General features: G+C 47.9%; 2 protein-coding genes across 9 annotated transcripts; both read right to left on the bottom strand.

Moving 5' to 3' along the window:
* Positions 1 to 3,425: 3,425 nt before the first annotated feature.
* MMP17 (matrix metallopeptidase 17) lies at positions 3,426 to 27,869 on the bottom strand. Of its 2 annotated transcripts, XM_027567078.1 has the most exons (10): positions 27,711 to 27,869; positions 15,707 to 15,839; positions 14,767 to 14,896; positions 13,793 to 14,076; positions 12,845 to 13,021; positions 11,225 to 11,324; positions 8,891 to 8,973; positions 8,641 to 8,793; positions 5,397 to 5,654; positions 3,426 to 4,390 (listed from the first exon to the last, which is right to left on the bottom strand). In XM_027567078.1, exons 1-10 carry the CDS (start codon positions 27,852 to 27,854, stop codon positions 4,077 to 4,079), a joined length of 1,776 nt encoding a protein of 591 aa, XP_027422879.1. In that variant the 5' UTR covers positions 27,855 to 27,869; the 3' UTR covers positions 3,426 to 4,076. The 2 variants fall into 2 exon arrangements, with proteins under 2 accessions (XP_027422879.1, XP_027422880.1); XM_027567079.1 differs by lacking the exon at positions 12,845 to 13,021.
* A 13,593-nt stretch (positions 27,870 to 41,462) lies between these two features.
* SFSWAP (splicing factor SWAP) lies at positions 41,463 to 122,481 on the bottom strand. 7 transcript variants are annotated; one of them, XR_003515249.1, is made up of 19 exons: positions 122,115 to 122,481; positions 119,412 to 119,581; positions 118,697 to 118,828; positions 114,432 to 114,517; positions 106,139 to 106,364; positions 105,122 to 105,234; positions 104,100 to 104,235; positions 84,340 to 84,580; positions 83,260 to 83,391; positions 82,596 to 82,689; positions 81,668 to 81,839; positions 74,635 to 74,865; positions 73,394 to 73,584; positions 61,531 to 61,796; positions 56,755 to 56,897; positions 55,375 to 55,500; positions 43,459 to 43,614; positions 42,112 to 42,184; positions 41,463 to 41,779 (listed from the first exon to the last, which is right to left on the bottom strand). XR_003515249.1 is itself a non-coding variant. In XM_027567070.1 (19 exons), exons 1-19 carry the CDS (start codon positions 122,330 to 122,332, stop codon positions 41,714 to 41,716), a joined length of 2,985 nt encoding a protein of 994 aa, XP_027422871.1. In that variant the 5' UTR covers positions 122,333 to 122,480; the 3' UTR covers positions 41,463 to 41,713. The 7 variants fall into 7 exon arrangements, 6 of the variants coding, with proteins under 6 accessions (XP_027422871.1, XP_027422875.1, XP_027422873.1 ...); XM_027567070.1 differs by having other exon boundaries at positions 56,742 to 56,897; positions 122,115 to 122,480; XM_027567074.1 differs by lacking the exon at positions 122,115 to 122,481 and adding an exon at positions 119,989 to 121,663 and having other exon boundaries at positions 56,742 to 56,897; positions 119,459 to 119,581.
* Between the last annotated feature and the right edge of the window lie 20,879 nt (positions 122,482 to 143,360).

Genomic DNA, 143,360 nt, shown 5'->3' with positions numbered 1-143,360 from the left:
ATTTTAAAAGAAGAAGAGACCACTTGCTCTGTGCCGTGTGAACACACAGTCAGAAGGCGCCGCCTGCAAGCCGGGAAGCAGGCTCTGACCGGGAACCAAGTCGGCCATCACCTTGGACCTCCATTCTCCAGGACTGTGAGAAATCAGTAGCTGCTGTTTGAGCCCACACTGTGGCTTTTGTTATGACAGCCCGAGCCGAGACCAGAGCTCAGTTTCCCCACTTGTGAAGTGGGAGCTAGAGTATAGATGTTCTGGCCCCCAGGGTGACCTGTGTAGATGTGTTTTGTAAACTTGACACTCACGCACACGGGGATATGAGTGTTTGCTCGCAAGACCCAGTCATGCTGAGGTCAGCCAGCACCTGGGACTCCACGGCTGAGCTCTCCTAAGGTCAATGCCCTCATTGACTTCCTTCTGAGGGATTTCTTTGGGTCTGTCACCATGGCAGCAGACCCCCCCAGGGGGGTCCACAGCTCCTTCAAGTAAAGCCAGCACAACGTGGGGTCAAAATCAAGACTTTGACTGAAAACTCATAATTTTACATGAAAGCCCCAGGTGTTTAAATAGGGACTCACCTAAAACTGAAAATTTTTTGTGAGCATAATATCATTCGGGGCTTCTCAGGTGGCACTGGTGGTAAAAGAACTGACCTGCCAATGCAGGAGACGTAAGAAACATGGGTTCGATCCCTGGGTTGGGAAGATCCCCTGGAGAAGGAAATGGCAGCTCACTCCAGTATTCTTGCCTGGAGAAGCCCATGGACAGAGGAGCCTGGCGGGCTACAGTCCATGGGGTCACCAAGAGTTGGACACGACTGAAGCAACTCAGCACGTATAATAGCATTCTGTGACATTCCCACCAGAGATGCAGAGTTGGGATTGAACCGTGGGGACACTTGAGGCTGCTGGCACCGGCGGCAGTCTACAGGACAGCCAACCTGTGACCTTCACAGGGGCCAAGGTCGTGGAGTTCAAAGGAAAACCAAGGCTCAGAGAGAATAAAACCTCAGGACAGCTGAGTGTGATGCTGGGTTGTGTCCTGCTAGTAAAAGATGTTGTGGAAACCAATGCAGAGACCGAGCGGGGTCAGATGTGTCCTGTTATTTCCTGATTTTACAGAGACTTGAAAGTCCTGGTTGGCAGGAAATACACAGAAAAGTGTCCGAGGTTGTTGGTCTGCTCCCAAATAATTTAAGTAAAAAAAAAAAAGTCTGGTTACTCTACCTGCATCTTCTTTGTAAACATAAGACAATTTCAAAAATTTAAAAATATGGATGTTTATAAAAAGATAGGATCAAGCCAAGTATTTCCGTGGGTTTGTTTGATGCCCAGGCTCCTGGTTTTTAGCTCCTGGTGGAAGCAGCTGCTGCTGCTACTACTTCTCCTATGAATTTGTCCCTTAGGACTGAACACAGAGATGTACCACTTATGTGTCTGCTATATACTTCATGTGAGACAGAGTTACAGGGAAAGTTTTATAAAATGATCTTTGGCTTTAACACAAGAGTAAAACCATCACCCACCAAGAGAGAATCTGGCTTCTTGCAGACCTGGTCCACGGCTGGCTCTGGCCCATAGGCTGTGTGCCCAGGGGACCCTATCTGGGCCGTTTCCCCAACTGCGCAAGGGCCTGGGACTGGCTCCCCTTACAGGCTGCTGGAGAATGCAAAGGAGTGGGACCATGTCGGGAGAGGTGCCCTTGCTGAGCAAAGGCAGCCTGTTCCACCCACGAGGGATCTTTAGTCCATCTGGTCTGGTCTGATGGGCAAAGAGCCCTTCCGGGTCCAGAGACCAGGTGGCGGACAGATGGATGTGGGATGTGGCCTGGCTTGGCTCAGCCAACACAGGGCCAGGCCTGGAGACTGCCTGCCTGCCTGTGGCATCATGCCTACCCATGTGTCCTGGGATGGCCCTGAGCTGACCTCTGCTACCTGGGCGCAGGTAGGGGAGGAGCCGGGTAGCTGCAGGAGCCTGCACTGTTTTCTGAAAATGGGAACATTTCTGCCTCTCCCTAGAGCTGGGGCTGGCAACTTCCCATGACATTGGGAGTGGATCCCAACGCCTTACAGCAGCCTGCAAGCCCCGGACAAAGACTGCCCCTGCCCTCCTGAGCTCCCACTCTCCTCTGGAAAATCTCTGGCCAAAGGATGGAGTGTCTTCTGTTGGAGCATGCCCATCTCACCCCCTAGATGTGTGCACCTACCCTTCCCCCACACCCCAGCCGGACTCTGGACTCTTCTCTCTCATCTCAGCACAACCAACTCCTCCTCCCTTGGTTTCTGCTCATCCCCCTCCTCTGGGAGGCCTTTCTGGAGCCTCCTGGAAAGCAGCGGTTCACAAACTTGCCTGTGCTTCACACTTAGAGAATGGGGGTAGGGTAACACATGGCCAGCCCTGCCCCCCAGCCTTCTGATCAGCAGGTAAAGGCAGGCTGGAGAATCTGTGTTTCTGCTGGTTCTAGGTGATTTCTATGCTTCCAGCTGGGCGCCCGGCCTGGAGATACCTGCTCTAAAGCAGTCCCTGCAGGGTCTCTTCAGGCTATCTTACGCCCTGATGCTCACCCCCACCTACTTATCCTCTTCCCGACCAACCCCGTTTTTGCCAGAGGTGTTTGCCTCTCCCTAGTCCCAGGGAAGAGATGTTAGTGATTCGTCTAGACCAGAGGTTCTCAGGCCAAGTGCTCTACGCTGGGGCATCTATGGCTGCTGCAGGGATGGGCAAAGAACATCCTGCTCCCACAGCTATGCACCCCCAGGAAAAGTCACTCCCTGCCAGTGAGAGCAGGCAGGCAGCCAGGGCTTCAGGGAAAGGTCCCCTGCAGGGCGAAGGGTACAGCTCGCACTCTCTGCCTCTCTGGGTGGGACTCGCGGCTGCCATCCTGGATAAGGAGCTATGGGGCAGAGGAGCAATGGGATGGAGCAGAGTCCCTGGATTGGCCAGCCAAGCCACCAACCCACACTTCCTGTTGGGCCACGTCCCGGGGTACACAGGGTGGCATATGGCATCCCAGGTGCCTCACCCAAGAACCTGTCTCGTTCTGCACGTCCCGTACTGACAGCAGTACTTGCACGTGCAAGTAGGCACTAAATCCATCAGGGAGGGCCGGGCCAACGTGCCAGAACCTCAGGTTCTGAGACCTGACCCAGCCTGACCCCTGCCTGCTGGCAGGAGGTGCATGTCCCTGAACCGGGCCTCAACTTTTCCATCTGTGAAATGGGTGTAACAACCTGGGATGGTCATGGAGGAGTCAAGGAGGTACTGGGCAGGAAGGTGTTGGTGACCACTACACAGGCATTTCTGGAGGCCCCTCCCACCCCACTCCAGTAGTGCTGGTGGTCTGCGGTCAGGGCTGCAAGAGTCCTTCCAAACCCAGAGGCTGCCCACTCTCCACCCACCTGGGCGCATCAGGGAGCCAAGTCTGAGCCATTACCAAGCAGGAAGAGGTCGTGTTTGTTTGAAATGCGTCACAAGACCACCACGGCCCCAGCTTGGGGACGCACCTGTGTGTGGCGAGGCTGCCTTCATCAAGGCAACCAGCAGGCCCACAGGGACCAGGAGAGGAAGCCCCAAGGGTGGGCGGAAGCACCAGGGGCGGCAGTGCGGTCCGGTGATGGGGAGGGGGTGCCGGTGGAACTCCTGGGCTGCCCTTTCCAGGGCCTGGAGAGCCGAGGGCCCCGAGGCCTGATGTAACACCCCCACCCCTGCCCATTCCTGTCAATCTCCGTGAGATATTAATCTTCTGTTAATTTCCGTGAGATGCCGTCACTCACAGGCTGAAAAGACAGCTCCGGCCCCTATCAGGGCCGTGGCGAAGTCTTCCCAGCTCACAGCCCATAGTCAAGGCCAGGCGGGCGCTACCCCCGCATCCACAGCCCGAGGAGCAGCGCCCTCTGCTGGTCTCTGCCAGAGCTAGGGAGGCTGCAGCCGGTGACCTCGGCCCGGGAATAGGGGGCGCCCGTCCCCACCCGCGAGGCGGGGTCCGCTCTGCTGCCACACTTGCCTAGCGTGCTGGAGGGGCGGGCACCAGTCCTTGCACTTCGTAGCTCCGGGCCCTGGCCAGAAGGCCAGCACCGAATGTCACAGCGTCAGGGCCTTTGCCGATGTCCACAGGAAGCTTAGCAGCACGGCCAGCAGTGGGCCCACGGCCCGCGGGGCAGGGGCGGCGAGGGAGGTGCAGGAGCAGACTTCGTAGGCGTCCTCCGAGCGACTATGGTCGCGCTGTCCTGGCCGCGCGTGGGCCCCGGCCTCTCCATCCATGCCCTCGGGGTCGGCGGGAAGGTCTCTGCAGACCAGCCAGTCCCGGGCGGTGGACTGCGGGTACCCCGGCGCCACCTCCAGCTCGCCGTCCAGCACCTTCCAGTACTCCTTGCCGCGGAAGAAGTAGGCGGCACCTAGGGGAGAAGAGAACGGGCACCTGAGCTCCAGCTGCTGCAGCACGCGGGATTCAGGCTAGACAGCCGGAGGACCGGGAGCGGAGAGCTGTGGGGCCAGTAGAGAAGATGCAAAATGTCTTAGGTGAGAGTCAAGAGTCTTTCTCTCAGCTAGCTCATCGGTGGGCATTCAGAACCTTAAGGGGTCTGGGAAAGCTCACGGAGCCGCCTGGAGGCAGGGGCATGAATGAAGTAACCCTTTTTTTTTTTTTTTTCCTTCTTCCCCTACTGGATATTTACTGAGAGCCTAGTATGTGCCAGACTCTTCTAGATGCTGGGGACATTGCTTTGAAAATAGAACACAAGCTGCCCTTGTAGGACTTATGCTGAAGCTGAAACTCCAATACTTTGGCCACCTGATGTGAAGATCTAATTCATTAGAAAAGACCCTGATTCTGGGAAAAGATTGAAGGCAGGAGGAAAAGGGTACGACAGAGGATTATATGGTTGGATGGCATCACCGGCTCAATGGACATGAGTCTGAGTAAACTCCGGGAGTTGGCGATGGGCAGGGAGGTCTGGCGTGCTGCAGTCCATGGGGTTGCAGAGTCTGACACGACTCAACGACTGAACTAACTGCCCTTGTAGGAAGGTGGTGTACTTCTCACTGCAGGCAGGGGGCGCTGCAAGGACGTTTGCGAGAAGGACTGAGGTGGGTGGGGGAGGAGCCGCGTGGGTATGAGGGGAAAAAGTGTTCCAGGAGGAAGCACCGCAGGTGCAAAGGCCTTGGGGTGTGTGCCTGCGTGCTTGCGTGTCTGTGTGGCAGCAAGAGGTGAGGATGCTACGGCTGGAAGAGTGACGGGGGCAAGGAAGGGATGAGGGGAGAGGTGAACAAGCGCCAGAGGAGTAGGCCAGGGGGGTCCTGGGGAGGTCTGTGGCCAAGGAGGCGGGGCAGGCGCACCCCTGCATCCCCACTCCCAAAGTGGGGAGGCTGAGGCTGCCAGGGATTCGCCCTTGCCCGGCTCACCGTCGGACCAGCGCATGGCGTCGTCGAGCGTGCTGGGGACGCCCCTCCACGGGGGGCTCTGGGCCGGGTGGCCGGGGTCCATGCGGCGTGTGTGCTCATCATAGCGCCAGTACAGCTGGTCCTTAAAGAAATAAGTCTTGTCATTGTGGGCCCAGGAGAAGGCGGCATCGACGCCGCCCGACGGGAGGCCGAAGTCCGAGACAGGCCGCGGGTATCCTTCCTCTACGTTATTGTCCTTAAACACCCAGTATCTGTCTCCTGAGGGGGTGAGAGAAAGAGCCGTGGGCCGGGGCTCGCCCAGCCCTCCAGGCGGGGGCCCCAGCCCTTGCTCCTCCCGCGGGCGGACACCCCAATGTGCACGCGCCCCTGAGATTCACCGAGCACCTGCTGTGAGCCGGGCTGGGGTCCCACACCTGCAGCAGCCAGAGGATGTGGGGTCTGATAAGGCAGCCACATCACAGATGGGGGTCCCCACCCCCACCCGGAGAAGCCATTTTGGTCTGCGGGGTCTCCTTCAGTTCTGCGGTGAGGTGGGTGAGTATGTTCATGGGCAGGAAGGGCACTGGGTCAAGGCCCAACTGGACCTGGTTGGGTGCAGCCTTGTCTGACTACACAGAAGCAGAGAAATCACCAAGAACTTCAAATCTGTTTGTACAACTTTCCAAAAATGGTGTGATTAAGATGCTTGTTGGGTATATCCTGGGCTTTGAGCTCTAGAAACATCCTTAGCTATTCTGCCACAGAAGGGTGGAAATGTGAGAAATACGTTTGAGTAGGTGTTGTCATGTCCCCCTACCCCCACTCAGGTTTAGCAAAAATTAGCCCAGTTATTTAGAAAACAGTTGGAAAAAAAAAAAAAAAGCAAAACATAAAAACATCCTTGGCCGGATAAAGGCCTGGAATAAACAGTTCTCTAAAGAAGATAATCAGATGGTCAGTAAGCAGCACAGGAGAAAATGTGCCTCTGACATCACTAATCACCAGGGACATGCACGTCAAAACATGAGATACCGCCTCGTACTCACTAGCGCGGCCATTATCAACCTCCCCCCTCCACACCTAGAAAATAACAAGAGTAGCTGAGGATGTGGGGAAACTGGGCACTGCTGGTGGGAATGTAAAATGGTGCAGCTGCTGTGGGAAAGCCTGGCAGTTCCTCAAAGAATTAAACATGGAATTAGTACCGGATCCAGTAACCCCACCCCTGGAAAGACACACAAAGGAGCTGAAAGCAGGTTCTCCAAGAGCTGTCTGTACACTCATGGTTGTTCACAATAGCTAAGAGGTGAGAACAACCCAGTGTCCATCAACAGGTGATAAACAAGACATGGTCCATCCATACAACGGAACATTCACTGTGTCGTGTACACGCTCGGTCCTGTCCGACTCTGTGACCCCACGGACTGGAGCCCAGCAGGCTCCTCTGTCCATGGGATTTCCCAGGCAAGAATACTGGAGTGGGTTGCCATTTCCTCCTTCAGGACAATGTAATTTTACTCAGCCTTAAAAAAAAAGAAGGGCGTTTCTGACACATGCTACAACATGGATGAACCTTGGAGAAATCACCAAGAACTTCAAATCTGTTCGTACAACTTTCCAAAAATGGTGTGATTTTTGGAAACCTTGGAGGACCTTATGCTCAGTGAAATGAGCTGATCACAGAAGGGCAAATCTCGTATGGTTCCACTGTGTGAGGTCCCTAGAGTGATCAAATCCATGGAGACAGAAAGTCAGGTGGTGGGTGCCAGGGGCTGGGAGAGGGAGATGGGGAGATAGTGTTTACGGGGGACAGAGTTTCAGCTAGCTTTGCAAGATGAAGAAGCTGTAGAGATGGATGGTGGTGACAGTTGGACATAGGGTGAATGTATTTAATGCTCCTGAACTGTACATTTAAAAGTGGTTAAGATAGTAAATTTTACATTATTTTTCTTTTTTAACCACAATTAAAAATAATTTCTAAAAAATCCTCTGTCAGAGACTGAAAACCACTGAAGGAAAGGATGGCCCAGCTGCAGAAAGGGCCCCATACAAACAATGAAAAGGGCTGTGAGTTTTTCCTCCAAGTGGGCGCCTGGCGTGGGTGACCTGGACAGGGCAGCCTGACCTGCTGCAGCTGACTCTGCCAGGCAAATGCACAGGCCCCAAGCGCCCACACTGTCTTACGTTTTAGGACAGAGCTATGGTTTCTCACGGGGACCTCCTGAGTTTTAAATGCTGAGAAATAATCCAAATTATTTAGAAGATGCCAGGCAGGTCCCACCACCATGACTGTAGCTTGCCTTAGGCATCCAGGTTGGGAGACAGTGATTCCACTGTTGGGGGTGGTGGTGGCGCCAGGGTGGGTGTGAAGCAGGTGAACTCGGGCCCCATTCAAGGGAGGCCAGGCTGAAGAGGCTTGATCAGGGCAGCAGGATGCCTTCACTCTGGGGAGCTACAGATCCCCAAAACACACCTGTATGTGCGCACAGCCATGCATATGAGATGGAGGAAGGCTCAGAGCCCTGAAGAGCCCACAGAATTGGCAGGGTTTGGTCTCCTGCTGCAGGCAGGCACCCTGCCTTCACCCCCCAAAGACAGCATGCTCCCCAGGAACAGAAACTGTGCCTCCCCAGCCCAGCCCAGGAGAGGGGGTGTTAGAGGGTGAAGTGATGCCCCTCCTCCAGTGGACCTGTCACCCTAAACTGAGACTAGGGAGCTGGGCCTGGGCAGGGAGGTCCTCAGTTTCCTCTCTGCACTTAGAAGAAATCCAGCCTGACACCCACGGCTCCTCGGGTGTCACCCTGACCTGCATCGCCTCCCCTGAATCTTCATCCTTCACTCTGCTCCAGGCTCACCACTCTCTTCTAAGGTCTTTGAATCACCAAGACTGTTTCTGCCTCAGGGCTTTTGCACTGGCAGTTCCTTCTGCCTGGAATGCTGTTCCCTCAGGTCTTCTGAAATTAACTTCCTTATTGCTTGTGGGCGCTTACTGTGTCCCCCCACTCCCCAGAATGAGGGCAGGGATATATCTTTGTTTCGCTCACTGCATGCCTGCAGTGCCTACCTCAGTGCAGGGCACACAGCAGGTGCTCAATAAATACAAATTGGCTGAGTGCACAAAATAATGAGCTGCTCTCTGCCCTGAGCTCTAGATTCACAGGACCAGTGCTCCTGGGCAGATGCAAGCTTGGGGGTCCTAGAGAGTGAGGGCTGCGGTCCCCCGGTCAGCGATGCCTGGCAGGCACCCGGGTAGGGGCCCGCCCACCTTTGAAGAAGACGATCTTGTGGTCACTGGTGCGCTCGTACACGGCGTCCACGCTGTCCAGGTGCAGCGGCAGGCCCCGCCAGAAACGGTGCACCTGTGCCGGCTGCAGCGACACCAGGTGGCGGTCCCGGGTCAGCCGCCAGAAGTACTTGCCTGGGGGACACAGGGGGTGGGGCTGCAGGTGGCCGGTCTGGGGCCCAGGGTGGACCCGGTCTTCCGTCCACCGGCCACTGGACCCCACGAGGGTTACCTTTGAAGAAGAAGGCCTCGCCGCGGATCTGGGCCACTGCGTCAAAGTGGGCACTGCATCTGTGGGGCATGTCCTTCCTGGGCCTGGGGGCAGAGAGAGAGGGCAGGGCAGGGCAGGGAGGCAGCCCCACTCTGAGCTGAGCCACCCTGGGGAGCTAGGCTGCACAAGGCCACCAGGATGAGCCTCTTCCAAGGACCCCCTCATCCCGCATCACCGCCTGCAGGCTCACCGACTGCAGTAGTTTAGTCAAGAGAGAAAAGTGGGTGTAAACAAGTCTTATTCTGGCCCTTCAGGTGGCGAAGATGGATCACTGGGTGAGCGAGCGTCAGGGAGCACAGCAGGCACCTTCAATGCTGCCAGAGAAGCATCGGGAAGCAGCCGGGCGCTTTCTATGGAAACGCTGAGCATACTTGCTGGGTCCTCCAATTCTGAGTCTGCAGCTCAGCCCACTGACAGCACTCACAGCAACATCATTTGTGAGGATAAAAGATCAGGAACTTAAAAAACAGGGCAGGGCAGGGGACTTCTCTGGCAGTCCAGTGGTTAGGAATCCGTGCTTCCTAACTGCAAGGGCTCCGGGTTCAATCTGTGGCTGGGGAACTAAGATCCCACACGCCGTGCAGTGTGGCCAAGAAAATAAAAAAATAAAAAATAAAACAGGCACATGCACACCATCATGTGGCTCAAGCTCAGAGAATCAGGTGTCTTCACAGACACAGAGGCCCTCCACGGGCCCTGGGGCCAGAGGCGTGGTGCAGACCAGCACTCGAGCGTCCCACTGGGTTCACATGTGTATGTCTACATGCTTAACTTTCTTAGACGCGTGTAGAATCTCTCTGGAAGGACACGCACATCCACAATTACGTGTCCTGGGGAGAGGGCTTGTCCATCAGCGGTGAGGACTAACTTTTCACCGCGGGTACTTTTTGTGCCTCTGGAGCCGTGTGCACTGACAAGTGCTACTTATTCAATAAGTAAGTGCAGTGAAGAACAATAACAACACAAGATAAAGCAACAGCTGTTGATCTCAGTGGAAATTCACCACGGACAGCTGAGTGAGAAAAGCGTAAAAACATCCCACTCTTAGAAAACCAAAACGAACCACGGAAGCCTAAATACATATTCTGTTTGTGTGTTTCGTGTGAGCGTGAAGTGGGCAGAGAGGCTGTGAGGGTGGAGGTGGGGGGTGGATGAGGATGGCCCCTCCAGATTCGGTGGCATTTGTTCCATCGGGGTGGGGTTGGGGTGGGGGTGAGCGTAGGTGGGCTCTGGCTGCTGCTTTTACTACTGAGCGAGACGAATCCGAGGCTGGGCCTTAAACGACAGGCAGCTGTCGCCTGGCCTCTGGCACTGCCAGCCCTCCAGACGCTCCCTTGGGACACCCACTGTAGGAGTCCAGCCTCCAGCACAGGCCACAGAGGAGTGCCCAGCTGAGTCAGCCCAGCCCAGGCACCAGACCACAGTCAAGATGCCCCCAGAGGATTCTAGTCCCCAGTAGATGCTCCCAACACTGTGGAGCTAACCAGCACCCTGTGCCCTGTCCAAATTCCTGACCCACAGAATCCATGAGCCTACCGACATGGTGGTGGTTTGATGCCACAAGGCAGGGCTGTTTGTTACACAGCCATAGATGACTGTGACAAAGGGGGAGAGGGAATCGTGGGTTTGAAAGTAATGCCTCTGCACAGTTCTGGGCTGGGCGGCTAGTTGTCCCTTCTGGTAGGGGAGGCACACTGACTGAAACCGCCCACCCGGGCCAGGCACCACAGTAACCATGTGTGTGAGTTAGTTTATGATAGGAGGTCCCGGTAAGGAACACGGAACTAATGAGCCACCACCAACTGGAAGAGTTTGGAAAAGGTCAGAAGGTGACACCACGTGTCCTACCGCCTCCCAAGACCCTTCTCACTGCGTCCATTACGGCTGAGCAGTGCACGCGCCACCAGCAAGGCCTCTGAGTCCGAATGATTGCCCAAAGACAACCTGGAAACTAACCCCGTGACCATAAAACCCGAGACTGGGAGCCACACGGCAGAGGAATTCTCCTGGGTTCCCTGGCCCTTCTGTTCTCTGCCCAGGCTCCCCTTCCCAATAAAGTCTCTTGCTTTGCAGCATGTGTGTCTCCTCAGACAGTTCATTTCCAGGTGTTAGACACGAGCCCACTTTTGGGCTCTGGAAGGGGTCCCCCTTCCTGTAACACTTCCAGTTCTGTCCATAAGAAAAGAAACCATTTCTCAGAGTTCAGCAGGCCCAGATGACCCTGGAGCTCAGGACTCTAAGCCACTGCTGGGAGTGGTGCTGGCTGCAGAGTGGAGACAGGGGCCCATGGCTTACGGGGTGCTGGATCGATTGTCAGGGGGCTCTGGCAGGAGGGGTGGCTCCTCAGACTCTGGGGTGTCCGGCTGAGCCGTGGGGGACACCGACTCCCGCACGCCTGTGGAAACAAGGAGGTTGCATTGAACCTGGCATGCCCGCCTCCCTGTAGACCCCACCACCGTTTCTGGAGCTGCCAGGATGGAATCGAGGCCACCGGGTGGGCAGGCATTGCGCCTGCACTGAGTCAGGAACCGGAGTGTGGTGGTGAGCAGGACAGGGGTGATGCCCACCCCCCCACCCAAGCCTGAGCATCAAGATGCATGAGCAGAAGGCATGGGTGCCTTGATGACTTAAAACAAGTGTTTCAGAAAACAAGTATTTAAACAAAATGCACATGAATGTGCATAGCAACATTATTCATCATGGCCAAAAGGTGGAAACAACCCCAATGTCCATCAGCGGAAGAATGGATAAATAAAATTATTCAGCCGTAAAAAGGAGGGAATTACTGATGCATGCTATGACGGGGATGACCCTTGAAAACACATGCTGAGTGAAAGCAGCCAGACACAAAAGGCCACTCATTGCAGGATTCCATTTATGTGAACTGTCCAGAGAGGCAAATCCATGGAGACAGAAAGGAGCTGAGTATTTGCCAGGGGCTGGGCAGAGACTGCTAATGGGGGAGGCGGGGGCAGGAGGGGGGTGGGAGGATGAAAAAGTTCTAGAGGTGGATAGAAATGATGCTTGAACAACACTGTTAATGTGCCAAATGTCACTGAATAGTTTGCTCTAGAGTGGTAAAAATGGTAAATTTTACTACAGTTAGGGAGGGAGGTTCAAGAGGGAGGGGACAGAGGTGCACCTATGGCTAATTCATGTTGACGTATGGCAGAAATGAAACCAGTTATCACAAAGCAATTATCCTGCAATTAAAAAATAAATAAATTCAAGGAAAAAAAGTCCACAGACGTCAAAGGCAGCAGTGAAGCAGGGCAGGGGCCTGGGTGGAGGGGAGGGGCTGCAACGGGGCATAAAGCGAGGCTGACCACCCCCACCCAGGTGAGAGGCTCCGCCCCAGGCTTTAAGGGAACTGCTCTGGCCGCTGTGGTGGGGTGAGGGGCCCAGTGTGAAGACGGGGAGGTGGGGGAGGGCCCATCACTGCCCCACCCAGGCTCCTGTCAGCTCCCAGGACGGGCTTCCTTCTGCCACATTTCCTGAGGTGACCCCTGGCTCTGGGCCAGTCCTGGCTCAGCTCTCCCATCTCTAAGTAGGGGTGCAGTATGGACTCCACAGCTTGTAAAGACTGGATGACTTAGTACATGTAAGTGCTTTGCGGGGGCCCTGGGTCACTGTCAATGTCAGCTGTCACAACCTGAAACCCCCTGGGGGTTGAACGTGGGATCTTGCCCAGGGGGGGTCTGAGACAAGCTCTGTGAAAAGCCCCTGGTGACAGAATCACCTGTTTATTCATTCCACACATACTGAGGGGCAGCCAGTATGTGCAGGTCCTGGATGCTGGGCACATAGCGAAGATAGAACCAGCCCTCCTCCATGGGGTTCCGGGCTCTGGGGGTCCCCAGCATTGCTGTCCCCATCCCCCGGTGACCCATGCTGGCTCTCGAGGGGAGGGCTCACCGTACAGCTGCCAGACGCGCACCCTGTCCTCATAGGGGAGCCCGTAGCGCAGCGGGTCACCCACTGGGCCCTGGTAGTACGGCTGCATGATGGAGCGCGTGGCTGCCACGTGGCTCAGCCCGATGGCGTGGCCAAACTCGTGGACAGCCACCGCAAACAGGTCCATGCCGTGGGCATCTGGGGACACAGGAGCCAGTGAGTCAGGGGAGGGGCTTCCAGCTCCTGCTGGGCCACCAGGACGGGACTTGTGGGGTGGGATGTGATGGGCCCGCCAGGATGGTTGTGGAGAAGGCCCCAGTCCTGGACAGAGGGGTTCTGTGGAGTCACTCAGGTTCTTAGGAGGCTCGATGGGATCTTCAGGGGCGTCTCAGGCCCTGACGTCTCTTGGTCTCTCCACCCCATGTGTGCCACTCATAGCTTCCATAGGATCCCTGCTGGTTCCTCCAGCTGGTATGGGCTCCTCAGCCTGACATAGAGACCACCCTCTCAAGGGTCCCTACCTCCCCTGTCTGTAGTCATGCCCTGTGCCACTTGGCTCTGATCCTCCTCCCACCTTGAACCTGGGGGCCTGCAACTTCTTTGGCCAGTGGGACTTAGCAGAAGTGGTGATGTGCCCAGGCCTGCCAAGGCCTTGCAAGTTCCCACTCCATCTTGGAAGTGGAGACCAGGATGAGGACAAGCTGGGCTCACAGAGTCACATCCCAGCCAGGGTTGGCCAGGCAGGCTGCCCATGCCAGAGACGGCTGGTGAGATCAGCCTGGACGAGGACCACAGCACTGTCCTCCTGAGTTGGACAGGTGCCCACAGCTTTAGGCTGGGGGTGGGGCCTGGCTCGGGGGAGGCCATGAGGTTTCCAGTGCTGGGGCACTGGTGTGACTCCCTACACCATCATGGGTCAATTGGGGGTCGGGGGGTGATGCAGGGTCTCTGGGTCTGCCCTGGACACACCTGAGGAGCGGAATGTCCAAGCCTCATCGTCGTCGAAGTGGGTGTCCCCTGCGGTGTGGTGGTCGCCCGGGAAGAAGGCGTGGGCCACCGTGCCGCCCGGGCCGTCGAAGGGGTAGCGGTCGTTGTGGTCGGCCGTGGAGAAGTCGATCTGGATGTCAGCGGCGCTGCCGGCCACCTCGTGGAAGTTCAGGGGCGTGATGTCACTCCAGACTTTGAGTGCGTAGTGCATGAGCGCCCGCACTGTGTCGCGGCCCAGGGGCGAATCCCGCGGGAACGTGCGGACCCTGGGGTGGGCGGGGTCAGAGCCCGGGGTCAGGCCGCAGGGACAGGCCCAGCGCCCCCGCCCAGGCTGCAGTGCACTCCTGGGAACATTCTGCCTCGAGTGGGGCACCGGGGACCTGATTTGGAAATGGGATTTGCAGATGTCATCGGGGCAAGGATGGAGATGAGGTCATCCAGGATTAGGGCAGCCCGGTGGCTCAGACGGTAAAGAATCTGCCTGCAATATGGGAGACCTGGGTTCAATCCCTGGATTAGGAAGAACTCCTGGAGAAGGGCATGGCAACCCACTCCAGTATTCTTGCCTGGAGAATCCCATGGACAGAGGAGCATGGTGAGCTACAGTCCGTGGGGTTGCAAAGAGTCGGACACGACTGAGTGACTAACACCTTCACTTTCTGTATCCAGTGAGTGTCCTTATAAGGGACAAAAGGGGACACAGACATCAAAGGAGGCCGTGTGGAGACAGAAGCAGGGATTGGAGCCATGGACCCAGAGCTGCCTGCAGCATCTGGATAGAGGCCAGGCCGGACTCTCCCTCATAGCCCCTCCAAGGGACCACCCTGCCACCCCTGGATCTCGGGCTTCTGATCTCCAGAAGCAAGAGGACAAAATCCTGTCTCTTCAGCCTTGGTTTGCAAGTGTTCATTTTGGCTGCCCTCATGACACCCAGACCCCAGGAAAGCCCTGCCCACCTCCATGACAGGTTCCTCTTGTTCCACTTGGTCAGGGCTGGAGCCTGGCGTCTCCTTCGAGCCAGGGCCACGGCCGGGAGGTCAGGGAGGGAACATCGAGGGGTTTTCATCAGCGCCAGGGTGGCCTCATCTGCGGGGTGGGCGGGCAGGCAGAGGTCAGGAGTCTGGCCCCATGCACACTCACCCCCAACCGGGCATTCCCAGCAGCTCCCTGAGAACGGGCTCCAAGCCCCAGTCTGGTCCCCTTAGCTCCCTGCCCAAGGTCTGGGGGGACGAGGCCTGGGTCTCCAGCTGCATCAGGCCCCACTGCCAGGAGTGTGTCCACAGACAGGGTGGGGGCTGCCCAAGCATTTACTAATGTATGGCAGGGGCCCCAAGCAATCAGAGGGGGCACAACCCCAACTGGGACCATTGCCAATGCTTCCTGCCTCTCACAGGACACACAGCCCAATGGCTCTGTGTGTGACACATGTGCCTGGGGATAGACATGTTTCGATCAGCCAGCCCTACTGAGAGTCTTTACAAAATTGGAATTTGTTGTCAAAATGTAAAAAGTGGAGCATTGCATACACATCCCAGATTTATGGTTTCCCTTGGAAAGTGGGGAGTTTTGACAGCACAGGGCTGCCCCCCATCCCTGATGGGGCAAGGCTTAATTGGGCCTGGGTGGCCAGAACTGACTCCCACACCTGGTCTGCCTGGCCCATGGCATGGAGTTTGAGATCCGCTGTAAGTGTGGAAATGGGGTCTGAGCGCAGCTGGCACACTCACCCACTGCCATGCACACACTGGGGATGATGATGGGGAGGGGAGGGGGATGATGGAGGACCCCCAGGCAGCAAGAATCCTCCCCCCTGTCCCAGGACAGCAAGGTAGGCTGCAGGGGTACTTGGGAGAAGCCAGGTTGGCACCCATCTCCCACTGAACCCCGAGGACTGACCTAGGACGCCAGTAGCCTCCAGGCCTCCGAACTGCTGCATGGCCACGATGGCCTTGGACAGCTCCTCTGGTGTCTGCAGCTGTCCCGTTTCGGGGTCTGCTGGGGGCAGGTAGCCAAACCTGCTCAGCCACTCCTGCGGGCAGAGAGCAGAGTGAGGGGTGGGAGATGGGGATTCAGCCACCTGAAGAGCCATGGCCCGGGGCCCCATTGCTGTAAGGGGCAGGCCTTTCCCAGCTCAGCTCAACACTCTAGCCCCTGCCCACTAGCCCACAGGGTGTCTCTTGCTCTTTCCTTAAATTTCTTTACAGAAGGCTGCAGAAGTGTCTTGATAAACTTGATGCCCCTTAGATGGGATGGGCTTCAGCAGTGCCCAACCTATACAACTGTTCATGGCAGCCTGCCCCACCTCCCTCCTCCTGAGACAGCAAAATGCCCAAGGGACACTTACAAAATTGAAATTTTTAAAAGGTTATTTAACATCATGAGTGCCAAATTCAGGCCTTGAGCTGGCAGTGAGGCAGCAGTTCAGGACCTAAGCTCTGAAACCCACACTGAGAAGGGCAATGGGCTCAGAAACTGGTTTTAAGAATCTGGTCATGTGCTGTGGATGCACAGAAGTTAAGGGCCAGGCTGCCTGGGTTCAAATCCTACCTAGCCCCCTCCTCACTGTGCAACTGAGGCAAGTCAGTGCTCTCTCTAGGCCGTTTCCTCACCTGTGGAAGTGAGGATGAGTTAGAACGTGGAAACCCTTAGGTCAGCACCTGACACAGGCACCCTCCATGTAAAGGACGTGTGGTGCTGGTTGTCAGGGGACACTCTGCAAAGTGCCCCGGGGGGAACCCCTGAGCCAAGCAGGAAGCAGGAAGCAGGAACAGGGGCAACCCTTTATGCCACGGACACACATAGAACCCCCTTCCCTGGCCCAGTCACCTTTACCATCTGGGGGGACAGGGAGGCACTGATGCCATCCATGGGGACCCCCTGGGGGGCTGCTGTTTCTTCAAAGGCAAATGGTGCAGGCGCCCACTTCCTAAGCTGGGTGACAACCCCTTGAAAAGCACCCAGCCACGTGGACGCAGTGCCAGGGGGCAGGCTCACCAGCCAGTCTGGGGAAGACCCATGTGTGGCTGGAAGGCAGGGTTCTGGCGATTCTCTGAGCTCCATTCCCTTCCAGACCAGGCTTCAAGAGAGGTACTGACTCTCAGGTCTCCTTTTTCTTTTTCTGCTCTATTCATTTACACCACCTACAGGGCCTCCAGGAAGCTGGTGAGTATATAGCTCCTGCCTATCGACTCCTTGCCTCGGGGATTTATGCCCCCCCCCCACCTCCAGGGGCCTGGCAGGTGCTTAGTGGGAGGGGGTCCATACTCTGGGAATGCCTAGGAGCCTCAACTGACCAGGAGTGCCCTCAATTATTTGCATATAATTTGCATACACCTGCAGAGAACCAGCCGGATTCCCCCGTCACTCCCCACCCCTGCTTTCTAGGAAACACTGAGTCCTTGCTGGGGTTCTCTCTGTTCCTTGACTTCCTCCCTAACTTCTGGGGGCCTCCAAGAATGTGCCCAGCTGGGGGACACAGGAGGCCCCTCTCAGGTCTGGGAGCCCCTATTAGGTTGTCGAGCAGAACAGTGAACAGCAACCACAGGCTGCTCCCAGTGGACACACCTGAGTGACATCCTGTGCTCAGACGAGTAGGCGGAAAGGCTCTATCTCCACTCTGGGCTCTGCCCTCTGTGGTGCTGGTGCCTCCGCACCCCCGAGGACCCGTCTTTTGGGAGGACCTCCCTTCATATCACTTCAAACACATTAAAATGCAACCCAGGGGCTTTCCTGCCAACGCAGCAGACTCGGGTTTTATCCCTGATCTGGGAGGATCCCACATGCTGTGGAGCAATGAAGCCTGTGTGCCACAACTACTGAGCCCACATGGCACAAGCACCGAGGCCCATGCACCCCAGAGCCCCAGCTCTGCAGCAAGAGATGGCACCGCGATGAGAAGCCCATGCACGGCAACTAGAGAGAAGCCCCTGCTCAACACTCCTAGAGGAAAGCTCGCACAGCAACGAAGACCCAGCACAGCCAAAAATAAATAAATAAATAATAAAATTATTTAAAAAATGTATCCCATCATTTATCAACAAGATTTACTGAGCAAGTCTCATGGCTAATCACTGGGCCCTGGAAATGCCCAAGAGAGCATTTCATGTTTCAGATGTGTATTTTTATTCACATACCTATACAACAGAAAATAACACAACACTGTAAATCAACTATAGGCATGTGTGCATGCTAAGTTGCTTCAGTTATGTCCAACTCTGTGCGACCCTATGGACTGTAGCCTCGCCAGGCTCCTCCATCTATGGGATTCTCTAGGCAAGAATACTGGAGTGGGTTGCCATGCCCTCCTCGAGGAGATCTTCCCAACCCAGGGATCGAACCTGCCTCTCTTACATCTCCTATATTGGCAGCCAGGTTCTTTACCACTAGTACCATCTGGGAAGCCCAAATCAACTCTACTCCAATAAAAATAATAAAAAAAGACAGATGTGTATTTGTGGCTACACATTTTTGGGGACAATTTTTTTAAAGATATTTAAAAATCTTGATTCTGCCATTTTCCTTCTCAAAGTCAGAAAACACACACACATTTTGCAGCTCTTTGTTAACACTGCAGGCCTGAGCTAAAGAGCTGGGGGCCGTTCAGCACCGCGAGGCTGCCTCCTCCAGGAAGTCCTCCCGAGTTTCCTTAGATAGTACATGATGCTAGGTGAGGATGCTGGCCCCATTTCCCCTACCAGGTAATGATTTATTCAGGTGAGAGCCTTTTCCCACCCAGGCCAGTTGCTTTGGGCAGGCTGGGGCTGAGACACCCTGGGAGGACCACCCACCTCCCAACTGTTACACTATAGGTTGGGATAACAGCTGGGTGTCTGATCCAAGCAGCCCCCTGCTCCCAGCCCTCCCAGGGCTCCATGAGGGTTACAAAGGAGTGGCTTCCTCTGGTCTTGCGAGCCTTGCTGGGAGGCCATGCACATTTTTGGACTTTAGGCCTCAAGAGTACTTCAGGTGGTTTGGGAATATTTGAGAACGTTGCAAAGCAGGAGGTTTTAGCTGGGGGTCTGAGTGCCGGGCTCTGTGCCCACTTGCAGACCAAGGGCAGGACCGGGGCACGTGCTGCCCTTGGACAGGCACTGCTCTGGCCATGATCAGCAGCTGCTGGTACCTGCCCAGACTCCGGAGCACTGCCATTTGTGGCCCCTGCTGGCTGCAAGAGCATGAGAGCATGCTGATGGGATCTGGGGGGCTGGTGGGAGGGAGCGGTCCCCACCCTTCCCCTCCCCCTGCCCACAGGCTTGGGCTCAGCTGGCCCACCTGCCCCCAGTGCGGCCACTCCCCCATCACAAAGGCTGTCCCCTCTCTTCACACCCTCACCTCACCTCACCTCACCTCACCTCACCTCCTCCCCTTGGCCCGCACAGAGCTGGTGGGCTTCTGCATTAATTCCTGGACTAGCTGGAATAGGCGGAGAAGGCAATGGCACCCCACTCCAGTACTCTTGCCTGGAAAATCCCATGGGCAGAGGAGCCTGTAGGCTGGAGTCCATGGGGTCTCGAAGAGTCAGACACGACTGAGCGACTTCACTTTCACTTTTCAGTTTCATGCATTGGAGAAGGAAATGGCAACCCACTCCAGTATTCTTGCCTGGAGAATCCCAGGGACGGGGGAGCCTGGTGGGCTGCCATCTATGGGGTCGCACAGAGTCGGACATGACTGAAGTGACTTAGCAGCAGCAGCAGCTGGAATGGGGGCTGGGAACAACTCTCAGCTCAAGGGGGTTGGCGGGTGGTGGGGGCCATTGGAGGGGGTGGGGGGCATTGGGGGTGAAATCCTCAGGAGATGTGTGACAACAAGGCAAACCTCTGGTGGGTTTAGGGGGAGGCTGCTGGTCCTGAAGAGCCCATGGGGACCCCAGCTCAGCCCTGAGCCATCCTGTTCTCCCCTGTTCAGTGGAGACACGTGTCCACACAAGAAGCCCCCATCGCTGCTGGAAAGGAACAGCTCTGGAGCCCAGGGAGGGAGGGGATGTCTAAAAACTCCTTTCTCTGTCTCTCTCCCTCTCAACTTGCCAGCTCATCCCAATCTTCAGGGGAGACAAAAATTCCCAAATGGCTGGGGTTTAATTTTTTTTTCCTGGTAGTTAGTACAGGCTGGAACATCAGAGGGGAAACAGGCTGAGAACTTAACCTCAGAGCTGAGGTCCCTGCACAGGGCAAAGGCTGCCAAACGCCCTGCCTAGGCCTCCCCTGGAGCCACTGCAGCCCCTCTTCCTGCCCCTTCCACGGTAGTGCCCGTGGAACATCAGCCCCTGGGGTGGGGGCCCAGACCTCCTGTCCACCCAGCTGTCTCCAGTCCCGCCCCTTGCCCCCTAATACCTACAGAGCCTATGGGTCGCCTGGGCCAGCCCCTTCCTGTGCTCACCCACTGGTCCTCCCTCTGTCACCATGGCGACCGTGTCTCCAGGGCAACCAGGCTATGTGGGCAGAGGGTGAACTTTCCAGAAGGCCAAGAGGAGGGGGGAGGGGTGGGAGGGGGATCCCCAAACTTGCAGGGGCCGCTTCATCGTGGGTAATCCTAACAGCCAAGGACGTGCTCTCTTCCTCCTCCCTGCCAGGGCCCCTGTGAGCTGAGCCATTACTGCAGATGGGGAAACTGAGGCCCAGAGATGTCAGTGCTCTACTCAAGGCACTGGCAGGGGTGGGGTGTTGGCCCCTCCTACAAACCAGACGAAGTCACCTACCATGCTTCCCATGGCTTTCCCAACCCCCTAGCCCCCGCCTGCTTGGTTTTATTTTTCTCTGTATTGTTTATCACTAACGATGTTTTAACACACACACCACAAAACTCCCTCCTGACCTCATCAGAGTCACAGGCAAGTGGGCCATCGCCCCCACAAAGAGGCCTCGTGTTTATGTCCTGACAGTCCCTCCGCCCAGTGGGTCAGCCTTCAACCCATGGCCCTAGCGCCAGCTCCCAGGGAACTGGGTAAACCAACCTGCCATGGATGGCTGGAATGGAGGGTGAGGGAAGGCCTTGCTGTAATGTGTGTGGACGGTGCCAGTAAACAAGAGGCGCTTACTGTGTGCAGTGCCTCCTTAGGTCCTCCCCCAGCCCTGGCCTGGCCACTGTTGCCCCATTTTCAGGTGGGGAAATGGAGGTGCAGAAGGGTTTGCCCTGTGTGACAGCAGTGGGACCAGGATGGGAGTGAAGCGAGCTGACCCCAGGACACCCGTCCGATGGGCTGTGAGGGGCCTGGGGCCAGTGGGGACCATGGGGCCAGACGGCTGAACTGTCCGGCACCCACTTCATGCTCTGTCACTGACTGGAGTCCGCCAGCCTCATGGGGGTATGCAGAGTGGGTGTCATTGGTCTCAGGGCACCGACGAGGAAACAGAGGCCAGGGCAGTGCAGACACCGCCACAGCATCAGGGACAATGGAGGTGGGCGGGCAGCGGCTTTAGAGCACCCACCCCCAGACCCAAATAATAACAGACCCTCAGCACCCACTGAGTGCTTCCACCTCTGACCTTCACCCACTCATCTGCCACCCACACACCACCCACCTAGGTGCAGCTGCGGAAATGGCCCTCGGTCACATGGTGTGGCTCTGGCTTGAGTCTGTGTGTGACCCCCTTGGATGTCCAGCCGATAAAGACCCAGAGAGAAAGGACCTGGGGGCCCCCCAGCAGGGTGAGAATTCCTCCGGGGGCTGCTTATGGTTGGGATGATCCCTCATCCCAGCATCTTCCCCATGGGGATGCTCCCAGGCCCCCGTTGGACAGTCCATCCATCCATTGGACACCCTCATTGAGGGCTCCCTGTGCCAGATGTTGGGGGGATGGTGAAGACCTGGGGAGATCCCACCCTGCCGTCCACCCAGGAGGGACAGTCTCATAGGAAAGACCAACACTAAACATGTGAAAAATAGGTGTCACGGTGATAACTATGATAAGTGATCCTAATGAGCAATGATTATTGAGTTATGTTCACAGCAGCTGTAGGGGGAAACTGTGAGGACATGGGTGTGCGGTCCGTGGGGGTCAATTCACGTTTAGCACACAGCAGGTGCTCAATAAATAAAGAACTGCTGCAATGATCTTATCAGATCAGATCAGTCTCTCAGTTGTGTCCAACTCTTTGCGACCCCATGAATTGCAGCACGCCAGGCCTCCCTGTCCATCACCAACTCCCGGAGTTCACTGAGACTCACGTCCATTGAGTCAGTGATGCCATCTAGCCATCTCATCCTCTGTCGTCCCCTTCTCCTCCCGCCCCCAATCCCTCCCAGCATCAGAGTCTTTTCCAATGAGTCAACTCTTCACATGAGGTGGACAAAGTACTGAAGTTTCAGCTTCAGCATCATTCTTTCCAAAGAAATCCCAGGGCTGATCTCCTTCAGAATGGACTGGTTGGATCTCCTTGCAGTCCAAGGGACTCTCAAGAGTCTTCTCCAACACCACAGTTCAAAAGCACCAATTCTTCGGCGCTCAGCTTTCTTCACAGTCCAACTCTCCCATCCATACATGACCACTGGAAAAACCATAGCCTTGACTAGATGGACCTTTGTGGGCAAAGTAATGTCTCTGCTTTTGAATATGCTATCTAGGTTGGTCATAACTTTCCTTCCAAGGAGTAAGCGTCTTTTAATTTCATGGCTGCAGTCACCATCTGTAGTGATTTTGGAGCCCAGAAAAATAAAGTCTGACACTGTTTCCACTGTTTCCCCATCTATTTCCCATGAAGTGGTGGGACCGGATGCCATGATCTTCGTTTTCTGAATGTTGAGCTTTAAGCCAACTTTTTCACTCTCCACTTTCACTTTCATCAAGAGGCTTTTGAGTTCCTCTTCACTTTCTGCCATAAGGGTGGTGTCATCTGCATATCTGAGGTTATTGATATTTCTCCCAGCAATCTTGATTCCAGCTTGTGCTTCTTCCAGCCCAGCGTTTCTCATGATGTACTCTGCATATAAGTTAAATAAACAGGGTGACAATATACAGCTTTGACGAACGAACTCCTTTTCCTATTTGGAACCAGTCTGTTGTTCTATGTCCAGTTCTAACTGTTGCTTTCTGACCTATATACAAATTTCTCAAGAGGCAGATCAGGTGGTCTGGTATTCCCATCTCTTTCAGAATTTTCCACAGTTTCTTGTGATCCACACAGTCAAAGGCTTTGGCATAGTCAATAAAGCAGAAATAGATGTTTTTCTGGAACTCTCTTGCTTTTTCTATGATCCAGCGGATGTTGGCAATTTGATCTCTGGTTCCTCTGCCTTTTCTAAAACCAGCTTGAACATCAGGAAGTTCACGGTTCACATATTGCTGAAGCCTGGCTTGGAGAATTTTGAGCATTACTTTACTAGTGTGTGAGATGAGTGCAATTGTGTGGTAGTTTGAGCATTCTTTGGCATTGCCTTTCTTTGGGATTGGAATAGGGGCTATTATTATGCCCATTTTACAGATGAGGAAACTGAGGGGCAGAGAGGTCAGGACACTTGCTCACAGTCACACAGCACAGGACAGAGCTGGGAAGGGAACCCAGGCTCCTGGGCTTCAGGGCCTATTTCCAGACACCCTGTGCTAATAGAAGTAAGACAGCGTGGAGGGGCTCCTTAAACGGGTGATTGGTGGGGTGGCGTTGGGCAGAGCCCTGAAAGGTGAGGAGCTGGCTAGGTGATGAGCCAAGATAAAAATTCACGGCAGTGGGAACAGCCAGTGCAAAGGCCCCGTGGTTGGAACCAGTGTGGGAAGTTCAGGAAACAGAAAGGAGCTGGTGGGACTGGGGTACAGAGAGAAGAGAGGGTGGAGAAGTGGACGAGTAGGCCAGGTAAGGAGGGGAAGTGGGGTTGGCATCCTGCCCAGACCACAGTCCTTCCCTCATGAAAGCAGTATGGTGTCTGGAAGGGACCCAGAGGGCTGTGAGCTAGTGTGTGACAGATGTGTCTGTCACCCTTCACGTGCACAGCACAGACTCTGCACCTGGAGTGTGTCACTGGAAGCTCTGAGCCACCGTTAACCAAGAGGCAAAAACCACGTGGTGCACTCAGAGCACCCTCGGAAACCCTCAGGAAGGCACTGCGTTGGCGAGCACCCCAGTGAGCCCCTAACTGCTCCCCAGCCTTCCCCCCATTTCCACACTCCCCTTCAGTGTGTGAAGGCAGTTTACTTCCCACAAGATGCTGTTGTGAGCGATTCAGGGGCATCAGTCAGGTAATACCCCAACTGTTCTGTTCTCATGGCCCCATTTTACAGATAAGGAGACTGAGGCCCAGCACAGATTTCCCCCCAGACTGGTAGGCAGCAGCCTGAGACCCTCGCCCAGAGGCTAGTTCCAGAGCTCTTGAAAGAGCAATGACATTTCCTCAGTGGCCAGGCTGGTCACCGGCCTGTTTAGTCAGAGTCCACACTCCCAGGGCTCAGACCACAGGCGTCCAGCGTGGTTGTGCCCACACCACATGGGCCCCTATGAAAGTGCCACAAAGACTTCTCAGTCATTCAGATGCCCAGGGCAATGAGTGTCCGGGAAATGAACTCACTTGTTGACAACATGCCTGCAGGGTGGGAATGGTGAGGGGGGGTCGGGGAGGGGACCAGCTGGGTCCTAAGACCTTCACATTTAAATTCAAGCTCTGGAGGGGTGGGCGGGAGACCTGGGAGCTGAGGCTCTCTCCCTGCAGCTCAGGGAGACTGCCCTTGTCCCCTTGGGTTGGGTTCCCTGACTGCACCGAGAGAAATATTCCTGGCTCCAAACCAGGTCTGAGGCAGATTCTGAGCAAGTGCCCACAGGCTTGCCTGGGTGCTGGTACTGAGAAGCAGGGACCCAGAGGCCACTGGCTGAGGCCAGGGTGATGGCGTCACCCCCTCCGCACCCCTGCAGGGGACAGGTGCTCACAGGTGTTCCAGCCCCTGCCCAGCCCCTGGGCCACTGGGGGAGGGCCCTGCTGATTCTTGGCCACCCTTACATGTTCTCAGACACAAACCATAGTCAGAACCAAAAGAACTGCTGACATGTGTGGTGTGAAGCACGAGAGCTCATAGACTTTGTTGCTGAGATAGAAACCCGAGAACAAACTTTAGAGGTGTGTGCTCAGTTGCTAAGTCATGTCTCACTCTGCAACCCCATGGACTGTAGCCTGCCAGGCTCCTCCTCTGTCCATGAGATTTTCCACGCAAGGATACTGGAGTGGGTTGTCATTTCCTTCTTCAGGGGATCTTCCCAACCCAGGAATCAAAACCGCGTCTCCTGCATTGGCAGTCAGATTCTTTACCACTGAGCCACCAGGGAAGCCCAAACTTTAGAGGACTGGTCGGCAAATCTGTCAACTCGTGACATGTTCCGTGCATGCTTGTCATCAGGCTCCCGCAGGGCTGAGCCCCTCACATACTCACGCTGCAGTAACTGAGCGTTCTGGCCGCTCCTGACTATGGTGAAATATTAGGAACAGCCGGCACGTCCGGGCCGGGGTCTGGCTAACAGATGTCAGTCACATCCATGTAGTGAAATGCGATGGGTGGACAGAAAGAACCAGGCAGATAAATGTGTTCCAATACCGACAGTTACCCAAGACAGACTGGGAAGTGAAAACAGCAGGGCACACAGCAGTGGACAGCAGGTTGTCATCCATAGAAATAAGGGGCTGAGGCCCCATGCCCTTCTATGCGCCCAGACAACCTCTGGAAGAATGCTTAGGGAATGAGGGAGACGATCGCCCCTGTGGACCCTTCTATATGGCCTGAATATTTTGCCGTGGATATTACTTACTCAGAAATAAAATAATGAAAACGGGCCCAGAAGGACTTGCGGCTCAGCCGACAACCCCAGGAGGGCTTGGGGCTCTTTTGTCCTGCTCCACCGCGGCCTGAAAGCCTGCTGTTGGGCCCGCGCAGCGGGCCTCAATCCGGTGCTTTGTTTTCCTCTGATGCTCCGGCGGTGGCTGGGCCAGGGAGCCCCTCCCGGGGGCAGCCAGCGCTTGAGAGACCCGCTGGGCACGGCTCTGTCTGGCAGAAGCTGGGTCACACTTACAAAGGGGCCCTTCTCCTCACTGGCAGCCCTAGACCTGAATATCCAGAGTCAGTGGGCCCCCGGGGGCGGTCTGTAGAGGGTGGGTAGAAAGGAGTTCCCCCCTCCTCCTTGCAAATCCCTGCTGGTCTTCCTGCACCTCTGGGTCTGATGCACTGAGGTGTCATTCCCCAGAAGACCACCAGAGACCGCCCTCTGCTCGCAAATTGGGGGCAGGATGCAGGAAGGTTTCTCCCACACCAGCCTGGAAGAGACCTGGCCTTCCCCTGGTGGGGGTCTCTCCCGGTAGGGGCAGCAACCTCTGCTCTTTATCAGATGGGTCGGATGCCAAGGCCCTGCAGTCTCTGGGGCTCCAGACTGAGGGGCCACATCCCCTGCCTAGTGCCTCCCACAGGGTGTGGGGCCGGGGGACCTCCTGGTGCCGGGGAAGCCAGAGGAGCAGACAGAGGAGGAGGCATGGAGGTGCAAACCGGAAGGAATGTACCTGACCCGCTCCCTCTGGGTGGGCATCGAGAAACTTCACAACAGCACTGGGTCTGATAAATGAACTCGACTGGGCCAGGAGCTCCATGTCCTGATAGTGGGGGCCTGATCCCCAGTAACCCTCAAAGCTGGAAGGTGAGAGCCTGGTTCTACTGCCACCCAGCCCAGACCTAGAGGTTTGATGCCCTCAGAGCCTGCACCCCAAGAGGGGATTCAGGACACCCCAAGCCCCAGAGCAAAGGGGTAAAGGCACCTGAATTTCAGAGCAGTTTGGCTGGGAGTAAGAGGCTCTGGGGTCACGGACTGTGGCTGTGCCCTCCCAGATGGCTGCAGGGGGGCTGGGGCAGCTGGGTGGGAGTGGCCAGAGACTGTTCCTCACCCAGAACCTGTGGCCAAGTCCTGCCAACCAGGGCTGTGGATGCCCCCCAAATGCTTGCACTGGCCTGAAATCCACCTAGAGCTCGAGAATGCTAATAGCCTGGGAGAGGAGCCCTGCCAGCACCCTTCTAAGAGACTGCCGAGGGCCAGGTGCAGAGGCAGGGAGCCCAAGTGAGGGCAACTGCAGGGCGGAAGCCTCAGAAGGAATCTGCTTAATCCATCGGCCCCCATGTGCCCACGCCCGGCCTCCCCGGGCTTGGGGGTGGAGACCCATAAAGTGTGATCTAAATCTTCCAAGTCCCAAGGAGGAGGCTCCAAGCCTGGCGGACTGAACGGGGGAGGGGATGTGGGACGAGGCCACTGCGCAGCCCCTCGGTATGGTTTCCAATCCAGTGGGACACAGCTGATACTGGGTGGGGGGAAGCGCAGGATAAGGTGGTGGGGCTACATCCGAGCCTGCGAATTGGAGGGGGGCACCTCATCAGGTCCAGGACGGTGACAAGGGTGGCAAGGCAAGGCTGGCCGTCCTGGGGGTAGAAGGGAACAGGAAATAGGGCTAAGATCCATGCCTAGTGGAGGGTTGGGGGGTCGGTTCCCTTGTTCCTCAACATCCTCAACGGAGCAAACTCGAAACCACCAGCTTTGCGGGGCGCCCACACTCCGCAGCTCCGTCCTTTTCTCCGTTGTGGGTGCGCACCTCCCACCCCCGCCACTCCCACTGGGAACGCACGCGGGACGCCCAGCTCTGGGCGGCTGCGACTGCTGTCCCATCCGCCTCAGGGGCCTCTTTGGGGCTGCACGTAGTCGGGAACAGGGCTCCGGCCAGGTAAGCCGCCAACCTCCGCGGGTTCCTGCGACTGCGGCGGGCTCCCAGCGCACGCAGCCTAGGAGGGATCCAGCGCGCCTCTCCCAGATCCGCGTTAGACACTCAGCCTACGACCCAGCCTCAGCTTTCCCGCCCAGGAAATGGGTCCAGGGCGTCCGGGTTCCCGTAGGCGCCAAGGCGCCCTGATGGGGTCTCCCCGGGCCGCGGGAGCCCGCCTCCCGGCCGCACACTCACCACTCCCAGGCTGAGGTCCTCCGTGTGGGGCGCGGGCGCGGCGCAGCCCCCACAGGCGGCCAGCGCGAGCAGCAGCAGCGGCAGCGGCGGGACCCCGGCCCGGGGAAACGGCGGGCCGGGTCCCCGGGCGGCGCGGCGCCGCATCGCGCTCAAAGGGCGGGCGGCGCAGCGGTGGCAGTCCCCCCGCGCCCGTGCGCCCAGCGCCCGCGCCCGCGCCCGCGCCCGGCTCCCGGCTCCCGGCTCCGGGCTCCGGGCTCCCGGCTCCCGGCCCGACTGAGCCCAGCGCCGCCTCCCAGCGGCGGGGCGGGACATGCTAATATATGCTAATGACTGCCGCCGGCGCTCGCCCCGCCTCTCCTTAAAGGGTCCGCGTCCCGCTCCAGCCAGAGTCCCGCGCCCCCAAGAGGATGCTGCTCAGATTTCACACACGCCCCGGCCCGGCGAATCTACACCGGGACCTTGGCTGCGGCCGCCCGAAGGAAGGCACTTCTCAAGTGTCCTCGGACGGCCCAGAGAGAGGCGGAGGCCTGCGGGCGGGAGCACAGAGTCAGAAGCTAGGGGCCGCCTTCCGGAGGACGGACCCCTCCTCTGCCTTCAGACCGCGCGAACGCGGACCTCGAGCTGAGCACGGATTCGCGGTCACTGGTGGGGACCCGGAGTGGCAGCCGCAGCGCGCCCGGCGGACGCTTGGGGGAGCCTTTGCACCGTGGTAGAAAGATGGTGGGGGCTGGGTGGGCGTGAGCGGTGGGGGTCTGGTGAGGGGCGAGGTGCGAGAGTGGGAGGGGTCGACGTAGAGGTGGGCACCGGGAGGGGGTCGGGGGGTGGAGCCGGGCTGCGCTGAGGCCGGGGGCCGGGGGATCTTGGGAGGGGCTGGGATGAGAGAATAAGACGCTGGGGCGGTGGGACGACTCTGGTGGGCTCTGGGCGCTACTGGGGGGCAGCGAAGACCAGGGGTCTGCGCCTATTGTGGATGTGGGGAGGGCAATGTTAATAGCTGACGTCTGTTGGGAGGTTAGTGTGTGCGGTGCACTAGTTAAGCGCCTACCGTATATACCCGTTTACTTCTCACATCTTTCGAGATAGAAACTATTATTCCATTTATCAAATGAGGAAACTGAGGCCTCAGAGGAATAAACTAACTTGTGGGAGGTCACAGAGCCAAAGGATCAAAGGCTCCCCAGGGCATGTGGGGGCCGAGGTTCCAATGCAAATATTCCTGCACCTCAGTTACAATTCCTACAACCGCTCGCCTCCCACACCCCACCCCCACTCTCAGCTCCTGCTGTCGATTGTGGTCCAGTTCTAGGGGTCCAGGCACTTCTGAACCCACGTCCCCGACTCTGAGGGGAGCGGTGGCCCCTACTTTGAAGTGTGGTTTGGGTTTCAGGGCAGAGCTCCCTCCCTACTGGCTCCCCTCTGGGAAGGTCTTGCTTATCCTACTCCCCCTCAACTCCCACCCTTACTCTCAGAGCCTCAGTGGCCTGTTCTGGAGCATGGAGACTCTGCACCTGCTCAGAAGACCGTTATATTGATCTGCTGAGATCAGGTTTAGCAAGGACCCTTCTCTGACCATTCACAGGCATACCCGCTACCTTGGCTCAAGTGCTAGTGGCAAAAACCTAGCTCACACTGGCTCTGGTCGGGGAAAGGAAATCTATAGGCTCAGTAAACTGGGGCATTTCGGAGCACACTGACGTCAGGCAGGGCTGGATCAAGTTGCACAAAGACGTGATCAGAATACGGTTTCTTTCTCCATCTTTGTGTTGGCTTCATCCTCAGGCAACATTTCTCTAAACGGCAGCAAAGGCCGTTTAGCAAACCCAGCAGACTGACTCTCAAGCCACAGTCCCCGGGCCATCTCTTATTGGATGCTGTGGACCACATGCCCATCTCTGAACCAACCGTGTGGTCAGGGGATGGAAGTGAGCAGAACCGCCTGCCCTGGTGGTGGGGAGGAGGGGAAATTGCCATCTAAATAAAGGAAACTTGAGATGCTGACATCAGAGTAGAGGAGGGTGGGTAGCAGGAAGGGCTGTATCCAGGGACGCCGAAGAGATGCTAGAGCAATCAACCCCATGATGTAACAGAGTTCTTCCTGCATTTGAGAACTTTGAGAGGGACACAGACTGAAGGGCTCTAGGAGGCACTGAGAATGGTGCAGAGTGAGGGCTTGTGGCAGTGGCTTAGGGTCACAAGCATAAGCAGAGCCTGCAGGCAGACATGGTTCTCCCCACATAGGTCCAGATGGTGGCTGGGGAATGGTGCAGGACACGTCGGGGGGGGGTGTCACTTCATGGTGGGGCTGTGTGGCTCACCACGGCTGCTGCTTTCTCTTCAAGCCTGCCAGTGAATTCTGGCATTTGAATGTGGCCTGAATCCAAGCAGTGATGAGAGGCCACTTTCACCCATCAGATGGGCAATGTTGAGAAAGTCATCTATCATCATGTGCCAAGGAGGGAAGGGGGGACTTTGGTGCTCCTGGAAGGGGTGCCAGTTGGTGCAGCCTCGCTGGGAGGCCATCAGGGAGCAGCTATTAAAATTTAAAAAGTACATTTTCTATGGCCCAGCATTCTTGGTTTCTGCCCTAGAAAAACACTCCCATCTCTGCACAAGAAGGCTGATGCAGGATGTAATATTTTAAAAAAAAAATCAGAAATCACCTAAATGTGTGTGGTGATGCTGGCTGGCTGTGGTCAAGGATGAAGGTGAGGGCAGGAGTGGGGCTATGTCTCACTGCAGAAAGGGGCGCCTTTTGTAAGACCCACAGGTGCTGTGTGAGGTGGTGGCTGCCCTGGGCTGACCACACTGGAACATACCCCAGAGATAGAGCACTGCACTGAGTGAGAAAGAATGGACTAGATCCAGGGGTCCCAACTTGATACTTTGTTGAGTGAAAAAAAACAAAGAATGATAATGGTTTTTCCAGTAGTCATGTATGGATGTGAGAGTGGGACCATAAAGAAGGCTGAGCACTGAAGAACTGATGCTTTTGAACTGTGGTGTTGGAGAAGACTCGTGTGAGTCCCTTGGTCTGCAAGGAGATCAACCAATCAATCCTAAAGGAAATCAACCCTGAATATTCATTGGAAGGACTGCTGCTGAAGCTGAAGCTCCAATACTTTGGCCACCTGATGCAAAGAGCTGACTCATTGTAAAACACCCTGATGGCTGGGAAAGATTGAGGACAGGAGGAGAAGGGGATGACAGAGGATGAGATGTTGGATGGCATCACTGACTCAATGGACATGAGTTTGAGCAAACTCCTGGAGATAGTGAAGGACAGGAAAGCCTGGTGTGCTGCAATCCACAGGTCACAAATTGTCGTACCTGACTTAGCTACTGAATAACAACAGCAATGATTTAAAAGAAAAAACAGCAGGGAGTGGTAAACCTTCCCAAAACAACTGTATATTTACATTTACCTCTTGTACCATATGCAAACACACATTATCTCTTCCGAGCTCCTTGATCCAGCCTTGCCTGCCGACCATTCTTCTTTTCTCTGACTTCAGCACCTCCCTTAGAAAAATTCCCCTCTGAATCGGTCAGCCCAGGGGGTTTAGTGATGGTGACCCCACCCCAGCCCAGGTTGGGTCAGTTGCTGACTTCCATTCCCCTGGCCATCTGCTTGTTTCAGGGATGGACACAGGACCCACATCCTCCACTGAGAGACAGCACTGGGGCTGTGGTTTTAGCTATTAGTTTCTCTGCAGGCCGGGCTGGCGAAGCTGGAAGGACGCGGGCTACAGCTTTCCTGGCCCTATGTGTGCACGTGTGTAAAAGCAGAGGAAAAAATCTGGAGGAAGTGTGTGAAAGCAAAGGGTGATGACCTCAGGCGAGAGGATGACCCAAGCTCCACCTGCATCCCTGGGAGCCCAGACAACGTCCGGGTGCGACGCTCCCTCCTGCCGCCTGCACTGCGGCTCTTGGTCCTAAGGGCCTCAGGCTTCAGGATGTCCATCCCCGGTAACTCTGAGCTCATGACTAACTGTGGGGAGATGCTTCTGGCCCTTGGACAAGACCTACACTGTCCACAGACACTGGTCCTCATGCCTCCTGCCCTTCCTAATCCCTCTGCCTGGCCAGGTTCTTGGGGGATCTTCCTCAAAGTTACTGGGTCTGCTCAGGGGACGGGGCATGGACCAACGGGTACCAGGACACAGAGGGGACCAAGGCCTTCAGCGTCTCGGCACAGTTTTACATTCTTACCAGGAACAGCTGTTCCTAGTTTGCTTGTGTAACTGAAGGTCAGTGGGAAGAGCTGGATAAATGTGTGTGTTGGATATAAAGTGTTGACTTGCTCAAGGACATCCCTTCTCCAAGCTGGGCCCCGAGGGGAGGTGGGGGCCCTTAGACCAGGCCTGAGACCTTCACTCTAGCAGAGCGATGGGGCCTGGGCCATATGCCTGAGCCCCTGCCTTGTGGAGATGACACTCAAGGGGCCGTGGCGGGGGCCAGTGTGGATGAATCAGGGGTGCAGAGTGGAACAGTGGTTCCCAGAGACACCCAGGCCCCATCCCTGGAACCCATGGATGTTCCCTTAAAAGGGGGCCTCGTAGATGTGATTAGATTACAGATCTTGAGATGGGGGTGCTCACAGTGGGTCCTTATTAGAGGGAGGCTGGGGAGTGGTGGTCCAGTGGCTAAGACTCTGGTCTCCCAATGCAGGAGGCCTTGGTTCCATCCCTAGTCAGGGAACTAGATCCTGTGTGCTGCGTCTAAAACCCAGTGCGGCCAAATAAATAAATATTCAAAAAGAAAAAGAGGGAGGTAGGAGGCTCAGTCAGGGGGCAAGTCCACGTAGTGATGAAAGCAGTGGTTGGAATGATGCAGCTTGGAGCCAAGGGGACACAGGTGCCTTTAGAGGCTGGACACGGTGAGGGCAGAGCCTCCCCGGGAGACCTCGAAGGAGCCAGCCCTGCTCACACCTTGCTTTCACCCCCACAAAACTGTCTCCAGACCCTCCATCCTCCAGACTGTGAGAGAGTAAATGTTTCTTGCTTTGCACCTCTGGGTTTGTGGCCACAGATACTGCAGCCACAGGAAACCTCTGTGCATCTTGTATCAGGTGGTGGGATGGGTGGAGTTGGGGGAGTCAGGAGGGAAGGCAACATTAAATGGGGTGTCAGCTTCTCAAGAGGCCTGAGGAAAGAGCAGTCTGGTGGGGGGCCAGCCTATGCAAAGGCCCTGGGGCAGCCGCTGTGCATCAGAGGTCCAGGCATGGGGCTGAAGTGCCGAGAGAGGAGGGGTAGTTTAAAACTTGTCCTTGTACTCTGAGCTGTGTTCCCAAGGGGACCACACCCCTCCCCCTCAAACCTGGGTAAGCCTCATGTCCTCCTCCATCAACAGGTGAGCCTGAAGGATTCACGTGGTGACTTCCAAGGCTGCCTTAGAAAAGGCCATGGGCTTCCTTGGACCCCCATGCACTCACTGCAAGACACAATCTCAGTAGGGTGGAGAGGGAGAGAGAGAAGGTGAGAAGGAGAGAGATACCTGGGAAGTCCCAGATGTTACAGCTGGGTCTCTGTGTCTTCCTAGCTCAGGGGCCTTTTCGTGGTCTGGGGTGGCTGTGGGAAGACTCCGAGGTGCAGCCCTGGGAGACAGGATGGGTGGGAGGTGTGTAGTGCTGCCACATTTGGGATTTTTGCTGGCATGTAGATGCTGTATTCGTTCGTTGGAGACGCTGTAACAAGCATCACAGACATTTATTTTCTCACGGAGGCTGGAAGTCCAAGATCGAGGTGCTGCAGGGCTGGTTCTCTCTGAGGCCTCACCCGTTGGTGTGTACCTGGCCGTGTCCCCACATGGTCCTCCCTGTGTGTGTCTGAGTCCTCATCTCTTCCTATAAGGATACCAGTCCTATGGGATGAGCCCCAATCAATGGCCTCACTTTTCCTTAATTACCTCTAAGATCCTGACTCTCAATACAGTCACATATTGAGGTGCTGCGGTTATAACCGCAGTGTTTGCATTTTGGAGGAACACAATTCTGCCTGCAGCTGGCCCCATATGGAGGGTGAGGGGACAACAGTCAAAGGTGAGAGGTCGTCGGGGCGGGGACCGAGCGTGCAGGGTGTTGGGCAGGCAGAGTGGCTGTGGGGGTCAGGCTGCAGGGCTGCTGGGGTCCCTGGGCCCCACCCTGATCGACCTCCCAAGGGCAACTCTTGGACCTAGAGCTGGACCCTCGCTGGACCCTCTGCCCAGCCTGTCCAGGCTGTGCGCCCAGGAGCAACCCAGCCCCTCCCTCGCCTGATAGGAGGTGACGTCCCTGAACCACAGTCTCCAGAGAAGGAATTACAAGAGAGATCAGTTCTGGTTCAGAAGACCTGTGTTCACCTCTTGGTATTTGAAGAGAAGACATTCTGGCTGCTGGGATTGTCTGTTGGACATGCATGGAGGCACTCAGGCTGAGCCTTGTCTCCCCCTCCTCTTCCATCAGAGCAAGTTTGGCCCCTCGGCCCCATTGGTCTGTGTGAGAGAGGAACAGTTTCAGGCTGCTCAGAGAAGCCTAGCTGAAGCCCAGGGAAAATTAGAGAGCTAGTTTCAGGCATGGCTGGTTCCAGTGGCTCTGGACACAGACTCTCACAAGGCTGACCTCTCATGCTTCCCCCTCCTTGCCCAGAAGAGGAGGCCTTTCCTAAGGTTTCAGGGAAGGTTCTGGATTGTCTCACTTGGGTCTTGTCGTCTCGTCTGGGAGACGGGCCAAGCAAAGGTGAGTGCTGATTGGCTGGCCTGGGTCTTGAGCGGAGGGTCAACCTGTCAGCCCCACCCCGACCACATGGGCCCGGTGGGGTGCAGGTGCCAGAAGCAAGTGTTGGCAGGAAACAGGCCAGACGATGCAAGTTCCTGCACCCCTTCCAGCACAATCACTGTGCTCCCGGTGCTAATTTAAGGGCGTACGACCCAACTCAGTGAATTCTTCCGGCCTCCCTACTCAGGGGTGCCATAGCTACTCCCAATGTAAAAAGAACCTAAGCTGAAAACCAGTGTCCACACAAAAACTTGCACATGAGTGTCCATTCCAGCATTATTCATAATGGCCCAAAAGTGGAAGCTGCCTAAATATCCATCGAATGATGATGGACGGATAAACAAATGTGGTGGTTCCACACAATGGAATATTATTCACCCCCCCCAAAAGCTATGAAGTTGTGATGCATGCTGCAGCGTGGAGGAGCCTGGAAAACACTACGTAAGCGGGAAAAACAGAAAGAAAAGCCGCAGAGTATATGATTATAGGAAATGTCCAGAACCATGAAATCTAGAGAGGCAGGAACCAGAGACAGCCAGGGCTGGGGGAAGGGAAGGGGGCGGTTGGTAATGAGTAGGTGGTTTATTTTGGGGTGATGGGGATGTTCTGGAATCGGATGGGGTTGATGGTTGCATAGCATTACGGATGTACTTAAAAGTCACTCAGCTTTAAAGGGGTAAATGGTGTGGTTTGAGTCACCACTTAAGGAAATGCGGGAATGAAGGGTTAAGGGCTCTGCTCCAGGCCCCCCAAGTGAAGGGCTGGCAGCTTTGACCCGCCCTCCCCATCTGTGCTGTGTGGCCGCCACTCTTCTTGCCCCCGGCCCCACACAGTGAATAGCTGATCAAAGCAGCCGGCACTTTGTAAAGCTGACAAAAAGCCAAGTTACTGTGCTCTCACTGAATCTGAGTTGTGCCATGATTTCAGAGAGCGCTCAGAAGGGAAACTGCCGCCAAGCACACGACGATGGACTGCTTCGTCACGTGCAGTAGATTTCCGACTTACTGGATGAGCTTTCTAGACTTAGCAAAACAGCTCTCTTCACCATGCATCTCTATTAAACACGCCTTAAAGGAATAAGGTAGGGACCGCCCTGGTGGTCCTGCGGTTAAGCCTCTGCCCTTCCACTGCAGGGGGTGCGGGTTTGATCCCTGGATGGGAAACTAAGATCCTGCGTGGCACAGCCAGGAAAAAAAATTTTTTTTTTTTTTTTAAAAGGAACAACATAAGTAAAGCAGGCTGGTGAGGCGTTGGAGGCACTGTCAGGTCTGTGCTCTGTCTGCTGGGCTTTGTCCTTTTTGGGCGAGGGGAAGGGGGAGGAAGCCTGCGCCTTCTGAAATAGTCCATGGAGGAGCCTAGCTCTCTTGGAATGCAGCTAAGGGGAGGGTCTGATGCTTCCACTGCTCTTGACTCAGCCCTGCGTTCCTCAGAGCTAAAGCCTGCTCTTCCACAGTGTTTGGGGTTTCCTTCCAAGGCTATGCATTGGGGTGAGTGGTGTCTCCCCAGATCCATATCCACCCAGAACCTGGTGGATTGGGAATGGCAAGCCACTGCAGTAATCTTGCCTGAAGAATCCCATGGACAGAGGAGTCTGGTGGGCTACAGTCCATGGGCTCTCAGAGAGTCGAACACAACTGAGTAACTAAACAACACCAACAACAGCAAAATGGTGGTTTGGGCAGCTGCCCAGGACCCTGACACAGCTGCTAACTGTCCTCTGTGCCTACCCTGCCTTCCTGCTGTTCCCTAAGCTGGAGCCAGGGCCACCTTCCCTGCCCGGGAAGGGTTGGTGCTGCCTGTCTCACCGTCAGGGGCTTCCTGGTCGTCACCCTGGCCTGCCGGTCCTGTCCCCTCCGCCCTGCCCAGTCCCCCCTCCCCTCACACTCTCCTAATTCAGCCGGACCCATCTCCTGTCCCTCTAGGCACATTTCTGCCACGGGACCTTTGCACCTGCTCTTCGCACCCCCAGCCCCCGTGTCCCTCCCGAACCTCACTACTTTCCGTAGGTCTCTGTCCTGTGTCACCTCCTTAGAGGTGGCTCCGTGCGGCAGCCTCTGCGAAGCAGCCCTTGCCCTTGCCCCTGCTCCCCGTTTGGTTTTTTCTCCATGCAGTTTTTACCACCTGCCCTCTGGTCCATTCTCATATGTTTACTCTGGGCTCCCCCCAAGGCCAGGCACTGCCGTCCTGCCCTCACGGTCTCCCAGCAGCACCACGATGGTCTCAGAAAGGGTCCTCTGCTTGGAGGGGGGGCTGCCCTAGCCCACCGTCAGGAGGCTGAGGGGACCAACCACTGTCGGGGTTCCAGATGTCCAGCGTCTCCTGGTCTCCCGGTCCCTCAGTGTGGGGTCCCCACTGACTGATCCTGGGTCCCTCTCTCCTGTTCAGCTGACCCTGGAGACTTCCGTGACCAGCCACACCCAGTGGGCACAAGGGTATGGCCTGTTTGACTCCTGTGGCTCCTGTTTGACAGCCTCCTCCTTGGACATTCCTGTGGGTGAGCCACGGCAGGCACCCCCACATGTCCCCAAACTCGGTGCCTCACCTCCCCCCACCCTGCACCCCTGACTCTGTGGAGGGTGCAGCCATGAACCTGGGCATGGTTGTTATTTCTGTAGAGTAGCTTACTCTTTATTTATTCACTTTGGCTGCGCTGGGTCTTTGTTGCTGCTCAGGCTTTCTCTAGTTGCAGTGAGCAGAGGTTCTCTGTCAAGGATCATGGGCTCTAGGTGTTTGGGCTTCAGGACTTGCAGCTCACTGGCTCAGTAGTTGCAACATGAAGGCTCGGTGTTTGTGGCTTGTGGGCTTCATTGCTCTGTGGCATGTGGAATCTTCCCAGAGCAGGGATTAAACCCATGTCCTCTGTATTGGCAGGTGGATTCTTTTCCACTGTACCACCAGGGAAGTCTTTACTCTGTCTTTAACCAAAAGTGCCCATTCTGAGGGCTTCCCCAGTGGGTCAGCAGTAAAGAATCTGTTTGCAATGCAGGAGCTACAGAAGACATGGGTTTGATCCCTGGGTTGGGAAGATCCCCTGGAGGAGGGCATGGCAACCCACTCCAGTATTCTTGCCTGGAGAATCCCATGGACAGAGGAGCCTGGTGGGCTACAGTCCATAGGGTTGCAGAATCAGACACGACTGAATTGACTTAGCACATGCACGCATGCTCCTTCTGAACAAGCCTGTGACAGATAATGAGAACAGGCAATGTGTCTCTAAGCCTTGACTTTATTGAAGTCAACAGATATTCCTTTGTTAGTGTTCAGTCCCCTGGTTCCAGTGCTCTGTGGTGGAGGGAATACTCTCCTATCGGTTTACACAACGTCGTGGAAGATTAGCTCTGGAGCCCAGTCGTGGGGCACCTGTGTTTGGTGGCAGCCTTGGCAGTGGGAGACGGTGCCCCCCAGGCATTCTGCAGGCAGTGCCGCCCATGACTGAGGCCACTCCTCCTGTCTTCTCCCTGCTGGACTTCAGGCCCAGGGTTCCCAGTGAGCCCCTGTCAGTAGGTTCAATAGCTCATGTGCACTCATCCTTCAAGCTGCCACGCTTTCAAAACCAGGCATTCCTAGTCCCAGCTTTAGAAGGCAGAGTTTTTGTGTTTGAGTTTCTCTTTTCTTCTTGTCTTTTAAATAAACCTTGGGAATTCCCTGGTGGTCCAGTGGTTAGGATTCTGCGCTTCATTGCAGGGGGCATGGGTTCGATCCCTGGTTGGGGAACTAAGATGTTTCATGCTCAAAACAAACAAACAAACAAGACACCCAAATAAATAAAACTTTAAAATTTGGAACAGTTTACATGTATAGAAAAACTGTGAAGACCATACAGAAGTGCGGATGACCCTGTACCTACTTTCCTCTGTTGTAAACACCGCATGTGCTGTGGTGCCTTGTCACCATCAGTGAACCGATAAAGACAGACAGCGCTAAGTTGTGTCCGACTCTGCGCCCCCATGGACTGGAGCCCACCAGGCTCCTCCGTCCATAGGATTCTCCAGGCAAGAATATTGGAGTGGGTAGCCATTTCCTTCTCCAGGGGATCTTCCCGACCCAGGGATCCAACCCGGGTCTCCCGCATTGCAGGCAGATTCTTTATAGCTGAGCCACCAGGGAAGCCCAAGGAGACCACAACTTCCTATTTCCCTGTAGTTGTAAAGAGCAACTTGGAAGGAGGCACCAGGATCATTCACATTTAACCATACGAATGATCACTTAATTCAACACAAATGAAACCGCAAACTCTGCTGAAAACCACCTGCTGGATTGAGATGTTTGGCTGTGGGGTTGAGTTTCCACGTCTTCTCGGCAGCAGTCCGGCCTCCCTGCCCCACCCGCCCACGCTTCCCCTTGGCCCCTTGTCCTGGATGAAGCGCCTTCCCCAGCAGCCTTGTTTCTTTCTGGGAATGTGGCGAGAGTGGCTGGGCCCTGAGCTCTCACTGGGTCAGGGGAGCGGAATGGTCTGGCTGGGGGTGGGGGGTGGAGGGCAGGGCTTTCGGACCTGAGCCACACCCACCTCTGGGCTGTAGGGATGTTGAGACAAAGCATTACTGACAACAGGTGGGAGTGTGTTTTGAGCAATGTTACTGCATGTTAAGAGTCTTAGAGATGATCCGGATCCATACTGCACATGCATGATGAGGAGAGAAAGGTTTTTTTGGCTTGATATCCTGACATTTTCAGTTGTAGGATGCGAGAGAGTGCTGTTCATCGAGGGGATGGGGCCGGGGGCTGCCGCGGCTGCCTGGTCTTCCGACCGGGGGGCAGCTGAGCCGGTGAGGGAGACCACAGCGGGGTTCCCGCCCAGACCCGTGCTGGACCGGGGCCTCTCCTCCCGTTCCCGCTGCGGTGATGGTGGTTGCCAGTCTCATGGACCCCAGACAGAGAGTCCATGACAGGTGTCGTCTGGGGGACATCTGTGTAAAGACCGTATTTCCTCACCATACCACGATGCTCCCCTGACAGCTCGATGTCACCTGCCATGTTCCCGGAGCCTCTAGACGAGGCTGCGTGCCATTACCCGGAGCACTTGGTTGCAAACAGAAATGTCCAACATGTTAGACGGGGCCTGACAGACGCCTGGACGAAGGCCCCAGCCCCAGCCCCGACATCGTCTGCCAGCGCTTTCCTGCAGCTGCCCTCACGGATGACTCTGGACATCAGAGGATGCGGGCCCACGACGGACACCCCACCCCACAGTGCTGTCAGTGGGTGTCCTGCTGGCGTTGGTCCAAGTCATCCTTTTCTTGCCAAGAATCTTTGTCTGGCTCATGCTCCCAGTTCCTTCACAGTGGAACAGCTAAACAGTGGCCCTGAACCCAGCAACAGAGGCGTACAAATAGCAGACAGAATGGAAGTCACGGTCGGTGCCCACAGGTCTAAGGACACAGAACCCAGATATTGTGAAGAAAATGAAGGACCATGTAAAAACAAAACAATTTTTGCAGGTTCAAAAAAACCTATAAAAGAGAGGTGACAAATTGGGAGAAAATTACTTACAAAGTAAATAATACAGAAAGGGGTGCTTATTGTGCAATAAGCAACTCAATAGCAATAAAGAGCCAAAGCACAGGGCTGGTTTGCAGAGGAGAAATACAAAGGGATTTATAAATACAGAAGTTGCTCAATCTTGCTCATAATTAAAGAAACGAGATGAAAATGTGAGAACTTTTCATCTCTCTGATTCAGCCAAGGTGACGTGTGAGTCACACTGCTTTGATGCGGATGCTGAAAAGACACTCATGTTTGACTGCAAAGAGCCCTTTCTGGAGGACAATTATTTGCATCAAAATCAAAAGGGTATGTACCCTGAGACTTCCACTGCAGACTCCGTGGTACCTGTGTGCTTAGGTGATGTCTGTTCCAGGATGTCCAGTGTGGCTGTCATGCGGGGACTGTTCAGACAGCAGGAAAAAAAGAGGACGCCCCGACGTGCAAGCCCCGGGTCTGTGCACCAGGCTTGTGTCTGCTGGATGGTGGTGGCCAAGGTGGGGCCTTAAATGCTGACAGGGCACCGTCACAAGGCAAGCCCGTAGGACAAAGTACAGAACTCCACAAAGCACAGCACGCCACTGCCATGCACAGGGACAGGTGTGTGAGACACGGGCGTGCATGCGTGTCCAACGGGCAGCAGGACCACAGCCGCAGCGGGAAGTGGCTCCGCGCCCTCAGTTCTGCGCGCGCCCGGGCTCGGCGCCCCGGCCGTGTCCTCCTCCAACCTGGCCTTGGACAGTCGTTTCCCAGGGGTGTGTCGTTTTCTTCCTGACCATCCTCAGCAAGACCCCTGGAAAGGCGTCTGCTTTCTGAGAAGGAACATCTCAAGGATCCATTTTCTGGTTCTGGAAAGTTGGCAGAACCAGGATGAATTCCGACTTTGGCACAGGGGGGTGTGTGAGTGAACGGTGTGGAACCTTCTTACTGGGAGGATGAAGGTCAAACCATGGACAAGAGACAGCAGGCCCTCGCTGCTGGCACTTTAAATAAGGCACAGGCATCTGCGCACACCCGGGGCCGTGGGTACTCTGCAGAGAAAGGCCCACGTGAACAAGCAAGGTGGCCTCTCATGGCTGTGGCCGAAGCCTACAGTGGGGTGAAAATACGAGGTATGGGGGCCAAGCGAGCAGGGTTCAGTGAAAGGATAGCTGTGTTCGGCACCATCCATCTGAGCGAACGTGGAGGACACAGGTGCTAAAGATAGGAACCCACCCATACAGCGATGCCCTGCCTGGCAGAGGCAGGCTGCTTGCCTCTCCTGCTCTGCGGGGAGCGGAGACGGCGGTGGCCCTGCGCCCTGGTGCAGGGAGTGCTGAGCTCTGACCACAGTCGGGGGTGCAGGAGCCAGGGGTCGGGGGTAGTGGTGGTTGTATGCCTGGTAGGGGTGTTGTCAGACTGGCAAAACCAACAGCCATCCCCACGTCCCCTGATGCCCACGTAACAAGTGTTAGAGGCCAATGATAGACGACAAACAGTAAAAAAACTCACAAGCCAGACAAGGAAGAAACTGCCCACAGTTACTAGCTAAAAAAGGTGTTTTCCTCCCATTTTATTTGATAATACATTTTCACAGAAACATGATATTATTTACAAATATACAGGTAAGAGACTGCTGGTCAAAAATCTTAAACTGAAAATGTCATCAAAAAGTAATTTACAAAACCCGCCAACTGTCCAGGAGCCCCGGGGGGGATGGTCTGTGCAGGTCGGGGCTCTCTGCTCTGCCGGCTTTGGGAGCCCAGTCGCCCAGTTGCCCGAGGCCTGTGTCTCAGGAGGCGCTGGTCTGCATGTTTTTGGAAGCTGCTAGCATCGCTCTTACTTTGGCCATGAGGTCCTGTGTGAGAAGAGACAAGGTGAGGTGAAGACAGAGGAGACTGGGAGCAATGTGCTGGGGGCCGTGGATGTGCTCAGGGCAGGGCTCCGTCCCAGCCCCGCTGCTGGGACCCGAGGTAGGATCACAGGCTCAGGGCCCAGGAGTCGACCACACAGGTCACCCGGGAAGGAGGATACAGGGCTGCCCGGAGAGGGAAGCTCAGGGCTCAGCCACCCTGGGACCTCCAGGCAAGCAGCCCAGGACCCCCATCAGCACCCACGAGAGGAGAAGGAAGTGAAGGCTAGCCCCTTCATAAAAAGAAGGGAGGGAAGAGAGACCCATTCCCACCTTACCTGAGTGATTTTGCTCTGCACTGAAGAAACGATGGCTGAGGAGATCTGACCGTCCTTTTCCTGAGAAACTCCCCTAATGCAAAGAGAAAGAGAAATCGGGGGCTTAAAAATACTTCAAGCCATTTTGTTTCCAGTATCTTTAAAAAATAAAGCAACCTTATAAATGTATGTATTTTACTTGTCTATTTTATGTAACAGAAATTTGAAGTATTTCATAAAATGTAATCTAACTCAAAAGATATTTTCATATAAACATCATGTAAGACACATTTACAAAATGATGAAGAAAAGGAGGGCAGCACAGAGAGCTGGCGTGCATTCAGAACCTGACCATAACCTGAGTGGGCACCTCCGGCCCATTTTTTGGACTTTTGGGGGCATGGATGTGACACACAAGTGATGATGGAGCCTGTACTCAGTTTCACCTTTGAAGAAGCCACAGCTTAGTTTTTGATTCACCCCAAGTGAGCTATGGAGAAGGCAATGGCAACCCACTCCAGTACTCTTGCCTGGAAAATCCCACGGACGGAGGAGCCTGGTAGGCTGCAGTCCATGAGGTTGCTAAGAGTCGGACACGACTGAGCGACTTAGCAGTAGCAGCAGCAACTGAGCTGTTGTCTCTGCCACTCACCCGCCAGTTTTGGGGGAGATGGGCCAAAATTCACATTCATGAAAACAGTGGGTCTACAAGCAGGAGGGGACATGATCCCAGCGCCCCTCTGGGTGGATGGGTGGGGGCGGCTTTATGAAGTGGTATTGTCTGGCAGATACCTCCCAGCAGCCAGGGCAGCCAGTCCTTGGGGAGCCACCTCGTGGGCATGGGGAGACTGTGATGGTCAGTGTGGACTCCCACGGCCCTGAAGCCTGTGTGCTCAGCAAGTTTCACCCGTCTGCTCCGGCTCAGAATGAGCAGTGGGTTGACAGGGGTTCTGGGGCTCAGTCACCGTGCACTCCTGTGCGTGCTCCCTTCCCGTGGTCACAGAGGCTCTGCAGTGGGGGCGACTCCCACCTCACACGGCCCATGTGAGGACAGAGGTGCCATCATCAGGGAACGGCTGCTGCCACATTACATCTGACGCAGGCGCTTCCCCAGGACTCGCACCCAGGTCTGGGAGGGGAGGCCCCCCACCTGCTCACGGGGGGTGGGGGGTGGGGGCAGCCCAGGGTGCGGGGTGCAGGAGGCAGCCTAGGTTCTCTGACCTCTGTGTCCGCCTTAGGCTCATTTTGAGCCTGAGTGACACAGAGAGGAGGGCGTGGGAGCAGGGGTCTGGGGCTTTGCCAGCGAGCCTGTCCCGTCTCAGCTGCCCTGCGCGGCCCAGAGGTCGGGGCGGGTCACGGCGGGGCTACCTGGAGCGCTCCTGGCTGGAGCCCCGGCTCTCCACAGGAGAGATGCTGGCCGAGTGGCGGCGCGCGGGCTGCTTGCTCGGGGAGGCTGGCTGAGATCCGGCCTTGGACTTGGTCCGTGACCGTGAGCGTCTCTTCTTCTTCTTCTCGTGGGGGCTCCTGGAAGGAAAGCAGTGTTAGACAAAGGCACCGCGCTGGCTCTGAAGGAGTGCTGGGTGTATTCCAGGAGAATTCGGCAACTTCCCCCTTCTATACACATTAACTCTTTTTAAGAACTATGTACATTTAACTTGAAACCTGGATGGGTGTTAACAATATAAAAGCCATGCAAGAAGTGAAATGTAGACCACCTTTGAGACAGAAGTCCTGAAGTCAGATGCCTGTGGGTTTATAACACACTCAGCGCTTTATCTGCATTTAAACACCCAAGATAAGCAACTGAGTGCTGTTTATGCTTCCTGTTCATTTATGCTGACTTAACGGGAATTTCCAGCCAGAAATGGAAAATGATTAAAACCAAGCTCTGCGAACACAAAAGCTCAGTGTGTCCTGGCCTGAGGTGGACAGTGCTCCGGGGCTGCCTGTGCTCCCGCTGGTCCCCACGGCCACGTCTCGCTGACTAGCCCACACGCTCCGAGTCACTAAGGCCTGCAATCCCACGTCAGAAATGTGCCCCCAGCTCCATCTCCCCTTTCCAGACCCTCCCCCGCCCAGAGAAGACATCCTTGAGCTTCCCGAAGGTCTCGTGCTACATTCTGCCCTGTGACCCTCCTTCTCGTGCCCCTAAAACGCCTGAAGAAAGAGGGAACGTGTGTAGATGGTGAAAGCGTGGAAGTGCACACGGGCACTGAGCCCCTCCTCTGGGCTTCCTCTCAAAGACCACCTGTTGCCAGTCCTTGAGAAGCCCACCCCGGCACACAGCACAGGGGCCTCCGCAGCCTGCCCTCTTGCTGTGACCAAGCATTTCTGGGAGACTCTTTGCAGACACAGGTCACCATGAATTTCATGAGCCTGATGCCCAAACTGTGCAGGGTGCCAGCTGGAGGGTGGATGACAGGCTCCCAGTGCTATAGTGACCCCTGAAAATATTTATTGCTCTAAACACGGACACCCCAGGTCACCGCCTGTACAGCTCAGACTCCTCCCGGCTCCTCAGGACTCAGGTAGCTTGCAGGCCCTCCCCAACCTGCAGACACCCCAGAGTCTGTCCTCACGTCCTCTCACCATTTCACCTGCCACCCGACCTGTCACTCACCAGGGTATTTCCCTGGTGCCCCTATCCGCCTTGGTAGCAGAGTGTGGGGTACAGGCAGGGCCACCCCAGGCACCTGAGGGGGCTCGTGCTTGAGTCCAGGCCCCGGTTCAGCTCCCATGGGCCCCTGGCGTAGCAGACTGCTGAGCCAGAGAAGCAAGCCGATCCTCCTGTCTGGCAGGGCACAGCTTTCTGGCTCTGCCTCAACCACAGCACCAGGGTCTGGCCCTGGGTGGTGACAGCCTGAAGACTTCAGCTGCGGGAAGTGTCCCCCAGTGAGCTGGGCTGTGGGGAGGTGGCCTCTGTGCAGGCCTGGATGAAGAGAAGTGGTCGAGAAAGAAGAGGCTGTTCCTGGGGCTGGACACAGAGGTGGAAAGTGCATAATACCACAGGCCTACTTCTTATACTGCAGAGGTTTTTGTGAATTTTTGTCTATAAACAAATGTCTAGGATTTCAAAGGAAGCAGGGTTAAAAAAAAAAAAAAAGTGACCTCAACCCCAAATCTAGTTAAGCTCCTGGGGCTGCTGATATGAAATAAAGGTAGGTTAGCAATCCTGACCTGTAAATCACTACAACTTGATCTTCATAACAAAACTTTCCAAGTGTTTGCTTAAGGAATTAAGTAATCTAATTATTAATAGTATTATTTTAAATTGAGGTGTGCTTTACATCCAGCAAAATGCAAATGTCTGAAGTGCTATTTGTTGATTCTGGCCAAGTTGCAGACATGGTGAAACCCAGAAACCTCTCACAATCAGGGACATTCCACCATCCAGAAGGTTCTTCCACTGATGCTCTGCCATCTGCACCCCCTTCCCCTCCCTCACAGGACCCACTGCTCTGATTTCTAGCATGTATTAGGTTGGTGCAAAAGTAATTGCAGTTTTGCACTGCTGAACTTTGCTGTTTGACACTGGAATACATTCTTAAAAAAATGCAGTTTTGTTATATACATCATTTTAACACACATTTCTTGCTTTATGTTTTTTTTTGCTAATGACTTATTACTTGCTATTTATATTTATTTTAGAAATGATGTGAGATAAAGAGCAAATTTGAGCGATTTTCTTATTAGAGTTCAAAATGGGTCATAAAGCGTCGGAGACAACTCACAACATCAACAATGCATTTAGCCCAGGAACTGCTAACCAAAGCACAGTGCAGTGGTAATTCAAGAAGTTTTGCAAAGGAGAGGAGAGCCTTGAAGATGAGGAGTGCAGTGGGCGGCCGTTGGAAGCTGGCAACGACCAACTGAGAGGATCACTGAAGCTGATCCTCTTACAACTACCCGAAAAGCTGCCAAAGAACTCAGTGTTGACCATTCTACAGTCTTCTGGCATTTGAAGCAAATTGGAAAGGTGATAAAGCTTGTTAAATGGGTGTCTCATGAGCTGACCGCAAGTCAAAAAAAATTGTCCTTTTGAAGTGTCATCTTCCCTTATTGTACACAACAACAATGAACCATTTCTTAATTGGACTGTGACATGCCACAAAAAGTGGATTTTATACAACAAGTGGCGACAACCAGCTCAGTGGCTGGACCAAGAAGAAGCTCCAAAGCACTTCTCAAAGCCAAACTTGCACCAAAAAAAAAGTCATAGTGACTGTTTGGTGGTCTGCTGCTAGTCTGATCCACTACAGCTTTTTGAATCCTGGTGAAAACCATGACATCTGAGAAGTATGCTCAGCAAATGGATGGGATGCACTGAAAACTGCAACACCTGCAGCCGGCACTGGTCAACAGAACGGGCCCAGTTCACCTGCACTACACCCGGCCGCACGCTGTGACCAGCGCTTCAGAAGTTGAACAAACTGGGCTACGAAGTTCTGCCTCATCCGCCATATTCACCTGACCTCTTGCCAAGTGATTACTGCTTCTTCAAGCATCTCAACAACTTTTTGCAGGGAACATGCTTCTGCAACCAGCAGGACGCAGAAAATGCTTTCCAAGAGTTGGTTGAATCCCGAAGCACAGATTTTTATGCTATAAGAAGAAACAAACTTATTTCTCATTGGCAAAAGAATGTGTTGATTATAATGGTTCCTACTTTGATTATATACTGTATGAATCTGCCTTCATACAGTTTAGGCTTTCTCCTGTTAACCGATACCTGAGTTGTTGCCAATTTTGGCAATTACAAATCAAGTGGGCATTTGCGGGCAAATGTTTATGGGGAGTGGACACCTGGGACCAGCAGAGTCGGGCCCTGGAGCAGTACATGCGGAACTCTGTAAGAAACCGCCGAACTGTTTCCCAAGTGCTGTACCACCCTGCCCCCGCCTTGCAGCTACGTCTCAGGATTACGGCTGCTCACACGCTTGTCGACACTTACTACGTAATACCGGGCTTGCTTATTTCCGGCTATTCCTGTCAGTGTAAACAGCACTGCATTGTGGTTTTAATCTGCATTTCACTAACAGATGACTAATGAAGCTAAGCATCTTTTCATACCCTATCTTCACTGGCTATTTAAATATATTCTTTTTCTCATGCACAGTATTTATTAGTTGTTTATTTATCAAGAGAAACTATTCCGTAGCCCAGATATTCATGGTTCATACTTTAGGAACACAGATCAAGTGACTAACTACCACGGAACTCAACCCAAAGAAATCCTTTACATTCCCAAATCACTCTGCACTCTGAAAGACACCAGCCTTCCTCATCTCCTCCAGATCTTTTATGGAATCACAATTTGTGTAGGAAACCGTGTATGCCTTCTTTCCTGATTCACCCACAGCAAACTTAAGAGAAAAACTCAACTCCCAGGCACACAGTAAATGCTACAGCAATATCAAGTCGCAGATGCTTGACCAGAAGGCTGTGCATCCAAGCGCCCATCAGAGAACTGGAAGCCATGGTAGTTTTTCTCCCTGACAGCTCAACAACAACGTCCTTCCAGACTGATGGAGACGAGGCCCTTAAATATATTCTGTCATGAAACATCTTTCAGGCAGTCTGCCCCTTTTCTATGGGGTTGTCTTTTCGGTATTGACACAGGCCTTTGTCAAAGATACACACTGCAAATATTTCTCCCCATCTGGGGCCTGTCAATGAAGTTTAACTGTGCCTTTTGAATGAAATTTTTAATTTCAATGAAGTCAAATTTATAATCTTTTCTTCTTATGGTGGAATTGTCTATATCCTCAAGATTCTCTGGCACTTCATTAAATGTATTCTCCTTATTTTCTTAAAAAAACAAACACACACACACACACACACACACACACACAGAATGGTTTCAGTTTTCACATTTAGGTCTGTGATACATTTTAAGTTAAACTTGGTATATGGGGTACAGGTCACTGTTCTTCCACTTTGGTATCCAGTTATTCAAGCAAATTTTGTTGAAAAGACTTTCCTCACTGCGCTATTTTGGCTCTTTACCTCTTAAAGGTGTACAGCACATACTGTCTGATTGATGAAGCTTTCTAGTAAGTCTTGAATTAGTAGTAAAAGTCCTCCAATTTAGTTTCAAAGTTTTTTTCTTTTCTTTCTTTTCTCATTTCCTTTTGTTTTTGGCTGCGCCGGGTCTTTGTTGCTACACGCGGGCCTTTCTCCACTTGGGCGAGCAGGGGCTGCTCTCTCGCTGAGGAGCAGGCTTGCGGCTTCTCTTGTGGAGCGTGGGCTCTAGAGCGTGAGCTTCAGCAGTTGTGGCTCGTGGGGTTAGTGGCTCTGTGGCATGTGGGATTTTCCTGGACCAGGGGTTGAACCCGTGACTCTGGCAATGGCAGGACTCTCAACCACTGGACTACCAGGGAAGTCCTCAAGGTTGTTCTGACTGCTAGTCAGTTTGCCAATACCTACAAGAAGCCCATGAGAGCTTTGATTGGGACTGTATTGGATCTACAGATCAATTTGTGGAGAAGAGCATCTGACTAATACCAAGCCTTCCAATCCATGAATACGGAGTTTCTCTCCATTTCTTTAAGTTTCCTAAACATTTTCTCTGAAATGTTTTATGGTTTTTCATTGTAGAAAGATCTTACATGTTTCCTTACACTAATCCATATGTAGTTTGCTTTTCTGATACTGTTATGGATGGTATTGCTTTTAACTTCATTTTTTAATTGTTTTATGCTGCTGCTGCTAAGTTGCTTCAGTCACGTCCGACCCTGTGCGACCCCATAGGTGGCATCCCAGGGACGGCAGCCCACCAGGCTCCCCCGTCCCTGGGATTCTTCAGGCAAGAACACTGGAGTGGGTTGCCATTTCTTTCTCCGATGCATGAAAGTGAAGTCGCTCAGTTGTGTCCGACTCTTAGCGACCCTATGGATTGCACGCCAACAGGCTCCTCCGTTCATGGGATTTTCCAGACAAGAGTACTGAAGTGGGGTGCCATTGCCTTCTCCGTGTTTTATGCTAGTATACAGAAATAAGAGGTTCCTTAAGATTTACATAATTATGTAAGAAGATAGTTTTACATTTTCCTTTGTAATCTTTATGCCTTCTATTTCTTTTTCTTGCCTTACTGTCATGGCTATGAATTCTATTACACAGCAGACACCCTGGCCTTGTCTCATCTCAGAGGAAGGCACTAGGAAGTGTGATGTTAGTTGCAGATTTTTCAAAGATGCCCTTCAGGAATTCCCTGGTGGTCCAGCGGTTAGGACACCACCTTTTCACTGCCGAGGGCCAGGGTTCAATCCCTGGTTAGGGAACTAAGTTCCCAAAAGCTGCTGGGTGCAGCAAAAAATAAAATTGGATGGAAAAGATTTCCTTCTATTCCTGCTTTTGCCAAAAATATCCCCCCCCCTCCATTTTTCTTTTTAATGAATGGGTGATCAACTGTGTCAAATACTTTTTTCTGCATCCATTGAGATGTCATATGATTCTCTTCAATTTTTTTGTCAACACTGTGAATTACAACAACTGGTTTTTGAATGTTAAAGAACTCTGCACTTCTGAGACAAATCCCATTTGGTCCCGATGTATTGGTTATTATCCTTTTAGTAAACTGCTACACTCAAATCAGCTAACATTTTGTTAAGAATGTTTGCACTTCTTTTCCTGAGAATATTAGTTCATGACTACATCTACACCCCCTGACAAAACACACTCCACACCACACAGATGTGCACACACGTGGCCATCTGCTTCAGGGTGGGCTCATGAAGTGTTCTCCTGTTTCCTTCGAAGTGTCTATAAATATACTGTGTTCTCCTTTTTCTTGAATGTTTGTTAGACTCTACTGATAGAAGTCATCTGGGCCTGAGTTTTTTGGAAGTTTTAAATTATAAATGAAATCCCTTTAGCAGGTATGGAACTATTTAGACTTTCCATTTCTTCTGTTGTCCGTTTGTAGTTTGTTTCTTTCAAGGAGATTTGTCCATTTCACCTAAATTGTTAAGTTTATTGGCATGGTATTTATTTCCTTATTATTCTTTTAATATCTATTGGGTCTTTCATTCTTGATCAATCTAAAAACAGATTAATCAATTAAAAAAATCATTTTCAAAGAACCATCATTTGGTTTTACTATTTTCCTCTGTGAGTCTGTTTTCTGTTTTGTTGATTTCTGATCTTACTTTTATTACTTCCTTGCTTCTACTTACTTTTGGTTTAATTTGTTCTTCTTTTTTCTAGCTTAAGACAGAAGATTAGATCACTGTTTTTAGACTTTGCTCTTTTTTTAATATAAACATTTAAAGCTAGTAACTTCTTTCTGAGCACAACTGCACCCCACAGACTTGAGTGTCACATTTTCATTATTATTCATTTCAAACTATCTTCTACTTTCTCTTGTGATTTCTTCTTTGACCTATGGGTAATTTTCAAATATGTTAATTTTCAAATATTTGGGATCTTTCCAGATATCCTTTTACAGATTTTTATACTTAAAGTCGGCCTTCCTAGGTGGTGCTAGTCGTAAAGAACCCGCCTGCCAATGCAGGGACATAAGAGACTCAGGTTCAATCCCTGGGTTGGGAAGATCCCCTGAAGGAGAACATGGAAACCCAATCCAGTATTCTTGGCTGGAGAATCCCATGGACAGAGGAGCCTGGCGGGTTGCAGTCCATGGGGTTGCACAGAGTCGGACACGACTGAGCAACTTAGCACACACACACACTTAGTCATGTGGTCGGAAGACACACTCTGTGTTATGTGAACGTACTGGCACTAATTCAGTGGTACAGAGAATGGTCTAGCTTGGTGACTGGCCCGAGCACGCCACGACGCACACGCCATGAGAGTGCGTGCCTCACTGCAGGGCGTAGTGTTCAGGTGGTTGATGCTCTGCTCACGTTTGCTGCATCTGTACTGCTATACTGCCTGCCTTTTTCCCTTTAATTCTTTCAGTTTCTGTTTCAAGTATTTTAAAGCTTTTATTCAACACTCACATTTAAAACATTATGTGCTCATGAAGAACTGATCCCTTCATCATTATGAAAAGGCCTTCTTGATTTCTAGCACCACTGCTTCAAGTCTATGTGGTCTTCTATTAAAACAGCCATATTGCCTTTCTTCTTATTAGCCCTGTATGGTGTATCTTTTTTCAGTCTTTTAGATTTCACAGTCTTTGTGTATTTCAGGTGTCCCTTAAGCAGCTTAGTATTAGGTTTTGCACTTTAATGTAGTCTAAATTTCTGCCTTTTAACTAGAGCTTTTAGTCTACTTACGTTTAATGTAATTATTTGTACAGATGGTGTTAACAATCTCTTTTGCCTTCCAGTTGTCTATTTGTTCTTTTCCCTTCCCCTCCCCACTTTTCTGCTTTCTTTTGCATTAATAAAGCATTTTAATGTTCTCTTTAACAGTCTCTATTAGATTTTTAGCCTTTCTTAACTGGTTGCTCTACAACCTTTAACAGTCATAGTCTACAATGAATTAATAACATCTCATGTATGATGTAACCCACTCCAGTCTTCTTGCCTGGAGAATCCCAGGGACGGCGGGGCCTGGTGGGCTGCCGTCTATGGGGTTGCACAGAGTCGGACATGACTGAAGTGACTTAGCAGCAGCAGCATGTATGATGTAAGAACTGTAGAACAGCAGTATATTCCCACTTACTTGATAAACATTTACTGATGTGTTCAGAGCAGTGATGAGCTGGAGGAATTCAATGCTAACCACCCCCTCCCCAATCAATCACTAACTATTTACTGTTATAAAGTAACGGGGACTTCCTGTTAGAGTATATGGTAATATGATTTGGCTAAACATTTTCATGAATTTTACTTTAAAAAATATTCACTCTACCCAAATTTAGATTTCTAAACACTCACTAAAAGGAACCATGATTCCTAGGAGAAATGACTGACCCCAGGTCCGAGGTAGGGGAAGCAACAGCTAAACCTAGAGTATCTTGGGTCAAAAGTGACAAGGTGCTCAAGGAACAACGGGGTCAAATGTGAGACGATGTCACCATCAAATGGAATATAATGGCAATGGATTATTATGCAACCAATATAAAACAAATTCCCCAAACCCCAAATCCACAATGATACTAAACAAAGGGTGGGGTGTCTTTAGAGAAAAAATGAGGAGAAAGTCGATGGCAGCAGACATTCACACTGTGCAGCGCCGCCCACAGACTACCTGCCAGTTCAAAGAGGAAAAGGCAAAAGCAAGTGCAACCTTAACCAAGCCATCAAACTCAGAGTCACTAGTAACGGGGCAAAGGGACACGTGTGCATCTGTGTGATACCATGGGAAGTCACACGGCAACATTTATACAGTATACAGTACTCTTGCCGCAGATACTTAACAGCAACACAGCCAAGAGGACAAAGTAAGACAAACCCAGAGTGTGGGGTCTTCAATGACCTGGACTGGCCTGGACTCGTGTAAGTCATGAAATACATACATAGAAAGGTGGGAGGGAGGGAGAGAGAGAGAGAGGAAAGCAAATGTGGGAAAAACATTAACAGTGAATTGAGCTACAAGCTTCACGCAGATGGCTGTTCACTGTACTATTTCTAAGTAAATTAAAAACTTTCTAGTAAGTTAAAATTAAAAAAAAAAAGTCAGCGAAAGAAGCATTGCATTCAATGATCAGCTTGTAGGAATAATCCTTCAAATCTGGGAGGAGGCACTTTCCCCTCAGTTGGGGGACCTGATGGGATTAGTCGCCCTGACTTGGTGCATAATTAGCTACCTGCTGCTGTACTGAAGCAGAGACCCCCTTCTCCGCCCCAGCAGCTACTCTGAGTAGAAGGACAGAGGGAACAGCCTGACTGTTGGGTTTATATAACTTGCCCTCTAAAAAAACATATTCTGGACCTAGAGACAACTCTAGGTTTGTCATAGCTTTTCTTCTAAGGAGCAAGCGTCTTTTAATTTCATGGCTGCAGTCACTATCTGCAGTGATTCAGGAGCCCAGGAAAAGAAAGTCTGTCACTGTTTCCATTGTTTCCCCATCTATTTGCCATGAGGTGATGACAAACCTAGATAGATTAAAAAGCAGAGACATTACTTTGCTGACAAAGGTCTGTCTAGTCACAGCTATGGTTTTTCCAGTAGTCATGTATGGATGTGAGAGTTGGACGATAAAGAAAGCTGAGTGCCAAAGAATTGATGCTTTTGAACTGTGGTGTTGGAGAAGACTCTTCAGAGTCCCTTGGACTGCAAGGAGATCAAACCAGTCCATCCTAAAGCAAATCAGTCCTGAATATTCATTGGAAGGACTGATGCTGAAGCTTCAATACTTTGGCCACCTGATGAGAAGAACTGACTCATTAGAAAAGACCCTGATGCTGGGAAAGATTGAAGGCAGGAGGAGAAGGGGATGACAGAGAATGAGATGGTTGGATAGCATCACCAACTCGATGGACGTGAGTTTTAGCAAGGTCCAGGAGTCGGTGATGGACAGGGAAGCCTGGTGTGCTACAGTTCATGGGGTTGCAAAGAGTCAGACGTGACTGAGTGACTGAACTGAACTGGGAGACAACTCAGTTTATAATCACCACCATGAAATTGACCAGTAATCATGCACATGTTCAACTCTTCTGGGTTCCCCCTGAATCCACCACTGCCCACAGCCCCTCAGAGTCAGGTCACAGGATTAATCCCATCCACCAGGGCAGGGCAGCTGGGCCCTGTAGTGGGATGAATCTTGACTTCTTTTGTCTGACTTAAAGTTCCGATGATAACACAAGCTCTGATGAATCCTAATATAATTACCATAGTCTCAAGTGATAGCTCTTTTAATGCAATGGCTAATTTTGAGGGTAAAGCAAGAACTCTTCTGTTAGGAGAGATTTTCGGCTACAAGGAATTAATTTTAGACCATGCCCTTTACATATACCAAGGGTGATGATAAATTTCAAATGTCAATTACTTGAATAAGGAATAAAATTTAAAATGGACTTCACTTTTCATCATGTTATCCTGGAACAGTCACGTACGCTTAGTGAGGGATTTCTAAGGCACAAAATGAAATTTATAAACAGACGGAATGAGTCTGTACATGAAGCCTTTGCTGAAATATATTAGCTTCACAGCTCCTTTCTGATTTTTCTGTTTTTACTGTTTTAAGAAAATGAGATGACATTTTATCATTTAATGGAATGATCACATAACTAGCCAGACTGCAGGAACATTATTTGGCTAGCAATGCCTTTTAGAACTCTTCCTGTTAAGGGCAGTGCTGATGGAGGCGGGCCTCTGAGGCAGGTTTGGGTGATGGTTGGGTTCATTTGCCCAAGAATGGCAGACACCTGAAATTCAGATCTGTCCTCTGGAAGGCTCCAGAAGGTTCTGGAACTCTGGATGTCCTGACACACACAAACACTAAGCAGCATAGTCTCATGCAATCTGAGACTACGATGGGCAACAATGGCATCCTGCCTGTTTCTGGATGCCTCAGTCGCTGGGACAGCAATACTCCTGTCCACCTACAACAGCTGGGGCCTGCTTAATTCCAGAGCCAGGGCACAAAAAACAACAAGCCTCATTTCTGGGGCAAATGGAAATATAGAAGCCAAGTGACTTAAAGTATTCAGGTGGCACCTCCCACAATGGACGGGATGGTCTCCAGATGGCAATGCTTAGCTGAGAGGGAAACGCCCACTGGTCCACCAGCCACCAGCCCTGCTCCTGGCTTGGATTCTGTGTCTTCTCAAGTCAGTGGTGGTACTGGGGCCTCTGGTGGCAGAGGTCAGCCCTAGAGCTCTCTCCCAGGGAGCGAGAGCGGGGGCCCTGGCTTGCTGAGTGTCAGAGGCCCAGACCAGGGGCGGTGGTGATGTGGGAACCTGGCTCTCTCACCCTCCTCGACAGGTCTCTTCCAGTGGTCAAGGGGTCAGAGGACGGACCCTGTCCCTGCTCTCAGGCCCACTCCTGGGAGCCGAAGCTGGGGCCTGGTCCTGAGCAGCAGGGACCTACTTGAGACTTGAACTTCTGATTTTCCTTGACACTCATCCCTACTGTCCTTTCCCTTCTCGACAGGTAGAGGATAAGGTGCTGTGTGTGGGGGGTCCAGAGGAGCACCTAGACTTGGGGAAAATGGAGACCCCATGACCCACTGCAAAGACAGATGGTCCCTGGCTCTAGCATGGCAAGTTCCCCTCTGCCTGTGAGAGTTCCAGAGCAGTGGAAACGCTGCCAGGATGACTCAGGATCAGTCAAAGTAACTGCTTCCCTGGTTCCCGACAGCTCTGTGCTGTGGATGTGGAAGCCCCACCTTCCCAGTACAGGTCCCACGTCTGCGAAAGCTTGGTTGCCTACCTGGACCGGGTCCGCTTCCTGCTGACTCCAGGGCTGTTACTCATCCGGTAGGCGGTGGGGACACTCCTGTCCTCCCGTCGTCTCTCGGGGGAGTGCGCTCGTCTCCGAGGGGACCGGGACCGGGACCTGGGCAGAGGAAGGCGGGCCTTTCAGTTCTCTGTGTGTGGGGGCAGGGGAGCACCTCCACCACTGAGGTGGCGGCCAGCCCTGGCCTGTCCTCTGAGGCCCGCCCCCAACCTCCCTACTCTTGCCGACCCAGAATGGGATCCAGGCTCAGGGGCAGAGTGCTTGTCACGCCAGTGCTAAACTTCTAACCGGGGCACAACTAATGCTGAGGCTGGAGCCATGTGCTCTTGGCCGGCAGCGGCCAGCTCCCCGACTGGGCGTCTCCCTGCAGGTCTTGGTGGACGCGGGCCTGCTGCTGCTCTTCCTCCCTCTTGCCTTTGCCCTAAAAAGTTCAGCTCACTGATATTTCTATCAAAATTAGGGATGGAAAGGCATTGAGACTCTAGTGAGTTTTTCTACTTGTTCTGAATACTGGCAAGAGGAAGAAACTAAAAAGAATAAAGTTAGAAGGTGACTTGAAATTTCTCCTGTGTGCACTCATCTTATGGGCTCTTAGCATGAAGAACAGGCTGCAGGCCCACTGGCAGGAAGCCTAAACCTTCAATCCAATTCAGACCATGCCATTCCCGCGAAAATTTTGGCTAAATCATTTGTTTCTGAGATTTCTAATGTTTTACTCTCCCCTTTCCTGTGCCTGGAAAAGGACTATTCTATTCATGCAGTGTCCCACAGACACCAGCACATAGAGCTCCAACTCCAGACCCTCACCTGTGGGGTCAGGTCCTTAAGAAGAGACCTTTAATAATAGGGTTAGGACTCTTATTTAAGTTTTTTGTCCATTCAGTGAAAATACTATTTTGGGGAAATCTGAAATAAGCAGATATCTGAGCAAAAAAACAAACAAACAAAAAAAACCCCCCAAAACCAAAACAATTTATTTCTGTTCTGTTTCTATGACAACACACTCAAAACCAATGTAAAGAAGAGATGTTTTGATTTTTGTCATCTAAAAATATTCTACACTGAATCATTCCAGTTACAACCAAACCTCCCAAACAACACACATGGTTGTTGCAAAGATCAGCCTGTAATCACATTCCACCCTCTGTGTCATGGAGAAAACCCTGAGTCATTCCTGAAAAAACACCACAACCACAGAATGAACCTGCTCCGGGATCAACTCCCCTCGACTCTGGGGCTCCTCCCACACAACTGCTTCTCAGCTTATACAGCGGTTTTGATTTTCCAGACCTTTCCTAAGATTTAAGTAACAGATTACAAAGGTGAGGTCAGTCAGACACCTTGACATTTTACCAGGTTTCCCCTCAAAAGAGCTCCAGGAGGCAAATCTGCTCGTGGTCGAAGCTGCCTGATAACTGTCCCGCTCTGCTGCTGCTGCCACTGCCGAGCTGCTCTGACAAGGCTCCGTGCTCAGCGTCCCTGGGGAGGCTGTGGGTCTGTGATATGGAGGTACACACTTCACATTCAGAATAAAATGTGCTGAGCTGGGCAGCACTAGAACCCTGAAAAAGGGCTCTGCTTAATCAAAACTATCGCACCTATGGAACGCTCAGACGCAGAATTCTACAATAAACTCAATAATCAGGAAAATGGATTAGTTTTTAATGTTTGCAAATTCGTAACTTTGAAATACAATACCATTTAGCGGTGGCTATGAGTATTAGATTTCTTTAAAGTGAAGAGGCTGTTACCAGTAGATTTCAAGTTATCTGGGAAAAAAGCCCATCTCAGAATTATGGGCCATGAGCTATGCCAGATAACACTTGGGTTTTATTTTGATTAAAGAAGCTCTAATGTTTTTATTCTATTAAGTAGGCTCTTAATATTGCTACCACGACACAGTTCAAGAAACAGGAATTCCATTCTTTCCTTAAATCATCTGTATAACGTGACCAGAGGCCTTCTTATAGAGATGCAATAGTCTGAATTCAAAAAACTTCAAGCATAATGCAACTTGGATATTTTTTTCTTAAATAACAGTTTGTTGTCAAATAAAAGCATAAGGAAACCTTTTGTCTGAATGATGAGATATTTATAAATAGCTGCTTCTACCAGTGTTTAACCACATCTGCGACCCACTTCTCCATTCCTGTTACTTCACTGCTCACAGGTCCTCATGGAACCCAACGAGTGTCACTGGTGCCCTGGCAGCAAGGATCCGGCACCAACTGGCTTGAATAACCAAGAGGATCCCAGGTTTTACTTCTTTTAACTTTTGAACTGTGGACCCAACTTCACTCACAAATCCTTCCTCCTCTCTTGAGGGGCTAGTGTCTCCACAGCTTTTCTCCCCAACACTATTATCAATGGCTGTGGCTCTGTCTGGGGTTACGACTCACTTCCTGGAAACCAGCATGTGAACTGTCTCCTCGTGGGAACATCAGTGTCCCACGTTCCTTCAAAGATCAGGATCAGGAGATAAACCACTCACTCACTGACTAGATATGCAGTTTATCAGTGGAAGAAGTGAGGAATTACAAATTTCAAACTAAAATATGACCCCAATTTGGCCCACCTGAGTTCTTTTTGAACATTAAATGTAACTATTACAAAAGCCACGTTAACCTCCAGCCTCTCCTTGAGTGAAAGCCCTGAGGGAACTTTACTTGAGGAAGTGACACAAGGGCCCATTATCCTCCACAGAGAACACCCCAAAATGTGGGGGTGCAGAGTTCTACCTAGAAACCTCCCCTTAGACACAAACTAACCAATGAAATGACACCACAGGTGATCTTATTAAAAGCTTTACAAATAAATTGAATTTCAAGCTTTAGTCTCATTGAGTTTAGTTTTAAAATACCTAAACTATTAAAACTGGATTTTAATTTTAGGCAGTAAATTGCATGAATACATCTTTATCCCATTAAGATATAAAACCTAATGTGATATAAAAGCAGAAAACAACAGAGAAAGAAGTCTTATACTTTAATCAATGTTGATTTAAAAGACACTAAATACTGCCTTGCGGTAATCACTGTGCTTTCTGAGAAGCAACAGACTGATTTCCAAAACTAAAGATTTTTCTATGACTAATTCACCTTTGGAGAGCCCGAGTCATCAGTAATTTAGACATACTTGATAAATGGGACTTCAACCACACAAGCATTAATATATTAACATAAAAATTACTTATGATAGTAAAGCTTTTTAATCTTAACTTTCTACATTTTACATAGGACTTTAGTAATTTAATATACAAAAGAAAATATATTTCAACTGTAGCATCCTACCCCAAGCAGAAATATTAACAAAAGTCATTTTACTTGAAGCTGGCAGTAGTCTTTTTAAAACAATCGATTAAATTGTGTCAGGCCCAAGAAACAGTCTGATATATCCTATGTAGACATTATGTCTGTAATGGGTTATTCTATCTGAAAAGACAGTTAAAGAAATAATTATGATAGTTATCATTAGCAACCTCAATATTTTGGTTAAAATTTAATTTTTTTCTTTTACATTTCAAACAATTCATATTACCAAGAACACCAACCTCCCTCATTTCATAACTGCTGCATTCGAAATTCAGTTGGGTCCCTAGAAATTATTAATGTGAGCTTGGATTAAGAAAGCAGGTCTATAACCAGCTTAGAAAAATATATAGTTTTATCAGATAAAACTCACTCTTCTCAGAAATAAGAGCTGAGGCAGGATCCTACTTGGTGAAGGTAACTTATGTCGCTGGGACCCAGAGACCAACCACAGGACAGGTGGGCTCCTCCATATATCCAACCAGACCTGAAACCCACTTCAGCGCCCTGAGTTCAGAGGTGGTCTGATTTCAAGCAGCATCACTGTCACATACAAGCTTTCAAGGCAAAACTTCCTGGACAAATACTTTGAAGGTTTTGTTTTCTAATAGTATTTTTAAAAAACAATTTATAATAAAGTTGCACTTTGCCTTGATACTTTATTTAAGCTGTAAAATCAAACACCAAAGATCTGCTGATTTAACTAAAGTCAGCTGATTTAACTAAAATTAACTGAAAGTATCACATAGATATTACTGTATGTGTGTGTCTTAGTCGCTTAGTTATGTCCGACTCTTTGGAACCCCATGGACTGTAGCCTGCCAGGCTCTTTTGTCAATGGAATTCTCCAGGCAAGAATACTGGAGTGGGTCACCATTTCTTTCCTCATAGATACTACTAAGATTTTTTTAAAAGTTTGAGAATTATGAGAATACTCAGCTCTCTTTACACATAAAATACTTTGTTGGTAAAATTAAGGTAAAATTGTCGGCCTGCCATCACAGAACTCATATTAACAATTTTTTAATCTTTTTCTTTAACTGAAAATTATACACTAAGGATTAGGATTTTGTTTCTTGCACTTGTCAGCACTGAATATATGAAAACAATATTAAATACACTTGCATATAAAATATGTAAGTCTAAACAATATAAAATACACTTGCATATAAAATATGTAAGCCTATTCTAAAATAAAAGCTATTTTAAAAATACTAACATAATATACACAATGACTTACTCTACTATAGATAGTCAATAAAAACCATGGAAATCCTAGAGAGTTGAAATTCCAAGTGTTTCATGAACACTTCTAGTTCTGAACAGACCAACCTGGGGAAAAGTCTGTGGCCATCAGGTCTGACCAGATGGGTTCACCTAAGAACCAGGCACCCGCACCTACTGTTTGTCTCAGCATGCACCACGAAAACCAACTCATTTCTTACATAAGAAGCGACCTAAGGAGCCCTGAGCATTATCAGGCCCCTAGAAGGGGATTTAGGAGTAGATTATAATTTCTTCTCTTTGAGCCCTGAAATAAATGAAATCTACAAAGGATTTTACTGGGTATGGTTATTATTCATAGGGCTTGTACAGGTCTATTTACTTCCACTATAAGAAATTTTTTCAAATAAGAAACCCTAGTTTTGATATATACATACAAGTTCCTGGGGACTTTCAAAAATTGGAAATATGTCAGCAAAGTTGTTCATTTAATTAAACAACAAGGTGTGTGTGTGAGAGAGAGAGAGAGAGGGAGGGAGAAGGAGAGAGAGGGAGAGCAAGGGATAGAACATATAAAGAACTAGCAAAAATGCAGAGCCAAAGATCAAATTTATTTATCGTGGAGGTAAGCCTAATTTCATTGTAGACAAGGGTAAATACTTGTCAAGCCTTGAAGGTCTGGTCTAGGTAAAAACTGGGAAGCATGTTGTTTTAGGGTATATTCAAGAAAGGCTAATGTGTATACAGTACAGTTTTTTTAAACATAAAAAATAAAAAGTATAGGGCCATCTGCATTTTTCACATGGAAAGGAAAGAAAACATCAATTGTAGAAGTAGATTAGTACAAGTGCTGTGCTAGAGAAACTAAGTCCAATTGACATTCAGTAAGAAATCAGAAGGCGTGAGGTAAGTTTTAAAACTAGAAACTTGCTTTTCTAAACCTCCTGTAAGTCAGATGCTTTAAAAATCAGAAAAGCACCTGCTTCACTAAGCACTCAATTCTGTGATCCTTACAGGTTTTCGTGTTTATTATTTCTGTTGCATAAAACCTTAAGCTGCTTCCTCAAAAGCTGGCTTTTGGTGGAACAGTGACTGTTAGTGGGAGGCTGGAGAAGCAGATTGATTGAGAAAGCAGATCTGTGCCTGTGTTTCCTCCTTTACGGGCACTTGCAGGTGTTGTGACAGTGAAGCTGAACACAGCCACAGTGCACGTGTCTCTCGTGTTGGCAGATACCCATTCAAAAGGAATTAGCTTGGGAAAGTCGACTCATTCACCAAACAAAACGCCCCCGACCCTGTGAATTTTCCACACATTTTCAGCAAATACGCTAGGCTTGCTCCCAAGACCTGTTAATAATTTAAATACCTCTCTTCTAAGAAAAACCTGGCAATAGTTGATGAATTTTGGAAAGTCAGGTTAAAAAATATTTTGAAGAGAGACTGCAGGACGCATCTCTGCGTAAAGACACGCAGGTGTGTGGGTCTGTGCTTGCGGCAAGCCGGGGGAGGGGAGCCCCGCGCCCCCTGCTGGCGAGCAGGAGCAGCGGGATCCGCCCCGCACCCGACGCCCGGCCGCGGCAGCGCCCTGCACACTCACCTCGAGCGCCGCGCTGTCCGATAGGCACTGGGAAGACAATGCTTTGCTTTTGAGTGAGACCTAGACCTGGACTTGGACGACGAATGATACTTGGGAGACCGCGATCTTGTTCGAGACCGTTTTTTGTGCTTTTTCTTTTTCCTCTCTCTTTCTTCTTCTCTCGGCGGGTCTTTGCTTCGGCTCGAGCGCCCTTCTGGAGGCTTCACGTCTAAAGTTGGCAGAGGTCTGCCTCCAGCCAGTAGAGGACACGGCACGGTACCAGCCTCCTGGAAACAGAAGCACACGTCCGGATCTCAGCAAGGAAGATAGGCTGTTTCAAAATGTGTGTATAAGATTCCGACTTTGGCGCTCTCTCATCTGTTAGAGCAGCCCATGCCTCCGTCTGTGGCTCTAAATATACCCCCGGCATCTCTGGGAGAATGATGGCTCCTCAGAGGCCAAGAGCACGAATGCCTACCTCTCACGGCCGAGCCTTCCCGTGCAGGGTCCCGTCCCCAGCCTGCCAGGCTCTGGAGGCTGGATCTGAGAAAAGAAACGCGGCACATGGAGGGCTGTGTTAGGAAACGAGCCCCACCTGCTCTTTCCTAAATAATTGTGACTTTCCACTAAAAAGGAGATTCTTCAAATTGCTAGCACTAGGTTTTTATGCATCTCTGCTCTGCCTGAACCAAAAGAGGTTCCTTTTTGATTAAAAAAAAAAAATTATTTGTTACTAGAACACTTTCTTTCTTTGTATGAGGTAGTGGATATTAACTTACTGTGTCGATTACTGCGTATTTTATGTAAGTCAGATCATGCCATGCACCTTGAACACACAGTGCTACATGTCAACGGCTAACTGGAAAATGGTCCCTCACCATCTGGTGCTACAAGGATGAAGTCACCGGTCACTGGAGTTGCTGACCTTTGACACCCTGAAAGAAGTTCAGGGCAGAGATCAGGAAAGAGGCCCTCTGTGCTCTGGGAAAAACTGGCAGAACGTGCCTTCAGATAGTTAGACCTTTACAGGAGAAGATTCTAAGAGCGATTCTTGTACCTCCTCATGCCTGGAAAAGCACTAACATTACTAACAGAGACATCTGCTCCTCCTGATAAGCAGCCATCTTCCGCCAAAACGTGTGTTTCACTGCACATTCCGCTTCACCAAACTCACATATACATGGACCCTGCCCCCCACCTCTCAAGAGCAGTTCCTCAGAGGTCTGACAGGCTGTCTCCCCAGGCTATCATCCTCATTTTTGTCCCAAATAAAACTTGATGTGCACCTTTTCTCAGGTGACACAATTATACCTCAGTAAAACTGAAAGTAAAAAAATAAAGCCACTAACAGGAACCACAGACAAGACAATCCCATCAACGCAACCCAGCCTTACTCCACATGTATCAACACAGCAAGGAATTTCACTTAATGGGTTATCAGTCTTCAGACCTCTGTATCCAAGTATGACAGACACACAGAGTACACAGATCTTAGGGCTGCTGCCTACTGAACTTTCATGTCAAGACACCAGCGCATACATCCAGGAGCCACCACTCTCAGCAGTGTGCATCCAGAGCAGTCCCATTTCCAGAACTTGTTCACTACGGTCCAACCAGGAAGGCAATTACTACTCAACTTTAAAAATGATGTGGTAGTCCTATTTTATTGACATTAACATTGTCCATGTCACAATGTAAGATAAAAAAAAAAAATTTACAAAAAACAAAAACAAAAAAGCCACACATAAGAAAACCACAAAAAACACCCCTAAACCTCATTTCATATTTGCAATTGCAGCCACCCCCTTCAGCCCCTTTCCCTCATCCTGAGCAAGGTCGTTTCCTTGATTCAGTTTACATGAGTTTTAACTACAGCCAGTAAACACCATACACAGAGCGACACCGAAGAATCTGGAATTTATCATTTTGTGCCTCAGAATTTTCAAGCTGTTAAGGTTCATGAAAAAAAAAAAAAAAAAATCCCAGGCAGGGGCTGCAGCCCCGAGTGGGTGCAGCTGCTGGCGGGTGGTGGGCTCTAGCAGGCCTGGCTTCCCTTCTCCTTGGGTCCATTTGGATAAGGCCAACTGGATGAGGCAAAACAACACTTTGTGCAAATGATTCTTCTGAAGCTATGCTTCTTCCCCTGACTTGAGAGGAACCGTGATGGTGGTCTTGTGGGACAGCCACCAAAGATATCGCCCCTCTGATACGGGCATGCCCAGAGAACAGGGCTGCCTTCCTGCCAGCCTCCTGTCGTTTACACTCACAACACACTGTCTTCACATCTTTCATTCACTGTGAGCTGAGAGGCAGTGGGGCTGAGAATCGCTCAAGAACAATATGCCCTGCTCCCAAAGCAGTTTATTCCCATGAAAATACTCTTAGTAACCAGGCCCCCTGTGGAAGGGCACATAGCCGCCTGGTGTTCCTGTCCGGCCTTCACTCTTCTCCATCGTGGCAATGCGGCCCAGGGCATTTTTAAGGTTTTGCTTAAACTGTCTCCAGGGAAACCATTTCATCATGAGACAGTTCTTCTTATCAAAAATGTCTTTCTTACTTCAAATTATTTTAGTGCAGTAATATGTTTCTTCCTTTTTTTTTTTTTTGGTGTCACTTGGCATGGCTTGAAGGATCTTAGTTCCTCAACTGGGGATCGAACCTGTGCCCCCTGCAGTGGAATCGAGGATTCTTAACCACTGGACCGCCAGGGAAGTCCTGCAATAATATTTTTTCAGGTTAAAATTTAAAATAATTGGTTGTTGTTAAACAATTCTAACATGTAGATACAAAACTTTATATATAAGAACACCTAATTCCCACTCTGGCACTTCTAAACACACATACAAAGTGATACAATAAATTTAGACTAATAAAATGTAGTGAGTTTTCTAACTTTAGAGGTTGGAGGAAGGGAAATGCTGCCCCCTTCACCCCCACATCCATCGGCTTGTAGAGAACTCTGCTGTTGCCAGGCTGGAAAACCAGCTTTTAGTGCATTAAAAAACCCCAATAACCATGGACTCTAAATTAGGAATATATGTAGGTCTTCTCAGGTGGCACTAGAGATAAAGAATTTACCTGCCAATGCAGCAGATGCAAGAGATGTAGGTTGGATCCCTGGGTCGGGAAGATACCATGGAGGAGGAAATGGCAACCTACTCCAGTATTCTTGCCTGGAGAATCCCATGGGCAGAGGAGCCTGGTGGGCTAGTCGACACGACTGAGCACACACACACACACACCCCCCGCATGAAAGAGTGAGATGGAACTGGGGGTAATAAGTCACCACTAAGAATTTCCAGGCCAGCACACGCGAGGCCTCTAGGAATGCTGAAGGTCAGGGCCCAGGGACCACAGGGCAGTCGGGGCTGCTGTGGGGAATTTCCCTGGGAACCAGAGAGCCCGTTTTAGGAGAACTGAGACTCCATCTTTTATCTAAGTGATGGCTGAATGAAGAGAAACACAGGATGGCTTTCTCCTTCTCCAGCACAGGGGACAGAAGAATGGCACTGACTAGTGATAATGAGCGCTGCACTAGGAGGGGGAGAAGGGGAAAATATGTCCCCCTAAGGACATCTGCAAAGGACAGGAACCAGGGGGACGGGGCGCTGCAGGCAGCCACACCAGGCCAGGAGGGGGAGAGGCAGCTCATTAGATGAATCCCTATTTATACATTACTGCCAGCCTGATGACTTGTATCTCTGAGCTTCATTACTGCTTCTGCTGCCTTTGTCCTAATGCCCATCGTTAGTAACACTTATTTTACCACTGTGGTTATCGTTTATTTCATTTTTAGGCGAGGGAATAAGTAAATCAATATATTAAAAATATAACTTGCAATTAAGTCATAGATCCATTTATTCTAATAAAATGATCTATTACCCTTCACCATTAAAGTAAAAATCAGCAACTTGGGGGTGGGGGTGGGGGTGGCGCTTGGCTGGGCAGAATTAAGATGACGCATTCTGATGACCTCACTGTTTTTTCAGCTTAAAAATACAAAGAGGACATTAAAAACCAAGCAGTTAGACTTGAGAATAACAAGAGAACGGGATAACCAATCCTACATGCCAAGTGGTAGCCCCCACAGTGGTGGCTCCAGGGGCAGGCTGTGTGCGCCAGCATGTCTCAGCAGTCTGGAGATGTACGTTCTCCGCAACATGCCAGTGCTTCTGAAACCCAGAAACTTCAAGATGCATCCTACAGCCCAGGGCAGTGGCTCTCGTGACCGCACCTGAAGAAACAGACTCAGGTCATGCCTCTCATGCAGGGTCACCAGCAGTCAAGGGAGAAGCCCAGTGTAGCCCACAGGGGTACCTATGCCCAGAATGTAAGTAAAAATGCAGAGTTTAAGAGACTTGCAGAGATGCAGGTGCTCTACCCAAACATAAGCAGGAGGACCTGGTCTCCCAGGGCCCCCATGACTGCTCCGGAGGTGGGCTTCTTGGCCTCCAGTGTCGGGGAGCATCCCAGCACGTGGCACACGACAGGGCAGGGGTGCATCCTGGCCTCTCCGACTACACCAAAGGCGTTCCTGTGTGCACAGGTGGTGGTGGGGTACACACTCCAGCAACACAAAGGAAGTAGTTCATGGATATTTATGACACAAGCCATGGAACTACTGGGTTGGCCAAAAAGCTCCTTTGGTTTTTAAGTAAAAACAAAAGATACATTTTTCATTTTCCCCAAGAACTGCATTGAACAACATACTCATCATTCTGTTCTACTACCTTCTACTGTTTTCCAGGCAGTTTTGTAATCCCAGGGATTCCCTGGTGGCTCAGAGGGTAAAGAGTCTGCCTGCAATGTGGGAGGCCTGAGTTCGATCCCTGGGTCAGGACGATCCCCTGGAGAAAAAAATGGCAACCCACTCCAGTATTCTTGCCTGGAAAATCCCATGGATGGAGGGGGAGCCTGGTGGGCTACAGTCCATAGTGCTGCCAAGAGTCAGACATGACTAAGCGACTTCTCTCACTTTTGTAATTCCATCTTTCCAACACTTTTTATCTTTTTGAGCCAGGTGCCTTTTATAGTCTTTCAGGAAACTGAAATTTTTTCCACTAAGAGAACTTTGTAAAGACTGAAATACATGGACATCTGAAGGTGCAATATCTGGTGAATACAGCAGATGGATCAGAACTTCTCAGCCAAGGAAACAGCTGCCTCCTCAGCCAGGTGGTTTTTGCCTGATCATTAAGAAATGCGTGATCTTGTGTTACCCCAATGGAGGATTATTTGTTTTCTGTCGACTATTTCCAGACGCTTTTTGTTGAGTGCTGCTTTAAGTTTGTCTATTTGAAGCAGTACTTGTTGGAATTAATCCGTCTGGTTTTCCGGAAGTAGCTCATAATAGAGGACTCACCTCCAATACTACTATATACACAATATCACTTTCTTTGAATGAAGACTGGCCTTTGGTGCATTTGGCCTGCCTCATGATCTCTTCTGTTCCACATTATTGTATCTACTTTCATCACCTGTCACAATTTGTTTTAAAAATGGACTGTTTCATTACATTTCAGTAAAGAATTGCATGGGGAAGTATGGTCAAGAAGGTTTTCTTGCTTAACTTACATGGAGTCCAGACATCAAAGTGATTAACCCAACCAAGCTGGTACAAATGATCCTCAGTGCCTGATTTGAATATTTTGAGTATGTCAGTTATCTCCCAGGTGGTATAACATTGATTGTTCTTAATTAATGTCTCAATTTGAAAGCTATCAACTGGTCTACCCAACTATGGAGCCTTGTCTAATGAGAAATCTCCAGCACTAAACTTCAAAAACCACTTCTAACACATCTGATCTGCTGCAGCACCTTCTCTATACACTGCACACATTTTCTTTTTTGGCATTTCAGTTGTATTTTTTATCTTTCTTGAAATAATAAAGAATAATATGCCGAAAATGTTTTTCTTCCATCTTCAGTATTAAAATGGCTACACAGAAATTTATCAATTTTTATTTTATTTTTTTTAATGCACACTGATTTTATAACAGCTGTCACAATACAGACCTGGAGTGTGTGGCCAGCCAGGGGAGGCTGGGCCTGTGGATGCATCCTTGAGATGCCTTGTGACGTCCTGTGAGCTAGGCTACCCTCACAACTCAGAAAGCAAACCCAACTAGTTAGTGGTTTTGCTTAAGTCGTTTGAGGGCAGTAGGGTAGGTTTCTAGCATGTATAATATAGAGCCCTGACTGACGCAGCAATATGGATTTTTAAACTACTGGCAAAAAAGAATGAAAACCCAGCTAGCTCTGTAATGTAGACCGTGCTGTGGTGGTGGAAATGTTCTGTTTCTGCACCATCTGCTGCATTTAGCTACCGGTGGCTATGGAGCACCTGAAATATGGCTAGTGTGGTCAAGGACCTTAAGCCCAAATTTTAATTAAGTTTAACTGAAATTGCCAGGGAGTCCCCTGGTGGTCCAGTGGTTAAGACTCTGCCTTCCAATGCAGGGGTTGCAGGCTTGATCCCTGGTCTCTCCCACATGCCTCCTGGCCAAAAAAATCAAATCATTAAACAGAAGCAATACTGTAATAAATTCAATAAAGACTTTAAAAATGGTCTACATTAAAAAAAAAAAAAAAAAAACTTTAACAGAAACAAAACTGAGATTGCCACATGTGGTTAGCAGCTACCATACTGTATAGTGTATATCCTGAAGGAGGCAAATGACCCGTTAATTTATACTATAAATTATATGAATAACCTGAGAGACTAAGCCACTGCTGAGTCAAGACCTTCCTTGCAGCCCCACATGTCCTGTGTCTGGTTTCTGAAGGTGTCTGGCTAAGGCCCTGCACACAGTGACCTGTGAGAAGCTGCCCGTGATGCCCACAGGAGACACAGCAACAGAACCACATGGCAACCAGTGCCAAACAAGCAAAGCGGCCTCTCAGGGACGGAATGTTAATATTACACCAAGGATGACTAAGGCACAAATCATCATGGGCAGTGGGGAGAGCATAGGCTGGTTTGAGTTGTGAGCGGGCAAAATCAAAAGGAACTTTAGAAAGATCAGATACTCATAGGCGTATTTAAAAACTGACATCCCTTTTGTTGGTAACACTGAAAAATATTAATCTGTCTTTGATCACAATGAAGTATTTGTCAACAAGTTAGCACACAAACTAGCAACTACTATTTCCTGCTGTGGGAAAACAAATTGCTCAAAAGCAGACTAACACACATTTTAAAATAAAATCTTATTTCTGAAGTAACACTACATTAACTAGGAAATGGGATAATCATGCAAAAGACTCAAGGTAACGTTTGAAATCAGACTTTGAAATGCATCCTCTAGAACTGTATTTGCAAATTTCTACCCGTGCTGGGCATGCCCTGCAACCCTCCCAGCAGGGCAATGGCCCAGGTCTGACTGCTGAGGCCTCTGTCCAGATGACCCTGCATTTTCCACTCTGTTGGCACCCTCTCCTCCCCTCTCATCAGCTGTGTTTGCTTGGGCGTGCTGCTGCCAGCCTTGCCAATGCTACTCCATACATATCCTTCCCGTGGAAACACTGCTTTAGCTCGTCAGTGTCCCACTTGTGCTGCAGCCAGTGGTCCAGCCTCTCCCAGACCTGCCTGTGTCACTGACTTGTTCTGCACCTCCTCCACAGACCCTTCGATGCAGGGTTGCAGGCATTATCACTGCCTGCACAGGCTTCACCGGCCTCCCCCACAGGTGAGCCTCTGGGCCTCCTCGCTACTGTCACCTCTCCAAGTGATCCAGGTTCCTCACAGTCCCGGTGCCCCCTCTGCTGTCCTGGGGGCCCGGGGCCCTCACCCACACACTCAGAGCTGCTCTGCACCTTACAGGGCCGGTGTGGTAGAAATGTTCACGTGTAGATGCCAACCACTCAAAAGTGACTGGTTATGAGAAACAGGTTTCTAATTCATACCCCAAAGCTCCCGGAATTATCACAGAGGCTCAGCAAACATGGGTTATTTTTGTTCCCCTTTTCTTTTCAAACTCTTGCTGGACCTTAAACCTGGCAGGATCATTAACCTGAAAAAAGTTACTGCATCTAAACAAAGTACTGAAGTCTGTTGTTACCACGGAAATGATGCCATGATTCAACAGAGACTTGATTCAAAACTTCTGATTTCTCTTCATTTTGAATTAACAGTGCACGTGTGCACAGACACACATACACAAAATGGGACGGTATATACACAGATTTCCAAGTGCTACTCATGAACAGGTTTGTATATATTTTATACACCGCTTAAACATTTAACATAACTAGTATCTGTCCATGTCAATAAATACACTTCAAGACATCCTTAAAAGTTATACCTAAACATAAAATCACCTCTCCTAACAAAGAGACCAATGGAACTAACAGATAAGAATGTAAAAATAGACCAAACACAAGCGGGAATTTAGTATACAATAAAGGGAGCCCTTTACACTAGTGAGAAAAGATGTGATTTAGTGGTTTGTATTGTGCCTAGCTATATGCTCCTCAAAGTGAAGTAAATTCCCAGTGGGGCAGATTAAAAGACAAAAAAGAAACTGTTGGTAATGCTGATGACACAGAGCTAACACAAAAACAGCAGAGACAGACAGTCAGCCAGGAGAAAAGCAAAGGCCATAGAGAGTGTTCTCAGCAGGAGAACAGAAAGGCCGTGAAACCTGTGAAAAGTTACTCAATGTCCCCTATAATTAGAATATGCAGTTAAACCAAAGAGATAACATATTTTCCCACCTGTCAGACCGAGAATTAAGGCGGATGATAACCAGCGCTGGCAGGGAGGCAACAAAGCTATGTTCATACACAAGGGAGACAAAAAAACAAAAACGTGCCACCCCAGTCCGGGACCGCAATAATCACTGTAGGGCCTAATTTAATGGTGAATTAAATTTAAAAATCGGAAATGTAATAACAATTCCATGGTCAGGGATTTACTCTGTGGGTACACTCACCTCAGTGAGCGCACGAGTCACAGGAGCCATCATACAGTAAAACCCTGAGTAGGGCCCGTGCTTCCGAGAGCAGGGAGGAGTGAACAGCGCACAGCACATGCAGATTAGCTTGATATAAGGGCTGATGTGTGAAAGGACTGATGGTCATGCATCCAGTGAACAGTTACCAAGTGTTTATTACATACCAAGCATCACTCCAGATGTGCAAGCTGGTTTTAGAAAAGGCAGAGGAACCAGAGATCAAATTGCCAACATCCACTGGATCATGGAAAAAGGAAGAGAGTTCCAGAAAAACATCTATTTCTGCTTTACTGACTATGCCAAAGCCTTTGACTGTGTGGATCACAATCAACTGTGGAAAATTCTGAAAGAGATGGGAATACCAGACCACCTGATCTGCCTCTTAAGAAATCTCTATGCAGGTCAGGAAGCAACAGTTAGGACTGGACATGGAACAACAGACTGGTTCCAAATAGGAAAAGGAGTCCGTCAAGGCCGTATATTGTCACCCTGCTTATTTAACTTATATGCAGAGTACATCATGAGAAACGCTGGGCTGGAAGAAGCACAAGCTGGAACCAAAATTGACGCCACTGAACTCCAAGTCCCCTGGACACTGAAATAATACACCTGAGCAGTAGGGTCGGACATGTCAGCCTGGGAGTTAAGTGCACAGGAAATGGTCAACAGAGTCAGGGTCACCTGTCTCCAGAAGCTGCTTTAGACTGAAAATATTTTCAAGTGTGAATCTCATTTATGATAGCTGCCAATTTAATTCACGTATTTTGTTTCAAAGTCAGTAAAGATATCACCACCTGCAAGTACTGTTAACATTTTTGTTGAAATAGTTTAGTAGCTATAATCTTTCCCACTAGATCGACCCAATGATTTAAACATGAAGCATAAGCACTCATTTCTAAGGTACTACAGATTTAAAATACATGCTTGAAAAGAACACAGTGGGAGATGCCACAAAAAAGACAAACAGGGTACGAACCTAAGTCTCAGGCTATCTTGTGTTTATAGAGAAGCGATTCTGGTACCTGTGACAATACTGGCAGTACAGCAGACAGAAAAACTGGATTAAGGATGAATGACTCTGGCTGTGATTGAGTTTGCATTTAGACACAATTTTATTAGAAAATATAGATGCACCCATGTAGAATAATTGGTTAAAGTATCTATGTATGTGGAAAACTTTTAATTAAGTCCTTTATTCACTGCCCAAGTGACATCCAAACAATAAGGAAAATGAAAATAGCCACTCACACCCCTCCCGTGGAGGCAGTTCCCTGTCTTCCTAAGTTCCCTGCCCTGGTGCTATATGCATAATTTTTACAGCTGCAACCATAAAAGTGGAGCTGCTCCATATCCTGCCTCTTCTTCCTTTTACATCTAACGCAGTCTTAGTGGCTGCCAGTTTCACCCCTGCACTGGTCCAGAGGTCCTCCCAAAGCTGGGCGATGACCGAGGGTGCCTTCCTGTTTTTGGCCCGGTTGGTGGCAGCGAGGCCCTCCCCAAGGGGGGACGGACGCGTCTGAAGGTGCCATGTAAGCCAGCGCTCGCTGCTCCCCAGTCTGATCCAGCTATTATTTTTGAGGCCTCCTGCCAGATTTGAATTTCTGACTGACTCCTGAGGTGAGAAAGCCGATTTGACCTTCAACACAATGCTGAAAAATGCTGCTTTCCATGGAGAAACAAATAAACCTGTGGCTACATGTAGCAAAAATCAGTTGTGAATAATGGCTCTAAACTCTTAGAAATGTCAACGTAATTAAAGTAAAAGACGCACAGGGCCCGTTCTACATTACAGGGGAAAGAGCTGCAAAAGACATTTCGGGGACACTTGGTGAAGTGGCGTGAGCCCTGCTCTGAGTGGTCCAAGCCCCCCTCCACAGCCTTCTGAAGGGAGGAAATGGGCCAGGGGGCTAAGTTCTGGTCTTACAGCTTACGAAAGAGTTGTGAGGCTCTGACCTCACAACTTGTCTTAAGAGAAGATGACAGTGACCGTATCTTATCTAACTTTTCTTTTAATTGAAGTGCTGATAGTAACCTAGATCCCTGAGTAAGACCATAAGCCTAAGTGTGAGCTCAGGGTTGCTGTGACGGCAGGAACATGAGTGCTCTGGTGGGTCTGTCCAGGCCTGAGGTGGGTGCGAGGTGAAGTTCCGTTGATCCTGTGAGGTCACCACAAAGCACAGGCTCCCAACCTGGGCCCAGAGGCCTGGACTCTGACCCTGCACCCAGAATGTGGTGTGTGTATGTGAGTTATGGGAATTTTCATCAGACTCTTGCTGACGCCAGCTATACAGTACAGGCAGACCTCATTTTCACAGATACTATGGTTTGTTTTTTCCCAAATTGTTGGAATTCACAGATACTGTTTTGTTTTTTTTTTTTTTTTTTTTACAAATTGCAGGTTTGTGGCACCTCTGTGCCAAGTGAATCTATTAAGGCCATCCTCCCAACGACATATGCTTACTTCACATCTGTGTCACAGTCTGGTTAATTCTTGCATTATTTCAAACCTTTTTCATTATTTGATCTGTGATCAGCGAAGTTACTACTGCAAAAAGGTTACGACTTGCTAAAGGCTCAGATGATGGCTGGCATTTTTGGGCATCAAAGGATTTTTAAATTAAAGTATATATTTATCTTTCAGGCATATGTGCTTGCACACTTCAGAGACTACGGTATAGTGTAATAACTGTTACACACATGGGGAAACCAAGAAATGTGCGTGCCTCACTTTGCTGCCAGGTCTGGAACTGAACTCCATGGTCCCTCCACGGTCTGCCTGGACAGGCGCTCCATCCCACCGGGGAGAAGCGCAGGGGCTGCTCATAGCCTTCACGCAGCTCGAGAGCTGAGAGGCTGCAGGATTCACACGCAGGTACTTCTACCAATGGTGCTTAGTTCAGAGCACTGATGTGGACCCTTTTAAAACTCACCTCTATGCTGAAAGGACTCTCTTCAACTTTCCCGACTTCTGCTTCTGGCAGAGGATTTTTTAAGGTCTGTAAAAATAAAGCGGCTTTTCTTTTACGTTCTGCTTGGAGCTGTTTCTCCTTTGATTCCTTAGACGCTTGGGCCAGCTTTTCCCTGGCAGCAGCTGCCAGTCGATCCTCCAACTTTTGCTTTGCTTAAGGAATAAACAAAGAAAAAAGATGTTTAGAGCAAGCAGTATTGTATAAATACCTTGCTGTCTTAATTTTCACGGGCAGTAGCATGGCCGTGAGATACAATGCAGTTACTTTAAAAACATGAACATGATACTGATTTCAGGAAAGGTCAACACATCAGGCAAACAGATTTCTGAGAGAATTAGTTTATAATGCTTATTATTAGTACTTTTCATAAATTTACTTTCAAACTCAAAGTCAGAAAGCTGATGGGGTTCCATAGCAGTGAAACCTGGAATGATGAGACTCTTGGAATGGTTCTCATATACAACTGCCCAAACAGCCATACCAGGCAATGAACACTCTGTGAAAAGTGTTTTATGCCAAATGAACCGACACACAGTTGAGTTCACACGCAGTAAATGTAGATTTAGCAACACAGGCATGAACACACGTGTGCTGGGGAGAGGAACTACAGCATATCGCAAGTTCTAGGACCTCCTGTGGTTAAAGAGTTATCTTTTATCAATGCTATGTGATCTGTCTGTGTATACATAGAAAAAGCAATTCACAAAACCAGAAGAACAGTGCTTATTTTGAAAGAAGGGTAGAACACTGCTGGTCATGCGTCAGAGGCGAGCGGCGGCCACACTGTGACCCATCAAGACGAGCCGCAGTCTGAAAACCAGCAGGGGCCCCGGCCCCTTCAAGGGTCCAATGGTTCTGTAGGGAGAGGCCTCACAGAAGGGCACCTGCTGGCTCAAAACATTAACCCGAGCTGGGAACATGGGCTGAGCATTTGCCCCAGGGCTGCTATTAAAGCACTCTTGGCCACTCTCAGCTCCTCCTCGGAAAACAAATCGCCGAGGGCACTGCATCTGAGCTTAATGAACAGCAGTGCTCCTCACTTGACTGAGCGCTTCTCAGCTAAACAAAAACATCACACAGCTCCCCAGTGGTCGGCTTCCAAAGGCTGGAGGCTCTAGTCGGCAGTCCCGCGCTTTTGGCTTAGTAGGTTAATCTTGTATGTACATACTTTTCTTTTAAGAAGTTTAAAACATTTGACAAACCTTGCTTTGCTTCTAGCTCCTCCTGGGTAAGTTGAGGCCGCTTCTCCTCAACAACTACACAGGGTGGGGCAACTGCCGGGTTAGTGTTTGTAGCACTACTAGAACTTTCTTGGCCTTCTTTGCTTTCTTCATCATCATCACTGTCATCATCTAGCTTAACACGATTTTTTTCCAGGGGAAGTAGATCATTTTCTTTGGCCTTGATTGCAAAGCTTATTGGAGCAAATGAAGCTATTGAGAAAAGGTGAAAATGGTAATACATTTTTAAGTAACTGGAAGCACAGAGCAAAAATCTCGGCCCCACCATTCACATGAGCATCAGTTGGTGGGAGCAACATCTGGAGTGGAGCCACATCTTACGCAGAGGGAGGGTCTAGGGGCTGTACGTAGTGCCCATGATGTCAGAGAGCCTTTAGAAGGATGTCACACACCCCAGGCCAGATGCAGGGCACTGCAAAGCACTGGCTCCAACTCGGGCCACGTCAGGACGCACACACCGAGTGCCAGCTGGGGTCACTTCAGGGCCAAATGGTCAATTTCTGTTGATATTTTCCTTCTTTTTCTGGGCTCAGCACATAGCTGAGTTTCTGTAAGTAAGCATATGATGCGACTCCACTATTAAAAGTTACTTCTAAAAAAAAAAAATCCCAACTATATAAAATAAACTTTTTTTTTTTTTTTAAACAAAAGCAAGATAATCTCTTCCTTTATTCAGCAAACATTTGACTGGGTGCCTACTTTGTGCCAGGCATTATGTCAAACTATTCTCTGAACCTGTAAGACAATTTTAAACCAAAGATAACAAAAATTTAGGTGGTTCAAATTTTTTCTCTCCTAGAATATTTGGAATTTTTAATTTAAGAGAAATACAAAGGCCCAAAAGGAAACAATCTTCTTCCCCTTCCCCCCATCCACTCATCACTCACTCACTGGGTCCCTTCTTCCTCAGACACTAGGTAAATGGCTCCTAAGGACACCTAATTGGTTGTAATAAGATACTTTGTTTTAAAAACCATGTGTTATTACTGATGAAGCTATTCAAGTAAACCTCAATGAAGGGTGATTTTAAGTGCAGCACAAATGGGCTGACTCTGAGAAGGAAGTGGATCTGGGTTAATGAAGGCAGGTTCTGAAGTGGCTGGGGTTGTGAGGGTGAGCTGACTCAGCTGACTCAGCTGACCCCCGAGGCATCCCCACTTTCAGCATTTTATGGTTCCAAATCCATGTGTGACTTGAAGCTGGCAAATAACCCATTCAGCAACATATAATCATCTCTTGTCAATAATCACCTCAAGCTACAAAGCACACTCTAAGATGTTCAATGTTGGTAAAGTGGGCTTCCCTGATGGCTCCGATGGTAAAGAATGTGCCTGCAATGCAGGACACCCGGGTTTGATCCCTGGGTCAGGAAGATCCCGTGGAGAAGGGAACGGCTACCCATTCCAGTATTCTTGCCTGGAGAATTCCATGGACAGAGGAGTCTAGCGGGCTACAGTCCATGGGGTGGCTAAGAGACACGACTGAGCGACTAAGGCACACACAAAGCGCTTTTTTATAGTCAGAATCAAAGGGGCAAAATCAGTCTCTGTGTGGAGTATGCAATGCTATGCACTTGGACTGTGCAGGGTGGTGCACGTTCCTAATAAACCCCAGACAAAGAACACAGGAGGAAAAATACACTTTGTTGGGAGAGTCAATATTAATCGCTGTGGTTAAGAACAGCCCTTATCTTTTGGAGATACATGCACTCACACTGATGGATAAAACGCCAAGATGTTGGAATCTGCTTCAGAATATCCTAGGGGTGGGCTGGACTGAGTGTATAGATAAAATCAGTCCGTGCTGGCCACGGGAGCTGGACGCTCAGTGCTGCACGTGTGTGTGGTGACTATTCTGCCAGACTCTGTTTTTGCACTTGTTTGAAATTTTTCATAAGAAAAAAGTATCATAACATTAACCCTGTATTGCCTCTATGTCTCTTTAATAAATCAAAGTCAAAGAAACATGTCACTATAAAAGAAAACTTCAGTTAACTGTTAATCAGAATTACTCAAGTTAACTTGGGGCTAAAGTACTATATCATAAAACAATTTTAAAACAATTACTCCCCATCTTCAGGCCTCCAAACTAAAATAAATTCAACCAACAAATACATTAAAAGGAAAACATCTGGAACACAGCTTAATGCACGCCAACACCATGCATGTACTTTAAAGTGACTTAAAATAAGAGAACTGACTAATACGCAGTCTACACGCCTCACCTCACTTCACATTTGCGACCCCAGGAAGAGACAGAAATGAGCAGGCCTCCCTATTACAGATAAGGAAGCAGGTTAAAAAGGTGAAGTAACTTTCCCAATGTAGCTCAGCCAGAAAGCAGGTGATTAGGAATTACTTCCTTTGTAGAATTATTCAATTTACAACTATTGCTTCTACATGGAAGCTTATTCGCAAGTCACATCATAACATATGAAGAGCACTTCTTACAGCCTTCAGTGTCCTGTTGTGTTAGGAGGCAGCCCAGGCTCCTGGCCACCTCTCCCACTGTGTTCCAGGCCAGCCCTGTCCTCCGACTGGAGCTGTCGCCCGCTTTTCCTCGCCTGGCTTTCTTCCTCGGCTCTCCTCAAATGAAGCCTCTCCTCGGCAGGGCCTGCTGGCCTCTCCTCCTTCAGGCCACTCTTCACAGTTTGTACTGAGTGTGTGGTCTGCTCACCTGGAGCCTGGAACAGGCAAGGACTGCAGCACTAATGTGGCCCAGGTCTGCACCGACTCTCAGGAAACACTTGTGCGTGAACCCACAGTGTCTCGCCCTCCGCCTTCCACATCAGATATGCTTCCTTTCTTAAGGTCATTAATAACTTTTAACTTCTATGGTAAAATATGTTCTTGGTGGGAAATTGTGAAAACACAGGTGAACAAAATGAAAGACCAACTGCAATTTGGATATGGGAAAAAAACGATCTGAATATTATCAGTGGATGGTTCCGAGGCACAAACATGCGCATGTGCACTAATACAGGACAATGGGACCATGCTTTACAGGTTTTAGCCCGCTTATTATTTCCACTTAACAAGTGTAGACATCTTTCCATGTCAACATACATCATTTTAATAAATGGCAGTCATATCCTTAGTGTGGACCTGCCAGTTTATTTCAATCTCCCACAGCTGTTCCCAATTTTTTATTTTTGAAAGCTCATGAGCCTTGTGATGAACACCTGGCCGAGACAGCCTGGGGAACCAGCCATTTCCAGGAGCGGGAGGGCGTCTGTGTTTAAGGTGGGTCTCCACCATCAGGCTTCCTCCTCTAGAGAGGTCTTATCAACAACACTCCACGGACGGTGTGTGAGGGCCCAGCCGCCCACACGCTCTCTTTTACTTTAACTTACCAAAGTGGAGGCAAAGAACAGTATCTTGTCAGTGAAGATATATTTTAAAAATCTGTTCACGTACCACCTATTTTTCTTTTGTGAACTATCTTTTCGTGCCCTTTGTTTTTCTACTGCAGTGACTTTTCTTATTGATTCACAAGAGCTCTTCATATAGCAAGGATTTTGACCTTTTATCTTCTGTTATTATTAGCAATCACTGCTGTCCTGACATTTGTCTTTCAACTCTATATGGGCCCAGCTCCCGTCAGACCTATTAATCTTTCTTTATCATTTATGGCTTAAATTCTTAGGCAGTCCTTTCCAACTCTAAAGACTAGGAAAGAACTATCTAATTTTCTTCTCCTTTCATGGTTTTAGTTTCTGCATTTAAACACTTTGTCTGGAATCATTATTTATTGTCAAGTGGGGTGTAATAGTCTAATTTTTTTCAAATGGAGAGCCTGTTTTTTCAACTTCAATTATTGTCATACTAGGGAAGCTGTCTCATAAGCATCTCGGGAACTGTGGGTGCTGTTCCGGCACCTGTCTGGTGCTAAGACTGGCTGTACTGGGAGATTTTGTGGCACGGTGCCACACTGGGACTTCTGCAAGGAACCCCACCTGCCCACACTTGCTCTTACTGCCCTTCCGAACCTGCTTCCATCTAAGAAGCTAACACCTGGGCTTCCCAGGGCTCCTGGCCTGCACATTGCTAGGCTTTGTGAGGCTAAGGTACTGGGGCTCATGAACTTTTAAACTTTCGATCTTTGGGCTCTGGAGGAGCTTAAATCACAATTACCCTGACCTTGACTTTGTCCTGGCCTGCCTGATTTTAGAGGTATTTCATTGACCAATGTTTTCTAAATTCTTTTAGGCCTATAGATCTATTTTACTGCCTCTCTGGAGATCATTTTAGCAATTCATACTTTCTTAGACAATTTTATCATTTATTTTCAAAATTTTCAAATTTAGTTATATATATTGTTTCTGTGTACTTAAAAATAAGTTTTTTTCTTCCTTTTTTTCCCATTATGTGTGCATTTGCTTTCTTTTCTACACTGTATTAAACTTGCACAATGATGAAAAGTTTTACTGGTCTTTTAGTATTTCCTCACTGATTTCTGCTTTTTTTAGTGATTTTCTTTTCTGCTTTCCTTACATGCATTTTATAGTTTCTTCCTAGGTTCTTGAGTTGAATGCTTGGTTTGTTTTCATTTTTTCTTTACCAACACAAGCATAAGAAGTTATAGGTTTTTCTTTTAAGTTTTCACTACATTTGATAATTTTTTGATAATAGTCGTTTTCACTTTCTTTGACTATTTTAGGGCATGCCACATCTGTAAACTCTGCTCCAGCGTTTAGAATACTTTGCATTCAGAATCTGATATACCTTAATTCCCTGGCATTTAATGCCACAGATACATGTCTAATGTGCCAGCCTGCTTTTTTCCCCCTGTGGAGAACAACCTATTTTTCTTTCTAGATGGCTTTTCTTCCATCTTTATCCTTTTCCTTGGAAATCTGAGGAAAATTCTGAACTTGTTTTCTCATCCAATCTGATTTTGAGTGCTTTATTATATTTTAAAAATTGGCAATCTTTTTCTAAATCTTTTCCAGATGTTGGATTATCAGTTACACTAATTTTACAGTACCTTTTAATTCTGTGAGAATAGAAATCAGAGAGTAAAAGAATTTTTCTATAACTTAGTAACTGCTTCCAAGGGCTCAGATGCATGTCCTTCTGAACTCTTGCTTCTCTGCAGGTGCAGTGACCTGTCTCGGGCAGGGTGGGTTCTGTTAGACACCTGCAGCTCTCAGGCGTCTCAGGCTCAGAGAGTGCAAGGAGGCGAGCATGGTTTCATCTGCTGAATTACCGGGCACTCACAGGAGAGTGGAGGGTGCCTCATGGAGGGCAGTAACCTCGGCTGAGGGGCTGACCCACTGCATTGGATCACACTGACAGGGCCCAGCTGCCCTCAGATGCTCCTGGCTGTTCTGGTCTTTGGTCTGCTCCCTTCTTTGGTTGACAGTGGGTTCTCCTGGGGGTCACTGCCACTGACTCCCCAAATGTCCGGCTTGTTCCTATTAACTAAAATCCAGATGGGCCGGCTTGTCTTTCTTAAGCATGTTCCCCCAGCTTTTGGAGCAGTAACCAACCCCACCCTCCTTTTATAATTTTTAATTGAAGAATAATTGCTTTACTAGTAACGGTTTTTACTCTCTACTTACTACATTCCTTTGGTTATTCCAAGGAGAGTCTGAAGACAGCCGGGAGGGGTGAGAGATGAAACACGCATGCTCAGGGAACCTCCTATGCTGAGAGGCTTACAGATGTTTTCCTACTCTCCTAAATCACTGGTTCCCTAGTTATTCGTTTGGGTCATTCTGGTCCCTCTTGAGAACCTTGTCTTTGGTTGCTGGGAAAGGCCCTCCTGTGGCCCTGGCCCATCCTGCACCTCCTGCCTCTCCTCTCGCCCCAGCACTGGCTCCAGTGCCCCTCCTCCACCTGAGGCCATCAGCTTCACTGCAAACCTCCCACGTGGTTTCTGCTTCACACACTCCCCACACGGGGCAAAGAGACTCCTCTGATCTAAGCTGTAAGGTGTTTTGCCCCTGTCGGGAGCCTCAGGACCCACCGGGAGGGCAGAGCCCCACAAGCTGGCTGAGGCTACCTTGGTGGGGATGCCCCACTTGACACCTGAGTCGCTCGGACCGCTTCCCATCTCTGAACCAGCCACGCGTTTCAGATGGCACCGCCCATGCCTGGGTGTGAGCCTGTTTCTGGGAGTCCCTTTCCCTCTGCACGCCCTTTCTTGTTCCCACTTGGTGGAATTCACTGCTTCTTCGCATGTTCTACCCACACAGGGTTCTCTGCTAATGTGCCTGTGTCAGCTTTTTTCTTTCTATATGTCTGTCCTGGTAGATGAAAAACTCCTCCCAAGAACATAAAGGGAAACTGGAATGGAGTGAATGGAATACTGCCTGGTGAAAGTGAAGTCGCTCAGTCGTGTCCGACTCTTTGCAACCCGGTGGACTGTAGCCTACAAGGCTCCTCTGTCCATGGGATTCTCCAGGCAAGAATACTGGAGTGGGTTGCCATTTCCTTCTCCAGGGGGTCTTCCCGACCCCGGAATCGAACCCAGGTCTCCCACATTGGGAATACCTGAATGGAATACTGCCCGGTAAAGACCCTCAAGGGAACTGCCTTAACAAATAAAGAAAACTAATTCCATCGGCACAATAGTCTGAATGTAGTTTCAGAAGTCCAAGGGGGTACAAAATATTATTTGAAAAATTCTAAACGCTTCCATTAGCCCTAACACAAGTACAGACTGTTAAAAACAAATGTATACCTAAGATGAGTTTGTATCCAAATGACCCCAAATTCAAAATCAAGAAAGTATTGGGTTGGCCAAAAAGCTTGTTCAGGTTTTTCCATAAGACAGTACAGAAAAACTTGAACAAACTTGTTGGCTAACCCATATGCTATGAAGTAAGCAAGTTTCATTACAGCAACTTAAAAGGGGCAGCCATTCCCTCCTGTCCTGTGGTTGAAGGCAGCTGACCGTGAGTGGTCTAGCACTCTTCCTTGTTAATTTAAAGTGACACCTACGAGGTACAAGATCAAGAATGGAACTCTCGGTAGTGAGGGCAGCGTACCTTTCACAAGCTTCCCGTCTGGGACAGCTCTGCTGGACGACGCCTCCTTCTTCCCCGAGGAGACACCTCTTCCCCCTGCGTCGGCTGCGTCTTCAGACACACTATCTTCCCCAGCGTCACTCGGCTTTTCAGGAGCAGGCTCTGCAGGAGTCTCTTCTGGCGCTGACACAGCCTGCAGAGGTTACAACATGACTCTGAACTGCTCACCGGAAATGACGCAGGATTTGTCAGGAAACAGACACAGTGTGTGTATATTTCATGGGACAATAGCACTGCTATGTTACTGCCTAAGTAACACTAAGGAGCATACTTTCTAACTCAGATTTACTATTTTCTGATAGAACAGACCGAAAAGAGGCGTATAAGGAGGTATTTCCCCTCTAACACCATTTTGGGAACAAATGCCCACAACTTCTGTGGAAATGGATCACTGAGAACACATTTAGAACACCAAATTATGCCTGGAACCTGCAGATAAGTCGGTTTTCTTCAGTTTGAGGAGTCAGAGATAAAAACCTGAGGAAATCCACTGATATGTTTTCTACCAAAACAGGTTTTGAAAAACATCAGGGTGTCCATGTAAATAAGGAGAGGAGAGGAGAGGCAGAAGAAGGATTATAAGGACAGGAAGAAATGCTTCCAACAGGTACCTAAGAATCAAACGTGGGGCCGTTTGCAGGGAGGGAAGTTGTGAAGGGAGCTGCTAGCAGGCGGCCCTCAAGGACAATGGTGGGCAGCACCCTTGACTGGACAAATGATCATCAACGAACTGTGAATGTGGTCAAAGGTTTTAACAGGTATAAAACAGAGAGAGGGGAGAAAGTAAGTCAGTAAAAGCAAGACATCCATTACACCTAAAAGCAAGTGTAAAATGTATAAGCCCTATTAATACACATCTTGAGAATCAGACCGTTCTTCCCACACATACCTGTGCGTTCTCACCCCCTTCTTTCTGGAGGAAGAACTGCTTCTTAAACTCATAATAGGCATTATACTGGTGCCAAGGCTGCAGGAACTCAAACCTAGCAACAGAGAAGGGTTGAGCCATTCAATAAGACACACTCACTGCAACACCTCAGATCTGACCAACCACACCTGCTCCAACTTCACAGTGACTGACTCCTAGGATCTCAACAACCCCTTTTGGCAGCCACAACACCCCCCACTCAGTTTACAGACCCGGGAGACAGGGGCAGAGAGCTCATCCATGGTACAAAGATCATGCTGCAACCACAGCCTCCTGTTTTTACGTTAACAATCTGAGCATGGAACATTATTTGATTAAAAACACAAGGTGAAGTTGGGTCTAAACTTCAACAGCAGATTCTTGAAAAGCATGAATTACTGACTTTTATTTTAGGCAGGTCCAATATTTTTAAAAAATGAAGCAAAACAAACTGAATGAATAAAAAATTGTAACAATAAAGAAGACCACCACCCCACCTCAAAGTAATTGAACAAGATGTATTTATCTAAACATAGGATTAAATATATATGTATATATATAAAGAATTATGTAGCTAGGTTAAAAAAAGAAGCTAAACTAAACCTCAAATACCATCTTCCTATCCCATATAAACTCTTTCACTCACCGTTGATCATTCTTGGCCCGCACGCTGGTCTCAAACTTAAGGCCGTTCCTGGCCACGTACTCTGCCAACTTGTCAATCACAGGCTGGATGTCGGGGGGTGGGGGGATGATGGTGGCCACAGGAGCAAGTGCACTGCAAAGATGAACAGAGTCACACCCACAGCACTAGGCCCTCCCCCAGATCACTGGTCGGGGCAGCCAGCACAGCGGCTGGAGGAGGACTTGCACTGTCTCAGTTCCCACCAATAGGTAAGTTACACAGAGACAGGGATGCGCTTATCTGAGATGACTGGGACTCCAGAAAACGAATCAAAGCCAACCCACTTGAAACAGGGACTGAAATATCATTGCTGATTGTGAAAATAGGGGTTTTACTCAAAGTGACACTTAAGGTCATGAAAATAGGATCATCTCCTTCCGTTTCCCTCCAATTGCTAATTCTCAGAAGTAACCAAGAATAAACCAAGTGTGGATTTTTTTATCTTAAAAATGCTGGCTAGCATAATTCATCACCCATAGTTTCATCTTTGACTTTCTAGCACGTTCAGAAAGTGGGTCATTTCTACAAAAATACCCAAGTGTTCTGTCAAGTTTCCTGAGCATATTTTCAGCACGTTCCAGTGCCTCTTACAAAGTGCCTGGTCAACTGAGACACTCAGAGTCCCCTCCACACCACCCCTGACAAGGGCTGGGGGTTTAGTCCCTGCCGTGCTAGCTCTGTGAGTCAATGGTTTGCTGGGCTGACGGCCAGGTTCCCGTTTCCCACTTGCATCAACTTTACGAAATCCGAGTTTTTGGCAAATAACTGGACTCCATACTGACTATGCCCTATACTGTCTACCTGAGATGGTGACACAAAGAACAGATGCTGGGGCTCAGGGGAGGGGTGTGGGATGCTAACAGTGAGGGAATTTTCTCAGTTGGTTAAATCTCACTGCTCTAAGTGCCTCATGATCAACCCTGTAACGTGGGGACTTAGATAATAAATACTCAGATAACAGAGACCCTCTGTGTGACCCACATTATAAAGAAGCCCAATCCAAGAACACACATGCTCCAGGTGGTCAGCAGGAGAGCATACCTTGTGGTGATGGTGGTGGAGGTCACCCCACTGCTCGTCTCCGCCGTGGTTGGTGGGGGAGGTGGCGTGGTCCCTGGAGGGGGTGGGGCAGTGGCAGTCACTCCAGTGGAGCTGGACACGGCCACCCCGGCAGGCAGGGTGCTGTAGTAAGTGGCAACGTCAACCCCTGGAGGGGGAGGTGCCAGGCAGTAGGTGCCGTCTGGCAGCATGTAGTAGCTGTAGTACATGGCTGCCACCGTTGCTGTGAAGAGACACATTTTGAGGGCATGAGAGTGGCAAATGATGGGCCAGTTGGCTAGAATACACAATGCAGGGAGAAAGGGACACTTGCTCAAATGCAGTGTCCCTTCTGTCCAATGTCAATCATGTATTTTCTTTATTTTTCTGATATAAGAAAGGATGCCCAGGGGGCAACACAATTTGGAAGAACTGGACAATGTCCAGACACACACCCAGGAACAATGGAATCTGAACATGCATGGGGACATTCAGAGAAGCTCACTGCCTACACAGACTGCAGAATGGCAGATTAGGACAAACTTCCCCGTCCAGTACACCAGCTCTCCTCCTTGTGTGTCTTGTGAGACGACCATCTGAGGACTAAACCCCTCCACTGGCTTCCCTGTTTGACAACAACTCTCCACTCTTCACACTTGTTACTTTCCTCTCTTAAAAATTTGTCTTGGCATAAATCCTTTTCTTAGGTCTCCCAAGGCAACAGACACAAAAGCAAAAACAAACAAATGTGACCCAATAAAAGCTTTTACACAACAAAGGAAACTATAAATGAAATGAAAAGACAACTCACAGAACGGGAGAAAGTATGATGATGTGACCAACAAGGGCTTAATTTCCAAAATATACAAAAACTTCATATACCTCAATAACAAGAAAACAAACAACCCAATCAAAAAATGGGTAGAAGACCCAAATACATTTCTCCATGGAAAACACACAATGGCCAATAAGCATACAAAAAAGATGGTCAACACTGCTAATTATTAGGGCAATGCATTAAAAATACAAGGTATCACCTCTCACTAGTCAGAATGGCCATCATGAAAAAGTCTAAATAGTAAATGATGAAGAGGGTATGAGAACAGGGAATCCTCCTACACTGCTGGTGGGAATGTAAACTGATGCTGCCACTATGGAGAACAGTATGGAGATTCCTTATTCCTTAAAAAACTAGAGCCACCCTATGATCCAGCAATTTCGCTCCTGGGCCTACATCCAGAGAAAACCCTAATTCTAAAAGACACGCACCCCAATGTTCAAAGCAGCACTATTTACAATAGCCAAGATATGGAAGCAGCCTAAATGTCCATCAATAGATGAATGGATAAAAAAGATGTGATATATATGTACAATGGAATACTATTGTTGTTAATTCGTGCCTGACTCTTTTTGTGACCCCATGGACTGTAGCCTGCCAAGACTCCTCTGTCCATGAGATTTCCTAGGCAAGAATACTGGAGCGGTTGCCATTTCCTGCTCCAGGGGATCTTTCTGACTCAGGGATCAAACCTGTGTCTCCTGCATTGTGGGTGGATTCTTAAAACCCAACAGAATATTACTCATCCACAAAAAAGAATGAAATAATGCCATCTGTAGCAACATGAACGGACCTGAAATTATTACTTAGTGAACTAAGTCAGAAAGAGAGACAAATATATTTGATATCATTTACATGCAGAATGTAAATGGGCTTCCCTCATAGCTCAGTTGGTAAAGAATCTGCCTGCAATGCAGGAGACCCCAGTTTGATTCCTGGGTCAGGACGATCCGCTGGAGAAGGGATAGGCTACCCACTCCAGTATTCCTGGGCTTCCCTTGTGGCTCAGCTGGTAAAGAATCCGCCTGCAATGAGGGAGACCTGGGTTCGATCCCTGGGTTGAGATCCCCTGGAGAAGGGAAAGGCTACCCACTCTAGTATTCTGGCCTGAAAAATTCCATGGATACAGTCCATGGGGTCGCAAAGTGTTGGACATGACTGAGTGACTTTCACACACAGAATCCAAAATATGATACAAATGAACTTATTTACAATAGAGAAACAGTCTCACAGTCATAGAAAAGAATATCAAAGAGGGAAGGAGACATAAATTAGGTGTTTGGGATTATCAGATACATACTGCTATATATAAAATAGATAAAACAACAAGGTCCTACTGTATAGCACAGAGAACTATCCAGTATCTTTTAATAAACTATAATAGAACTGAATCTGAAAAAGAACATCTATTATATATAATAGATATAATAAACAAATCTGATACATCTCATATACATACATGTATATACACGTATGTGTGTGTTTAGTCGTTCAGTTGTGTATGACTCTGCAATCCCATAGACTGTAGCCCACACGCTCCTCTGTCCATGGGGATTCTCCAGGTAAGAATACTGGAGTGGGTTGCCATGCCCTTCTCCAGATCTTCCCAACCCAGGGATCAAACCTAAGTCTCCCACACTACAGGCAGATTCTTTACTATCTGAGCCACCAGGGAAGCCCATATACATCTGTGTGTGTGTATGTGTGTGTGTGTGTGTGTAGATACAAAAAACTGAATCACTTTGATGTACAGCAGGAACTAACACAACACTGTAAATTAACTACACTTCAAAAATAAACAAACATACATTCGTCTTGGAAGGAAGTCATCTCGTCTACAAAGCCATGCTGCTCTGTAACCACTGCACGTCCCCACCTCAGCGCAGAGATGCACTGCAATTTACTTAAGAAGTCCTAATGGACACTGAGATCACTTTGGGGCTTTATTATTACAAACAGTGACGTACAATAACTTCTTACATATTTAGCCCACACAGGCTAGTATCTGTAAGACAGAGCCTATTTAAAAACAAACAGCAAAAACAAAACAAAACAAACAAACAAAAAAACCCAATAAAAATTCCTGTATGTTTATTCTTTTTTTTTTGGTGAGGGAAAAAAATTCAAAACCAGCAAACCACAGAAGACCCAATGATATAATTAAGCATTTAAATTTCTAATCCTGTTGTAGATAAGCAACTGGTTCTGACTACAGAGATTTAATTTCCTGTTCATTAGAGGATGGTGAAAGATTTTTCTAAGTAAGGAATTATATTTTGATTTTCAATTAACTTACTTTAAGACAAAAACACAAATAGCAAGACCTATTCACTGCCTGTGGTGTCCAGCACTGGAGGCCATGCAGGGAAGATGCGGGAGGTGCAGCAGCTCCCTACATCTCCTAACAGCTGGATCAGAGCCCTGCCGCCCTCGGCGGGAACGACTGCATAGTTCACATGCGCTGCGGGTGTATCCGCAGATGCTAATGACCTACTCTCTGTTAATTATACACGTCTCAATTCCTAGGTTGTGACTCTCTGGCTTGATGCTGTGCACCAACCACCGTTCACGTTGACAACAATATTCCACATTTTCAGAGCAGTGTGTGTGGCCTCAACATCCTCTCTACGTGATCTTCAGCATGGAGACATTCAGACCACACCTCTGAAGGCAGGCGCAGGCAGAGATGAGACCACAAAGGGCTGGGCATTGAGGGAGGAAAGGGAGGTTAGCTCTCTAAGCCCAGCACTCAGCACACAGAGTTTGATGGGTGGACAAGCTGATAGGACGTTCACATACAAGCTTTTCCTAACCAAAGGAGGTATCTGAATATGAAGAGAAACCTCTGTGAGATAAACCATAACCTTGAAAAAATGGAATTATGTTTCCCTTCATCCCCTTCAGATAATCAAGCTACCAGGGTCTTTCTTCTCACCCCTTGGGCAGAGCCACCATCAGAGGAGGAATGAGGCAGCATCAGCAAGATCAGAGTGTGCCCTGCCCCCTACCCCCCGACAGAGCACACCCCTGTGTATACTAGGGAGAGGGGACAGCAAGTGCTGTCCAAAATGTCACACCTCAAGGAAAGGACACTCCATGTCCTGTTCCAGACAGTTAGCCTCTTGCCTGAAAACAAGTCAAAATACATTTAAAAAATGTAGCCATAACCAATGAAACAAATATGAAATAAAAAAAGTCTGTAATTAAGTTCTGATTATATATTATGCAATTATAATTTAATGCATCCTTTATGTAATAGAAGTGAATAAATTATTTTAAAAACTGAGTAACATCCCTTTGAAAGTTTGATATGAATATGCAGATTAACCATCAGTCTATACCTGAGCTACCCATCATATTAAATTAAAACAAAGACTAAAAATAGGCCTGCCAGAGAAATGGCAGATGAACTCAAGAACTCATCCATTACAAACGTCTAAAAACGTGTGCTAAAATAAAGGAGAAATTTAAAATGCATAGCTGAGCTCAGAAAGAAGAAAAGAATCCATCTCCAGGTGTGAAAATCAAACAAAGCTTCCAAACCCGAAGGCATCTCTTAAGCCTTGGGCTTACTCAGGATGTGGGGATTCCCAGGCTGCAAACGGGGCTCAGGCTGCAAACCCTAGGGCCACCCCAGGACCCACTCTGGGGAGTCCTGCAGAGGACAGACTGGAATCAGAAACCCAGGGACAACATGTCCAGGATGCCCTCTCACTTCTTACACAAGAACTCTGTGAGTCCCTTCCAATAAATTCTAATTATACCTTGCAAAGGTGAACAGGAATTTGAAAATCCCTGTACATCCAAAAATAACCCTGATGGCAATGAAACATCGGAGGCGTGGTGAACTGAGAATGCAGACTTGCTTGCTGCGAGGTGCCTGCTGGGGCAATGCCACAGCTGAGGACTCAACACTGTGGCCAATTATGAGGCCGTTTCTCCAAGATTCTCTGTGCATGGAATGTCACAGACGAAAAGATTTTAGGGAGAAAGTTGTTTCTCTTCTTTTCACCACAGACACTGAGGTCTGGGTGGATGTGACAGGGCCAATCTCAGCAAAGACCCATGCCTGTCCTGTCTTGCCCCCCAGTTTATGGTGAACAGCACTGCCCCTCATTTCTGACCCTGGCACCTCTAAACTGTGTCTTCTGCCTGCTATGAAGTCCTTCCTAGTTTTTTTTTTTACATCCAACAAATAATAAACCCTGATGAGGATGTATAGAAAAGGGACCCCTTATACACTGTTGGTAGGAATGTAAATTAGTGTAGCCACTGTAGCAAACAGCATGGAGGTTTCTCAAAAAACTAAAAATCAAATAAACATATATTGGAAAAAAAGAAAATACTAACCTGAAAAGATACATGCACCCTAATTTTCACAGCATTGTTTACAATAGCCAAGATATGGAAGGAACCTAAGTGTCCATCAGCAGATGAATAATAAGGAAAATGTAGTATATATACACAGTGGACTACAACTCAGTCATAAAAAAGAATGGAATCCTGCCACCCACAGCAACATGGGTGGAACTGGAGGACATTATGTTATAAGTGAAATAAGTTAGACAGAGAAAGACCAATACCATATGACATCACTTACATGTGGAATTTTAAAAACTACAACAGATTAGTGAATATAAAAAAGAAGTAGACTCACAGAGAGAACAGACTAGTGGTTACCAGTGGGGAGAGGGAAGGGGGGAGGGGCAAGACAAGGATAGGAGATTAATAAGAGGTACAAACTATAATGTGTAAAACAAATAAGTGCGACTTCCCTGGTGGTCCTGTGGTTAAGAATCCACCTGCCAATGCTGGGGATGCGGGTTCGATCCCTGGTCTGGGAAGATCCCACAAACCGTGGGGCAACTAAGCCCACGTGCCAGAGAGCTTGTGCTCTCTAACAAGAGAAGCCACTACAATGAGAAGCCTGAGCACCACAACTAGAGTAGTCTCTGCTCACTGCAACTTGAGAACGTCCATGTGCAGCAACAAAGACCCAGTGCAGCCAAAAATAAATAAAAATTTAAAAAATTATTTAAAAAATTTACTAAAAAAATAAGCTACAAGGACATACTGCACAGCACAGGGAACTCAGCTAATATTTTATAATAACTATTAATGGAATATAACCTTTAAAAATTGTGAATCACTATGTTGAACACCTGCAACTTACACCTCTGCCCCAGGAGGCTCTGCTCTGCCTTCCTGAACACACATTGCTGGGGTTGTTCTCTGCAATCTGGGCTATTGGCACAGAGGGCCGTGCCAGACCACCTGCACAGCTCCCAGGACAGAGCAAGCACCAGAGACATGTTTAGAGTGAAGCCTGCTGACTGCAGGGCGCATGCGCCTCCTAAAGACCCTTGGGCTGAGACATTCTGCAAGAGCGAGAAGCTGGGCACCCGACACCACCCCACAACACTCGCTCAAGACGTGCACTTGCCCTGTGGGGCTTCACAGCTCTTTAAGTCCTTGAAACCCTTTAAAATGACCACCAACTAGAGCCCAAATGTTTTTGTGTATAGCTCCCAAGTCAGAAATTCTTCTAAGTTTTGACAATGCCTGGACCAGATGGAGCAAAGAACAGACAGAGGTCTGGTTCCTGGGAACTTACCACCGTGTCCCAGACTAAACTGGGGCAGGCGGCAGGGGCAGAGGGAAGGTGCAGGGTTCCAAAGGGCCCCTGCGGTTCCGTTTCCCCCTGAGCTTCCATGACAGACTCCTCCTTACTAGGTCTGCTGTTGATCTCAGGATTTTCTGTGAATTTTCCAAGAGAGGACTGGATTTCACCCCAAGTTAAATATTGATGTGATTTTAATAAAAATCACTGAGTACCACAAACACCTACTCCAAATAAACCCAAGAGAGATATTTCAGTGAGGGTCTACACTTTCCAAAGGCAGGTATAGTTGTATGGAAAAAATCAAGTGGCTTAAAAGCACCAGGCACATCCTTAAGCACTTCCTCCTCGATACTGTGCGTGCTTAGACAGCTGTGGAACCCAGGGTCACAGAGACCTGCCTAATTACTTCAAAGCCCTTCTATTCAGATAGCTTCTTGCAAAAATCAGAGCTAATTTACTGATATCTGTATGCAACCTTAAATCTCATATAAATAAATCTAACTCTCAGAAGAGAACGTCAGCACTGGAAGGGTTCTTGGAGATTAGAGACCTGGTGAGCAATACTTGCTGTCAATTCTGGAAGATAAACATGTGTTTGTATTAAAAATAAAAATAGCTTTCCCGAGTTCTGTGGAGAAATGAGTATATTCTTAAAAAATCGATCTACTCTATTCACATGAGAATGTGAAGCAGCAGCACTGTGTTACCAGCTGAGTGGGCCTGGGCAGCAGCAGCTGCACCCCCTCAAGGTCAGCGCCTGGCCCCTAGCCTGCATCCCAGGACTTTTCTAGTAAGTTCAATGACTTTAAATCCTGTTTATACTTGCTGATTCCAGAACTGCCATCTCCAGCCCTGAGCTGAACTAGTACATTAAGTGCCTACTCAACACTTGCACTGGGACGTCTCATAAACCTCACAGGTGGACTGTGTCCAGAACAGGGTTGTCCCCACACATGGACATCTCCTGCTTCCTGCAGCTGCGTCAAGCCTCCTCCCACTGGGTCATCCTGGCTTCCGTGGTCTCTCAGACCCATATCCGACTCCCCAGGATCAGATCTCTTTTGACTGCTGCCCTGGAAGCTCCAGGGTCCCCTCCCTCAACTAGACAGAGCCCTCCCTGCCCACCCAGCCAGATTACTCCTCTGCTGGAAACCCTCCCCAACAGGTCCCCAGCCACGCTCCCCTTCTGTGAGGCACCTGCCTTCAGGCCTCGGGGCCCTGAAAGCCTTGGCTCAAGGGCTTCCCTGGCTCCATCCGCCAGCATTGTGCACTCACTCCCCCAGGGCTCTTGTTGATTCTGTGATGCTCCGCGATGGAGGAAACACTGTTACGGCTATCCCCAGCATCGGTTGCCTACGATGCCAGCTTGTTCAATGACCGTATAAATCACAAGAGGAAGAGCAGAAACTGGAATGACACGGAGCAAAGACTTCTAGGAGACAGAACTCTGGAACCTTCTGAACTCTGAGGGGCAATATTCAACCCACAATTCTGGGTCCATCCAAATGACCTATCATGTTTGAGAGCAGTATCCAGACATTTTCAGACATTCAAGGATTAAAAAAATAAAAAAATCGGTCTTCTTGTGTACCCTTTCTTTCTTGGCAAACTACCGGAGGATGTACTCTAGTAAAATACAGGAGTAAACAAACCAACCAGGAGAAAACAGCCCTAACACAGGAAAGCAATGCCTGGAAGTCACCGGAACATCCTGGGCTGCAGGCTGGGAACAGGGCCTGTCTAGACTGGTACCCAAGGCATACAGCTCAGAAACACAGTTGTCAGTCACCACAATGCGGACCGTGAATGCAACCACCAATATCACAGAGAAGTTGCCGCAGAAGCAAACACGAAGCATCCAGCATCAAGACTCGCTTAAAAAGATGGCACCATTAGCAAGTGCCCGCATCACTCACTGTCTCTGCAAACTGGAGGCGAGGAAGTCAAAGCAGTGACCTGGCTGACTGTCCTGGCACCTGATAGCTGGGGCTCCTCTGACAGAGATCAGGACAGAGAGACAGGTCCAAAACTTTGTAGAGGAATCGAATTGGTGCACAGGATTCATGAATAAACTATTTCTGAACTGCTCCCTTTTGAATTTTGATTAGGAAACAGAGGTTGAAATATATTAAAGTTACAAAGTAGCCAAAACCAAAACTAAACGAGTAATATGAGCAAAATTTAGGGTATTAGAGCAGACTTCATAGGGGCACAAGTGAGCCGAATCATCATTTGTCATAGCAAGAGAGATGTCAGAGAAAATCTAGAGCTGATAAATCCAGAGACGGTGCTATAAATGCATTATTCAGAGATATGGAGGAATCCTCAAAAACTTGCAACAGTTAAAGCATTTATTATTTGACTTGAAAATATGTTTTACTTTGGGACACTTTTAAAAATTATTTTAATCAAAGAGATAAGTAATTTATCCTATTTACCATAGTCTGAGCTCAGGCCAAAGAGTTCAGAGTTCAACATTATTCATTCTCCTCTTCAATGTATTACTTCATGGTTAGTCTTTCCTTTCTTCGGTCCATCCAGCCAATATTTGCGTCAGAGAGGCACCTGAAGCTGGGGATCCAGCAGTACCCACGACAGACAAACCCCACCCTCTGGGAACTTCTGTATGGCAAGTTAGAGTATGAAAGTAAACCAGGGAATAAACAAAGTAAGCTCCAGTTCTGACAAGGGTTATGGAAACATAGAACAGGGTATGTGAGAAGAGGATGAACTAGAGGAAAGGACACTGTGCAAGGCCAGGGAGACCTGACCTGAGCGGCGACAGGTCTGAGCAGCAGCATTGCAGGCTGACGAGGAGCCAGTGCAGGAGCCCTGTGGTCAGAACCCACCGCACAGGAAGCACAGTGTGACGGTGCAGGGCAAGGCGAGAGTGGAGGCAAGTTTCCGGGATTTAAATGACATGGGAAATCAAGAGAACGGTTTGCGTAGGGAGGTGCCAGGGCAGCTTCCACTGACCACCACAGGAAGCACAGGCTACGGGAAGGCTCCCCAAGACTGACAGGGGCTGCAACAGATGACAAGGCCAGAGAGACAGTAGTGTTATGTGGTGAGGAGTATCAGATTCGAGAGAGGCCCTGAACGTGATCCCCAAGGATGCGCAGCAAGATGTGGGAATTGGGAAGAGAAAACTGAGGTGACGCCTGATGCTCTAGCCTGAATGACAAAGTGAAGGTTGGTGCTGTGCCCTGAACAGGGGCATGGGGGGGCCAAGACGAGAGTCCTGCTCTGGATGCACTCAAGTTAGGGGGTGATGGTGAGAAGGCAGGTGCGGCGGGGGCTGGAAACACACAGACACTTCCTACCACAACAATACACTGTAAATGCTGGAGTCTTAACGAAACAGGTCTTTGCTATAATGTTAAAGTTTGTAGGGCTACCATACTAATAAAAAAGGAGTAAATAAAATAAGAATACTCATATTCAGGTAAAGTCTCTTAAGTAATTTTGGGATAGACCAAAGGTTGGTAAATTTTCCCTATAGAAACTCAGGTAGTAATTATGTTAGGGTCATGGATCAAGCAGCAACACCGAGGATATCATACAAGCACTTAATAGTGAGTAAAAACAAAATTCCCACATATTTTTAAATTGCTGAAATTCAAAATACAGTAAAAATAATTGAGTGCAAGTTTTTTTGGGGGGGAGGGGCAGAGGTCCATTAGTGGGAAGAATACAATTCCTTTTACACAGTAAAACTTTCACTGAATTGGGGTTCATAGTGTCCCCATCACCAAGATGACTGTAAAGCTGTCTTAGTTCATGGTCACACACACAGGTGGTGGGCTGGATTCTGTCTGCGGGTTGTGGTATGTCACCTGGGAGAGTGTCACACACCTAGCATTTTCTATTTACTCTGAAGCTAAAACGCTTTCCCCTCCACAAGTGGAATTTTTGTTTTAAAAAAGTCAACTGCAGATCTTACTTCCCTGACCAGGGATGGAACCCTCAGCCCCTGCAGTGGAAGCATGGAGTCTTAACCACTGGACCGCCAGGAAACTTCCCAGCCCAGTGTTCAAGGGAAAAAAAAAATCCCGAACAAAAGGAGACCTGTTCTGCTGTCATCAAACTGGAAGAGGAAAATCTGAAGACTTCTGTAGTGACGCTGAGAATATCTCACTTGTAAAGCCGAGAAACCACTCAAGGGGATCAGTTTTAGACATGTGAACATGTGACTCTGGAACTTTAAGGCCAGTGTTAAAAAGTAATCACTCTATTTTTTGCAAATACAAGTTATTTCTCAGGATGCCCTGTCTCCAACCATTACTTAAAGTCTTCATCAGTGACCCTCAAGCAAAATGATCTGAATATTTTATACTGTGTTTCGGTTCTGGAGACAAGTTACATAAGAATGGATTCTGGAGAGTCTGGGTGGAGAAGGCAGGAGGCTCAAGTGTGTGACCAGGAGCCCAGGTGAGGCGAGGCTGCGGGGGTATGGGGGGCGACCTGGGGAAGGACATCTGCTCCAGGGCATTGTTAGGATCCCAGGAGAGAGGAGAATGGAGTCTCCAGAGGAGCTGCACTTGTAAGGGCAGACAAAGCATCTCAGAGCAGGTGTGAATGGTGTAGAGGAGGGGCGCCCGGTTCTGGGACTAGAGGTCTGGACAGAGCTGCCAAAGTAAGCAGGGTGAGGGGTGAAGGGGAAGGTGAAAAGGAAGAGGCCCCGCAAAAGGAATCCAGCAAGGAACATGACAGGTAGACAGCAAGGAACTGAGTCTGGAAGGAAACAGAACCCAAGCAACCTTTTGAGTTTTTGGGCCACAGAAGAATCTGGAGAGACAGGAATTCAATCGAGCACAAAGAAAGGAAGTAAAGCAAGCAATGAGATGGAAGGGATCATGCTGAGCAGGGTCAGGAACCAGCCCTGTGTGTCTGCTTCAGCACAGCCTGGGAGAGCTCGGGATGGCTTCACAGTTTCAAATGGTTCAAAAACAACCCAATAAAACAACATTTCACGATGCAAATATTCTACGAAATTCAAATTTCAGTGTCCATAAATCAAGCTCTATCAGGCACCGTTACACACCTCTGTTCCCAACAGTCAGTGCAGCTTTCACACTCCACCAGCAGCGGTCACAGAGTGCACTCAGTCACCACACTAGAAACACTTATGCCTGGACCTTTACAGGAAAGGTTTGCAAACCTTGCTGAAGAGCTTAGAAAATAAACCGAGGACCCAAACACCACTGCTATCAAGCTGGTACATTTTAAACTGTAAGGAACAGAACAGTCACAGCTGAAAAAAATCAAAGTAAGGAGAAGATGGGACAGGAGGTGGACGTGATCATGCTGAATGCCAAAGAGAAACTGAGATTAAAACAAAAAAGAGAAAATTACAGACATGGAAGAAAAAGATGATCCAAAATAAGGAAGGTGGCATCTTTTAAAAGACATTCAGAGGTACAAAATAATTTCCCTGAAATGAGAACAGAATCTTCAACTGAAAAGGGTATGCAATAAATTCCAGGAAAACTGAGGACTTCATTGAAAGTTATTAAAATTTAAGAACAAAGAAAGAATTCTTAAGGTATTCAGTCAGAAAAAGCAGTCTCTTAAGGGGGGAGATGGAGCTGGCCACTCTCTCCCTTTTCACAGCAACACTCAGCAATTCTCCCAAGTTCCAAGCAAGTGTGAGTAAGTGAACTATTCTCAGCCAAGTTGCTATTTATGTCAAAGGGCAACACAGACAACACGAACATGCGATCTCAGAGAACAGCAACCAGGAGCAACTAATGAAAACCAAACAACTTACCTACACAACTAGTCAGTGGCAAAAGTCAGCCAACCTAGGTTTCACTGAGAGGAAGAACCATGTGAAATTCCAGTTTACAAAGATCTCAAAGAAAGAATACGCAACCCAAGAATTTTATACCCAGACAATTTTTCCTTTCTACACCAGGGTCAAAGGCAGGTATTTTTAAAGTATGTATGAAACAGAAACCTTGCAAAAAAACTACTTATTTATGAAATTATAATGACCAAGAAATGAATCAGATAAAGAACTCAAACAGAGATGCTCTGACAAAAAATCTAACCCAAAGAACTCAGAATAATCAACCAGGGAATTATGGTTACAAAACTGAACATAAACCCTACTTTTAACTCTCACAATCTAAGCATATTTCTTTAAAAAGACAAAAACAAAAAATGAGTTAGTGAAGGGGTGAAGGGAAGGTATTTTAATGAGGACTTAATTTTCTCTACTTAGTTGATTAATAATGTCTAAGATAAAAAATAAAAAGCTTAAGAAAAAAAACCCACACCCTACAATTCCAACCACTCTAATGTTCTCTTAAGCTTTAGAACTGAATTCTTGGAAGAAACTTTTATCTGACATTCAGGAATTACTTCACTTTGATTTTGATTATAGGTTCTTCAGCCAAATTCAAGTAAAATTATAAAGCTTATGTCCACTTTAACACAGATATTTCTATCTACACATAAGTTTTTAAAAACAACTTTTCATAAAAATTATCTTTGTATCCTAAAGATGTGAGCTTTCTTTTTTCCCCCTTTGTCCCCATGATTACCTCAGTCTTTTCCACTGTCAATGATGTTCACCTAATGTTAAAAATGGCTATTTCTGGATGGTGGCATCTTTTACTTTTCCCCTTTTCCCCTTCTACTTCTCTTGAATTATAATAAAGCTATTTCTAAATGAGAGTTTGGAAGGTAAGTAAAGCATTTCAAGGTCATGACTTTGCAGGGAAAAAAATGCTAAAAGCAACAGCAAAATCACATTTTAAAAACTGGGAAGAAGCAAGAAAATATCTACTGCAGCCACGTGATGTGGTTTAATTTCACTTAAGCTATTTATAGAACATTAAAAAAACTGAGTTGGCATTTTAGTTTAAAAAAACCACATGCTATAATAGTGGGTAGTATTTCAGCATTACTGCTTCCTGCATAATTAATTTTATTTATTATGCTCTTTGGTAAGGATTTATAGCTAAACAGCATAGGACAGCCAAATAAGAACAGCTAACAGCATGAATGACAGCTCACTGTCAGACTAATAAGTGAAAGAGATTGAGTTTCATGTATCTATATTTAAGGAACTTCGAGAAAAAATTCTTTTAAAATAAAAACAAATGCTTTTCTTCCTAGACTGCCAAATCTAGGGAAATCTCTGATCAGCAGAAAGTAAATAACAAAGGACAACTGAGTACATTCTAAGGTTATTAAACACCAAGTCATGTAAAAAGACAGAAAAACTTAGAGACTCCAGCTACCTAGACAGGCCCCAGCAGGTGGGCACCACAGCATTTGTTTTCTGGGATAAAAGCTGCCACCGGGACTGCTTCAGCCTCAACAGAATACAGGGAGAGCTGACAAAACAGTCCTGTCATTAAATCACAGAACTGCAAAGAATTAACTCAGGATACCAGTGTTTCAAAATAAGCCTCACCCAAATCTGTATTTTTTCTGAGAAGGTTTAAAGCACTACAAACGGCCAAGGAAGGAGTCACTCTCCTTGCCCTGCACTTTATTCTTCCAGGTCCTCTTCTGAGGGCACCGTGAGTACCAGTTTCTAACCTGTCTTTCCACTTCTGAACTGAATGCTGATGGTCTCACACCAAAACCTAGTCCTGGGCCTTCTGCCCTCACCCACGCCAAGTGCCCCAGGCAGGGCCTCCGGCTCCTCTCTAACTCCAGCAGCCCGCCACACACATGCATGCCCTGATGCTTATTCCATTAGTCTTCCCTGAAGGACACAGAGGGCAGCTCAGCCTTGTGCTACTAATAAAAATCTTTTTTACAATGAACATTCTTTTTTTTTCTTTTAAACTATTTATTTGGTTGCTCTGGGTCTTAGCTGCAGCATATGGGATCTAGCTCCCTGACCAGGGATCAAACCCAGGCCCCCTGCTTTGGGAGCACAGAGTCCTAGCCACTGGGCCACCAGGTGCTGGTGACGGTTTAGCCACTCAGTCGTGTCCGACTCTTGTGACCCCATGGACTGCAGCTTGCCAGGTGCCTCTGTCCATGGGATGCTCCAGGCAAGAGCACTGGAGTGGGTTGCCATTTCCTTCTCCAGGGGATCTTCCTGACCCAGGAATCAAACCCAGATCTCCTGAATTGCAGACAGACTCTTTACCAACTGAGCTATAAGGGAAGTCCCACAGTGAACATTCTTGTAGCTCAATCTTTACACATATATTTGTAGAAATACAGGAGAAATAAAGGAGAAATTCTGGGTCAAAGGCAGGTGCGTTTTAGTTCTGGTCTACACTGTCCACTTGCCCCCCACTCTGCTGGATATAAGCCTACACTCTCACCAGCAACAAGCGAGTGCTGTCAGCCTTGTCCTTTGCTTATGTGACAGCTGAAAACCGGCATGTCACTGCAGGGTCATTTGCATCTCTTTTAATTAATCTGTGATTACTAAGCAATTAAAAAAGGTATACTCAAAAGAACATTTTCCATAGCCCAGAAACTTCTATTTTATCTTAAGATATATAATTTCAAAGTATTCTCATGTGCTTGAAAATGGATATTTTTTTATCATAATGAAGTCTCAGATTCTTCATATATTTGCTGCAGCCTGATTTAAAAGAAATGTTGGATTTTATTTACTGTGGAGGTTAGTTAGGTTCTAAAGTCAGCAGATACAATGCCATTTGAGTGAGCAGCAAGGGTAAACCTTTAAAAAATCAAATTGTATGGTCATTTTAACCTTTGTGAATTATTCATACTACAGTTCATTTTTTCTACTGGACTGTTTTTTTTCCTACTTGACTGTAAAAGCTGTTTGTGTATTATTAGTTTTCTCTGCTTTCTTGATGGCTTTATTTTTTTCCATTAGTTAAATATCATGTCTGTTGGTTTAAATAGATGATTCTTTATCTGTTAAAGTATACTTACTTTCCTGAGACTCTCACATCTGGCACTTAAACCTGGAAGCAATTCTATTAGATAAAAGGCGAGGTTTTAATGGGATCTTTTCTGAATAGCTTTTTCCTGACACCATGCTTTTCATAAGCCAGCCCTTCCTCATTTGAACCTGTCTCTGGGGGGCTCATTCATCCTCTCCCTCTGAAGAGTGTCCTAGGATTTGTGCTGGGGAGGCCCCAGGAGGCACTAACACACCAGGCCAGGACATTCCTCCTTAGAAGGCTGAGCCTTTCTGCTTTTACCAGCAGAGTTTTTAACTTTTAAACATTTTCCAGTTAAATGTACTGGAATGTAGGTATTTAATTAAAATGTATGCAAACAGATGAAATCTGGGTGGGAAAAGAGAATGGCTGTTTCTGTGAAAATGAAACTGAATCCTTTAAAAGATGGGTTAAAACACCAATTGCTTAAAATACAACAACAAAAAACTGCTGTGGAACCTAAGGAGGGAGAAAGAACTGTGAAAGTGCAGAAGGAAGATACCGCAAGCCTGCGGTTCTGCTCTTGACGTGCACCTCACCTCACCTCAACTCACAGAACCCAGGCTGGCCGTGGTGAGTACGCCCGTGAGAGGCAAGGGTGTGGCCCATACCAAAAGTCAGTCAATAGGGGCACACGTTCAGGTACGCATGGACGGAGCATTTTTAGACCTGTTTTAATCACACGCTTTCCTTAAATCACCAATTAATTCAGACTTCTATTTTAACATGTCACTTGATTATCTTATCAGATCAGATCAGTCACTTAGTCGTGTCCAACTCTTTGCGACCCCATGAATCGCAGCACGCCAGGCCTCCCTGTCCATCACCAACTCCCGGAGTTCACTCAGACTCACGCCCATCGAGTCAGTGATGCCATCCAGCCATCTCATCCTCTCTCGTCCCCTTCTCCTCCCGCCCCCAATCCCTCCCAGCATCAGAGTCTTTTCCAATGAGTCAACTCTTCGCATGAGGTGGCCAAAGTACTGGAGTTTCAGCTTCAGCATCATTCCTTCCAAAGAAATCCCAGGGCTGATCTCCTTCAGAATGGACTGGTTGGATCTCCTTGCAGTCCAAGGGACTCTCAAGAGTCTTCTCCAACACTACAGTTCAAAAGCATCAATTCTTCGGCACACAGTCCAACTCTCACATCCATACATGACCACAGGAAAAACCACAGCCTTGACTAGACGAACCTTTGTGGGCAAAGTAATGTCTCTGCTTTTGAATATGCTATCTAGGTTGGTCATAGCTTTCCTTCCAAGGAGTAAGCGTCTTTTAATTTCATGGCTGCAGTCACCATCTGTAGTGATTTTGGAGCCCAGAAAAATAAAAGTCTGACACTGTTTCCACTGTTTCCCCATCTATTTCCCATGAAGTGGTGGGACCGGATGCCATGATCTTCGTTTTCTGAATGTTGAGCTTTAATCCAACTTTTTCACTCTCCACTTTTACTTTCATCAAGAGGCTTCTGAGTTCCTCTTCACTTTCTGCCATAAGGGTGGTGTCATCTGCATATCTGAGGTGATTGATATTTCTCCCGGCAATCTTATGGGCCACATCAGATGTGGCCCTTTGTTGTGCCTCTAATTTTTCATATTCTTGCTCGCTAATTTTTAAGAATCTAACCACAAATAAAAACAAACTTGAGAACCCAAGTACAGCTACCTGTATTTACTTCTTCTAAGCATTTTTCTGATCCAGAGCCAAATTCCAGCCCAGGGCTCTTCCTGGGAATACCCAGGCCACCTCTCCCACCCTAAGACTCTTGGATGCTAGATGGGCTGTTGTCATGGGAAACCAAGGGTCTGATCCTGGAGGGAGGGCTCTCAGGGAATGTTTCCTTCACTACCTGCTGTCCCCGCATGGCAAGTTCCAAGAAGGGGCCAAGGGGTCGTGCACACCACCCATTCACTTCCTACCAGGAAGGAATCTGGTTTTTGTCCTCCTCATTTCAATAAAACTGGTCTCGCTCCTCGAACATTACATTTAAATCTGTGTGAAATCTGAAGGATGTTCAGAGCCTGCTCCCCAGCCTCTAGGCAGAGCTGACTACTGCTGAGCAGTCTCCACAGAGGAGCTCTGTGACCTCCCTCTGACCCACAGCTTATGATCCCTCCTGCACCCACAGCAGAGGTTTGATACAGGCACCTGTGAGTAGCATCTGGCTTGCTGCATGTTTTGCTGGCCTGCCTTATATTTTTACAAGGTATGAATTCACTGCCAACATCTGTGAGTTGAGATGTTTTACCCAAACATGCTAGATTCCTTGCTTCTCTGGAATACCTAGAAGTTGGTCCCTGCCCTTGCCATGTCTAATCACCCACACGTTCTGTCAGCACCAACTCCTTCATCTCTGCGGGCCTGGGCAGATGTGAGGCTGCCCTTGATGCAGGGTGTGCCCAGGCAAGACCCCCCAAAGGCCCTCTCCTACTCATGTCTGTCACTCTTGCACATGTGTAGGAGATGAAGTGAAGTGAAAGTCGCTTAGTCGTGTCTGACTCTTTGCGACCCAATGGACTATACAGTCCATAGCCTCTCCCTTCTCCAAGCGATCTTCCCAACCCAGAGGTTGAACCCAGGTCTCCTGCATTGCAGGTGGATTCTTTGCCAGCTGGGCCACCAGAGAATGATGACCATCAAAACAACTATTTTGTTGAGGGGAAGAGCCAGTTACTAATGGTGCCCCCTGACTGGAGTATCTCCATCTGGGGTCATGGGTCAGGCAGGGAACCAAGACTTCTCACCTATGAACTGGTTCACAGAAGTTGCAGAGAGCAAGGGTGAGATTATACTGGGGGAAGAGGCTGCCATGAGTCACCCTGGCCTCTGGGGCCCCTGGTGGGTGGCAGAAGGGACTGAAGTCATGGGCTCCCTGGGACCTGCCCACACCTTTCACCTGCCATTACTTGGCCCAGACCACGGGACCTTGCAGTGAAATCCTGAGTCACTGAGCAGCTTCTCTCGCTCAGCTACTCCCCTGCCCAGTCCTACAGGGTCTCTAGACACACTGAGCCATTACCGATATCACAGTTAACTGCATGTACACTAGTGATAAGCAGTGAGAATAACCAGGTAACTGCCACTCAATCCCGAATTTCTATTCCTTCCCAATTTAAAGAAGTCTGATAGTTCTAGGAATCTAGTAGAGGTGCAGGGACAGCACACTGAACTTAAGGAAATTCAAGGATGGGTCTGAAAAGAGACAGCAAGGAAGAAGGAAACTGGAGACGTCCGCTCAGCGGGCTTGCACCTTGGGCTGAGGCAGCAGTAGATTCGCCTGTGCGGGCTGTCTACACAGAAAGCCCCTGGGGAGTGATTTACAAAGTGCTGCAGGCATTTCTGCTTATTAGGACAGGTCCACCACACCCCAAGCCCAAACCCTAACCAGCAGGTGAGATGAAACAGGGCCAGATCTGCTCTTTGATTTGAACATTTAAAGAAATTTCATTTGACTTGATTTAAGCATTAAAGATGTTACCTGAGTTCTCTAAGAGTTTTTTTTTAACAAGGACATATGCATTAAGTTCACTAAAGCAACTGATTTCTGAAGTCTAAAAATGTTAATTTAGCACATCAAAATTACACATTATTGCATGCCAGTGCCAGACAGGAAGTGCATAAGGACACAGTTATCATTTTTAACAAAAGCTTCATTCCCCCAAAACAAGCACTTTATACATTATAAAATGGAATTAACCTCAGGCTGACCCTCTAATCGCTGAGAGTGACAAGCTTTATAGATGGATTCATTATATCAGATACCAGATGTAGGCTGAACAGAATTCCTGTGGCTTTGCTAAAGGTTCTTCTCTCATTCAATATTTAACCTCTGAATAAAATAATTTTAAAAAGACCTGGTAGTAAGACCAAGGTTAAATACTTTCAAATAATTTCCTGAATAAAACTTGAAGATTTGCATTCTATTAGTAATCTTAAGATTAAGAAGAGTAGCAATCAGAGAGAATAAGTAGGAACCGAAAACAATTCCAAGGTGCACATTAGACACTGTTTTAAGCCCCGTTTTAAGCCCTTTTTCAGCAAAGTGACCATGGCAGACAACACTACACGTCCACCAATGTCTGTTCTCCCTGCTCTTCTTAACAGGACTGATTTTATTTAGGTCAGCAATGTGTCCAAATGAAAGTCCATTCCCCAGCCTACGCTGTAGGATAAGACCATATGACACTGCTTTCTGCTCTTGCCCTTCCTCTTCATCTGTCCTGGAATGCAGGGCTGATGCTGGGGATAGGGCAGCCATCTTGCCAAAATGAAGCAACCAGCAAGAGGATAAGGCCACACGCTAAGGATGCTCAACATAAAGGTTCCTCATGGCACCTCTACCAGACCTGCCCGCCAGCTTTCAGATTTGTTTGACACCCTGCTGGGAAGCGCACAACAAAATACTCACAGTCAGTGGTGTACTCCACCTGGGAGGGCTGCACGGCTGCACCATCCGCCGTGGGTGGGGTGGGGGCAGGGCTGTCGGCCTGGGCCTTACGGACCAGTGCTGCAAGGGGGTGATCAGGGTCTACCACCTTCAAAGGCTGCAGAGAGAGAAGATGCCAGGTCACACCATTTCCTGCATTCTGAGTCACGCAGAACCCGTCTGTGGCAAGGTTCATCTCAACTTTAGAACAGTATCTACGCTTCAGAAAAACCTCAGCACATGCATGTAAACATGCGTGCACACAAGGAGGTCCTGACTAATTTTGGCTGAGAGCTCTAGCCGGTCGTGAGATCCAGAGGAACTGAATAAATGAATCACTTCACTCTTCCTAATGACATGAGGGAAAGTAAGGACGGGAGATAGGACTAGACTGCTGCTGAGAAAAGTGTCAGCCTCCAAATTCACTCAAAATCTCAAACTGTGTCCCTCCTCAAAGCAATTTCTCATTTTTAATCACCAACAGCTTTTAAGGTCCAATTGATCAGCCGACTGCGTGACTGCTGAAAAGATAAGCTTAGGTCTGAGGGACCTGTTTTCTCACATCACAAATGGCAGCATGAGGGCTGTGGATTAACTCCTAATGATAAGGATGAAAAAATAAATTTAGGTTTTTAGGTAACACATTATGTTTCCTGTGACAGATGGTTTCAAGCAGCACATACTCTGTGCACCTATGAAATCCTCTCATAATAAAATCTGTATGAAAAACCCATTTTCTAAGTCTTAACCAACATTTTACTCATTCTAAATATCCCAAATAGTAAAAATAATCCCAAATATAATAAAATGAAAATAATCTGCTTGTGATTATACAAAACAGGACATGTAAGAAATAAAGGGACCAAATCCTTTACTGCCAAGTCAAACAAAACGGTGAAATATACCTCAATGATCATAAAATGAAATAGAGCTATTACACAAAAACATGCTTAACAACTTCCCAAGGTTAAATTAGCAGTTTTGTTCTGTAAGGAGACCAGCACCTTCATGAGCTCCTCCAGGCGGTTGCACTTCTTCGAGGCGAAGAGGGACGGGTGCAGGTAACTGCCGTCCTCCTCATCGTCATCATCTTCATTGTCAGAGCTGACGCCCGACTCTGAAAGCAAAGCACATTTCAAGACTTTAAGGTACAAGTATATTGTGTGGGAATGTGGGAACAGACAGAGGCAGAACTATGTGCTGCCATTCCTTGGTTATCTGTCCAAATAATCCCTCTGGGAAATACTCCCCATCTCACTGCCCCCCAAGTCACTCAACAGCAAGGCAAGTGGTGAGAAAGGTGTGGCCCAGTGGCAACTCCCCTCTGGCATTTACCAGTCGGGGGCCACTGAATATTCACATTTTTTACAAAAGAGGCAAAAATCTTACTGATTTATGAAGGTAAAATAACAGCAACAGGTATTTTAGAAACCTGCAGGAGACCAATATGGAGAAGGTAAGGTCTGTAGTAAGACTGACACAGCTGATTTTGAAAATCATGTTTCAGCTGAAAGAAAAATTCAATGGCAGACAGATATACTGCTGTCTCAGGATGCTATTCGAAATACTTAATTAGCCTTTGCAGTAAGAACTCCACCTTTAGACACTCAACCCTACGCCCTAACCGGGCGTGTACCCTAGAACCATCCACAAAGCATGAGCCTGCTGCTTTCTCTGTGACACGTTCAACAGCCCAAAGGAAGGAATTATTTCCAACCTACATGGATATGCTCTGATGGCATCAATATTTAATTTTACATCACCAATCTATAAAAATATTAATTAAGAATCTAATATATTTTCAGACTTATCAGGAAGAGTGTCACACTAGACTACGGAGCACCAGCAGGTTTAATCCTCGGGCCTTGGCAGCAGGACTTCATAAACGTTCTGGAGGTTCTGCAGTGCAGACTTCAAGCTTGTATCTGTGAGGATGACTCTCCCTACACTTCTCCAGGGTCCCCCCTTACCCCTGCCCCACTCCACCCCAACCAACGCAGGACAGAAACGGTCTCACATACTCTTCTTCTCTTCACTTTTGTTTTCTGCCAGTACCGTATACCGTCCTTCTTTCATCGCTTTCTGGATGAATTTGTAGTAAGGGTTGAGGTAGTGATCGAAGCGTAGAAAGTCAAATTGAGAGTTTCGGGCCTGCTTGGCTTTCAGCATTATCTCGAACTGTGCACCTTGTTTGCACACGAAGTTGGCCGTGCGCTCAATGATGGCGTGCATTTTGGCTGTTGGTGGCTATGAGAAAACACACACATTCATGTCATTTTGTTCTCTTGTTCACTGACTACATGACTCAAAACATAGAAATGACCCTGGTTTTTATTGCCAGCTATAAGAAATTATAGACATTTCAATGGTAAGAGCCCAGTTTGAACAGAGTGACACTGGCCCCTGTCACAAGACACCCAGTTTCTGAATTTTGTGAGGAGAAAACTCCCATGCTGAGGCAGGACATTCTAGCTTTGTACTGAATTGACAGGGGGAAGATTTCTGTAAAAAAAATCAACAGGTTTCCGTATATTGGGCACCCTTAAACACGGTTCCAAGACAGGCTTCAGAGGGTTATGAATCTTCTGGGAAGTTGTACGTAAACTCGGCACATACACATGCATATTTCTAGGAGAGGGTGAATGTTTCAACAAGCTTTTCAAGGATCTAAGAATCACTTCTCTTTGGGCTCTAGAATCACTGCAGATGGTGACTGCAGCCATCAAATTATAAGACACCTGCTCCTTGGAAGAAAAGCTATGACAAACCTAGACAGCGTATTAAAAAGCAGAGACATCACTTTGCCAACAAAGGTTCATATGGTCAAAATCAGTTTTTTCCAGCAGTCATGTACAGATGTGAGAGCTGGACCATCAAGAAGGCTGAGCACCGAAGAATTGATGCCTTTGAACTGTGGTACTAGAGAAGATTCCTGAGAGTCCCTTGGACAGCAAGGAGATCTAACTAATCAATCCTAAAGGAAATCAACCCTGAATATTCACTGGAAGGACTAATGCTGAAGCTGAAGCTCTAATACTTTGGTCATGTAACAGAAAGAGTCAACTCACTGGAAAAGACCCTGATGCTGGGAAAGATTGAAGGCAGGAGGAGAAGAGGGTGACAGAGGATGAGACGGTTGGATGGTATCACTGACTCAATGGACATGGGTTTGAGCAAACTCAGGAAGATAGTGAAGACATGGAAGCCTGGCGTGCTGCAGTTCATGGGGTTGCAAAGAACTGGACATGACTTAGCAGCTGAACAGCAAGGTATGGTCTGGCCAGAACAGGGAGGGTTTCACCCACATTTACTGGGTGAATCATCTTGTTGCCTCAGAGTGAGTTTACTACTAGGAATCAGACCCCGCCTCTCTCCTGCACCTGCTGCTAAGTTACCTCTACCACATCCCGAGCTGAGCAATTCCTACCCACACAGACAGCCCCTCAGACCAGAAGCTGGAAGCCACACATCTGAAATACTTTTATTAATATCAATGAAAAGATTAACACTAGAAAATTACATGCAAATAAAGTGGGAAATGACCTCTCATTAATGACACACAGTCAAGATGCTTATTGTCACTTGAGGCCTGAATCCTTCACAAAGTACCAATGCCTTAATTCTCAAATGTGACTCCTGAACTAATGACGTCCTTCACTCTTGAACAGCATAAATGTCTACAATTAAAGCTATTTACTGATCCTAAAATAAACCAGAGGCCATGTTAAAGGCCCACTGGGCACTTAAGTCTGGATGCTGATGCATGTTTTCAGTGGCTTTGCCTCAACAGGAAGATTAATTTTTGAGTCAGTGCATATATAATCATTTATGATTACTTCAGAATAACGACTCTTATAGGAAAATATAACCCCATCTGCCCCCACATGTAGAGATATTCTCTCATGACCCACCCACGTGTTGGGCAGTATTATGGCTACAGTGGTTACAGAGAAACAGGTACTTTCACAAAGCGATGATGAGTATAGAGAAACAAAGTACTTTATGAACGTCCTTTCAAGATCTGCTACTGAAGCAAGTATATATAAGACAAATGCTTGGTCTGGAGAAAGACATTCTTTGCTCTATCATGTAAGTTTTAGAAAAATCCTTTTCCATTTAAGAATATAATCATTCCCACTAAAAGATGAGATTTTAAGGATATGCTCAATGTTTAATACGCATGTTACAAAGACTGATACGGGGGAAAATGATTTTCTAATTTAAGAAAGTGACTGAGCCCAAGAAGGGGGGCTAACACCTCCCAGATCCCCCAAAATTAATGTGGTTCTAAGAACTCCAGAGTAGGAATTGAAAATGGGACAACAGTATGTGAGTTCAGAAAACCTGCACCAGTATGAGATTTCCGAAAAGCTCTGAAGACTGGAGCTCAGATCCAGGAGCCAGGGGAGAATGAGGGGTAAGACTGGGTGGCACATGGGGTGAATAAGTGAGGAACCCCAGGGGTAGCTGGGCTGGCCCTTTCCTCCTCTGTGATCATGAAAGTGAAAGTCACTCAGTTGTGTCCAACTGTTTGCGACCCTGTGGACTATACAGTCCATCAAATTCTCCAGGCAGGAATACTGGAGTAGGTAGCCATTTCCTTCTCCAGGGGATCTTCCCAACCCAGGGATCGAACCCAGGTCTCCTGCATTGTAGGAGAATTCTTTACCAGCTGAGCCAAAAGGGAAGCCCAAGAATACTGGAGTGGGTAGCCTATCCCTTCTCCAGCAGACCTTCCTGACCCAGGAATCGAACTGGGGTCTCCTGCATTTGCAGGTGGATTCTTTACCAACTGAACTATTAGGGAAGTCCTCTGTGATCACAGCCCCAAATAAATATCAGATTGAGTCATGAACTGCACTGTAAAAACAAAACTATGGATGTAACAGCAGGGAATATAGGGCTGTCAGGGGGGAAAGGTCTACTGAAACCAGATTCAAAATCCTGAAGCCAGAAAGGAACATGGTGACATATGTGTTTTTGCAAATACATTTAAGTTCTGCATGGAAAGAGGGACAAACAGTTAAGAGACAAAGCACAGAAGAACAAACATGCACAACATGTGCTGGACCACGGGTTAGTCAGCGCTTATCATATACGGACAGTCCTCACAATCTCCTGAGAAAACACACGAACTCCACACGGACATGGGTAAATGAAATTTTCCCCCACCTCCATCCCATGGCAACACACCAGCTGAACATGGTGAGAATTAACGCTCTAATCAGAACAACCTTCAGCAAAGCGTAACCATGTGGCCCCAAGTTCTGCAATGGCTCTGGGCTGCAAGTGCAGGCCTGACCCACAAGATGACCTGGGGCGGCTGCTCTTGACAGCTCTAGCCTGTGTCCCCATCACAGATATACTGGTGTCAGGGGGACTGAGCAGCCGAGCTGCACAGTGCCTGGCTCACAGCACCTGCTTAATGAACACTCCTTAGCTGCTGTTGCTATTAACCTACTGGACGGAAACCCAGCCCATGATGGGAACTGTGCACTGAATCCTTCCCCCTTTCCCTTCTGTCCATAAAGTAAGTTAAACAAGCACATTTCATTGGAAGGACTGATACTGAAGCTGAAGCTCCAATACTTTGGCCACCTGATGCAAAGAGCTGATTCATTGGAAAAGACCCTGATGCTGGGAAAGATTGAAGGCAAGAGGAGAAGGGGATGACAGAAGATGAGATGGTTGGATGGCATCACGATTCAATGGACATGAGTCTGAGCAAACTCTGGGAGATTGTGAAGGACAAGGAAGCCTGGCATGCTGCAGTCCACGGGGTCGCAAAGAGTCAGACATGACTGGGCGACTGAACAACAAAGCGCATTTCCCATGTGAACACACTCAAATGGGTGTGCCGAGCAGCAGCACTTCTGGTCCCATGGCTTGAAGGAAACGCAAGAAAGTACAGAACAGACAGGCCCAGAATGTCCATGGCATCTCAGGTGGGTGAGAGAGCAGGTTGAGACACGCCCTCTACCTTCCCTGCAGTGCAAGACAACACAACCACAAACGGGCCTGGGCGTGTGCAGAACTCGGGAGGTGACAAAGCCTGGGAAAGGAACAGGTAACTGAAAACACCATTAAGACAAGCATTGGGCTACACATTCTGGCAAAAACTAGGTCCTTAATTCCCAAGAAACATACAAGTAGCCCCACAGAGGCAGTATAAAAAGCTAAAATAGAGCTGTGAGGCCACCTGAGGGCTTGAGTCTAGTCTAGGGGCTGGACCGGAAACAAGTGGCCAGCCTTGAGCCTGCAGCACCATGCGTCCCCAGGGTGCCGTGACCTCTTAACTGCTCCCAACCCTTCACACGAAACCCCAGAGCCCCTGCAGCCATTGGGTTCTAAACCAAAAGCTTAATTTAGAAACCAAGCACCTGCTCTCTTTACCATCCCCAGCCCCGCATGGCCAGGAGCTAGAGAAGCCCCTGCCCACCCAGGCAGCATGCGTCCATATAAACACATGCCAGCAGTTTCAACATTTAGTAAGCGAGATGGAATATATGACACAGACATCTGTCTACTAGAGCTCCTCCACTAACGTGGACATGACAGTGTATAATGCACACAGCGGATCACTGCTCCAATTCACAGTGATTATGAAAAATCCACTACTGACATCACCATAAAGGAAAAGCAAGCTGTCCAGTGGAGACCCAGTGAGCACTCACAACTGGTTTCTACACAGAGCAATTTCCTGCTCAAGAGACCATTATATAATAACATCAGAAGAGAGCAGACTTCCAGTTCAAGACGGTGGAGCAGAAGGACATGTGTTCATCTCCTGCGAGAGCACCAAAATCACAACTAGCTGTTAAACAACCATTGACAGGACACTGGAACCCCCCCAAAAGATACCTCATATCTAAAGACAAAGAAGAAGCTGCAGCAAGACTGCAGGAGAGGCACAATCACGATAAAATCAAATCCTATACCCACTGAGTGGGTGACCCGCAAACTGGAGAATAATAATACCAAAGAAGTTCTCCCACTGTTGTGAAGGTTCTTAACCCCACGTCAGGCTTTCCAGGCTGGGGATCTGACAAAAGGACTGGGCATCCCCAGGGAATCTGACCTTGAAGGCCAGTGGGATTTGATTATAGGATTTCCACAGGACTAGGGGAAACAGAGACTTTGGTCTTAGAGGGCACAAAATCTTGTGAACACCAAGACCCAGAGGAAAGGAGCAGTGACCCCAGAGGAGACTGAACCAAAACTACCTGCTGGTGCTGGGGGGCCTCCTGTGGAGGCGTGGGTTGGCAGGGGCTCACTGCGGGGCCCAGGGCACTGGCAGCATCAGGTTGGGAGGGTACCAGTTGGCGTAAGCCCTCTTGGAAGTCACCATTAACCCTACCATAGAGCTAGCAGATCCCAGAGCTGAGTTGCCTCAGGCCAAACAACTAGCAGGGAGGGAGTGCAACCCCACCCATCAGCAGATAATTGGATTAAAGCTTTACTAAGCAAGGCCCTTTCACTTTTCACTTTCATGCACTGGAGAAGGAACTGGCAACCCACTTGGGTTTTCTTGCCTGGAGAATCCCAGGGACGGGGGAGCCTGGTGGGCTGCCATCTATGGGGTCACACAGAGTCGGACCCGACTGACATGACTTAGCAGCAGCAGCAGCAGCAGCAGCAGCAAGCCAGGCCAAGGCCACCAGACCAAGATCCAGTTTTTCCCATGCCAGTCCCTCCCATCAGGAAGCTTACACAAGCCTCTTAGCCTCCTCCATCAGAGGACAGACAGAATAAGCAAGAGGCACAGTCCCAAAGCGGCTAAAACAAAAACCATATTACAGAAAGTTAATCAAAATGAAAAAGCAGAGTTATATCCCAGATGAAGGGACATCATAAAACCTTAGAAAACTGACTAAATGAAGTGGAGAAGGAACCTGCCAGAAAAAGAATTCAGAATAATGATAGTGAAGATGATCCAGGATCTTGGGAAAACAATGGAGAAGATGCAAGAAATGTTTACCAAACACCTATGAGAACAAACTAACAGATGAATAATACACTAGAAGGAATCAATAGCAGAATAACTGAGGTAACTGAGGCAGAAGAACAGATAAATGACCTGGAGGACAGAATGGTGGAAATCACTGCCTCAGAACAGAATACACAAAAAAGAATGGAAAAAAAAAAAAAAAAAAAGAAGACAGCCTAAGAGATCTCTGGGACACTATTAAACGTACCAACATTCACATTATAGGGGTCCCAGAAGGAGAAGAGAGAGAAAAAACCTGAGAAAATATTTGAAGAGAAAATAGCTGAAAACTTCCTTAACAAGGGAAAAGAAACAATCAACCAAGTTCAGGAAGCAGAGAGTCCCAGACAGGATATACCCAAGGAGGAACACACTGAGACACACAGTAATCAAACTGACAAAAATTAAAGAGAAAGATAAAAATATAAAAAGCAGAAAGGGAAAAACAACAAATAACATACAAGGAAACTCCCATCAGGTTTATCAGCTGATTTCTCAACAGAAACTCCACAAGCCAGAAAAGAGTGGCAAGATATATTTAAAGCAATGAAAGGGAAGAACCTACAACCAAGATTTCCCTACCCAGCAAGACTCTCATACAGATTTGATGCAAAAATCAAAAGCTTTCCAGGCAAGCAAAAGTTAAAAGAATTCAGCAACACCAAAACAGCTTTACAACAAATACTAAAGGAACTTCTTTAGGCAGGAAACACAAGAGAAGCAAAAGACCTACAGAAGATAAACCAAAAATAATTAAGACTATGGTAATCGGATCATATGTATCTATAACTACCCTAAACGTAAATGGATTAAATGCACCAACCAAAAGACAGAGACTGACTGGGCAGCTGAAAACATGTGCACGTATGCACTTCCACTGACCACATCACTCTGCTTGACACCCCCAAACTGTATGTAATTTTTTTATACTGTGAAGTTAATCATGTTCCCATTATGGCTTGCGACTGTAATCATCTTTTAGTTTTTGTCTGATCATTGATTGATAAACATCTTTTTCTATTGTGATTATGTAACAATTAATACCATTGTATCATGACTGGTCAACAGAAAAATAGTAAAACTCTGTATTACCAAAACTGAAGAGGAAGAATCATCAAACCTATGCTGCACTAAATATGGGAGGTGTCATGCACACGTGAGCAGAATGCCAAAGACTAGAATTTTCAGTGTCCACTGTTTATTCAGTGATGGTACAGAGGGACACACAGAAGTTCCTGGAATACCCACATCCATGGTAGGAAGATGCCAAAGAAAAATCTTTACAGTGAGCACAAATAGCCCTTTTCTGGGTATGTACATGCAACAAAAATGTTTTAAACATCCCTAATAAACATGTAGGGATGCTACAAAGCATAGCAATTTATGACGGCCCGACAGTTAAAAGACTGTGAGTCAGAGTTCCTGCCTGCTGTGTGTGACCCAACTTCTTCACTTCTCTTTATCTGTGAAAGAGAGACAAAACAGGAAGCTACTTCATAGGACCACCAGCATTAAATGAGGTAATAGGTGGAAAACCCTTGATGAGGCCTGTTACAATGTAACCTTAACCAAATGTAGCTGAAATAGCCAGGTGAGCTGAGATTAATCCAACTCTGCCAGTAACCAGCTGCAGGGCACTAAGGTGGACAGGATGCCACCCAGATGTTCCTCCTGAGTGCAGGGGCTGCCTGGAGATACCACAGGGTCTTGACATACTAGAGAGGAAAACCAGGTGGAAGTGTGCCAAGGGAATGTCAAGGTGAAGACACTTATCTTGCCGCTGCTGCCGCTCAGTTGTGTTCGACTCTGTGCGACCCCAAAGATGGCAGCCCACCAGACTCCGCCGTCCCTGGGATTCTCCAGGCAAGAGCACTGGAGTGGGTTGCCATCGCCTTCTCTGGACACTTATCTTAAGTGCCCACAAAAACTACAGTAGAGAAAGATAGGGCAAAGCAACTTTACTGAAGCCAAGCTGCTTAGAGTAAGAGGGTTTTTACACCTAAACGTGGCTAACAGTCCCCTCACCAGAAATTCTGACTAGGTTTTTCCACACTGGTAAAACCTGGGGATTCAACCACATGGTCTCTGAGAGTGAGCCAGCTCCCCCAGCCCCCGATGCTCTGGTCTAGTGACTCTACTGTAATGTTTCTTTTTTTCTTTAGAGAAAAGTAGGTGGTGTTTGATGATTTTTCCTCCATTAACTCAAAAATAAGTGTAAAGCATCACACAAACTGTAAGGCGGCTGTGACTGTGGTGAGGCTCTCACACGAGTACTTCCCGGTAAGTGCTAACAGCGGTGAATAGCATTGTGAAGGACAGAGACCTACCAGCTCCACATCAGGCGGCACGTTCAGTCCTAATGGGGCAATGAAAGGCTCCTCGTTTTCCTCCAAATTTTCAGCCTCATTTTTTTCTGTATAAAAAGAAAATGTAAAACGTCAGAATCACAACCTGAAAAGAGGGCGCCACCATCAGTAAGCAACAGTGGAGGGGACAGCGGCAGGAGCATCACCTGGCCCCTCGTGGTCTTGTTGTACATCAGCTCCCAGAAACACTTCCACTCTTTTCTGTGTTCACTGTACCACCTGTGGGCAAAAGCACCTCACCAGATCCCAGAGGGGCTGGGGTGGCTCATGCTTCCCTTGTTCTTGTTTGTTTCCTCCTAGTACAGACATGGTGGCAGCGTGGACTCCAGGGCCATGGCGCGGGTGCAGGGAGACAACGCATGAGACTGTTTCCACCCCAAGGCTCTGCACGTAGCAGGCGTGTGACACACTTTCAGCTCTCCTCCTTCCCAGCCCCTCTGATCTGCTAAGCCCACCCCCCAAACTATCTGGGTGGGTTCCCCAGAGGGCCAGGCACAGCACAGGGTGCTCTATTGCAAGACGACCGTTTTTATCACTGAACCAGAAAATCCCTGCGTGTAACTGCCAAGACCTCTCCACCCAAGCAAACCACCTCTCTCTTCACAAATAATCAGATGTATGTCTACTTTCATTTCTTGTTTAACGGTTCACTTAACAAACATCTGTCTACTGGAAGTCAGACAAGACACTACACACTGCAACTTTCTGAATTCTAAGGTACCTATATACATCTCAATTTAATGAACAATTTAAGAGGATATAGTGAAATGTATGAAAACATACTAGAAAACCAAGCTAACATTTTTAAGAATTTCACATCTACTTATTTCTTCAAAAAAGATGATGTGAAATAAACAGTTAAGTCTTCATCAAAACAAACATCTCCATTGTACATAATGGATTCTATTGAAGAGACAACAATTTCAAACTTAATTCTGCGAAGCCAAGAAGGAATTTTATACAGGCTTCACAGTACACAAAGACCTGCTGACTGCAGTCTGATGAGACACAGAGTGATCTGCAGGAGTATTCACCGCTGTCCCACAAGCTCACATACCCTTCCTCTCTGCCAAGAACTGAAGACTTGCTATGGCCTGAAAGCTCCCTGTAATCAGCAACCCCTCTATTCAGCTCCAATAACCAAATGACACAGCAGAACTGGTTAGTATTAGAAACACTGGTTTGCAACATGCCAAGTAACAGCTTAAAACCCCCAAATTTCTTTGGGAATGAGGCCAAAGGTGTGAATATATAAAAGTATAACTTTACCATATCTCCCTAAAATGACAAAGTGGTATAAACTTTGTTCAAATAGCCTTTCCTTAGTGCTAAGCTGTTCTCAAAAATAAAGGAGCTTGGAGCAAAAGAGCTATTTGGAACAGGAAGGTTACAGATTTGCTCTGTTCTTACACATACTTTTCTTCACAGAAAAATGGTTTTAGTAGCACAAAATAAAAACCAACTTTTGTAATGCTCATTCAGATTCAAATAAATTTAAATATTTTGTTAAAAAAAGGGATAGATGATGATGAAAACCTGTGAAAATAAAGGATGGAACTGGGCTGGCAACAGTAAGCTGCAGAAAGGGAAGAGAAAAGTTACACAGAACTAAAGGCACCGTCAAAGGCTTCTGGTTAATATCACAAGGGTTTACAGCAGTCGAACACCAGGACAGTGCAGTCGCCCCTCAGTGTCTGCAGGGGCACCAAAATCCGGGGATGCTCAAGTCCCAGAGCTGGTCCTCTGTATCTGTGGCTCCACTTCTGTGGATTTGACCAACAGCACAGTACTGCTTTTTATTGAAAGAAGAAAAAAATCTGAAAATAAGCAGACCTCTCCAGTTCACACCTGTGTTGCTCAATGGTCAACTGTATGGCATTTTTGGAAATCAAGGAATATTGAGACATGTTGGTGATTCAGAAAAAGAAACCAAAATTAAAATTTTAGACTGTAAGATAATGCAGCAGTAAAGTACAATCTGGTTGGCAGTGGTACAGGGTACCAAACTATTCTATTTAAAAAGTGTGTGTATGCATAGGTACACATACAAGTATGTATGTATGTGTGCATGTGCATGCGTACATGTTATTTGTATATGTGGCATTTTATTTATACTAGTGTAAAGTAAAAGCTGAGCTGTAAGTTTTACAGGGCCCCAACTTCCATTAAAAAAATTAATCAGCACACAAAGCAAAGTTCTGAGAATGTGGTTACAGAAACAAGATTTTAAATATGGAGAATTTACATTAAAGAGAAAACACAGTAAAACTTGGAAGAGAAACTAAGCCACATTGAAGTTCTTAAAATCCAGTGTTGTTATTTAGTTGTTAAGCTGTGTCCAAATCTTTTGCAACCCCATGGACTGTAGCCCACCAGGCTCCTCTGCCCATGGAATTTCCCAGGCAAGAATACTGAAGTGTTTTCAATAATCTAACCATATTTGACATCAGGTAGCCCAACAATTACACTGAGACAGGTGCCCAACACCTAGAACAGGCGTTTGCGACATCTTTCTGCAAAAAGCCAGACAGTAAATATTCCTGGCTCTTTGGCCAGGTGGCATCTGTCTCAACTACTCCACTTTGTCAATGAAGTGCAAAGCCACACAGACAAAACAGGGACAAATGAGCATGGCTCTTCCAATATAACTTCACAGAAATGCGCCAACTGGGTCTTCAGTCATAGTTTGCTGATCCCCAATCTAAAATGTTAAGAAAATATTACTGTAGATTTTCCCAAAATAGTCGATTGACCTTGCAAAAGACATCTGGGTTCTATGAATCTCAGTTCTTCCATTGTGAAATGGAGATAGTGTGCATTCCTTCCTTCTGATCAAACACTGCATATTTAAAGCACACGGAATGTACAAGGCTCAGAGACAACAAAATTGGAACTGTCTGGAATCCTAAGATGGACGACTTATTCTAGATTAAGGAATGAGTGTATACTTCTCAAACCTGCAAGAACACGTCCACCGCACCCTAACTTCTGAGGTCTGCTCAGATTCAAAAGTCAATGCTAGAAGGTGTTTAATACCTTAACTAGGCTTTAACTCAGTATGATTGAAATTACATCTGGGAAAACTCTTGAGAAGCTTGCAGAACAGAGCTGTGTAACAGTGATTCTTATGCCCATAAAGTAATGAGCAGAATGAAAGCAAGGGCCATGAGGCAAGTGTCTGTATGAGCTGGCCCCCACATCTTGCTGTCATGCCCCGTGGTGAAGAAGCTGGGAGAACCCTAGAGAGGCTGCAGGGCAGACGGCATTTTAATATTAACTGCCACAGTCACTTCATACTTGCCAGAAGATTTGTTACTTGAGGAGAAAACAATTAAGTAAGTCCATATCACAGGTTCAGCTAGCTCCAGAATTCCATCTCTCTATGATGTGATTCCAGTTCATTACTCCGAACATTTGAATAGGTTTCTGAAGTTCTTCTTCTCTTTAAACAGAATATCCTGAATAAAGTGATCCACTCTTAATGTTTCAAGTGTGTTATCATTATTGATGATTCATGACTGATCATGAATGCAGGGCTGTAATAAAGGTGCTCTCAGGGCTTACCAAAGTGAATATGGACTTTATTTTTGAACTGCACAGCTCCAGTTTTTTTTAGTAGCACTATCGCTTATTTAAAAAAATATTCAGAGTTAATCCAAAAAGGCACAAATTTAGAATCTTTATTTCTAGGTAAATATTACTTACTTTAAAATACTGTGGTAAGTCTATGTCCTAGGGCCTATCGAGCCTAACCAGGACACCCTGTGCTATCTTCTGCTTGATAATAACTGACTCCACAGGTGTCCTTCCACTGGACACCTGTCATTATTTCACTCATGGAGTGGCTATGAAGAAGCAGGTTAGCAGGAGGGTGGTTAATGCCTGTCCCTTCAATGCCCTGTGAATGAGTTACTGTGCATTTCAACACATACACTGTCCATCTGGAAACACAGAATCCAGAGTAACTTCCTGCTCCATAAATCCAAAAGAAAGAAAGGAAAAGGCAACCAGATCCTTGGAAGATAACTGAACTCTGAATTCATTCCCCACTTCCAACAATTCCTTTCCTACTTCTTAGCTTTGTTTTACCCTAACATCAATCATGTTTCCGCTCTGTCCCACGGTGACACTGCGGCTGTTTAGTGCCCATAATCGTGCTCTGAAGACTCTATGGTTACACGCAGTGCCTGCCCAACATCATCACCTGGGCAGCCCCCTCACTTCACCTCTCTGTTTGGAAGGTTCCTCTTCCTCCGTGGGCTCGGATGGGTCATAGTAATCACTGCCGTACGTGAATCCCACTGCATTATAGCTCCCGTCCTCTGCCAGTGCTTCACTCAACCGCTTGTATTCTTCCTCTTGAACAAAAATGAGAATTATGTTAACAGAAGCAGAAATTTACTGAGAAACATTTTATATATTTCTAAAGTTGTGGCTATCAGTAAAGCATACAACACACTTTTTCCAACCTCTTTTCGAGGCAATAATGTTTTTTAAAATTTCACACTTCACATCTATCAATATGTACTTTTGCCAGTACATGTTTACCACAGACAGCGGATTACACGTCTTTTGTGGAAAATTTCTTCCTGGTGAGAAACTTGGGGAGTAAGAACTGTATTAAAGATTGTTATGGCAAAGACAAGAACATCAATTTTAATTTATACGATACTGTTAAAGAAGAACAGTTAAAGAGTTTGGTTTTTGTTTTTTCAAATCCCAGTCTGCCCTCAAAAGCTGGGAAAATTCTCTGTGGCTCTATATATAAACTATCCTGAGGTCCTCTCAGAACGCAAAGACTGCTGTTTTTCCAATCCACTGGGTACTGTCAAGATAATATCAGAAAGAGTGAGTATAAAAAAATGAATGGGAGTAAACTTTTAAATACTTAAAATTTTTTTAAAAAGTTTGTTGCTTAAGTAAGTTTTTCTTGAGCAGTACCTTGCCTTGCCTCCTCCTCAAGCAAGTCCGTATGCAAGGCTAAATACCTCTCTTCATCACACAGGGTCTCTATTCGTGCCTCCTCTTCGGAGAGCTGGTAATCTCTGTTCCATGTGGAATACTCAGCATCGTACTCAGAAAGGTCATGCAGGTGACCGCGCCCATCATATCTGTAATATGAACATGCTGGTCAATGGGAAGAAATTAACGTTTGGGTTGGTTCGTGTGTGACGTTTTCTATGTATACTTACCAATTAAAATAAATAAAAATATTAAAGCAAACATAAAAATGCTTCTCATTATATTTAATTTGGCTAGTCATATCTCACCTACTTTTAAACTCAAGTTATCTTAACAAAGTCTAAATTCCTTTCTAACATATGATAAAACTTATAATTAAAGGTAAACAATCCTTTAATAGCTTAAATGGTATCCACGTCAGTGGCAGTTCTTACCCTTTATGGTTTGGTTAACCATTCAATGCCATTTGTAAGAAAAAAAAAAAAGAAAAAAAACTTTTTTTTCTGAAAAGTCAAATATCATAGCTTACATTCACACAAACCGAATACATAAATACCTATCCGTAAGAACCAAACGGTCGAAATTTCCTCGCTTCTTTCTGCTAGTCCCGAACTCTCAGGAGATATCTTCACCAAAGAAACTTGCGTCCATTGGAGGTAAAATCTTGGCTAGGCTCGCCCCCTAGCCACTTGGCTGAGGAAATAAGTGCTGGGTTATGTGATAGAGAGACACACATACATAGGAACAGTGACATATACGTGCAGTTTAAGGAGGTTCACTAGAAACAGAGCAAAACTATTAGAAGACGCAGCATAAAATATGTGCTTCTAAACTTTACGCCCCCAGGATATAACATACATGAACACACATCCATGTGCACTTGCGCGGACCCATAGGTATGTTAGCCAGATGAAGACTAAGCAAGCACTTTCTGCTATGCTTAAAATACAAAAAGTTCAATGAAGATGCTGTCAAAGTGCAACTCTCAGATAATGAGTGAATTAGGGAATTTTACTTAAAACACTCAAGATTTAGGGTTGCAGAAACAGATGTAGAGAGACAAAAGTCTGCTTAATTTTTTAGTGCTGACTTTTGTAATGAGGACTAGAAAATACAGGGGGGAAAAAGACATTTACAGGAAAAACGGCCAAATATTTCAGGGTAGCCAAGTTATTGCATATTATTAAATTTAAAAATTATTTTTACTACGCTGTAAACCTCCTTAACTTACAAATGTAGATCATTATCTTAAAATATTACACATCTGCATGTGTAGCGTTTGCTCCCCACTGGTTTTGGAAGACCTAACTCACATCATGTACAGAATGATATGGAAAACTGTAAAAAAGCTCAGACTTACTCGCTTATCAAACTTTAACAATACCACAAGTAACACTTTTCAAAAGGAAGCCGCCTGACAACTCAGGCAGCATCATTAAATAGAAACCATGGTTTGAAGGTACAGCATGCTTGAACAGAGTGCTGGGGCCCTCAGGTCCAGACCTGAGCTGGCGACCCTCCCTCCACGAGTTCTTCTTGTCTAGATCTAACTCCAAGTGGAAACGTCGGGGATGGAAAAGGCGTTTGGTCATTAATGTGTCCATTCTGGCCAGCTCAGAGGTCATCCCTATAGTCAGGTTCCAGGGCTTTGTAGAATCCAGTTTTAATTGTCTCAAACGATGGGCTTCCTTCACTCGGAGAGACTATTCCACAGTTTAATGGTTGGTCACGGTTACTTTTCAGTCTGGGCCCCAGAAGCAGAGTTGCCAAATTGGCAAAAACCAAACCCACAAACAAAAATCCCAAGGAGAAAGAGGGACTGAAAACACGGGAGGGGAGGGGAGCAAACAACCTACATCATGTAAGGTCACCCTTTTCAAATCAAACATCTTTAGAAATTCCAGTCCCAGGACCCCTCCGTCCAAAGTGGCCAAACACCCTCCAGAGTGACTACCTAAAAGCATGTTTGATTTGAAAAGAACATACCTCTGTCTCAGCTCCACCCTTCAGTTTTAAGAGACAGTGAAACCAGCCCTAAGAACAGTACCTCTAAGAGCAAGGCCAGTGTCTGCAAAAAGTCAACTGGCCTTCAATGATTGGCAACTTCAGCCTCAATCTGTGAAACTCATCAGATCAACACAGGAAGGGGGAGGAATGGGTTGGGGCGGGGGGGAGATCAAATATCATGACGGCAAAATACCGGCGCTCCACAGAGAGCCTTGGGGATAGAGAGGTTCAAAGCCAACTCTTGGGGTCCAAGAGGTCTCTAATCGCGACATCAGCTTGCGGCGTTTCTGGTTGCCCTCCCACCACACGGAGCTGTGGGCGCACGGAGGGCCCCAGAGCGCCGGTCAGGAGAGGCCCAGGGCCCGGGCAGCTTCCACTGCCCGGAGTGGCAACTGCAACCCAGCGACAAGAGTGAGGGGTCGTGAGGGGCTGCGGGAGCAGAGACGATCCCTCCGGCGACAGACGCGGCACGCAGCTCCAGCCAGTGCCTTAGGGCAGGTTTCACCATCCCCTCCCCCCCCAAAACCAGGGGGATGTGGGGACAGGGAAGGGGTGTCCCCCAGATCCCCGATGACTCCAGAAAACCCCCTTTCAGTCCTGGCCATCAAGTCAACATCAGACGAAATCAAGCGGGCGAGGGAAGGGGAGGACCGGCGGGTGGGGGGAGGAACCGACCTGTCGATGAGGATCTTGTGGTCCCCCATCCAGGGGATGAGATGTTGTCCCTGTTCCTGGGCCAGGGCCCTCTCATCGTCTCGGAACAGCTTGCAGGCATAGCCGAAGACCAGCAGCTCCACTCGGTTCCCCCCACCGCCGGCACCGCCGGGCCCGGTCTCCTCCTTCGCGCCGCTTTTCCTCTCGGTTTTGGTGCGGCCTCCGCTCGCGCCGTACATGACAGCGTCCTCGGCGTCCAGGCTGGTTTTCTTCTGCGCCGCGGCCGATGTCCCTGAAGCCTCCGCTTGGCCTACCCGCTCAGTCAAGAGCGCCGCATCCCGGCCCCAAACTAGACACTGCCGCCATTGCGGGCAATAAAATGGAGGAGCGCAACTTCCGGCGAGGTGCAGCCCTACTTCCGGCGAGCAGATTCCACTGATTAGTTAATCCACTCGCGTCGTTTGAGCCTCTAGAAAATATTTGACTCTAGCTTTTCGCATTCGGAGGTGCCGCCACCTTAGGAACTTCCGTTATCAGAGGAAAGCGCGTTTTTGGTGTGGATTTTCTGCAGCGGCAGTCCAGAGCTGTGGCGAAAGCGCGGCTTCGGATCGTGCGTTACCTACACCCGGGCGCGTCCCGGCCCTGCGGAAGGAGGGCGGGTGCTTCGTGGGCTGCGTACGCGGCTTGGTGGGGCGGGTGCCCTTGGTTCCTGGGAGAGGCTTTTCTGTCAGCTGGGCCCTGGACCATGCACTCTGGGGCCAGGGACCGTCGGGTCGGGTGCTTGGGGGCCGTGGGGCCATGAGGTCGTGGGGTTGAGTGTTCTGGGGTCGGGAGCTCTGGGACCGAAGCACGGTGGAGTCGGTTACTCGGGGGCGTGGGTTGTGGAGTCGGCTGTTTGGGGTCGGGTGCTCTGGGCTCGGGGACCGTGGAGTCGAGTGCTTGGGGGTCTTGGGGTCGTGAGGCAGGGGGGCCATGGGTCGTTGCGTCGAGTGCTTTGGGCCGGGGATTCTGGGGCCCGGGAGGTTGACAAGGGTGTGCCTTGGGAGCAGGTCGCATGGCTTTTCTGAAGCTCTTGGTCCTGGGGGTCATGACCCTGGTCTCGCCTACCTCAGAAGGTTTCCTCAGCAATTGTCAGAGATCTTAGTAAGATGCGAAGGCTCTTGCCTTGACGGATTTTTTGGTCCTGGGGACCCGTGTGGGAGGAAAGTGGTGGGAACTCCGTTTGTAGAGACCTGTTTTTGCGGGGTGATTTTGCTTTGGTTTGTTTCGTCTCTTACTCTTATTTGTTTAGTTTACTGGTACAACTACTTTTGGAGACTGTCACTCCGATGAAGTTCAACGTGTTTATCTGTACCCTGCAGTTGCATTTGTCCGTGGATACCCTGATGGGTACCCTCCGTGTGATGCGCGGAAAGCTGTAGGAGACGTGGACGCAAGTGTTTATAGCATCCTTCTTGAATGGCCCCAGACTGGAAGCAGCCCAAGTGTCCATCGACAACAGAATGCTCAAATAAATTGTAGTGTAGTTATATACACGGTGGAATATACAATGAAACTGAATGAGCTGCAGTTACAAGCAAGAGACTGGATGAATGGAAAACAATTTTGAGCAAAGGAAGCAAGACCGAAACGTGCAAATAGTACCTTTGTGATTCCAATCCTAAAATTCAGTCAAAATTAGGCTAAAATGGAGCACGCTGGTGGTTCAGTGGTTAAGAATCCGGGTTCAGTTAAGAAAACAAAGGTGGTTCTGCAGAGGGAAATTAATACCCTGAGCTAGTATAAAGGTCCGCTGCTGTTGCTGCTAAGTCGCTTCAGTCGTGTCCGACTTTGTGCGACCCCATAGACGGCAGCCCACCAGGCTCCTCTGTCCACAGGATTCTCTAGGCAAGAATACTGGAGTGGATTGCCATTTCCTTCTCCAATAAAGGTCTAGAAAGAGCTGAAAACAGGTAGGTGGGGGTAACCCTGAGCCCAACAAGCCAGCACCCCCACTACCGTGGAGGCTGGAGTTGGTTGCTTCCTCAGAGCTGGGGTGGGGTACCTGCTTTGCTTGTGAAAGAAGGGCTGAGTGGAGACCTAGAATCAGGAAGAAAATACAGATAAAACAGAGAAGCAGACAAATACACCGGCCTCTGCCCTCCAGCACCCAAACAGCATTTGTTGTCCGGAGGTGAAGCCAGTGGGCTGGGAAGCCTGTATGCTCAGCCTGCAGGCCAAGCCTCTTGTGACACTGGATGGAAGGGCATCAGTGGTCATGAGGGCAGATAGGTGCCTTCCCGAGCACATGTAGGACCCATTTGGTCCTCATGAGACCCGGTGAGAAACAAGACAACAGTCCCCAAATGGGGTTGATGATGCTAAGTCATCAGACTAAGACTTGATTTAATTATGGTTTTGGCTCTCCTAGAAATGGAATCTTAAATCAGCAAATCAGGATTCACCTGATAAACACTAGTTAGCACTAGTTAGGTGACTTGCTTTTTAGACCCTTGCCACCTCCTCCAGGAGAGTAATCTTGCAATAATCAACCTGTCTGGGGGCTAGTATGACTTCTTGTTCTTGCTCCCTTCTACCTATGAAAGGTTATGTATATTTGGCTGTGCTGGGTCTTAAGGTGTGGCATGCAGGGATCTAGTTCCCTGACAAGGGATTGAACCCGGATCCCCTGCATTGGGAGCATGGAGTCTTAACCACTGGACCACCAAGGAAGTCCCCTATAAAAGTTGTTTTGTACAGCTTCTTGGTGCTTCTTTCTGTATGTTAATTTGGATGCCACCTGATATATGAATCATTGAATAAACCAGTGAGATCTTTTAAGGTTTGCTCAGTTGAATTCTATTCTTTGATAGAAGTCCTGTGATCTCAGTCTTACCTGGAGATGTTCGTTAACTTGTCCAAGGTCACACATCTCTGGCTGCATGCCCCCAGGGCCTGTGCTCCTACCCATCAAGGCAACTGTCTTGCCAGGCCGAATGTGCTCAGCACTGGAAATAAGAGAGTTGATGTTCCCTGTCTTTGAAAGGCTCATGATCAAGGTGGGGAGACAGACATGTAAAGATAAATCTGTTCTGTTGGAATATTTTGTAAGTGGATATTTCTTATGGGGATGCTTTCTCATGCTATACACTGAATGTTAGAATGCCCTTCCAGTCCACCTCTGCTATTATGTTCTCAACATGAAGGCGTCTTGTCTACAGTGTGAGCCGGGCTTGTCTCCTTCAACTGGATATTTTATAACCTAGTTTGAAGATGGAAAAAAATATAGTGTTGTGGCAGTACAGTAGTGTGTGGGTTGGTGACGGAATCTTGTTTTTATTTAAAGACTAAAGATACCATATATTTAACCGTTCACAAGTGAATTTCTTCCCCATCCCTTCCATTTTGTTATTTTCAGAAGCTTTGGAACCTCAGGAAGAGAAGCATTTCTTAGCAAAAAATAACAACAAAAACTTGGACTACAAACAAACATCTCTTATTTTTTTAATCTCTCTTCACCAGTACTATTAAAAATTTTTTTTTAATGTAAAGAGTTCTCTTTATTTTTTAGTTAGGCAAAAATTCAGAAGTTTTCTAGACATATATGTTATACATACTATTTATATATATGTATTCAAAAGCTTTTCTACTACAATTGATAAAAACTTGAGAAAGAACATAGAAGAGATAGAGAAATTGGAAAACAAACTAAATGAAGTGAGAGCACTGAATATGAAGTAGAAAAAGTGAAACAAACTAGGTAAAATTACAAGATCCTCATATAGTCCAGTTGTTTTTAAACATGGCTGCTCATCAGAAACATATCTGAAGCTTTGGAGGAAAAAACCAATACTTGGGCATTTGTATTTTTCAAAAAACTCCAAGATAATTCTGATTATCTGATAATTCTGATTATGCATCTGGATTTTAAAAAGTGATTACAGATTAAACTATGATAGTTTGGTGGTATAGAATTCTATTATTTTTCTGTTGACCAATCATGATATAACATGATTAGGTAATAGTTAACATTATCACAGTAGCAAAAGATGGTTATCAAATTTCACAATCAGTAGCCAGACAAAAAAGAAAATGATTACAGTTGAAAGCCATAATGGGAACATGATTAACCTATAACAATATAAAATAATTACATACAATTTGGGGGCTTAAGCAGAGTGATGCAGTAAGTGGAAGTTCGTACATGCTATTGATTGCTTCTAGTGTATTTATTTCAGTTAGTTTGTTCTTTAGTTCTTGTAGGTCTTTGGTAAACATTTCTTACATCTTCTCCATTGTTTTCCCAAGATCCTGGATCATCACTATCATTATTCTGAATTCTTTTTCTGAAGGATTGCTTCTCTCCATTTAGGTTTTTGTTTTTTTTTTTTCCCCCTGGGGATTTATCTTGTCCCTTTATCTGGGACATAACTTTCTACCTTTTTCTTGTGATTAACTTTGTGTAATGTGTAGCCACTGTGGGATTATGATCCTTCTTGCTTCTGTCTGCTCTCTGATGGAGGAGGCTAAGAGGCTGGTGATGGGAAAAACTGGATTTTGCTCACTAAAGCTTTAATCCAATTATCTGCTGATTGGTGGTGGTGTGCTCCCTCCCTGGTAGTTGTTTGGCCTGAGGTGACCCAGCCCTGGGTTTAAGGGCTCTATGATAGGGTTAATGGTGACCTCCAAGAGGGCTTAGGCCAATGGGGACTTTCCAGGACAGCTGCTGCCAGTGCCCCCATCCCTGTGGTGAGTCCGGCTGACCCACGCCTCCACAGGAGCCCTCCATACCAGCAGGTAGTTTTGGTTCGGTCTCCTGTCGAGTGGCTGCTCCTTTCCTCGGTCTTGGTGTGCACAAGATTTTGTTTGTGCCCTCCAAGGCTGGAATCTCTGTTTCCCCCAGTCCTATGGAAGTCCTGTAATCAAATCCCACTGGTCTTCAAGGTCAGATTCCCTGGGGATTCCCAGTCCTTTGGTCAGATCCTCAGCCTGGGAGGCCTGACATAGGGTTCACAACCTTCACAACAGCAGAAGAACTTCTTTGGTATTATTATTCTCCAGTTTGTGGGCCACCCACCCGGCAGGTATGGGATTTGATTTTATCATGATTGTTCCCCTCCTACTGTCTCGCTGCAGCTTCTTTTTTGTCTTTAGACGTGTGGTATCTTTTTTTTTTTTTTTGGTGGTCCCAGTGTCCTCCTGTTGATGGTTGTTCAACAGCTAGTTGTGATTTGGTGCTCTCGCAGGAGATGAGCTCATGTGCTTCTACTCCCATCATCTTGAACTGTAACTCCCTAGTATATTTCTTGATTTAGCCTTTCTCCTAAATTTCTTTGAAATCTAATTTTCAGAGTGAAAGCCTCTACGCAGTTACAGTGAAGCACTTTTGTAAACAGCTTCATATTTCTTTCCTACTTGGGCCGCTGCTTGGCTCAGATGTGTAAGGGGAGATCTCTATTCCTGCTGTCAACACGCTGGACGGATAAATCTTTGTTCCTTGCTGTGTGACTTGGTCATATCACACCTGAGGCTGTGGTCACCTTCATTTATGAATGGCACAGATCCACCACTTACTGGAAATGGAATTGTTAAACCTCTTGTCTGAACAGTATACTCTGTTCTTTTTCATTGGGTTGAGGGAGGTGGGAGGGAAGATTGCAAAAGATGTGTACTAGAACATTTCAGTTTAACGTTTATGTTAAATGTATTTCGTTTAACTTTGATGTATATATACTGGAGAAATGGGTCCCAATTTTATAATATCTAGTTTCTAGATATTAAAGAGATTGCCAGTGAATGACAAAAATAGGGTTAGTAAACTAACACATTTTGTACACTTTGTGTTAAAATTCATTGAAAGGCTGTCTTCTGAAAAGGACCTTTGGAAGTGAAATTGTAAACCACATCTAAGTAACATATGTGCCTGTGTTTACCGCCCACTGTTGGCTGGATGGTGAAAAGGAGGAATTGGGAGAAATGAAAGATTCTAGACTAGAATATTCCTTTGTAGAGGACACTTTTGAATATAGCCATTGTTACCTGTGTCTAGTTTATTCAACACTACTGTGTGTATAGTGGATAAACTTAAGTTTGAAACATCTAGTCTTACTTGAAACATCTTATTTGAAACATCTAGTCTTTCTAGATGTTTAAAAGTGCACAAAGTATGTTAAAAATAGAGGTCATGAAATAATATATTTTGTAGATATATCCTTTTTAAAAAATTCATATGAATTACTGTCTTTTAAGAAATGGAATGATTTAACCACCTCTCTGAGCAGTACACATTATTTTATTTGTGCTGGTTCAGGGAAAAAGAAAGTACCAGGGCGTTTATACCAGTATGTTTATAGTGAAGCAAGATTAACCATTGTCCCTTATGTGTCTCTGCATTTTGTTTTACATACCTGTGTATATAGTATACATGAGCGCCGAAGAATTGATGCTTTTGAACTGTGGTGTTGGAGAAGACTCTTGAGAGTCCCTTGGACTGCAAGGAGATCCAACCAGTCCATTCTGAAGGAGATCAGCCCTGGGATTTCTTTGGAAGGAATGATGCTAAAGCTGAAACTCCAGTACTTTGGCCACCTCATGCGAAGAGTTGACTCATTGGAAAAGACCCTGATGCTGGGCAGGATTCGGGGCAGGATGAGAAGGGGACGACAGAGGATGAGATGGCTGGATGGCATCACTGACTCCATGGACGTGAGTCTCAGTGAACTCTGGGAGTTGGTGATGGACAGGGAGGCCTGGCGTGCTGTGATTCATGGGGTTGCAAAGAGTCGGACACAACTGAGCGACTGAACTGAACTGAAGTATTGTTGCTCAGTTGTGTCCAACTCTTTGCAACCCCATGGACTGCAGCACACCAGGCTTCCCTGTCCTTCACCATCTCCTGGAGCTTGCTCAAACTCATGTCCACTGAGTCGGTGCCATCCAACTGTCTCATCCTCTGTCGTCTCCTCCTGCCTTCAGTCTTTCCCAACATCAGGGTCTTTTCCAATGAGTCAGCTTTTCGCATCAGGTAGCCAAAGTATTGGAGCTTCAGCTTCATCATCAGTCCTTCCAAGGGTTGATTTCCTTTAGGATTGACTAGTTTGATCTCATTGCTGTACATAAGGCATAAATGTCCAAGTTTACAACATCTATAAAGAGATTGCCAGTGTGTGACAAAAAATAGCAAATAAATACATTGGGTACATTTTATATTAAAATTCATAGGAAAGATTCCGAAAACAACTGGTGGAAGTGAAGTTGTTAAAATCCCTTCTAAGCATTACAGATGCTTATTAGATTTGTCCACTGGGTTGCTAGAGATGAGAAGGGGTGTGGTTCTTGGCTAGAGTGGTTCTATTTAGATGACACTTTGGACTAGATAGCCTTTGTGTGCAGTGTACTCATTGCTGCTACGTGTATGTATACTGGACAAACTTAAGTCCTTATTTGAAACATCTAGCTTTTCTAGATGTGTAAAAGTACACAGCCTATTTTGAAAGTAGAGAGTTAAAGTAGCATCTTTTAAGTATGTATTTTGTTAATTCACAGGAATGGTTATGTTTGGGGAGTGGACTTGTTAAGCGAGTCTTGGAGAGTAAGCTGGCTGTTCACTGGGGGTGAGGGTGGGAGTGGGGGACAGGGAAGGAAGTGCAGAGAGAAGCTCTCAGGGCCCATTAGCCTTTAGACAAGTTCAGATTGTCTAGCCATTGTTCTGTTTGTGCATTTTAGTTCATATTGCTGTGTATTAAAGAATAAGCAAGTCCTAATGCCCAAAGTTGAACATTAAGGAAATGTATTTTAATCATAACTCTTGCCAATATCTTTATCTAGAGGCCTGTTGCCGATTCGTTGCAACCCCATGGGCTGTAGCCTGCTGTTTCCTCTGTCAATGGAATTCTCCAGGCAAGAACACTAGAGTGGGTTCCATTCCCTTCTCCAGGGGATCTTCCCAACCTAGGGTTCCAACGTTGGTCTCCTGTATTGCAGGCAGATTCTTTACTGTCTGAGCCACCAGAGAAGCCCTTTCCCACTTTTCTTTTCAATGCCCAAAGTGCATTAAAAGCAGAGATAGTAAAATAACCCCTTTAGAGATGTCCTTTTGTTGTTAGGAAGGGCTGTGTCTCCTGGGAGTGTCTTGGAGCTGGATGTTGTCTGGTACATTGCTGAAATGCTGGAGGAGGGGTAAGAGGAACACTGAGGGAAAGGGCTCTTGGCTAATATGTCCATATCTAGAAGACAGTTTTAGGTCTTACCTGCATTTTTGTAAAGTACCTAGTTTATTGTGGACAAGGTTCATTCTTTATTTTGCAACATCTTGGCTTGTTAGAAGTCCTGAGGTGACAATGTATGATAAGTTGAGCTAGTAAATTAACCAATTTGTAAATGTATTTGTTGTGAATGTGTGCTACATTGCCTCAAGTGTGTCCGACCATTTGTGACCCTATGGACTATAACCCACCAGGCTCCTCTGACTATGGGATTCTCCAGGCAAGAATACTAGAGTGGGTTGCCATGCCCTCTTCCAGGGGATTTTCCCAGCCCAGGGATTGAACTTGCATCTCGTGTCTCTTATGGCAGGCAGGTTCTTTACCATTAGAGCCACCTGGAAGCCCAACTGTCTTTGTTGTAATTGATTAAAAAAAAAAAAACAAACAACATCTTGGACATGGAATTCTTAAACTGTCTCTGAGAAATGTATGTCAGGACTTGTTTATTAGGTTAGCGGCAGAGGGCAGAAGGAAGTATAAGGGAGGGGTGTGTGTGGATGTGTTCATGTTTGTATTTTGATGATGACCAAATGGCAACCCACTCCAGTACTCTTGCCTGGAAAATCCCATGGATGGAGGAACCTGGTAGGTTACAGTCCATGGGGTCGCAAAGAGTCAGACATGACTGAGGGACTTCACTTTATGGATGTGTGCACATCTCTTGGCTTTGCTACGAGTTCATTGTTCAGTAATTCAATGGAAACGTACCTTTTTGCTAACATTTTAACAGTTTAGATCAGATAATGAATCCTCTTGGAGGCATTATTCTTTTTGTACTCTGTTGCTTTATGTCTCATTTTTAATTGAACGTTAAGGGGATGTAATATTTTAGTCATAACTCTGCTAGTATCTTTAGAGGCCTGTTGCCATTTTTGTGTTTTCTGAAATTTTTGTCACCAAGAAAGGCAGGATTGCTTTTTTTTTTTCCTTCCAGATTGAGTTGATATAGTATATTCTTGGTTATCAGAATATTCATAGCTTTGGGACTTTGAAATGGTAAATATTCATGATGTGTGGGACAGCCTGATACATAACTGTGTGATCTTAGTTGCATAAAAATGGATTCTTAGTTTCAAAAATACGCAAATGACACCTAGAAGGATACATCAGACGGTCAACTGCCTGTGATATGAATGCCTTTGTTTTTTGGTTTCCTGTTATGCACATATTAGCTTTTAAGAAAAAAATGTTACTTTAAAAATCTTAAAGAAAATGAGGATATCCGTTTTACCCTCGACCAAATTGTTACCTGTCATCATTTTATCCATTGAAGTTGTATTCCAGTTTCACTGTTTGGTATCATTCATGGACTGTTTCATCTGAATCGAGCCATTGTGATAAATTTGGGGTCAGAGCTTGAGGTGCTCTGTGAGAGTCGGGAAGAAGGGAAGTGGTTTCCTGTGTGAAATCCGTCGGCAGTTGACCCTGAGCTGTCTCGTGCCTCCCAGCCATTATCTGGAATACCCATTTCACCTTTCCTGTTAGATGTGTCTCAGCGTCAGTACCCACACATTCACTGTGAATGTGGCCTAGCGTGGCCAGAGAGGCTTTGCAGATGGGATTAAGTTAAGGATCTTGAGGTAGATTATCCCGGATCATCCACTTGGGCTCAGTGTGGTCACAAGGGTCCACATAAGAGGGAGTTGGGAGTCAGGGGGGCCAGCCTTGAACATGGAAGCAGATTGGATGCCAACGCCTCTAGAAGAGAAGAAGGCAAGAAACAGAGTCTCCCCTGGAGACTTCAGGTGGAACCAGCCCTGCTGGCACCTGGGTTTCAGCCTCTAAGACTCCTGACCTCCAGAGGTGTAAGACAATACATTTGTGTTGTTTCAAGCCACTGAATTTGTGGTCATTTGTTACAGCAGCAGTGGGAAATGAAGACATGTGTAACTCTGTATTTAACTTTTGGGGAACTGCCAAACTGTTTTCCAAATAGCTGCATCATTTTCCATAGTCCATCGTTTTGATTTCACAGCCATTCTAGGGGGTGTGTACCTCATTATGGCTTTAGTTTGCTTTTCCCTAATGATGAATAATATTGAGTGTCTTTTCATGTACTTAGCCATTCAGATATATTCTTTGGTGAAGTGCCTATTAAAATCTTTTGCTCATATAAAAATCATGGCCTTTTCCATATGTTGTGATATACTGACATAGTTCCTTTTTTTAAAAAAAAATTTTATTTATGTATTTATTTTTGACTGTGCTGGATCTCCCTGACTGCACAGGCTTCTCTCTGGTTGCAGAGATTGGGGGCTACTCTCTAGTTGTGGTGCTCAGGCTTCTCATTGTGGAAGCTTGTTTTGTTGTGGAGCATGGGTAGTTGTAGCCCTTGGGCTTAGTTGCTCCATGGCACTCTGAGCCCAGGACACTGCAGGCAGCATTCAGCCCCTCACCGTGGTGGTGGTGGTGGGGTTAATTTTGGGGCATGCATAATGTACAAGCCGGCTTCCCCTGTGGCTCACTACTAAAGTATCCACCTATAATGTGGGAGCTGCAGGAGATGGGGTTTGATCCCTGGGTCGGGAAGATCCCCTGGAGGAGGGCATGGCAATTCACTCCAGTATTCTTGCCTGGAGAATCTCATGGATAGAGAAGCCTGGTAGGCTACAGTCCATAGGGTCGCAAAGAGTCAGACATGAAGCGACTTAGCACAGCAGAGCATGGCGTGACATAATGTATAAAGTGTTTGCAGGCTCACTGGTGATTTGTGAAACAGGCATGAGAACATTTAGTATGCTGTTGTCAAGTAACATTCTTTGCCACCTGTCAAATGAGCCCTGAAAGAATGAAAATGGTGGCACTAAACTGCCCTCATGCAGGGTCATTCTTGAAAGACCCTGTCTTTCACTCAAGACTCTGCTCCAAATCAGTGGCAGAAGCAAAGTGGGAAAATGTTTTTTTCCCCTGAGACACTGAGACCAATTCTTAGTGGATTTCCTTCCACAAGGAGCAGGTGGTCTTGGCAAATCAGCTATCCACTCACTGATCTATCCCATATTAAATCTTTTCTAAGCCTCAAACCCTTAAAACCCCCAAAACAACCTGGTTCTTTAAGAGTCCGCCAAGTGTCCACTGACAGATGAAGTGATAAAGAAAATCAGGTACATATATACAACAGAATATTACTCAGCCATAACAAGGAGCAAAATTAGGTCATTTGTAATGATGTGGATAGACCTACAGTCTATGATTCAGAGCGAAGTAAGTCAGAAACAGACAAATAATCATATATTAATACATATATGTGAAATCTAGGAAAAAGGTACAGATGAGCCTATTTGCAAAACAGAAATAGAGACGCAGACATGGAGAATGGACACATGGACATGGGAAGAATGGGAGGATGGGACAAGTTGGAGGTTAGGATTGACATATACACTACCATGTGTGAGAGACAGCCAGGGGGAAGCTGCTGAAGAGCACAGGCAGCTCAGCTCAGTGCTCTGTGATGACATAGAGGGGTGGGATGGCAGGGTGGGAGGGAGGCCCAAGAGGGAGGGGATATATGTATACATAGAGCTGATTCACACTGTTATACAGCAGAAACGTTGGAAAGCAATTATACTCCAATACAAATTTTATTTAAAAAAGCAATCTCCAAATAGTCTTGGCCTCTGCATCTGGAATATGAAACATGTCAGGCATATGACGCCAATGAGGATGCCACAGTGCTGAAGAGGACCTTAGCCCAGGGCTGCTGACGAGCAGGTGAAAAGTCTGGGGTGTTATGTGAACCTCTTTTGCTGCTTTTTAAAGTCGGAAGAAGCTGGCCAAACAAACATCTCTCCTTCAGGTCACCACTTTGCAATCTCTGTTTTACATGCTTTTAAATGTGATTTGAGCCAGCCAAATCATGCTTTAATGAAGGGGCTCTGGCAGGGGGACCCTGAGGGGGTCAGTGCTTCTCAGACCCCTGGAACAGCCCAAGCGTCTGCCCCATAATTGTCCCCTTGGATTGCCCTGTAGGGATGTGCTTCCTCAGGGAGTGGGACTGTTTCACCCCCACCATGGCTGCCTCCTCTGGGGGCTCCAGGAAGAGAAATGTCCTCCCAGTGGGCCTCCTTGCTGGATGATGCATCTGATCTCAGAGAGACAGCAGTGGGCGTGGTTTGAAGTGAGATCTTAGTTCCCTGCCTAGGATTCAAACCTGCGTCTCCTGCATTGGCAGGTGGATTTGTTGCCCCCGCACTACCAGCGCTGTGTAGTTTTGCCATTAGGAGGATCTGTTAGGGAGGTGTTCACCCAGTAAAGGCCAGTGAGGCCAGCACGTGCACGGACAGTCTTCGTAATCTGAGCCCAATCCACAGAGAGCTGGCCTCTGCCTTCTGATTCCCAGGGCCTGGGGTCAGGGGGGGTTAGTGGGAACCATCTACCTCCTGCCTAAGAGGCTGGCAGCCGGGGCACCCAAACTGGCAGACTCTGAGGTGGTAACAAGCAGTGGGGTGTGGGCTAAACCCGGAAGTTCTGATTTAAGAAGCCCAGAGGTGTGACTTCAGTGCTGGGACCAGACACAGAAATGGAGGCAAGTAATACCTGGTGTCCAACAGGCTTGAGAGGCTGATTAGCATATAAATGATGGTTGGTGAGTGAATAGCATAGAAATGATGGTGACAAACAGTGTTTCCTGTATCTGGGGCACTGTTGTGTTCCCAGAGTTAAATCTCAGGGATCACATTCACTCTGTCAAGGTGCTGAGTAAACCTGTCTGGGCTTTTCACAGCCCTGCCCATGGCCCTGGGAGCCCAATCAGGGTCTTCTGAATGAGTGGGGGAGGGGATTGTCAAAGGGAGAAAACCCACCTGAGCACCCCCTGGGCAATGTCCCCAAATGCCCTGGCTCCACTGGGCTTCCAAGTCTGAATCCCCATGTAAATGAAAATTGGTGGGTTTAGGGGTCCTGAAGCTCTGCAGAATTTAGGGGGTGTAGACAGCTCAACCCCTTGTCTGGAAAATCCCATGGACGGAGGAGCCTGATAGGCTGCAGTCCATGGGGTCACTAAGAGTCAGACTTGACTGAGCGAGTTCACTTTCACTTTTCCCTTTCATGCATTGGAGAAGGAAATGGCAACCCACTCCAGTATTCTTGCCTGGAGAATCCCAGGGACGGCGGAGCCTGGTGGGCTGCCGTCTATGGGGGTCACACAGAGTTGGACACAACTGAAGTGACTTAGCAGCAGCAGCAGCAGCAGCAGACGGCTCAACATTCAGAAAACTAAGATCATGGCATCTGGTACCATCACTTCATGACCCATAGATGGGGAAACAGTGGAAACAGTGGCTGACTTTATTTTTCTGCAGTGATTTTCCAAAATCACTGCAGATGGTGATTGCAGCCATGAAATTAAAAGATGCTTACTCCTTGGAAGGAAAGTTATGACCAACCTAGACAACATATTAAAAAGCAGAGACATTACTTTGCCAACACAGGTCCGTCTAGTCAAGGCTATGGTTTTTCCAGTGGTCATGTATGGATGTGAGAGTTGGACTATAAAGAAAGCTGAGTGCAGATGCTTTTAAACTGTGGTGTTGGAGAAGGCTCTTGAGAGTCCCTTGGACTGCAAGGAGATCCAACCAGTCCATCCTAAAGGAGATCAGTCCTGGGTGATCATTGGAAGGACTAATGTTGAAGTGGAAACTCCAATACTTTGGCCACCTGATGCGAAGAGCTAACTCATTGGAAAAGACCCTGATGCTGGGAAAGATTGAGGACAGGAGAAGGGGATGACAGAGGATGAGATGGTTGGATGGCATCACCAACTCAATGGACATGGGTTTGGGTGGACTTTGGGAGTTGGTGATGGCCAGGGAGGCCTGGTGTGCTGTGGTTCATGGGGTCGTAAAGAGTCAGACACGACTGAGCGACTGAACTGAAATGAACTGAAGACATAGGTGGGTTTTGGACCAAAAAGCTCTCCCTGCTGCCTACGGTCTGCATTCAGTCTGGAATGGGTCAAGTTTGATCCACAGAGGGTTTTTTTTAAAATCTGGGAACTTCCTGATGGTCCAGTGCTTACAACTCTGCCTTCCACTGCTGGGGGCCGGCGGGTGGGGTGGGCATGGGTTTCACCCTGGTCGGGGAGCTAAGATTCTGCATGCCTTATAGTTTGGCCAAAAAAAAAAAAAAAGTACATAAAAGTCTGAAGCAATATTTACATATTGGGAAACTACTCTCAAAGAACTGGAATGTTTGGCCACATTCTGGTGATTCTGGTGTGGAAACACTGTTGTGGGGCTGGGGAGTAGCTTTCCCTGGGGACTCAGTGTGTCCCTCCCCAAACCCTCCCTGATTCAGTCTCGCCAGGCATTAACCCCTTAGTCACTGGGTCCTGAGGGATCTATGTGGGAGCCTGGCAGAAGGCTGGGCACTTAGGGAACTTGGGGCAGTACCTGTTCACCACATTTAGAGACTCATTCATGTTATTTCAACACTAACAATTGTCAGGGGCCAGGTGAGCTCAAAGCCACAGGGCGGGGAGGGTTGGGAGGTGGTGGCAGCTGACTGTGTCATGAGCACCACCCTTCCAGCTGCCCAGCTGCCCTGCTCTCTCCCTGATCCGGTCTGACACCATCAGGGGTACCCGTGGACGTGCCCACTGGGATCAGTGCTTCCCGACCCCGGAGCAGACATGAGATGTTTCTCTTCCTCTCTCCGCCCCCATCCTCTGGCTCTCGTTCCTCCTCTCTTTGCAAAGGAAGGAAAAAGGAGAATGCCAAATTTCTCCCCTGCCCAGACTCCACCTCACAGGACTAGAGACTAGGGTCCTGGCAGGGCCGCCCTGCACCTCCCAGAAGACAGTCCTGATGCCATTTCTTCTGTCTCCCTCTCTCTGTCCCTGTCTCTGTTTCTCTCTCTCTCTCTCTCTCTCTCTCTCTCTCTCTCTCTCTCTCTCTCGTAAATTTAGTCACAGAGCTGACAAGGTCAAGGGTGATCATTAAAAGCCCATTGTCTCCGAAGAGCCGCTTTTGCACCAAGCAGGGGTTTGAAATCGAACAAGGTCAGTGCATTAACTGCAATCAAAGGCTGCTGGAAGCTCCCGAACTCTTGCTGCTGCCTCTGCGGTGAATATGGTCCTGACTCTCCCATCACAGGGTTGCCTGGAAGGGCTGCTTCCATTCAGACCCTGCAAACCTGTCTGGAACATCGTCATAGAAGAGGTTACTCTAAGTGTATTTTCATCCACTTAGATCCACTCTATTGCTCCTAGGTGACTACTGTTATTTGCTGTGGATGGAGGCTGCCTCTCTGCCAGGATTTTACCAGAAAGTATAATCATGACAACCTTGGGAGAGTTCAGCTGAGACACCCACCCTCATGGCAGAGGTGCTGGGTGACCCCCAGCAGGCCCCTGGAGACAGAGGTGGCTCTCCAGCCCGGGGACTGGGTTTTCACAAAACAGTGTCTGTCTGCATCTCCCTACTACCCTGATTTCCCTTCTATAGCTTGCTATCGGGACTCTGACACCTCATGCTGTGCTGGTCATGACCAGGGGCCCCACAGCTCAGCAGCACCCCCAGCCCCATCCATCCAACCCCCGTGTCAGGGGCAGGGACTTCCCCACTGCCCCCAGCACCATCGCTCTGCTGCCCAGGCCCTGCCCTCCATTCTGGGGTCCACAGGCTCTCAGGACCACAGGACATGGACAGTCCACGTGGGGTGATTTATGGGGATGGGCAAGCCCTCAGCACCCAGGGAAGCATCGCTCAGCTGGGGACCGGTGGGGGACTCCGTGCCTGCTGCTGGTAACAGGCCCAGGGCTGTTGATAGAAGGGAGATCTCACTGCCCCTCACCCCAGGTGATGCGCAGGGCCACCTAAATGAGACCAGTTGCTGGCACTGACCCCACTCCCTGGGGCTCTGGCGCCCAGGCAGGTGGTTCCACTCAGAAGGCTCCTCTGACCTCAAACTCGGACAATTCAGCTAGAGCCCTGCTAGCATCTGCAGTGGCTTTGTGCAGATGAGAAAAAGCTCTCTGCTCCAGGGGACACCTGGATACCTGAGGAGTGGACCAGGGGCTCCTTCCTGCTCCTTCTGAGACCTCCCAGCAGTGTGCAGCCTGCACCACCAGACAAAGCAGGCCTGACTCAGCTCTTGTGAAATGAACTTGAAGCAGCTTTAAGGTTAAAACCTGTTTACTCAGCACCTCCTTCTAGAAATTCATCCCAGGGAAATATTCTGGGGTGTGTATGAAGATTTATGATCATAGCAATGCTATTTATAATGGTGGAAAAATTGGAGGCAATCTAAATGTTTAAAAACAGGGATCCATTATATAAATGATCATGCAATATTCCCGCAGCTCTCTGAGCAGGCATTAAAAATAGTGCTGTGATGCGCACAAGGATGTCAGTGCCAGGATGTTCACTGCAGGCTTGTCTGTTCTAACAAAAGACAGAGATAAATGTCTGCAGAGAGGAAATCACTTCAGTGAATCGTGGGCGTCTGAACCATGGATGCCCTGCAGGCTTGGACCATAGTGATGGCCAGGTAGTTCTAATGCAGAAGAATCTTTGAGATTTTTGTTCATTGAGAAAAGGAAGGTTGTATAGTATACAAATATATATGTGTTACCATTTGTAGACAAACCGTATGTATAGATGCACATGTATGTGTGTTAGTTGCTCAAATCGTGTCTGAATCTTTGCAACCCCATGGACTGTAGCCCACCAGGCTTTTCTGTCCTTGGGATCCTCCTGGCAAGGATACTGTAGTGAGTGGCCATTCTCTTCTCCAGGGGATCTTCATGGCTCAGGGATTGAACCTGGGTCTCCTGCATTGAAGGTGGATTCTTTACCATCTGAGCCAGCAGGAAAGCCCTATAGATATACATCCATATATATGTATAAACTTGTTTACATCCTGACTATCTCCAATGAGGCTATCAGGAGGCTTTGTGGCCAAAGTAACAAAGAAGAAAGTCCCCCTACTGAATCCCTTTATATACTCCATGCTTTCAAGCATCACATACCTCATTTGGGGTGGAAGTAAACGAAGCATAACCACACATACAAGTATAATGTGCTGAGAGTGCTTTGGTTGCCTTGGGGAGATGAGCAGATCTTTCAGGACTGGGGTTCTCATGGCAACATCCAACTTCATGCTGGAAATGAACTTCAAGGGTCATGGATCTTCACCCTTTTTTCCACAACCCCAGTGCCCACTGTATGTATTCATATAATTTTAATACACTTTACATTTTAGAACACTTTTGGATTTACAGAATTATTGCAAAGATGGTACAGATGGTTTCCATCTACTGCAAGCCAGCTTCTGCAGTGACTGACATTGTACATTTGTCACTATCAATGAATGAACATTGATGCATTTTTTGGTGCAACTGATATTGTTATTAATTTCTAAAATAGTTTTTTATTGGAGTATAGTTGACTTCACATGGATACATTTTTAACTGAATTCCACACTTCATCAGATTTCCTCACTTGCCCCGAATGTCCCTTTTCTGTTCCCAGATCCCTTCCAGGGACCACACTACATTTAAATATGTGTCTCCTAGGTTTATTTTGGCTCAGAGTTTCTCCCTTTCCTTGTTTTGATTACCTGGACAGTTTTGATGACCTGGATAGTTTCGAGGAGCGCTGGTCAGGTGCTTTGTGGGACATCTCATGCTGGGATTTGTCTCGTGTTTTTCTCATGATTACCCTGGGGTGACGGGTATACAGAGATGAAGTGCCCTCCCATCCCATCAGCCAGAACACCTCCCATCAGCATGACTCATCACTTGATGTTGACCTTGATTGCCTGGCCAGGCAGTGTCTGAGGGTTTCTCCTGTACAGTTACCATTCCCTCCTTTCCACACTGTCCTCCTTGGAAGGAAGTCACTGACTCAGCCCACACTTAAAAGTCCACCTGCTTGAGGAGGGAGATCTACTTACTTTATTGGGGATTTTTCTGCACTGGAGATTTGAATATCCTTCACCATTTATTTACTCAATATCAGTATAAATTCATGGTGTTTATTTCAAACTTTGAGTTACAAGGCAATATAAGTTTACGTTCCTTGTTCAAATTCTGCCAGTTTGGCCATGGGAGCTCTTTCCAGTGGACCATTTGTGCTGTCCTGTGATTATGTACATGGGCCTATGTGTGTGTGCACATGTGCTCACACTTCCTTCATCTCTGACACCACCAGAGGCTACCCGCTCACCTGTGTGTTTCCTGCTCCAGCCCCAGAGTTAGCTATTTCCCCAGGAGCCCTGGACCCTTGTCCTCATAGACCAATGGACCCACTATGTCCAGTCCCTGCTTCCCCACCGGGGCGGGGAAGTGGTTCATCAGTGACTTTAGGGTCAGAGAGACTGAAACCATGCCTGCTCCATCCCCTGTGAGCTGTGGGCTTTGGTTTGTGGCATGTGAGGTCACATGATGCAGGAGGAGAAGCAGGATACAGAGGACGCTGGACCAGTGAGTGTCCCTTGCTGCTTGGAGCTAAGAGATAAATTTAATCCGTTGATAGAAAATGTGCATTAGATCTCACCCTCACCCCCTGAGCTTGGGGTGGGGAGCTCACCCTCCCAGGAGTTCCCTCTATGACTCCACTCCCTTGTCTCTGCTACCAGTCACCTCCTGGGGTCCAGGCTCACCACCTCCTCCCTCTCCTGTCCTCTTGTAATAGGGAAGAACGCTTTGTATTCTATTACAGGATAATCACTGAGGGGATGTTGCCAATAAGCTTAAATTTTACATAATGGCTCATCTCTGGGCACCCCAGCTCCCACGCAATGAGCATTAAGCTAAAGTACTTATGTTTGGCTCACAAGAAATAGCCTGATCAGGTCCACCTGTGAGTGACTGCAGGGAGGACGTAATTAACACAGCCCATCCGGAGGCTGATGGGAACCATGAAGTGTTTGACCTTATTTCCTCCACTTTTAGTATAAAAGGAGCCTGAATTCTAACTCAGGCAAGATGGTTCTTTGGGGCATGAGCCTACCATCTTCTCCCTCCGTTAGCTGGCTTTCCCAATAAAGTCACTATTCCTTGTCCCAATAACTCCTCTCTCAATTATTGGCCTGTTGTGTGGCAAGGAGTACGAGCTTAGACTTGGTAACCCTCTCTAGCCAGGTCAATCCACAGCAGCTGCCCCTGGGGTCTTGGGAGATCTTCATATAATCTTGGTCCTGCCTCCAACCCTACTGGAGGCATCTCAGGTCTCATTCACCTTTACATCTCTTCTGACTGTGGTATTGATAGGGACAGAGTAAAGTGACAAAGTAGGTGATTAAATAGTTAACCCCCCTAGGGGATTGTAAGTAGAAAAAATGTGGGAGACCCCTGTTAAGGTAATAATTACTCAAGAAAGCAGGCTTGATTAGCAACAAAATCATACAGTAGAAGCATGCTGCTGCTGCTGCTAAGTTGCTTCAGTCGTGTCTGACTCTGTGTGACCCCATAGATGGCAGCCCACCAGCTCCCCCGTCCCTGGGATTCTCCAGGCAAGAATACGAAGTGGGTTGCCATTTCCTTCTCCAATGCATGAAAGTGAAAAGTGAAAGTGAAGTCGCTCAGTCGTGTCCGACTCTTAGCGACCCCATGGACTGCAGTCTACCAGGCTCCTCCATCCATGGGATTTTCCAGGCAAGACTACTGGTGTGGGGGTGCCATCGCCTTCTCCAGTAGAAGCATGAGATATACCCCAAAACAATAAAACAGTGGTGGTATGAAACCCACATCCTGCCCAGTAAGCTCAGTAAGTGATGATCCCGTCCCTAAGACATGCTCTCTGCACACATGAAAAACAGTTGTTTGTGGACCTAACATGACCATGTAGGGACAAGAAAACTCCCATGCCCAAACTCCCATGCCAGCTTCCTCCTGGAAGAGGAGCTGATGATGGAAGCATGACATCTCAAAAGAGACAAAGAAAAATTTTCCCTCTTCTCACTTTTCCTTTGATTCTAAAACTGTAACCCAGTAAGTTATTGGGCATGCCTTCTCTTGCCCACCCACTTGTAAGCCTCACAATCATCCTATTCCAATAAATTACTTCTTATCTATCATTTTGCCTCTTGCTGAATTCTTTCCTGTGCTGAGACATAAAGGACTGTGGTACCGGAGCTCTTTGGAGGCCCCAGAAATGACACTAATCAGTTTCAGGACCGACAAGAGCTGCCCCATGTCCTTTAGACACAGAGAGGATGTGCTGGCCAGCTTGCTACCAGAAGTGGACAATTCCATGGGCATAGACTAGGTGTTTGGTGTCACGAGCAAGCGCAGTGGGAAGCTATGGTTCCATGATGCCTGACATGTCTTGGAGAGGATGTAGAGTTTTTTTGTGTGCAGACTCCATTACTGGGCACAGGCAGAAGGGAAAGCTTCCTCCTTGAGAAGTAACAGGACGTGGAGTAGCCTCTGTGCCCATCCCCGTCATCGCCCCTTGCCCTCACCTGTGGGGCACCTGAGAGGACACCTGCCCAGCCTGTGTTCGGTCCTAAGGGTCACTGCACACCTTCTGGGCATTCAGGGGAATGGGGGGGGGCATTTCAGGAAGGACCTGTGGCCATGTCTCCCACTACCCTTCCTGTCTTTGATGGCTCAGCAGGTATTCCACACAGAGGAAGGAAGCACATCCTGAGGACATGGCTCCAGAGGCAGGGAAGGGAAAGGTGCAGGATGAAGTCTCTGCAGTGGCCTCATCACGCAGGGCCTGCACTCCTATCTGGATTCCTTCCAAGAACAGGGCCATTTCCTGCAGTTGAACCTTTTTTTCTGTCACATTTCCTTGATCATGTGTAAATATTTCCTCAATTGGGCACATTTCAAGCTCTATTTAAAGCATAATATAGGTGAATATAACTTCCATGTTCACAGGGCAGAAATGAGTACAAGGATGCACCCACTGGCAGTGAACTCCATGCTCCCCTGTCTGGGGAGGGGAGGAGACCCCCATCTGAATGACCCTTAGATGATGTGACTTATGGTGTTGTTTAAGCCAGAATGATAGGGACAAAATAAAGGGATAAAGTAGATGATTAAATAGTTACTCTCATTAGGGGATTGTAAGTA

The sequence above is a fragment of the Bos indicus x Bos taurus genome, chromosome 17 (assembly GCF_003369695.1).
Source record: "Bos indicus x Bos taurus breed Angus x Brahman F1 hybrid chromosome 17, Bos_hybrid_MaternalHap_v2.0, whole genome shotgun sequence".
NCBI classification, from domain to species: Eukaryota; Metazoa; Chordata; class Mammalia; order Artiodactyla; family Bovidae; genus Bos; species Bos indicus x Bos taurus.
The sequence above is the reverse complement of the archived record's forward strand: the minus strand, read 5'-3'. Positions and strand labels throughout refer to the sequence as shown.

What these genes read in the sequence shown, in the direction of transcription:
- SFSWAP (XM_027567070.1), bottom strand. Translation starts at nt 122,332, where the DNA reads ATGTACGGCGCGAGCGGAGGCCGCACCAAAACCGAGAGGAAAAGCGGC. An exon ending in TCCAGCCAGGAGCGCTCCAG is followed by an intron (nt 42,185 to 43,458) that starts GTAGCCCCGCCG and finishes TCTTTGCATTAG; the next exon opens with GGGAGTTTCTCAGGAAAAGG. An exon ending in TGCAGAGCAAAATCACTCAG is followed by an intron (nt 41,780 to 42,111) that starts GTAAGGTGGGAA and finishes CTTCTCACACAG; the next exon opens with GACCTCATGGCCAAAGTAAG.
- MMP17 (XM_027567078.1), bottom strand. Translation starts at nt 27,854, where the DNA reads ATGCGGCGCCGCGCCGCCCGGGGACCCGGCCCGCCGTTTCCCCGGGCC. An exon ending in TTGGACATTCCGCTCCTCAG is followed by an intron (nt 13,022 to 13,792) that starts GTGTGTCCAGGG and finishes CTGTGTCCCCAG; the next exon opens with ATGCCCACGGCATGGACCTG. An exon ending in GACAATCGATCCAGCACCCC is followed by an intron (nt 8,974 to 11,224) that starts GTAAGCCATGGG and finishes CTCTGCCCCCAG; the next exon opens with GCCCAGGAAGGACATGCCCC.